General features: G+C 41.5%; 1 protein-coding gene across 1 annotated transcript; it reads right to left on the reverse strand.

Moving 5' to 3' along the window:
• Positions 1-66,451: 66,451 nt before the first annotated feature.
• On the reverse strand, positions 66,452-120,885 carry STK33 (serine/threonine kinase 33). The gene is made up of 13 exons (XM_077820079.1): positions 120,676-120,885; positions 115,748-115,864; positions 112,057-112,170; positions 110,277-110,381; positions 104,262-104,400; positions 103,084-103,172; positions 92,838-92,922; positions 86,211-86,286; positions 81,282-81,394; positions 80,923-81,008; positions 69,484-69,729; positions 67,862-67,945; positions 66,452-66,619 (listed from the first exon to the last, which is right to left on the reverse strand). Exons 1-13 carry the CDS (start codon positions 120,883-120,885, stop codon positions 66,452-66,454), a joined length of 1,632 nt encoding a protein of 543 aa, XP_077676205.1.
• Positions 120,886-129,566: the final 8,681 nt, after the last annotated feature.

Consider the following 129,566-nt stretch of genomic DNA (forward strand, 5'->3'; position numbering starts at 1 on the left):
GTATAGAATTAAAGTCTGAGCAACAATTCAGATTCCTCAGTTCAGTGGTGAGCTATGATGGAAATGGGAATGTAGATGTTAGGAGCCACATGAAAAGCACTTGGTGCAAATGGAGGGACTTGACAGGAATTCTCAAGAATATGCCAAGTATGCTAAAGAGCAAAGTGTACAAGACCAGGCTTAGGCCAGCTATAACATACAGGTTGGAATGCCGGTCAGTGAGAAAGAGAGAACAACAACTATTTCGCCCGGCCAAAATGAAAATGCTCAGGTGGGTGCTACCAAATTCATGGTCCATTTTGGTCAATTTCACAGCCAGCGGATTTTTAAAATAGCAAATTTTTCTGGTTTCAGCTATTTAAATCTGAAAAGGCTCATGGAAAAGCTCAGGTAGTATCATCTGAGATGGTCAGATCACATGAGATGAGAAGATTCAGTATACATGAGCCAGACAGTACAAGAGCTAGTAGTCAGAGGACAAAGACCTTGAGGAAGACCCCAAAAAAAGGTGGTTTGAGACTTCGAAAGAGGATATGTAATAGGCTTGTGTCAGCTTGGACACTGGGAGATAGAGAACTGAAAGATAAGAAAAACACTGGGAGATGAAGAACAAGAGCCACCAGTCCTGATTTATGGACTAAAGCAAAGACAACAAAGAAGATTTAAGGCCTTCACACCCCACACCCAAATTCCCTCCCAGAGCCAACCCCTCACCCCTCCTGGACCCAAACTCCCTCCCAGAGCCTGCAGCCAAACTCCCTCCCAGAGCCTTAAGGAAACGGGGGAGAGTCAGGACTCGGACCCATTCTGAGCACCACCAAAAATTATCCAAACCTGCCACCTGTGTTAAAGTTAGGCATATGCATAAGTACCTTATTGAATCAGGCCATAGTTGTCACAACCCTATCTCCATCACCTATTGATGCAAAAATTAGCTGCAAAATTCTCTTTGTAATATCATTAACTTCCATGCTGTGGCCACAAGCAATTCTTCTTCCAGTGTTGTCTGTCTGTGTACCTCCAAGAAAGGGTATTCAGGGCCAGTAAATTCAGTGCTGCTGACCACTTTCCCCATCTCCTCTCCTTCCTTTGTTCCATGTTCAGGCTGAACACACTTCAGGAAAAGGAGAAGTTGGGTAATACTCAAAAAAAATATTTCAAAAAGGGATTGAGAAAACAGGAGCAGCTGCCATTTCCACCACAGAATGTGTTAATGATCTATTTATGGGAGCAACTGAACCTATGGAAACAATAAGGCTTTTGTCTATATCCATGAGGGAGGGCACTACTATTAAGATTAATTCAATCTGTGCAATTAATGGTGGGAGACTTCTGGGGCTTATGCAGTGACAAACCCTTACCAGAGGAGAATTCAGCAACTGAGACCACCTGTGGCCAGCTTAAGCGCTTGAGTTATCCACTACCCCATGCTGACTCAGAATGCAGGTTTAGTGTTGTTGGCAGGCTTCCAACATACCAAGGAATTTTACTTATGCAGGAAATCTTTGGCTCTCCATTTCCTTCATCTAAGTGATATAAATAGGAACGGGAAATACCCCAGTATTCAGATATTTAGATTCAGGGACTCATTATTGGGCTATTATTTCAATAATATGGGGGGATATTTACGTTCTGAGGAAAAAATTGAAAAAGTAAATAAGTGTCAAGGGAAGCAGCAGCAACATCACAACGGAAAGCAGAAGGAAGAACAGAGTTGTAATTTTTTTTTTTTAAATTACAGGTAACATCCCTTTTTATCATACAGCCATGAAAGAAGTGTTTAGGAGGCTACCATGGCATCTTTACTCAAGGGAATTTCTCATGGAGTCTCAACCTGACTAAGGATGGCCCAGTTTTTGAAGTTAAACCAAACGTTTCTGAAAAGTAGACAAGATCTGTTCCGTCCCTCAAAAACATGTGTCTTACAAAAAGTTCACAACATTAGGGGTGACCTCCTCCAAAATACCTCCCTAAGCCTTATATCACAGGCAACTCCTACTTATGGCACCATATCTAGACCAGCACTTACTGCCACCACCGTTGTGGAGCGAAAAAAAAAATGGTGATGTTTAAAAATCACAGCAGGGGGAATTTGAAAATGTGGTTTCCACCATTTCACCCAAACAGCAAAATATTGCCATTTTAATTCTGGAATGCAAAACTTTTCACATAGCCCTAATTAGAAAACAAAGTTTCAGTGGAGAGCACAGAGCCCTGAGCCAAGTAAAGAACATAATACTTTGGGGGTGGGGGGAAGGGGCGATTTAAGTAGCCTAAATTTAAAACCATAATTCTTTAAAATGTGACATCTCCTAATTAGGCAAATTGAGTGCTCTCACTTTGAAATTGTCCACAAGGCCAGCTTGTAGATAGTTAACCCCAATCTTGTTTGCTTTCATTTAGTTTCTTTTATCCGTATCTTTGCTTCGGCTAGTAGAAACCCAAAGGTTTTTCATTGTAATTTTTTTTGGTCCAACCAAAGTAAAAGATGACAGGTAATAATATAACGTGTGGTAGCAGGAGAAATGCTGACAGACATTGTGTTACTTTGCTTCAATTAGGCTCTAATTACTTCTTCTCTTCAATTAGAAAAATCACATGAACCAATTATGCCAGATAATGCGTGCTTATCCTATTCAAACTGCACAATGGGTAAGGTCTATTCACACTGATTATCTTCAATTTATGCTTTTAGCATTTTTTTCCCTTCTGTCTGCACGGCCCATTACAGTTTTAAAGTGGAAGCTCTTAAGCAGTTCACAGTATTATGATATCATTCATAACAATTGTTATGTTTTGATGAAAGTATAATTTTGATGTCTTGAATGCAGAGACAAAAATTCTCTTTGGACTGAATGTATTCCAATTCTGGTATTTTGGTTAACAATATTCCCATGGTTTTTAAATAAATATAATGGACACAGCTGATTCAGGCAGTTGATGGAACAAAGAATTCAAAAGCATACACACAGTATTGAACCCAAAGAATTTTTCAATGGCCCTCAGGCTCAGACACAGAAGTGTAAGTTCCACAAGCTCTTTTGGGCCTCACTTATGGTCTGAAGCGCGAAAGGTGATCAGGGAGGGAAGAAAAGTGACAAGTCTAAAAATAAAAAGGGAGAAGCCACCAGAATATATTTTCCTCCAAAATAAATGTGAGAACATTTAGCAGCATTAATCCTCACCACTCATAGAGCCATTCACAGGAATCTGATGCCCAATTCCCATTAGAAAAGAATGAGAAACGAGAGCCTTAATCCCCAAGGCAGCTTTGAAAATCCCACCCTATAGGTATACAGAATACTCACAAATCAAAGTAGTATATGTTCTTATAGAGGTTTTATTCTCCTGTTGATGAGGGCAATTTACTCCTGTTAGTACTCATGGGAATAAAATGTAGAGAAGACCCTTTACTGCCCAGCGCAATGGGCAGTTTCAAAATTTGGCCATCCTTTTAAGTTTAGGTCTTATCTTCAACTATATATTCCTTTTAGAGCCAAGAACTGTGATCCTGGATAGTTAGCAATCTGAGTGTCACTCACGCTCAGTCAGTTTGAAACATGCAGTGCTCTTACGCACCAGGTGCCCAGACAGAATACACACACACAGACACACACACACACACAGAGCAGGACTGCACTTTTACTAATTGATTTCTAGAGTACACATCACCAATAGTTGTGAGAATCCACCAGGGTTCTAACAAAACTGGGCAAAAATATCAGAATCTACGAGAAAAAAAAAATCCAGTGGTTCAAGTTTAAGACTAATACACATTCCCCATTTACCAACCAAAGATGACCCCCTGAAAACGGTCATAAATCTTTTCCCAATAGACTCCAAGAAAGGGGTTCTGATGACCTTACAACTGCCATAAGATCCCAACACGGCCTCAGCACAGCAGGATCCTTCTAACAACCCTCACAACAACTTCTGTGGGCAGTTTGCAGGCATAGGTGCAACCCTAACCTTGTCACATTGGGCTATGGCACCAGATACCAAAAGCAAAACTGACTAGAAACAGAAGGGAAATGTACTACAATGTCGTCCCTCTCCAAACTGAGATAAATGAAAAATTTAAACAAAAATCACACAAATGATGAATGTTGATATTTGTTTTAATATTGTTTCCGTTGCCAAAATCACAGGTGGTGTTTGTGTAGTAGGTACAGCAGTCTCAATTTTTAAAATACTTACTTTAACCTGATAGTTTTCAGTTTAAAAAAAAATAAACTGGGAGTCAAAACAAAGATATTGTTATATAAAATTACTGGTGAGTGTACATCTAGCAAGACATTAGGACTAACTTTCAGCAATGTACATGTAGTTACTCAGTTTCCACCTGCAATTATGGTAACTGTGCACACAAATTAAGTACAAAATTGTGCTTGCTTTTTTGTACATGCAATTGCACGTGTACATTTCCTAAAAATCACGCTTATAAAGTATAAGGAGTGCACACAAAACTATAATATAATAGCAGCAATCAAGAAACTAGGATTTAAAGGTGGGCAGGTTATTGGATATAAAATGAAGGAAGGATTATTTGTCCAAAATAATGTCCGAGAACTCAATATATTACACAAAATAATGAATATCATATTGGGAGTTCAAATAGGACAGGGAGAATGGATAGCTGTTATGAAATACCATGAAGTCATTTTTCATGAAAATTTTACTGAGAAATGTAAACAAATGTAGTGTGTTTGAGGTGTCGCTATTCTGAGTTACTGTAAAATCATACACCAATTTAGATATAATTACCCAAAGTTCAAACTTCACCAGACAGGAACTTTTTCAGATTGAAAGCATTTTCGGTTAATTTGGGGTTAAGGTCCCCTCTGCCATCTGTTGTAGGGCCTGATCCAGTTCCTGTTGAGGTCAGTGGTCCTTAATGACCACTCACTGGCACTTACTGGTGTCAGATGGGAAAAGATGTTGCATAAGAAATTATATTCTCAGTGGTTCCGAAGTAGATGAAATCAGAAAGATAGCCAGACCTCAAGAGATTTCCAGACCAACTGCCAGATCAAAGACGTTGGAATAAGTTTAGACAAGCACCCAAATTTCTGGATGCTAATCTGAGCAGAAGTTTTTTCTCTGAGCCTTCAGATTTTTGCCCATCAAAAGTCAAAATTTAGCATAAAAGCACAACGTCTCAGCCACAGGGGATAGTGTCTGAAAATTCAAGCATACCTGGTTTGGCATTTTTGAGTTACAAAAGTGAGAAAGATATAAAAGTTTAAATTTTTAAGATTCCTTTTGCACTCATACAAATCAAACAGATTGATTTTTAAAGACTGTAGACTTCCATTTCTCAATGGCTCACGCCTCTTTTTCATTTGAAGGACATTAAGATTGCGTCTCTAACATACTTCATTTGACTAATAAAACAATGGTCACAGAACTCTGATCTGGTATGAGTCCTGGCAGAACTAGTTTAGATCAGTCTGGTAGCCTCAGTTCATTTCAGTGGGCAGAACCAGTTACTGTCAATCGTCTAAAGAACGAAAGAATAGACAAGCTTTTTATATTTTTCCCATGTAGAATTCTGGAATACACGTGTCTATTGTTAGGTTTTCCCCTCTATTGTATCCCACAGAGCTAGCTTAGCCTTTTATTTTACTCAGCCATAATGCAAGGAACTTACAGGTCTGTATCCTGTAAGACATTGGCTTAAGCAAGTTAGCATGAGTATAGTTAGGTATAGTAGGCCTGTGACCCTGAGCGTAGATAAAATGGCCGGACAGTTGCCCTAGATTTTGGGGAACTGGGAATAGCTCGCTCAATAGAGGGAGTTGATTCATAACGGTACTGCAGGAACACTGAACCAATACTGGACTTGGATATTTTAGGATAGAATTGTTGGCAGGTGTCTAACCATAAGTTTGCTTGAGCAGTAGGTGATTTATGAGAGAATGAGTTAAATGGCATTAATATGTTAACCTATAGGAAAGTGCACCCCAATATTAGGAGGGCAAGGAAGTTAGATTTGGACACGGAAGGCTGGGCATCAAAATGAATATTCACTATAGTGCTCAGGCCCTATAATAGGCCAAGCCGCCATGTAAAGGGCGTTAGCTTTCCACCATTGACCCTTCAGCTCTTCATTGTTATCTTCCACCAAGCTTTGGGCATTGGGGAATCTGCACCGTCAGACTCATCTGGCACGAAAGAGGCAGGGCTGGTCCTTTGTCTCTCACTATCAGGTCCTGAAGGAAGGGTGTGAGTATATAAGTATATGAGCATATGCAGGGAATACTACCAAATATATCCTTACTCCTATCTATCTGTTTAGTGGTTTGGAGCTTTTCTGTCTTTACTAATTGTTCTAATAAAAAATTGCCAAGGCTTTGCTTTGCCTTCAGTGTGATTGTCTTTGCCACACACCCTGAGGTTCCCTACAAGATATTAAACTTGTTAGTTTTAATTCTGTGGAGCCTGATTCTGGGACAAGAACCCTGTTACCTCCAGCTCATTAATTAGTATCAACTAGCAATGTTTATTAACCATTAAGCAGGATCAAGTGACTGTCTAATGAGAGGTTGCCGAGTAGCAGCCGTGTTAGTCTGTATCCATAAAAAGAAAAGGAGGACTTGTGGCACCTTAGAGACTAACAAATTTATTAGAGCATAAGCTTTCGTGAGCTACAGCTCACTTCATCTGATGAAGTGAGCTGTAGCTCACGAAAGCTTATGCTCTAATAAATTTGTTAGTCTCTTTTGTCCGATGAGAGAGTCCAATAATAATAATATTCATAATTTATAATCTCTCTAATAGAAAGGTTTTCACCCCAGAAGAATCCCAAATAACTTTGCAAACTATATTCAGATCACTTCAGTTCAGCCACTGAATTGTAGCCACTTCTGCAGTGAAGTCAGCAGCTGTTGATCGGCCAACAGTAACACAACAACACAACACCAAATCCCACTGAAACTCTTGCAAAGAAACATCATGGAATGTTTGAGGACCTGAAGTTCTCAGAACCTTGCATCTCATCCAGAAGTGCCTCTAACAGTAAAATATGCCCCAATACAATAACAGGGCATTGGCTGAGTAATGATTCAGAAGGAAAAGTGTTGTCTACTGAAGTACCAGAACTACTTATCAAGACATCCCATTTTTCTCTTTTTATTCTCCCCATCCAACATCTAAAGTACTATTCCATCTATGGAGAACAAGACAGCTGTCAAGATCAGCGTTAAAGATATTGGTGTGGCAGCAACATTAAACTCTCATGTGATCATAGCTGGCATATAGAGAATAAAAAGCATATTCCTAATGATATGGAGAAATACTTAGAAATTACAAAGACAGACTGACTCAACCTGTCTAGTGTTTTTGTCTTGGTGTGTTGGGGTTCAATAGAGGTCCACAGTCTTACACTCCCGGCCCTGTGGAAGACCGGGTGCTTTACAGAGATAACAATTGCCCCATGAGCGGGAGGCTTTACTGTAAAAGTACCTTCTGCCATCTGATCTACAGAGATGCATTCATGTCACCCTCAGCAGGGGACAGACAGCTGGGGCCTGATCCAAAGTCAGTGGAGGCTTTCCACTGATTTCAATTAGGCTCTTCTGTCAGCTGGAAGAGGAGCCTTCCTTTGTACCTGTTTAACAGGGATAACAGTGCTATTAGGGTGTGAAGTTGGGCAACCACCTGATGAGAATAAGAGGGAAAAAACAGTGTAACCTTGCCTAGTGTAACCATTCAGGGAGTGGAGGGGAGAAGCAGGAATGGTGAGGTGGCAGAGAGCAAGCCCCAGACACATTGGATTACAAATACAAAAAGGGAAGAAAAATAGGTTTTGAAACGAATGTGTGCAAAGCCATTGTCTCTTGGGTATTTATAACACTTTAGCACAAAAAATGTTCTCATGGCTAGTTGAAACTATTGTGAATTGCATTGCTTTTACCCCCTTTATATAGAGTACTTTAAAACAATTATGACCTACCAGTAAATGCTTTTACTTGAAATGTTACATTCTTATGGCAAGCTCTGTACCTTCATCATTTGCCTGAAAGTTTCAGAAATACTTGAAAAGAAAGGCAGAACTGAAATATATTTGCCCATGAAAAGAATTCAGATATTACTTGTTCTTGATAATGATACAGGGAGAACTTCCCATGCTAATGCAAACAAACATTCACACAGGCGTCAACAGGGATCAAACAGCACAGCAGGGAAGCAGACACCCTGAGGAAGCACAAGAAGAGATCTGAAAGTTTTACAGCATACAGTTTTCTAGCTTTAAATATGAAAAGTAATTCAGGAGATTCAGGGTTTATACATGCAAGTTTTTAAACTGAAAACAAAGTTATGCTCAAAAATATAAGCTTTGAAATGGATTACTTCAAATTAATTTTAGCACTAAAAGGAAAACAGATCGGGGCAACTCAGTGGGAGAAGAAAAGGATTTTTCTGTGTAGAGATAGACTCTTTAGTGATGATCATTCAGTCTAATAAAGTAGGAGATTTGGTTTGGGGGAATTATGCTTAACAATTGTAATTATAGAACTGTATCTGTGATGAATACTCTGTTGTGGCTACAATAGCATTGCATTTTTAAACTACTGTATAATTTCTGGGCATACTTTGATGATTTTTCTGGCAACTGGTCTGTCTATTTTATAAATCAGCAGGGGATTTGACAAGATGAGAAAAAAGGTTCCCTCCTTCTTCAATTTATACATGTTCAGTTATATTCATTGTTAGTGCTATTCTGAACAATTTACTCATTGATTTGTGGCATGTGCTCCTTAGATCGCTTTTAATGTTTTTATGTGCCCTGCATGTACCTTTTACTTTAAAAATATTGAAGAATTGTAGCTTCAGACATGACTTACAGTTTAAAAAAAAAAAAATTCAGTCCCTCTTTTTTCATATCATCATGCATTTAAAGTGACTTCATGTCCTTTATTTCTCACCTTAGGCAAGTAAAGAAAATGCCAAAGACTTACATCATGGATTAACAAAAGACCTCACACCTCCAAAATGCAGATGAACAAAAACGTTCAGTTTCTCATAACTCTGTTTTTCACATTAATCTCCATCAGCTAAGATACCTCATTCTTACTATTAGATCAACTCCCTGCTCGCAAGAAGGGTAGATGCTGAAACACGACACCACCACTTGAACGAACAGGCTTGGGTTACTTGAATTAAATGCAACTTCATTGACCTTGAGACCATGATTTAGGCCAGGGGTGGCCAACCAGAGCCTGAAAAGGAGCCAGAGTTTACAAATGTACATTGCCAAAGAGCCACAGTAATATGTCAGCAGCCCTCCATCAGCTCCACCCCTGCTCCCAGCACCTCCCACCCACCAGCAGCCCCGCCAATCAGTGCCTCCCCTTCCCTCCCCATCACCAGTTTCCTGGCGAGCAGGAGGCTCGGGTGGGGGGCGGGAGCGAGGGTACGGGGCTGGAAGAGGTGGAGTGGGGACAGGGCCTGTGGCAGAGTCAGGGGTTGAGCAGTGAGCACCCCCCGGCATATTGGAAAGTTGGCACCTGAAGCTCCAGCCCCAGAATTCGCAAAAAGAAAAGGAGTACTTGTGGCACCTTAGAGACTAACCAATTTATTTGAGCATGAGCTTTCGTGAGCTACAGCTCACTTCATCAGATGCATACCGTGGAAACTGCAGCAGACTTTATATATACACAGAGAATATGAAACAATACCTCCTCCCACCCCACTGTCCTGCTGGTAATAGCTTATCTAAAGTAATCTTCAGGTTAGGCCATTTCCAGCACAAATCCAGGTTTTCTCACCCTCCACCCCCCCACACAAATTCACTCTCCTGCTGGTGATAGCCCATCCAAAGTGACAATTCTTTACACAATGTGCATGATAATGAAGTTAGGCCATTTCCTGCACAAATCCAGGTTCTCTCACTCCCTCACCCCCCTCCAAAAACCCACCCCCATACACACACAAACTCACTCTCCTGCTGGTAATAGCTCATCCAAACTGACCATTCTCCAAGTTTAAATCCAAGTTAAACCAGAACATCTGGGGGGGGGGGGGTAGGAAAAAACAAGAGGAAATAGGCTACCTTGCATAATGACTTAGCCACTCCCAGTCTCTATTTAAGCCTAAATTAATAGTATCCAATTTGCAAATGAATTCCAATTCAGCAGTTTCTCGCTGGAGTCTGGATTTGAAGTTTTTTTGTTTTAAGATAGCGACCTTCATGTCTGTGATTGCGTGACCAGAGAGATTGAAGTGTTCTCCGACTGGTTTATGAATGTTATAATTCTTGACATCTGATTTGTGTCCATTTATTCTTTTACGTAGAGACTGTCCAGTTTGACCAATGTACATGGCAGAGGGGCATTGCTGGCACATGATGGTATAAATCACATTGGTGGATGTGCAGGTGAACGAGCCTCTGATAGTGTGGCTGATGTTATTAGGCCCTGTGATGGTGTCCCCTGAATAGATATGTGGGCACAATTGGCAACGGGCTTTGTTGCAAGGATAAGTTCCTGGGTTAGTGGTTCTGTTGTGTGGTATGTGGTTGTTGGTGAGTATTTGCTTCAGGTTGCGGGGCTGTCTGTAGGCAAGGACTGGCCTGTCTCCCAAGATTTGTGAGAGTGTTGGGTCATCCTTTAGGATAGGTTGTAGATCCTTAATAATGCGTTGGAGGGGTTTTAGTTGGGGGCTGAAGGTGACGGCTAGTGGCGTTCTGTTATTTTCTTTGTTAGGCCTGTCCTGTAGTAGGTAACTTCTGGGAACTCTTCTGGCTCTATCAATCTGTTTCTTTACTTCCGCAGGTGGGTATTGTAGTTGTAAGAAAGCTTGACAGAGATCTTGTAGGTGTTTGTCTCTGTCTGAGGGGTTGGAGCAAATGCGGTTGTATCGCAGAGCTTGGCTGTAGACGATGGATCGTGTGGTGTGGTCAGGGTGAAAGCTGGAGGCATGCAGGTAGGAACAGCAGGATTGTCTGGCTATGTAGACTCCCTCCTCAGGCCCTACGCTACCAGCACTCCCAGCTACCTTCGAGACACCACTGACTTCCTGAGGAAACTTCAATCCATCGGTGATCTTCCTGATAACACCATCCTGGCCACTATGGATGTAGAAGCCCTCTACACCAACATTCCACACAAAGATGGACTACAAGCCGTCAGGAACACTATCCCCGATAATGTCACGGCTAACCTGGTGGCTGAACTTTGTGACTTTGTCCTTACCCATAACTATTTCACATTTGGGGACAAAGTATACCTTCAGATCAGCGGCACTGCTATGGGTACCCGCATGGCCCCACAGTATGCCAACATTTTTATGGCTGATTTAGAACAACGCTTCCTCAGCTCTCGTCCCCTAAAGCCCCTACTCTACTTGCGCTATATTGATGACATCTTCATCATCTGGACCCATGGAAAAGAATCCCTTGAGGAATTCCACCATGATTTCAACAATTTCCATCCCACCACCAACCTCAGCCTGGTCCAGTCCACACAAGAGATCCACTTCCTGGACACTACAGTGCTAATAAACAATGGTCACATAAACACCACCCTATACCGGAAACCTACTGACCGCTATTCCTACCTGCATGCCTCCAGCTTTCACCCTGACCACACCACACGATCCATCGTCTACAGCCAAGCTCTGCGATACAACCGCATTTGCTCCAACCCCTCAGACAGAGACAAACACCTACAAGATCTCTGTCAAGCTTTCTTACAACTACAATACCCACCTGCGGAAGTAAAGAAACAGATTGATAGAGCCAGAAGAGTTCCCAGAAGTTACCTACTACAGGACAGGCCTAACAAAGAAAATAACAGAACGCCACTAGCCGTCACCTTCAGCCCCCAACTAAAACCCCTCCAACGCATTATTAAGGATCTACAACCTATCCTAAAGGATGACCCAACACTCTCACAAATCTTGGGAGACAGGCCAGTCCTTGCCTACAGACAGCCCCGCAACCTGAAGCAAATACTCACCAACAACCACATACCACACAACAGAACCACTAACCCAGGAACTTATCCTTGCAACAAAGCCCGTTGCCAATTGTGCCCACATATCTATTCAGGGGACACCATCACAGGGCCTAATAACATCAGCCACACTATCAGAGGCTCGTTCACCTGCACATCCACCAATGTGATTTATGCCATCATGTGCCAGCAATGCCCCTCTGCCATGTACATTGGTCAAACTGGACAGTCTCTACGTAAAAGAATAAATGGACACAAATCAGATGTCAAGAATTATAACATTCATAAACCAGTCGGAGAACACTTCAATCTCTCTGGTCACGCAATCACAGACATGAAGGTCGCTATCTTAAAACAAAAAAACTTCAAATCCAGACTCCAGCGAGAAACTGCTGAATTGGAATTCATTTGCAAATTGGATACTATTAATTTAGGCTTAAATAGAGACTGGGAGTGGCTAAGTCATTATGCAAGGTAGCCTATTTCCTCTTGTTTTTTCCTACCCCCCCCCCCCAGATGTTCTGGTTTAACTTGGATTTAAACTTGGAGAATGGTCAGTTTGGATGAGCTATTACCAGCAGGAGAGTGAGTTTGTGTGTGTATGGGGGTGGGTTTTTGGAGGGGGGTGAGGGAGTGAGAGAACCTGGATTTGTGCAGGAAATGGCCTAACTTCATTATCTTGCACATTGTGTAAAGAATTGTCACTTTGGATGGGCTATCACCAGCAGGAGAGTGAATTTGTGTGGGGGGGTGGAGGGTGAGAAAACCTGGATTTGTGCTGGAAATGGCCTAACCTGAAGATTACTTTAGATAAGCTATTACCAGCAGGACAGTGGGGTGGGAGGAGGTATTGTTTCATATTCTCTGTGTATATATAAAGTCTGCTGCAGTTTCCACGGTATGCATCTGATGAAGTGAGCTGTAGCTCACGAAAGCTCATGCTCAAATAAATTGGTTAGTCTCTAAGGTGCCACAAGTACTCCTTTTCTTTTTGCGAATACAGACTAACACGGCTGTTACTCTGAAGCCCCAGAATTGGTGCCTATACAAGGAGCCGCATGTTAACCTCTGAAGAGTCGCATGTGGCTCCAGAGCCACAAGTTGGCCACACCTGATTTAGGCTGTTCCCCCTGTAAATAAGATCCTATCCCAACTCCAAAGCATCCAGCTCCCCCCCCACACTTCTCTCTGTCCTGCACGCTCTCAGATTCTCTCCCCCTGCCATCCCTGTTTCTCTCCCCTCAGAATCTGTCCCCCTCTCCATCCTCCATGCCTCCCCTCTGGTTCTCCTCAGCTCCCTTCGCTCTGTGCCTGATTTCTTCATTTACCTCCCTCTGGTTGCTCTCCCCCACTTGCCATCTCTAGCTCTCCACTATCCCATCCCATGACCTTTCCTTCCTGACTTTGGAGGGTCTAAGGCCTTCCTTTCCTGTCTTCCTTCTCTTAGTGCTAGAGGAGATGGGGGAGACAAACCAGAATAGACCTCCTTTTCCCAGGATGGTGCTTAAGCTAAGGTCTGTGATGCCTCCTGTCACAGTTCAGGGCAACTGCACTTATATTCCCCCTCTGTGGTCCCTCCAGGGCAACCACTCTAAGATCCTGGCTCATCAGACATCACCTCTCTTGCATAGAGGTTTGCATCTCTCCGCTTCCTGACCCTGGGTTTTTCCAGGCTGCACAGTTACCTGCCTATTCTGGGATGTCCCCAGTAAGTCAGGCTGCCTAAACAGGCCAGCATCTGTGCTTGGCTTTCTTTCTGAAGATTATATACAGTGTAATTGCTCACAGCTAAAATTACATCATTTCTAAAAAAAAATTTAAAACAATAAGAGAACCTACATGCATGCTAATAAGCTTACCAGAGATTATCCCACACTCCAACAGGGGCTCTGGAAAGAGTCAGTCCTTCAGACCGCACAAAAGAGTTTTTCTGTGATCACAAGTTATAACAGCCTTAGCTCAGAACCAGAACCACCACCAGTTAGTCTTTCCTTCATACAGCTTTGGCCTTTGATCTTCAGATTCCAGTAACAGATAATCATCAGATAATGGTCCTCTCCTCAGGGCGTAGCTTCAAATGCTGGGTTTTTGCATAGCTCGAGGTGGGGAATTTGCATTACACCTCCCCCTACAGATTCTCCAGGCAAACCACTTGACAATGTTTGTCCCAAAAGTCTATTCTTGTCTGACATTGTTCAGCACAGTCCATTGTAGTTCATAACACTTCCCAGAAAGATTACATACAATCCTGATCCACGATAATACACAGTTGTCAGGGTTACCTCCCCACTCTGAGGTACAGATGTGGGGACCCACATGAAAGACCCGCTAAGCTTATTTCTACCAGCTTAGGTTAAAAACTTCCCCAAGGCACAAATCCTTCCTTGTCCTTGGATGGTGCTGCCACCACCAAGTGAGTTAGACAAAGATTCAGGAAAAGGACCACTTGGAGTTCCTGTTTCTCTAAAATATCCCCCCAAGCCTCTTCACCCCCTTTTCTGGGGAGGCCTGAGAATAATGATCAACCAAATAGATAAACAAGGAGAGCACAGACCAGACCCTGGGGTTTTAGGACACTAAAAAACAAATCAGGTTCTTAAAAGCAGAACTTTATTATAAAGAAAAAAGTAAAAGCAGCACCTCTGTAAAATCAGGATGGAAGGTAATTTTACAGGGTAATAAGATTTAAAACACAGAGGATTCCCCTCTAAGCAAAACTTCAAAGTTAAAAAAACAGGAATAACCTCCCTCTTAGCATAGGGAGAATTCACAAGCTAAAACAAAAGATAATCTGACGCATTTACTTACTATTACTTACCATTTGTAATCTTAGATGCTTATTTCAGGGTTCTAGGAGATGTGTTTTTCCTGCCCTGGTCTCTCTCTCTGTCCCGGACAGAGCACAAAACAAAACCTCCTCCACAGTTTTGAAAGGATCTTCTTCCCTTATTGGTCCTTTTGGTCAGGTGCCAACCAGGTTATTTGAGCTTCTTAACCCCTTACAGGTAAAGGAGGGATTTTATGCTACCCTTAGCTGTATGCTTATGACAGCAGTCTTTTGCATTTAATACAGTGGATTCCAAAGATACTGAAGAAGGTTTTTCATAGATATTCCAGGAAATTGCCATATCTGCCAGATCTCCTCTCTCCACCTCTCTGCAGCACAGTGAGCAAGAAGAAACAGCACCTAGCACTCCTGCTTGGGATGGCATCCTCCTCTCTGCATGCTGCTGAGTGGGAGCAACTCTGCTCCTCTGAGCAAATGATGGACAGCTCAGCTGCGCTCTCCTCTCTTGCCCCTGCAAAGGGGCTGAAAGGGGTGGGGGGGAGAGAAAGAGAGGGAGGATGAAATCCATCTTTGTTCCCATCTTACAGAAAGTTGTTACTGTGGTTTGTTGAGAATTGGTCCAAGCTGTTTCCATTAGAATCTGGCTTATAACTACTCTTCTTCCTCAAGCTGGAAAAAACAAATCAAAATAAAGGGGTGGCTTACAGTCAAAAGCAGTTCAGATTCCCCAGACTACATCACGTGTCGTGGCAGAGGTAGAATCCTGTAGCCAAGAATTTAGGGAGTCAGTCAAGGGTAAATCATTGTAATCATAGGATGGCTCTGATGAGAGCCCAATGCATCTGCAAGGGTCACCTCTACTGGATGGTATCAGCTGTTGCTCTTCTGAATTATACTCAATATCTAAGCAAAGTTAAAGGAGCTTTAAATATATATTAAAGCAAGTTTTCAGGGACATGTTATTATTGGGTGTAGGACAAATGAAAGTTGAATATATATGGATACACACACATTTAGCACATAATGGCCGAAACTTGTGATCGTGGTGGTTTTGGGGGTTTTTTTTTTTGAGAGAGAGAGAGGTAAATATTGTGTAACTATACATCCCACAGAGATGCACAAGGATGTGGTGGGAATAGCCTCTCTCAGCACATCATGTACAGCACATGAGGTCTATGGTTTTAGCAGGTTCCCCCAGAATCGAAGTATTCCACAGGCACTATACTTCTCGTCTTCATTTGCCATTCTAAATCCCCTACATATTTTATTCCTTCACACAAGCTACCCGCCTGAAGCACCACCTTTAAAGTCAGCCAGAAGATCATTCAGACATGTATCCAACCTCCCCCTCCCACCTCACCTATTTTTATTATTATTATTATTATTATTATTATTTTCACAGTGTTAACATCCTTCAGCCTAGAACCTCAGTTCCCCAAGACCATTGCTGAACTTGGGCTCAGCTATGAGCAGCAAAGCATTCTACAGCAACACAGCACCCTCCACCCCCAATTTGCTACGCTCCCCTCCTCTTTTACCTTCTTTGCAATCCAAATCTGATGAATACAAAATCGTAGACGCAAAGTATTTTGAGAAACAGCTTAATGGAGGGTACCAAGGGATGTGAATCAGACTTCATAACAAAAAGACAAGTACTAATTTAAGGTAGAGTCCAATTCCCAGAATGACATTATCCGTGTAGTGTTAATTCTTTATTATTCAAAAGATTGCTAATGATTCATATCTGCACAAATGTGTTCATGCTTCATTCATTCCAAGTCAATAATAATGGATTCTTACTATTGATTATACATGAGCCTTTTTGTCCCATCATAATGAAATTTTAATGTTGATGGTCCCCAAACTATTATTTCAACCTAATAACAGTGAGACTTGACAATTACCTTGCTCTGTGAATTGCAGATAGAACTAATAAGGTCATCCTTAATAACTCTGTTTACCTGACATTTGGTAATTTTATAGTTATGTATTATTTTAAAGTTAGAAGAGTCTTTTGCAAAGAAATGTTGTCTCCCTGTGGAGTAAAATACACTTCTGCCAAAAGGAAGCCTTTCTTCTTGTCTGCTCTCTCTGACCCTCAGTGCGGTGCTTGTTTCTAATAAGGGACCCCCTCAGCCTACTGAGGAGAGGAATAAGCCTCTGTAATTACAGCTCAAAACAATCTCACACACACACACAGGGGGGAGAGAACTTTAAATCTTCAAAAACAATTTAGAAAGAGAAACTTAATTTAAGACTCAATAAGGGTAGAGAAGTGATATGAACTTTGTTCAATGAGCTAAACAAGTATTTTGTATTCCCACTATAAATTTAGAACCATTGCGGGGCTGTTGTATAAAGTTTTATTTCTTTATAGCGGTCATTGGCAAGGTGCCATCACAGCTCCCTTGTCTGTCCCAGGATAGCACCACTGTGGCACTCGCAACTCCTGCTGCCTGTAAATGAACATGCTGCAAGTCGATATTAAAGATTCTAAACAAAGAGCAAAGGAGTACTAGTGGCACCTTAGACTGCATCCGATGAAGTGAGCTGTAGCTCACGAAAGCTCATGCTCAAATAAATTGGTTAGTCTCTAAGGTGCCACAAGTCCTCCTTTTCTTTTTGCGAATACAGACTAACACGGCTGCTACTCTGAAACCTAAACAAAGAGAAGCAGCATTTGAGATTCTAAGAGCACCTGACACCTCTCTTTAGGCTGTTAGCAGGTACTCCTCTTCTCCCAAATGTTCCAGATGCATTGGTTCAGGTATATTAACACACTGCCACCAGGCTTTTATTCCATTGTCTGAGAAACTCCCAGGAGTCAATAAGAGTTTTCCCCCAATCAGGACTGCAGGATTGGGCCCTGTATTTTTAACCCTTTAATGAAGAACTTCAGAACATTCTTAGTTATAAATCATAAAAAACAGCCTGTCAACTCATAACTGCTGGCTACATCAAAATAAAATACAAGCTTTAAAATCTCTTCTGTATACTTTTACCACCAGCTCCAGTTGTTTTTTTAACACAGTCATGCCTCCAGCAAACACTGCAGGGTTAGCATAGCCTGGATCTGAAAGGACAGTTCCTAAAGTCAGTCGAGGAAGAGAACTGTTTGGCTCAGAAATCTAGATTTCCTCACTCAGAAGGTCAGTGAACATAATATGAGGTCTTGAGGATGTATGCGGTGAGGGAAGGGGACAGTTAAAGTGAGATGACCAGAGGACTGGAGGGCAAGATTCCTCAGGCCTTCACCATTGACTCCTAAGGGGCCAAATGTTTTCTATGGAAAAAGCAGCAGGATTTAAAGAAATAGCCACTGCATCCAGCAGTGGGGCCCCAGCTCAGCAAAGTATAAACCTATCTTTAAGTAGTTAAACCAACGCGACCACTCATGTGCTTTAACTCGTGCCCAGCTAGAAGTACCATGCTGAGCTGAGGCCTTAAAACCTTCCCAAAACTGGCGTTACAGTCCCCAGGCTCTGTCAGTCTGAGTGAATTTTTACTAACAACAACAACATTGGCATGCAGGGGCCTGTACAGACAAATAAGAGAAGGACTCTCCTTACATAGCTTTCAATCTGACCCACAGAGCTTATTCAGTAAAAGATGACCATCATCTTTGGTTAGGAGATGAAGGAGTAGAAAAACGTCATTCTGCAAGGACTCTGGGTGCTAGAAGTTATGTCCTGCAAGGATTTCTTTCTTGTTTCAATGGGAGTCAAGTGGAAATTGCTTCACAGACAAGGTGAGGGTGCTTGACAGACAAGGTGAGGGAGACGGCTCCAATTGGACAGGATGGCATGAGTCAAGAGGGGAGAGTCCAAGGGAGCATCAAGAACAGAAGAGCAAGCACAGAATAGAACCTGAGAAGGGAGTAGGAGGAGACGAGGGCAGAGCCTTGAAGATGAGGACAACTTGCTTCTGGACACTGACACACACTCTCATTCCAAAACACGGAACTTTCAAAATGTAATACGAGGTGAGCAGCAGTCTCCGTGCTTGGGGCCCAGCTGGGAGGTTCATCAATAAGGTAGGGAGGGATTATGTTGCTACCAAAAATGCCCTCAGAGAGCCTTTAATCTACACCTTCTCTAACTCAGAGAATCTCGGACACATTGAGAGAATCCACAGATTCACTTGCAGAACTGGATCCTTGAAAAAGTATTCCAGGAACAACTTCCAGGTTAGGGATGGAAAGAAAAGCACAAATAGACAAGACAGAGCTTGGGTCCAGTCAGCTGGAGAACAAGACAGACTGCAAATCTGAATTGTTTTTGTTCGCTCTACCTCAGAGAAAACAGCATAAAGCTATTTCACTTTAAGGCTTGCTAGAGCTAATATTTTTTGTTTATGGGGTTGCTCATAACTCCAGCATTCCCAGGACTGCCAACAAGAATTTAAAAGTGTTGTCATAGGACACCCCACTGCTCATAGCCTCCTAGACTTGTCTTAACAGAGAAAGAGTACAGGGAGAGGGGACGAGAATGAGGTTAATAGCCAAAAAATGCTATTAGGTGATGCATTTTTAACTGGCAATAGCACCCTGCAGGAGCTAGCAGCTGCGTGAGTTTAAGCACTGGAGAAGTGCAATAACTGTCCTGAACTGCCAGCCTAGAGTGTCTTCCTGCTATCTATGAAACTAAGCTTCTCTAGCTATTTGTTTCTAAACAGAATACTTATGTAAGTTATGGTTACGGTTGCTAAGTGCCATTCAAGAGACAGCATAACATGGAACACATCCCTTAAAAAAGCCCAAATCACTAAACACTAAGGAAATCACAAGTTGAGGTTATACAAGTAATTCAGACAACCACCTTAAACACCCACTTCATGAACACCTCTAACAGACCTGAGCAGATCCAAAGGCTTCTTTGTCTTCCAGTCTGATTTCTTATCCCCCACTGGGTTCAATATCCTCCCACAGAGAACCCACCCAGCTCTGTCTCACAGCTCTCGGTAGGTTTGGAACACAGTTAAGTGCTTAGCACTTCAGCCCAATTTTTCAAAAGTGATGGGAGATTTGAGACACCTTAAAGGAAATTGAGCTCCCCTCCTCCTCTGAAAATCAGGTCCCTTTGCAGTATCTCAAGCTGGATATCCAAAAAAATCAAGCCTAAATTTCCAAAAAGTGTCTAAAACTTCAGGTGCTGTTTGAGTGGTATTGAAAAAGGCGGTCATCTGGCAATTAAATCTTAAATGCACTCGTTTAGTCTAAAGAATATTTTAAAAATAACTTTTGTTTCAAAACTAACAGTCTAATAAGATATTCTGTGCATCAGGGTGTGCCAAAATCTCAAACATTCAGGTTTAGTTTACACTGTGTTAATTTTGAATGCTAGAAGTGACCCAAAAACGAAAAAAAAAAAAAAAAAAAGAGAAGAATTTTTTACCATCTTTACCTAACTCACCTGTATACTTTTAAATGCCACATATTCCACATGCATACTCTTAAATATTGATTCCCATGACAGGGATCCATGTAACAACAATGATCAGTTTGTTTTTAAAAACGCAATAGCTTTCCAAAACATCCTTTGCTCAAGTGCATGCACCAAATTATACATGTATCAATCCAGGAGCTTGAGAACCAAACAACAACACTCCCTCCCTCAGATTTACATAAACATTTCCCCACTATGACAGTAAGAGGGGTGCCAGCCCAGAGCCTGTCCCTGGTCCGGGTGTGCAGGAGCCTCAGGGGGCTGACTGAAAAGAGGTAAGCTGGCAACATGTAATCAAATAAAGGTTGCAGGCCTGACTGTTACAGCCCCTTGCGAGCCTTCACACATCTGTGCACTCACAGTCCATATCTTTACTCAGCACAGAGCCCTTGCATAGCTACATAGGTGACATGGGGGTGGGCATGTGGGGTCAAGTGCCCTCAGATTACTGCTTGGCCTGCCGGGAGGGAGAGGGGCTCTGTCCTTCTCCCACTGCACCTGCCCCACAGCATTCTTGGCCCCTGTCCCCGGCAGCCAGGCCCAGACAGGGGGCAGCCTGCTGCCACCTCCCCAGGTAGGCTCTCTCTCAGGCAGAGAGCTCGGCAGCCCTGGGCTGGGTGCAGCGTTGGGGGGTCACTGGGCATAGGAGACACATGGGGCAGTCATGTGTCCTCCCCTTTTGATTGTGGCCCCCCATTATGGGGAGACATGAGTCGCCCATGCCTAGCTATTAAGTGTAGCGCACACGGTACTCACTGTTGAGTTGTCCTCTCAGGGTGGGGAGATAGAAAGGTCACCCCTTGGAATGGAGAAGGGTTGCTCAAATCCTGGCTTTCCCTTGGCTTCCAGGGCAAGGAAGGCCTAACAGGTGAGGTTGGCAGCTGGTCCAACAGTTGAGTCGGAGGGCTCCTTCTCTCCTCTCCCCTTTGTCTACTCCTAAGCCGGCTGCCTATCATCGCTCCCTGTTGGCTCTGGCTAGATGCTAAGGGAGAGAGTAAGAAGCTGAATCCTTTTTACCCACAATGCCTTCTCCAACACTGCGGTTGTGAGGCCAGCATCTGAGAGGGGAACCCTCTGCACAGCTGTGTGCTTTTAGTTGGCCAGGCTTAGAATCATAGAATCATAGAATATCAGGGTTGGAAGGGACCCCTGAAGGTCATCTAGTCCAACCCCCTGCTCGAAGCAGGACCAATTCCCAGTTAAATCATCCCAGCCAGGGCTTTGTCAAGCCTGACCTTAAAAACTTCCAAGGAAGGAGATTCCACCACCTCCCTAGGCAACGCATTCCAGTGTTTCACCACCCTCTTAGTGAAAAAGTTTTTCCTAATATCCAATCTAAACCTCCCCCACTGCAACTTGAGGCCATTACTCCTCGTTCTGTCATCTGCTACCATTGAGAACAGTCTAGAGCCATCCTCTTTGGAACCCCCTTTCAGGTAGTTGAAAGCAGCTATCAAATCCCCCCTCATTCTTCTCTTCTGCAGGCTAAACAATCCCAGCTCCCTCAGCCTCTCCTCATAAGTCATGTGTTCTAGACCCCGAATCATTTTTGTTGCCCTTCGCTGGACTCTATCCAATTTATCCACATCCTTCTTGTAGTGTGGGGCCCAAAACTGGACACAGTACTCCAGATGAGGCCTCACCAATGTCGAATAGAGGGGGACGATCACGTCCCTCGATCTGCTCGCTATGCCCCTACTTATACATCCCAAAATGCCATTGGCCTTCTTGGCAACAAGGGCACACTGCTGACTCATATCCAGCTTCTCGTCCACTGTCACCCCTAGGTCCTTTTCCGCAGAACTGCTGCCTAGCCATTCGGTCCCTAGTCTGTAGCGGTGCATTGGATTCTTCCGTCCTAAGTGCAGGACCCTGCACTTACCCTTATTGAACCTCATCAGATTTCTTTTGGCCCAATCCTCCAATTTGTCTAGGTCCTTCTGTATCCTATCCCTCCCCTCCAGCGTATCTACCACTCCTCCCAGTTTAGTATCGTCCGCAAATTTGCTGAGAGTGCAATCCACACCATCCTCCAGATCATTTATGAAGATATTGAACAAAACCGCCCCCAGGACCGACCCCTTTTCTCTTGCTGAAAAGCAAAATAGAGCTTTCTTCCCTTTGCTGTAGAGAACAACGGAAGGGCTGCATGCCTACATCTGCTTCTACTGCTGGGAGACAATTCCCTTACTTCCCTCCCAACAATGTCATTGTTTGGACAATGTCAGCCAGGGGTGAGGCATTCTGGGTATGGGGTTGGTTATCTTGGCAGGTCAATCAAGCTTCTGGCCCAATAACTCCTCCTCCCCTGTGGCTGCCTGGATCTCAGGTACAGGCCGGACAAGCAATTACAGTTCAAACAGTGAGCAATACCAGCTGGAGGAAACACACACACACACACACACACCTAGTACACTGTTAATAAAACCACTGTACACCACACCAAATCTACTCCACCTCTAATGAAAACTAAGTGTCTTAGAAACACTTCTGATCAACAGTTCTGCTCTAATGAAGTACATGCTTATAAAAAAGCAGACTCCTTTGCAATGAACACATGCTTAATGTGGTGCATTAAGGGTAAATACAACCATGTCAACAAAAACACTCATTCCCTCTTTTAAAAAGATGAAATGAAACAATGGAAATATGCATACCTAAAACTCAGAAGGACAAGTTTCCCCCGCAGTAAATACACTACTGCTGCCCTTAATAGAGCCCCTCTAATTACAGATCTCCACACACCCCACCAAGCTAATGAGGAATATTTTGCTTCTCCTACAGTCTGCCTAAACTTTCTGCAACTTAAAGTAATACTAATCTTTATTCTGCTAAGTTCATAGAGTTTGCTAAAATATAAAGGTATCTTCAAACCGGAACTCAGATCTAACCCTTCTGCCCCTCAGTTGTGGGCAAGTTTGGTGCTTAGCTTACTAAGCGGCATTATGGAGTCATCCTCACTCTTTCTCTAACCCAGTTAATATTTAATACAGAGTGGAATGGCTTCAATAAGAGAGACTGAGAAAGGCCCACATCAGAATATCCCATAGTTTGGTGGTTAGGAAACTCTCCTAAGCAGTGGAAACCCACTTCCTTCTCCTCAGTAGGCAGAGTGGGAAATTGAACCAGGGTCTCTCACAGCCTGGCTCAGTACCCAAATCACTGGGCTAACAGTTATAAGGCAGTTAGTTTAGTGAGATAGGTGTTCCCCTAGTTTGAGGACCCAGTGGAATATAGATGGGAGACAGACACCTGCATGAGGCAGCGGTGTGTAGGGCCAGAAGCAGAAAGTTAGCTTCTATGGGATCTTTTATAATAAAAATTGAGGTATTGAGTGAGGTTAGGCACTTCCAGAGTCAGGCAGCAACTGAGTGGGAGTTTTGTGGATTGCAGTAGCACCTAAATCTGAGATTTAGACACTTAAGTCCCTTTATTTACACTCTGTACCAGCTACAATGCCTAGAACCCCTGTTTCTGATGTTTGTCTAGTTCTCTGTATTTTCAAGTTTGGGGGCAGATTAAACCAGGTATGTACTTTAGTGCAACAGTGAAGTCAAGATATTAAATATATTATATATAAACTACTGTGGACAGAGATTCATTTTAAAAGCTGCCATTGACTTCCAGGTGCTAAATGAATTCTTCATTTTTCAGTTCCTGCCAATTTAAGAGCCAGTATTTTTGAACTCAGTCTGCAATTACATGTCATTCTTTTTAGCAAACAAACTCTTTTTAACCCATGATAGGTGTAGATAGTTACCCAGTTACACTCTTCCACGCACTTTGCTCCTAAGGAAGTATAACCCCAACCACGGAACTGTAGCATTTATTTCTAACACAAAGTGGAAGCTGAATCTGGATGACTCAAACTCTCAATGTTGATTTATTGGAGTACAGACTCTCCACAGCTTCCTGACATGCTAAACTTCATTCATATTGTGAGCGGGGACCATACTATTTTTCTTCTGGGCTATACTTACCAATGCCTGAAGGAGAGCTGCTCCATTTTCAAAGGCAAGAATGAAAAACATGTAATATTTACTTACAAAAAGCTCACACAAGGCCTTGGCTTTCCCACAGACTCCAAAGGTTTCCATTTTATATCTAGAGATTATTCCCTTTATCTGAAGCCAGGTGGCTTGAAAATTAACAATGCTGCCTTGCACTAGGTGATCTTGTAGGTCTTTTCTATCTCTGTGATTCTGCAAAGTGCAACTTGCTTGGGGTTTTTTTTGTTTGTTTGTTTTTTAATAGCATTTGTTGTTCTCCTACAACTAAGCCACAGCTGCTTTCAGATGCAGAATGTGTTCTTCCCCAGTTGCTGAATAAATCACGAGATCATCCAGTTATGCTAACAAATTGGTGAAACCAGTCTCTGAAATAGAACAGGGATGTTAAAAACCTCTTACTAATTATTGAAATGCTTACTACACCTCCTAGACCAAAAGGAATGCACAAGTCAGCTGTGGCCCTCCCAACCAGAACTGTCTGACTGCAACCACTTATCATACCTAATGTAGTAAATTACTTTGCCCTTTCTAGAACACAGAGGCTCGGGCCTCAGCAAGAGTAAGGTATCTTTTCACACTATAGCATTTGGTGTTCCAGAGACAAGTCCTAAAATCCCCATATTTCCTGTGCATCAAGATTTGGGCACAAAACTGTAGCAGAAACCTGAGAGATCTAATGTGCTAGATTTAGGTTTATAAAGGCATTCCTACTGTACTAGCCTGCAGGTGCATTTACTGCAGTTAAAAGGAAAATGTAATCATAATTTTACCAGAGTTGTTTTTCAGATCTATCTTTCCAAAACTAAGGGATCAGATCAGCAGCATGTTGGTTCCTGAGGCCAGAGGTGTTTTGTTTTCTTCCACATTCTCCTTTCAGTGGCAGTGAACATGGGACAGATGACCTGGCAGTACTGGTCAGAATGGCTTGTGGCCCCTGGCAGAAAATTCTTGGGAAAGATTCTCTTGGGAGGAGCAGCACAGAAGGTACACTTCTCCTCTTGAGAGAGGAAGAGCAAAGAGGGCTTTATGTCACCTTTGTGCTGTCTCAATTCTGGGCTGCTCTGGGAATCAGAATGGCCCACGACAAAACTAGAGCAGGAATCTCCTCAGGGCTCCCTGTGAACTGTGTAGCAGTCCAGAATCCACCACAGAGCTCAGTATTGTGCTTACTCTCCCTACCACCACCACCACCGCTCCTGTTGTGGGGATGGAAGGAGTGGACTATATTACCCTACACAGCAGCTACCCTGAAGGAATTCTCCTCCAGCCAATTGCAGCTGTTTCACAGCCCCTACAGACGGCCATTATGTATTTCTCGGGAGTTGTCTACCACATTAAGATTGGCTAGGCAGAGAACAAAATGTATTCAATCCTCTCAGAACCGGGCAGGATATGCTCTAATATAGTACAGAGTATCTTGGAAATGCTTCACGCCTACACGGCACTGTTTCTCTTTTAACAATGTGACAGGAAAGCATTTTGTGTTGCAACTTAAATAGATTTGTGCCTCATTTCTCCAGATTCTGTAATTCTCCTCTGCATCCAGTTTACAGAATGAATGTAGAAAACTAAATATTTAGGAGAAATTAAAACAATATTCAGGGATTCTGGCACATAGACTGTTATGAAACAGAGAGGAGAGCTCCATTTCCTATCAATGTCCTCAAGCATGGTAAAAGAGGGACATTTGTTTTAGTCCTCCCAGCAAAATTCTACATTGATTTACTTTCCAACTGGCCCTTTATATTATGTTTGAGTTATTTATATAGAGCTTTTGATCAAAGCTCTGTGAAAGGATAACAGAAGGACACAGCAATAAAAGAAAATACAACAAATAGCAACACAAAAAAACAAAAGTCAACAGTTGGTGTTCTCACTGACAGCCAAAATATTAGGCTAATAAGAGGAGACATCAAATCACTGGACGAAATATCATTAAAAAAGAAGGACGGGGGATGTTTTGAAATAGGATTTTAAGTGGCAAAGAGAATCAGACAAATGAGGGAGGAAGAGAGTTCCAAAGAGCCAGGCCCAGAAGAGAAAAACATACGATATTCAGATTAGAAATGGCATTTAGAAAAATGAAAAATGATGGGAAGATAAATGAAGGGAGCAGACAGGAAAGAATCCAAAAAGAAGAAAAAGCGGATGGAGCGGGCGGGGAAGACTCAGGCCGAGGCCCAGTTCAGACAACAGCATTAAACATGGGTCAGAATTGTAAAGTGACAGTGCAGCAGCTACAGAGCTAGAAAGGTAGGGTGGTTTTGTGGGTAGGGCACTGGACTGGAACTCAGGAGAGCCGGAATCAGTTCCTGGCTCTGCCACAGACTTCTTATATGATCCTGGGCAAATCACACAATCCCTCTGTGCCTCAGTTCTCCATCTGTATGATGGAGATACCAATACTTCTTTTCTTCCACCCATTGTCTGTCTAGTCTATTCAGATTTGAAGCACTTTGGGGTGGAGCCCCGTCTTACGTGTGTTTGTACAGCAACTAACACAACGTGGCCCTGATTTCAGTTGGGACCTGTAGGCACTAGTGTACTACAAATTAACAATAATGATGATAAATGGATGGGCAGAAAATGAAGTTAAGAAAAGAGAAGAGAAACATAGTGAGGCAAAGCAAAAGTCAGGCATGCTGTCTGGTTTTAGACTGACTGAAGTGGCTGAAGAGAGGATTTTGGAAGGTCAGCATAGGTGGGACTGCAGGAATGAAGGCATGCAATCACAAGGACATGGGCCTCATTATATTTCCCTTCTCTGTTCTTCTTCTCATTTTCTACCTATCCATTTATCATTATTATTAATAATTTCGTGTTACAGAAATATTACCAATTTAACCTGAGAAAGATGCATTGCTAAATGCAAGCAACAAACCCATGTCTCATCCAACAGAAAACAGTTGTATTTGATGATCCCTTTCAGTGAACTTCTTCTAACTAGACTTTTGTTTCACTGTAACCTGCATAGGTGAAGGAAGGGATGCAGTTGACAGAGATGTATTTTATTTATATCTAGACCTATCCTTAACAAGGCCTGATAGCACCTCATTCATCCATTCCCTCCTCGATCTTGCATTCTCTCTCTAGGACTTTGCTTCCTCTCACAGGTATATCACCAATCCAGGAGGAGGGGTATGATGTCTCCTTGGTGTTATCTGACCGGTGATCTGCTAGGTCACTCCAGTCCTTGACTCTGGGAGCCAGCCTTACCCTGCTCTGTTGTGAGAACCCCCACTCCTGGGCTGTTCACGCACAGTCTCTGGCATGTAAGCTGCTCCTTAGATTGTGCAACCGAATGACCCTAGCCAATATCACCTGTCCCAGACACAACCCTAGGAACCTCTGTCTTGCAGTGTCCAGTTATGCCCACAGGACGCTGTAAGTTTATATGAGTTTGTCAATTTAACAAAGATATTGATATGTACCAGGCTTGTTATCCCAACGGGAGTCTCTGACACACTTCAAACCAAATGCACTGCTTCAGGTAAAATAAACAAACAAATTGTTTAATTACAAAGATAGATTTTAAGTGATTATAAGTCAAAGCACAACGAGTCAGATTTGGTCAAATAAAATAAATGCATTCTAGGCTGATCTTAACACTTTCAGTGCCTTTACAAACTTAGATGCTTGTCACCACAGGCTGGCTGGTTGCCCTTCAGTCAGGCTTTCTCCTTCAATCAGTGCTTCAGTCGCTTGGTGGTGATGTCTGTAAATGGAGGTGGAACAGAGAGGAAGAGCATGGCAAATGTCTCTCCCTTTTGTCATGTTCTTTCTTCCCTCTTGGCTTTATGCCCCTCCCCCCCGGAGTCAGGTAAGCATTACCTCATCATAGTCCCAAACTGACTGAAGGAAGGGGGGTGACTCACTTGAGAGTCCAACAGATCCTTTGTTGCTGCCTAGGCCAGTGTCCTTTGTTCCTGTGAGGCTGGGCTGGGTTTGTCCCATACACGCCCTGATGAGGCGTAAACTGCCCCTCTGCTCTTGGAGAGTTTTGCCTGGGCCTGTTTTAAGCCATGAGGACACATTTTCAGCCTCATGACTATATACATGAAATTACAACCTATAACATTACTGTAAGAACAATTACTATAACATCACTGTAACAACCATGCTCAGCGCATCATGACCCTTCCACAGACACCCGACATGACAAACTTTCCATTGGATCCACACAATCATTTTATAAGGATGAACATGAGGATGTAGGGTGTTCCCCCGAGGTACAGAGCATGGCAAGGGGTTCTTCTATTTTAATGTATTTGAGCTTGCAAAAGTATTTTCTTTAAACCTGCCTCCACTCAGCACAACTTTAATGCAGCCCTGCTTGCCACAAAGCCTTGCAAGCTGTTAAGGAGCTCTGTTGCTGCTTCTTCCTCCTCCTCCTCCACTAAGGGTGGTTCAAGGCAGTACAGGTGTCAGGCTTCTTGTATTACCCCCAAACTGGCTGGCAGTGTTATTTGCCAGCACAAATTATCTCTGAGTAGTTCTGCACATCTACAATTTTTAGTACCCACATTTTTCTCCCATCAGCCTTATTCCCATTAGGAATAGCCCAGATTCTTTAATTGACAAGAGACTGCCCACAGTTTGACATTTTCATGTTAAACTAACAGTCACATTACTTTTTCATTTGTAAAAGGTACTATTCTCGATCAGCGCCAACACGCATACTATTGAGTGCCTTTCAAAGCTGGCATTTAAATATTGCTAATGGAATTTCTTTGTAATCATTCCCACTGAGTTTAACTCTGTACCACACAGCATAGCCATCCTAGCATCTGCCATCGACTCAAATAATAACAGAAGATTCATAACTGGCTCTCACTTTCAGTTTTTGTAAACATGATGAAACAAGAAAGTGACTTTAAGAAAGAGGCTCAACAGTAGTACAGTGGAAAGTCTTACCTGGAGGGTAGTGGTGCTTTGGGGAACCTCAGAAGAATTTTCTGAACATGGCAATTAAAATAACAATTATGCAAGGAATTCAAACCCATTTGGATTTCTCTTCTGTTGTTAGACTCTTTCCTTTGTCGACACAGATAACTCTATTACTAACCCTGCTGCAATGCACATGTTGCACTAACAAAAGTGGTTCTTTCAGGCTCAGAATTTTTTTTCCTTTTCCTTTTTAAAAATAATCTTCTTATTACTCACTCTTGAAGTGAACATGTTATTGAAATAAAATCTGGACAAGGACAGGTTGGTGGTTTTTGTTGTAGCTGAACAGCCAACTGCCCTATTTTAATCTGCTATTATTCTGGAAATGAGGAAATATTTTTAACACTCTCAAAATGTGTTGGCCTGGTTTGGACAAAATCAGAAGCATTTGTCTGCAGCTGGGCCAAGATCACTCAGGTAGCAGAGCAATACAGCAAACTGGATAGTAGGCTATTTCAGGCAGGGACTATCCCTTTGCTAGGTTTGTATTCACTGGCTAGCAGACCGGAGTCATGCTCCGTGACAGAGGCTTCCAGGTGCTACTGCAGTGTAAATAATAAACACTAATGAGTTGCACTCTTCCCCTCTAACATAATAAACTCAAATGGCTGAGATTGTTAGAACCTTCCGGCTAAAGGAAGGGCAGGCTGCTATTTTTTAAATCTAGTGCCAACTTGTATTTGTATACAAATTATTTAAAATAGAAGTCAAACTCTGCTTTACGTGGAAGTCACTTCTGATGAAGTAAATAGCATTGCACTCATGTAACTGAGAGCTGAATCTTGCCATATTAATTTAAATTGGAATTCTTATAATGGGTAAGACCGATGGTCCATCTAGTCCAGTATCCTGTCTCTGCCAGCAGCCAGCACCACTCGCTTCATGGAAAGGTGCAAGAAACTCCTAAGTGGACAGTTATGGAGTAACTTGCTCATTGGGAATGGTTTTCAATCCCTGTGAGCCGGTGGTTGGTTTATACCCTGAAGCATGAGAATTTATATCCTTATAAAAATTATCCTATTTAATGTAACTGTGGATCTTCTCTTTCTCCTATAAATGTCTGATCCTTTTTTGAGTCCTACTAAGCTCTTAGCTTCAAAATATACTGTGGCAATGAGGTCTATGGCTCAAAAATGCACTTTTAAATATCTCTTCGTTTCATTGGGTTCTGCTATATTATGAAAAAGGTAAATGGGAGTACACAATTTTGTACTCTTGTACCCAATGCTTCTATCATGTCCCCTCTTAAACTAATCAATCAAAATCTTTTCAATCTCACTTCATATGGAAATTTCTCCAGGCAGTACATTATTGTGTCTTTGCAAACCTTCCACTTGTATTATATCTTTACTCAATACCTACAGTAAATACAGATAATTAAGCATAATCCCTTCCTAAATACATATATACAGTAATATCTTGTATCCAATCAACCAGAATGTCTGTGTAATACTGTCACAGTTATCACCCTTTCCTCACTGCAGCTGCTACATCTCACTGGTTTCAATATTGTCCCCAATCTATTCTATGGGATTCTGCACGTATGCTTTTCAAAGATAACATGGGCTAATGAAAATACTGACTATAATCCTCCAGTACATAAAAGAAGCTCTTTATCAACTCACAGTCCTGGATAGCCAAACAGGTCAGCCTCCACAGTAGCCCAGGGCAGGGTAATCCATGCGGCCGGCAGACACACATCACTTGATTTCACAAAGGCCATTTTACCTCTGTATCATGCAAACTATTTGAATTCACTGAGATCCTGTTCTCTTGTACCAATGACACTCTACTTTTGGATTTAATCCACTGACCATGGCTCCTACAGATTTCACAGGCATCTCCTCAAGTCACCCCTTTTCTTCAGCCTATCTTTCGGTACAGTGCTCTGCCTGCCCTCTCTGGGCCTGGGGAGATGTGCACGAGCAACTACACACTATTGGTGACCAGGAGCCCCTTCTGCAGCCATTCATGATTCTGTAGGGGATCTTCTTTCAACTTCTTGGCTTAGGTACGTCCTTCCCCAAAACTGGGGATCTCTTTCAGACCTAACTAGATTTGTCTGTCCCAACACTAAATATTTTCCAGTAGTCGCAATACAGAAGAACAGGGGGGTTTTAAAGGAAATTACAGTAATATGCACAAAGGTACAGTCGTGGCAGAAGTGAAAGAACACAGGAGTCATGTTCTGTGTCATTGTCAGTAGAACTTGGATGTGTGGCAAAGTAGCTTGCCATACAAATTCAATAACAACAATAGCAGAAATTACAGCAGACCCCGCAGGAAGAGAAGTCTCTGCATCCATTCAAGTCAGGTCTCTAAAGACACAGAAGAGGGAGTAAGGAAAATTAGTTAACAGGTGCATGGTGATGTGGGTCCCAGGTATAGCTTTGGCTGGTTGAAAAATGGATGTGTATGCCTTTTTTCAAAATAAATGAATAAACAAATAAGTAAACAAACAGAAATGGTTCATTTTTCATCCAAATTTTGAAACTTTTTGAAGTTTTCCTACCAGCACTAGCTATAAAAGACTCCTGAATAATCAGAAACTCCCTGGTTTTAACAGTATTTCTACTCAGCTAGAGTGTTCTGTCAATTTGCTCCTTAGACATGAGTAAACTTGTTATGTGTAATTTAAAACACACACGAACACTATGGGTCACCTGAAACTCAAACATTACTGGCTCTCCATTGCAGATGGGAGAGAATATGGAAAAAAGGAGGAGAGAAATAACAGTTGGTATAGTAATACTATTTACCTGTACCTTTACCTAAACATGCCTATGACAAAATATTTCTGGCCACACAGTAATTTCTAGAATTTAATATTTAATAGCCAAAAGATGACAATTTCAGGAATGATACTAAAGGCCTGATCCAAAGCCCACTGAACTCAATAAAAAGATATCCATTGGTTCAATGGGCTTTGGATCAGGCCCTATATCAGAGCTGTTGGCTGGCTAATACCATTGTATCAATTCCAGAACTATCACCAATATTTTGTTATACCCCAGAAAGGTAAATGGGAAGCTATTCAAAAGGACAATGGATGGGAAAGTATTTCTCCATGTTTGGAGTTAACTGCTCCTCAGTGTTGATCTGAAGCACCCTCTTTACTCAAATCTTGAGCCTCTGAAGACAGAATGACAGGTTTCAGAGTAACAGCCGTGTTAGTCTGTATTCGCAAAAAGAAAAGGAGGACTTGTGGCACCTTAGAGACTAACCAATTTATTTGAGCTTATGCTCAAACAAATTGGTTAGTCTCTAAGGTGCCACAAGTCCTCCTTTTCTTTTTGAGGGCAAAATAGAAATCATGCTAAATTATGGTACATTTATACTGTGGGAAATTACTGTTAGGTGCTAGCACTGAAACTATTGATGTATTTTTATTTGTGACCTTAATAGTACTTGAAGACTGGTCTCTCTTTTTCTAGACATGAAACACTAGTACACTGACTTCCTGCACCCTCTTCTTCTCACCATTTTTCTGTGTTACGTGGTACTTCAACCATGTAGCACCAGGAGTCACGATTTTCTGCTTCTAATAGTAAGTTAAAAGAGTAGTGCCAAGCCAGCACCAGAGTGCAACGCATTGTAGAGTAATAGTGGCCACATTGTGCTCTCAGCAACACCCGAATAGATCAGGAGTCACTCCAGTGAAGACAGTCTACCTAGTATCATGGAGTGTGGAATTTGGCCTATGTTTGGCGGGAACAATTCTTCTCACTATAATGGATCGTCCATGGCTTAATTATTATTAATAATTCTTTATTGATTCTTTTACTGAGATTATCCATCAGCAGGGACATCCCTACATGAATGAAGAAAGAAAAGTAATGGGACTTAAAAGATAAATCACAACCAGGCAAAAGAGACTAGTGGTGATGTCATATTTTCATTAGAGTCCGTGAAGGTTTATGGCCAAAGATATGGAAATGTAACTTAATGGAACTGTTATGATGTTTTTACTTTCTACATCGCTACAGTGATAACAGACTGTTAGAGGGCTTTCTCTTCACCCTTTCCCCTGGTTCTTGTCACACAGACAGAAAGCAAAAGACCAGAATTCCGAGGTGCAGGCAATTGAATGTTTATTGGGGTTAGTTTCAAGCAAGCGTATCCAGAGCTCTGATGCTGCAGAGCCTTGTTTCTCAGCGTCCCATTCTCCCCCGTCATTAGCAGGCATAATTATACCTGAAATGCACATCCTCGTCCCATCCCTTATAATTTATGATCATATTCTGTTTTGGGGCGTCTTGAATCTCGGGTCTTCATCCCACCTCTTTTGTACCCCATGGGAGGGATAAGGAGTGAGGTTGTGTACTGGCCAAGGCCAGGCTTTTCTTTGGCCTTTTAGTGTTTTATACCTTTCCTCCATCCCCCTTTGCCCCTCCCGACTGGTTGTTTGACCTGGCCTTGAAATAAGAGTTGAGGCAGTCTTCAAGTGTGCACTCATATATTATACTCCGACCAGGCCCAGTAACAATTTAATTGTTCTTATCTGTTTCCATTAAACTAACAAACCCATCTGGCTTGTCAGAAGCAACATACCCACTGTCTTTGTCCTTTGTTTATACATATTAGTAAGGATCCTTTTGTTCACACATACTAGTCAGAATATAAGTATATCAAGAATCATATGGGCAAACAAGACCCAAAATTCTCTCTCAGGTGAAAATACAGGCCTGAATCCTTCATTGTCACTAGCACTCCTAACACAGACCTCCAGGCGGAATAAATTTTCATACAGTTTGTGGGGTTTAATGAACTATAGGGACAACTTACATATCTGTATCCTTGGTTTATTTCCACAGTTTGCTGCATTCTTCAGGATTTTACTGTTTAGTTTTAAAATGACTCTAGCTTATCTGGCTGCAAAGGTTGCCTTGAGTCTGTAAATCCATATGCTGCTGTCTCACCGAGTCTGCACAGAGAGCAGGAGAAAACACTCATCTATACCAAGGTGCTGTGTTCCCCCAGTCGGCCTAACGCAGGGTACGATATTAATGTCAAAACCTAACTGTAGCCAATTACAGCAGCCATTGCTGAAAAGTCAGGAGCACTGCTGCTGCAGAGCCTGCAGGGTCCAGCTGTGCCGCCAAGCAGACTGGAATGGGCATTCCCTGCTGTGAATGCAGTACACTGGGCCTGTGGTAATAACCCTGCACTGTCCAGTGATGTTGACTTAATATGCTAATGCTATTAAACCAGTGGTTTTCAAACTTTTTTTCTGGGGACTCAGTTGAAGAAAATTGTTGATGCCGGCAACCCAACGGAGCTGGGGATGAGGGGTTTGGGGTGTGGGGCAGAGGGTTGGGGTGCAGGCTCTGGGGTAGGGCTGGTGATGAGGGATTTGGGGTGCAGGGGGGGCTCCAGGTTTGGGGGGGTGCTAGGGCAGGGCTAGGGCAGGGGGTTGGGATGTGGGAGGGGGTCAGGGCTGTGGGCTGGGGCCAGGGATGAGGGGGTTTGGGGTGCAGGAGGGGGTTCTGAGTTTGGGGAGGGCTCAGGGCTGGGGCAAGGGTGTGGGAAGGGGGCAGGGCTCTGGGCTGGGGGTGCAGGCTCTGGGATGGGACCGTATTCTTGTCAGCAAGTTAAGGAAGTATGGGCTGGATGAATGCACTATAAGGTGGGTAGAAAGCTGGCTAGATTGTAGGGCTCAACGGGTAGTGATCAATGGCTCCATGCCTAGTTGGCAGCCGGTGTCAAGTGGAGTGCCCCAGGGGTCGGTCCTGGGGCCGGTTTTGTTCAATATCTTCATAAATGATCTGGAGGATGGTGTGGATTGCACTCTCAGCAAATTTGCGGATGATACTAAACTGGGAGGAGTGGTAGATACGCTGGAGGGGAGGGATAGGATACAGAAGGACCTAGACAAATTGGAGGATTGGGCCAAAAGAAATCTGATGAGGTTCAATAAGGATAAGTGCAGGGTCCTGCACTTAGGACGGAAGAATCCAATGCACCGCTACAGACTAAGGGCCGAATGGCTAGGCAGCAGTTCTGCGGAAAAGGACCTAGGGGTGACAGTGGATGAGAAGCTGGATATGAGTCAGCAGTGTGCCCTTGTTGCCAAGAAGGCCAATGGCATTTTGGGATATATAAGTAGGGGCATAGCGAGCAGATCGAGGGACGTGATCGTTCCCCTCTATTCGACATTGGTGAGGCCTCATCTGGAGTACTGTGTCCAGTTTTGGGCCCCACACTACAAGAAGGATGTGGATAAATTGGAGAGAGTCCAGCGAAGGGCAACAAAAATGATTAGGGGTCTAGAACACATGACTTATGAAGAGAGGCTGAGGGAGCTGGGATTGTTTAGTCTGCAGAAGAGAAGAATGAGGGGGGATTTGATAGCTGCTTTCAACTACCTGAAAGGGGGTTCCAGAGAGGATGGCTCTAGACTGTTCTCAATGGTAGCAGATGACAGAACGAGGAGTAATGGTCTCAAGTTGCAGTGGGGGAGGTTTAGATTGGATATTAGGAAAAACTTTTTCACTATGAGGGTGGTGAAACACTGGAATGCGTTACCTAGGGAGGTGGTAGAATCTCCTTCCTTAGAGGTTTTTAAGGTCAGGCTTGACAAAGCCCTGGCTGGGATGATTTAACTGGGAATTGGTCCTGCTTCGAGCAGGGGGTTGGACTAGATGACCTTCTGGGGTCCCTTCCAACCCTGATATTCTATGATTCTATGATTCTATGAGGGGCTGGGTGTGCAGTCTCTGGGGTGGGGCCAGGGATGAGGGGTTTGGGGCGCAGAAAGGAGCTCCAGGTTTGGGGGGCTCAGGGCTGGGGCAGGGGATTGGGGCGCGGCGTTGGGGCGTGGACTTACCTCTGGCGGCTCCCGCTCAGTGGTGCAACTGGGGTGCTAAGGCAGGCTTCCTGCCTGTCCCGGCACCGCAGACAGCGCAGCGCCCCAGAAGCGGCCAGCAGCAGGTCCAGCTCCTAGGCGGAGTCGCGGGACTCTTGCGCGGAGGCACCCACCCCTCCTGTTCCTTGTGGCCCCCCTGCCCAGAAGCCAGACCAGCTGCTGGCCGCTTCTGTGGCACAGTGCAGTGTCGGAACAGGTAGGCACTAGGCTGCCTTAACTGGGCAACACAGCCAACAGGACTTTTAACATCCTGGCCGGCAGTGCTGACCAGAGCAACCCAGTGCCTTACTTTCCATGACCCAGTACTGGGTCACAACCCGAAGTTTGGAAAATGCTGTATTAAACAACCTATTAGGACAGAGCAGTCTAGAGTCTGGGTTCTAACTCCAACCAGCCAGTAAAAAGACAAACAAAACAAAAACACCACTGCCAAAAATGTTCATTGCCAGATCAGTGAACTGAAGCAAAAGAATATAACAGTAATTGTGTTATTTACACTATAGGTATAGATAATTGCTCCTAGACCAGTGTCAAATGGCACATCTCCATTGAAGTCAATGGAGCTTCACTGATTTACACTAGCAAAGGCTCTGGCCCAATATTTTTAAACTAGTTTCTAATCTTTAATCCAGGATTTTACAATGGTCATTAAAGCAGAACTCTTCCCTGTTTCCTCCAGATCTGAATGGGCTTATGAACAAGAAACTTTCAGAATAAGTGAACTAAAATCTCATTCATTTTTTACAGGCTGAGTATTTTGACAATGGAATTCCATTTCCAGTGAATCTAAAGATCACTTTAGCTACAGGTGGCCATAATTTAAATTCTCTTCGCGCTGCCATCAATCTTAATTATAGCAGCACTTCACATTTCCTCCGGTAAGGGTATTTTAGTACTCCGCTTGGAAACCGTATATTTTCAGGGATTGAAAACACAACCATAAACATAGCTCCAGAATGGACATCTAAGGCTGAAAGCAAATATTGTCTTCGTATTTTTGAAAAGAAAATCATTTCAGCAATTTTTTTTATCTTCTAACTGAACTGGACATTCACCTGTTTCAGAGACATTTTTGCTCTTGTATAGCTGAGCTTTTTTAAAATGACATTTGGTCACTAGGTAGTCTACAGCACAGTTAAAGTTTTCACATTTAAAACTTGAGATATTGAGATTGAAAAGTTGGCTAATGCCCATGCACAGTAAATCTGTTCAACCCAAACTTCATCAAGATTTAGCTCATGAACCCAGAGGCAGATTTCCAACACTACATGTAGCAGATTAGATGTGAAACTTTCCTTTTGTATCTAATATGTAATCTTGGCCATGTTTCAACTGGATATGTATCAATGGTTCCAAAAAAGCAATACCCATCGTATGATTAATTTTAAAATGAGTAAACACACCAATGTACATATTTAACTGATGCAGGAGAAATCTTTCTACTTTACTGTCACCATTATATAGTTGTCTTCTGGGAAATTAATATGTATCTGTAAATACACATAATATACCAAAATACATGCTGTATGCATAGTATGGAAAGCACAAATACATCATTATTGTATTTACATAAGCCAAAGTAACTACTCATCCAAGAGACCAGAGCAACTGTGAAGTACTCAGATACGTCAATTGATCTACATTATACCTAATATACAGGTTTTTTTAAATGCTTTTGATGCATGAATTAAGGTCCTGATCCAAAGCCCATAAAAGTCATTGGAAAGACTTATTTACTTCACCAGCCTTTAGATCAGGCCCTATTGGCGCAATTATTGAGAGACTGACATCACTAGCACACCTAAACCTGAGTCCATGGGACTGCAAGTCATTGTTTCGTGTGTTGTATATTGGCTTGTGGTTAGTGCTTCATGGTAGATGATCTCTGCCAAAAGTCCCGTATCATATCAGAATCCACAAAGCTGCCTAACATTTAGGCTAACGGTAGATAGAAAGGGAAAATTCTATATTATATTGTTGGATCAAACCCAAATGCACACGGAGGCATAGTCCCTGGACAGAAGACACCAGATATTATATAGTTCTTGACTTTAGCCAAAAGATGAAGAAGTGATTTCAGTTGCTCTATTTTTCTGTAAATCCTGCAATGATTTTTAAATCTGCTGTATTTAAATTCTTCTCTGCAGTTAAACATGTTTTAGTTCTGCTTTCTGAAATCCCCAAAATGGGATTGGACATATGCATTTGAACCCTTTTATGCCCCCCAACCAGCTTCTGCTGAGCCTATCAGGTTCCTATTGACAATGACCAAAGGCCAATATTAATTCAGATATGTGGGATTTTTTATTCCAAATTTCTTTTCATTAACATTTGTTTAATCTTTGTTTTGAAATCAGAGAACTGTTTACTTGTATACACATTTACATACAATGCTATAAGTTACAAATCAAATCAAACTGCCCCAATGTATTGTAAGGTATAATGAAATATTTGAATCTACAGCTCAGAATCATCTTCTGAAAACCGAAGGGAGAGACGCATCTCACCTTCTCTTCATGCTAATACTGTCCTCTCAATTTCCTAAATATTCGGTGTTCCTATTATCCTAACTTGAGTAACTGAGGACTGCAGACAGCTGTGTACAAGTTCAGGGTTATGTGTCAGGTCACACTTACTGGGACTCTAGCAATTCTAAAGAGATAGCTGCTGGACAAGTGGCAAACTGACAGTTTTCCACTGACCTCTAATGAACTGCAAGTTCCTGAAGAATGAGAGAAATAAACTGCTCAAAAACCAAAGAAATAACAATATGGAATTTAGTTCTTGAAAAAAAATAAAAAGAGAAACTCTGGGTAGTGAAGGAGACACTGGCAAGAAATTCCATATGCCAACATCAGTATAAAATAAAGTGCTTCCTATACATTACAGAAGTTTCATTTCCTAGCCACTCACCGTTGAGCTGTCGTGTCGAGACTTTCTGTTAAAATATAAAACCCTGCATTTTCAAAAGTGACTAGGGATTCTGAATGCCTCCATTTTTTGGTGCCTAACGTGAGACACCATAAAGGGACCTGATTTTCGGTAACTGCTGAGCACTCACCCTTTGAATAGCAGGCTCCTTTAATGTCTCGCAAGGTTGCATGCTCAAACACCAAAGCACCCAAAATCACTAGTCACTTTAGAAAATTTAGGCCAATACCTTTTTCTTTTAATACATGGCTTAAAGTACAGTTAAAGTATCTTATCTTCATACACAATCCTAATAATCCATCACCAGCCCCAGTACTGTCCAGTACATCACATCAGTTATTCAGGCTACAGGCTTGGTATATCAGACAAACTTTAAGTCAGGCACCAGCAAGGGTTAAAGTTTCCATGTGAACCACTACAAGGTACTTACCAAGCAATTCTCGTAGGGAGGTGCCTGAGGGTGAATGGATGTATGACAAGGAGTAATGCATGATCAGGAAGACACTTTGGACCAAACTGTGTGTCCATTTACACCAATGCTATCCATTTTCATGGATGTGATTTAAAACATAATTTGGCCTAGGAAGGTGCAATTTCACTAGCAAATTTATCTTTATAGGACACATGTATTCTGTTAAGTATTCAAGCAAGACGTTTTGAAGTGTTCGTCTCCTCCTTGTTTCCCTTCCGTACCCCGCCTTTGTTCTTACCTGCATGCCACCGGTTGTTCAGATCATATCCCAAACCCTACACATGCCATAGTTCAGCATATCTGGAACTGCAAGCAAAACACTCCTACACTCTGCAGATTGCTGGCCTTCTCAGTAATGACTGTTCCATCACTGTCCCTAAGGGGGAAAAATCTGCTCTTGCCCCATTACCAGCTGTCTTCAGATCTCACCGTAGCTGCTCTCTCCCTCAAGATATTCCTGCTAATGTTCACTTTGTGTTTTCAGATGAAATTTGTGATCTTTGTCATATCAGAAAGATTATACACGTCTGTTTGTAAATATAGCTTTCTCGCATCTCTCTTAGGTCTCTATCGTGTGTTCATGCTGCCAAATGTAAGGGGACTGTTGCCCCCTTACTAACATTCAGTGGGGGTGTTTTAGTTGCTAGCTCCCAGTACTAAAAAGGGGGAAGGGTCGATGGGGAATCAGGACCCTGAGACTGACAGCCCCCAGGAACAATGGGGAGAGGCCAATGCTCCAGGTCAGCCTGAATGACGGGGCGGGCAGGCTAATCAGGGAGTCAGGAGGTCAGGGAGGTCCCGTCCTCTGTGTGAGCTGGATTTGCCTGGGTCAGACAGCATGGGGCCAAGCTAAGGAGAAAGCAGGGGCCTGAGCTGAGCTGGGGAGCAGAGCTGTGCCAGATCCAGAGAGAGCAGACTCTGTCCTGGGAGCAGAGCTGCAGCCCCAAAGCCAGAGGCACAGCCCAGAGAGAGCAGACCTGTCCTGGGAGCAGAGCTGCAGCAACCAGAGCCAGAGGGGCCAGAAAAGCAGCCCAGCAAGCATGTCAGTGCTGGGAGCAGAGTGACAGAAGCAGCCTGCAGAGCAGACCTGTCCTGGGAGCAGAGCTGTAGCAACCAGAGCCAGAGGGGCCAAAGAAGCAGCCCAGGGAGCTGGAGGCAGAGCAGCAGCAGCTGCAGAGACCGAGTGGTGCAGCTGGGGCTGGAGCAGTCTGGAGCTGGGTGCGGTGAGCAGCTGGGGAGAGCGAGGGGGACCCTGGGCAGCGGGCCCACCACAGGGAGATGCCTCAGCCAAGGGGCTCTGCAGGCCAGGCTTGGATCGTAACCCTGACAGGGTGGGAGCGACACTGGGAAGAAGGGTCCTACCACTTAGAGCCTGAGAGCGTGTGGCCACCACCAGAGCAAGTATCCAACCCACAGCATCCCTGCAGCACAGCCAGGGCCTGAGAAGGCGGCCTGGAACTTACAAGGAACAGACTGTGAACTGCCCTGATTCCAGAGTCACTGTTTGTGAAGTTCCCTGCCATGGAGTGGGGTGATGGGTTCCCTTTAACCTTTCCCATTTTTCCTTATTCTTTTTAAAATTAATTGTTGATTAAATAACTTGCATTTGCTTTAACTTGTATATAATGGTCAGTGGGTCAGAGAAGTGCCCAGTGCAGAGAGAGTACCCCGGAGTGGGGACACCCTAGCCCCTGTCCTAGGTGACCACAGCAGGGTTGGGGGTCGAGCCCCCCAGGAATCCTGGGCCCAGCCTTGTTGGGGTTACGAGGACTCTGCCAGACAGGAGAGTGGAAGGGGAGTCCTCAAGGGCAGGGAGACCACTGGGAAAAGGAAGTGGGAGCGAGGACTTAGATCCTTTCGCTAGCCCGCTTCACCGGGGTAGTGCAGAAGCCAGGAAAGTTCCCCACAATAGCGGGACTATTCCCCCGCTTACACAAAGATTGAAGTTTGCTCCTAATCTCCAGGCTACTGTATGTTCTGCACTGGTACCATAAAGCTTTGCTGGGATAATTTTTACTGTAACTTTAACCTGATCCAGCAATTACTTGCAACCTTGAATATGATGAGCCTTTTGAGGTTCAGATTATTTAAACCTTCTCATTTGGAATGCAAGGAGACTCGGATTCTCTTTCCCCTACTGGGCTTTTCCTGCCTCCTTCACGGATTCTATACCCTCCCAGAAAATTGTTTGTCATCTTTGATCTGCAGTAGAAAGCATATTCTTCCATCCTGTTTCTCATTCATTCAAAACTGACTGTTTCCTTGGTTTTCAGCCTTCAAACAATTTACCATTAAGGTTTCTTGAGATTATGGCGTTGAGGAGGAGATTTTTTTTAAAAGGGTTAGCAGGGAAATATCAATTTTTTAGCCCTGAAAATGGGTCTCTCCTAATAGTAGCCCCATTTGGAAAAATCTCTCCTTCAGATTGCAAACAAGAGTGGGTCCATGTGCATTATGATCAGAGATACCCTACATGGACTGTTTTGTTACAGAGAGTCACATAGAAAGCTGGTTGTTTGTCCTTTTTTCTGTTCACAGAAAAAATTAGACACACGGGGGAAATTGTGTTTTGAATCTTGAAAGTAACACCTTCTGAATGGGATCACTGACAAGGAAGGTGAATGTTTAGGCCTAATAGCCTTGAGTGAAATTGACCACTAACTTAACCCTTTGAGCTTGGGTGGGAATTCAGTGGTGCACCGCCCCTTAAGAAAGCCAGATTTCACCCACCGACAAAATGTCATATGAAGCATCTGATTAGGCCTCCATACAACTCTACCATTGGACTACACTTGTTGATGAGGAAACCTGAACTATCCTGGCTTGTACCCATTAGCTGATTTCTGTAATACTGTAGCTTCATTTTCCTTTCATACTCAATGCCTGTGTACCAGTTTTCTTCGACAATGGTGAACAATCCAAATCTTTTAAAACCATGTTCTCTTCTTTGGTAGTATGTATAGATAGGTCCATTTCCTGGTCCTACTGAGGTCAATGGGCATTTTTCCTCTGACTCCAGTTTTTGTAGAATTGAGTCCTTCTTTCCATCTCCATCTCTTCGTTGCAAGTCTTCATGCTATGAGTATAAAAAATGCTGGTTTCAAAATACGATGGAATGGGTAACTGGTTGATCAGGGGGTTGATGATAGAATACACAGAGCTTTTCACCTCTACCAGTTTGTCCCCAATTCGCATCTAGTTGCTAGAGCTGGCTGAAATATTTGTTATTAAAGATGACAATTTTAGTCCTCAATTGTGGAGAGCACAATTTTCACAAACTAAGCCTAATTTTCTTTGAAGATACTCATTTTTGGAAGTACTCATTGAATAGCTCAGATTCTTGGTTGTTCCTGAACTGTTTCCATCAATCATAGGTATTCATATTTGTGTTTTGTGGTTGACCACCTACGGGCTTGTCCACACAAACACTGAGTTCGTGACAAGCTGTTATGTAAATCTACCCCTCTCTAGCCTGTCCATGTGGACCCAGCTGCCGTGCACTTACAGTTCTTCTCTAGTCCACTTTGATCTATTCCCATCTCAAAGAGGAGTAGATCAAAGTACGCTAAGGAACTGTTGGTGTGCTGCAGCAGCAGGTGGAGTGCAGGGGAGATTTACATCTTGGAGTGCTTGTGTAGACAAACCGTAAGTGGCACAGAACTGTTTCTACACCTCATTTGGATTAATTAAACTTTTAAAGCAAGTGAATTGCAAATAACTGATTATTTTAGATTGGGATTTTCAAAGGGTTTTAAAGTGAATTATGCATCCACTATCCATTGACTTTTAATAGGAGTTAAGTGTCTAACAGTCTGAGTCCCCTTTGAAAATCGCAGCTTGGATGAATCAACGTTTGTGCTAAGATTCATGAAACTTTCAGGATTTCAAACATGTTCACAAATACCCAGCAGTTGCCCACATACCCAGGAATAACACAAGCCCAGGAATCACAGCAGAAAAAACAGTGCTTTTATTCATGAACATATTCACAAATTAATTATTTACTGTTTAGCCAGTTCTAGTTGTGATGACAGTAGGGTGACCAGATGTCCCATTTTTAAAGGGACAGTCCCGTTTTTTGAGACTTTGTCTTATATGGGTGCCTATTACTCCCCACCCCCGTCCCGTTTTTTCACAGTTGCTATCTGGTCACCCTAGATGACAAGTCATGAGCATACAATAGTTTGTTTGCCCTGTGTGAAATTAATTGGATATATCAGACCAGTTCATATTAGACTGGTATTCAAAGCAATACACATTTAATGAATTTATACTACAGGATATGTTTAACACAGTGGGCCAATTCATTTACTTTAGTGGGACTTCACTAGTGTTACTGAGAGCAGAAGAGAGGAACAGAGGTTCTGTAGATTAAAGCACTGGATTGGGACTCAAAAATTCTGGGTTCAATTCCTGGCTCTGCCACTGGTTCCCTGTACGACATGGGGCAAACCACAATCACTCTGTGATTTGGTTTCTCATCTGTAAAATGCGGATAATAAATGCTTTGTCTGTCTTGTCTATTTAGGTTTAAAACCCTTCTGTCTTTTAATATGTTTTAATATGGCACGTTGCACAATGGAGTCCCGATCTTGATTGGGGCCTCTAGGTACTACAATAATACAAATAATGATTTAGTTAATATTGCTGAAAAAACTATGGTAAAATATCAGATTAGTCCTGGGTCACGATTTCTGCAGTATAAAAATGTATAAAATCCTATTCTTATCTGTTAAGGCTTGTTTTTAAAACTCCTGCCATTTGAAGAAGCCCTCAACACCCCCCAGTAAAAAATCTAATTCAAAAGCCACATAGTTGCAGGAAATACAATGCTAGAAAACAGAGTTATGGCAAAACTAGTGATAAAATTATCAAGCAAAAAAGTGCTATCGTCAAATTCAGACATACATCTAGCCAGCTTTGCAGCTACAATATACATTTGCTGCATATAAAAATTCTGCACTCAATTCTGGCCGTATGCATTTGTTCATTTCTTTGAGAACCAAACCCCTTATCTGTATGCAGACTGCTTTTGTTCAGAGCCTTTCTTCATGTTCTCCCTCTCTTCTTAATTAACAGAAAACAGTTATGAATATTAAAGAACAAATTAACAACAGTGTAAATAATTTCTGGGTGTTTGTAGATTCCATATTTAGTTTTTAATTAACCCCCACTGGTTTCAAAAGGCTGTTTAGGAGATAGATATCCTTTTTAAATTCTCATGGGTTTTTTTTAAAGGTAACAATGAAAACGGCAAGTTGGTATTGCACACACCAGCATCATATTTAGGGCACCGTTTGGGCTTTGCTTCTTAGCTCCACTTGTAATGCAGTTTCAACAAAGGAAGTCATGTAATGCCACCATCAGCTAAATAACGTGGTGCTAGGATTCTGTGTTCTAAAATATACAGTATAGTTATGGCAACGTTACAGGCCATTTTCTATCTTCAGTTGCATACATGCAGCCATTTTGATATCAGTGGGGTTAAATAGGAACATAGCGGTTGCCAGACTGGATCAGGCAAGAGGTCCGTCTGGTCCAGTATCCTGTCTCTGACATTGACCACTGTCAGAGGAAGGTACTAGAAATCTTGCAGTAGGTTATTCTATGACTGCCTATCACCTGGTAAGTTCCCTCATAACCCCCAAATAGCCCTAAAGCATGAGGTTTTATTTACCTTCCAGAGCTCTTGGGTTTTTGTTTTGATCACCACAGCAACTTTAGATTTCCTGGTTAACCATATAAACATCCAATTCCTTTTCTGAATCTTGATAATCTTTCAACTTCGGTGATACCTTGTGGCAATGAGTTCTACAGGCTAATTGCCCTTAGCAGAAAAAAGTATTTCCTTTATCAGTTTTTAAATGTCAGGTTTCAGAGTAACAGCCGTGTTAGTCTGTATTCACAAAAAGAAAAGGAGTACTTGTGGCACCTTAGAGACTAACTAATTTATTTGAGCATGAGCTTTCGTGAGCTACAGCTCACTTCATCGGATGTGAGCTGTAGCTCACGAAAGCTTATGCTCAAATAAATTGGTTAGTCTCTGAGGTGCCACAAGTACTCCTTTTCTTTTTAGTTTCAAATGTGTTGCTTTTCAGTCTCATGGCATTCATTACGGGTGAAATTGAGGTAAGAGTTTGTGCTCCAAAGCAAATCAGTACTAACAAATGGTATATGTGTGTGTACCATAAGAAAGAGCAATTTATGGCTCTTCTATACCTTTTAAAAATAAAGAAAAACAATTTGGACATCTCTTGCCATCGATCTGTGCAAATGTCCTGCTGAGTTCAACAGGAGTTGTGCATGTGGAACAATGACAGGATAAACGCTCTTAGGAATCTAATTTAAAGATGCCTCAGGAAAGCTTTAAATTGCATTTCCCAGTGAGCAGAATGGGACATATCATCCTCTCCTCTGTGCATAACACCCATTAGCGTTAATTTGAATTATCCATGTTCACTGAAAGGAGAACGTGACCTGGTGCAAGATAGAGGAATTTCTTGGATTCTCACTAATGCCACATATTCCCTCTGCTTTTCCACACAACCGTCATGGTGACATGTTCTTGAGAGACACAGCGAGAACTGCAGCAATACTCATCCTGACTACAACACACAAAAAGGCCACTTCTCCTCTGTATGTCAAAAGCAATTCTAACTTGGATTGGGATCAGAAACAGATACTCTGGATATTCTACAGTCCTTAATCTGAAAAGGTCAGTTTTCTGCCTCTTTGCTGTAACTAAAAAAGCAACAGTGCCATCCCATGAACTGACTGACTTAGATCACATGGAGGAAAATACGTTTCTTTAAAACATAATTTTATAACTGCACATCTTGAGCCCCTACTTAGACAAAACTCACTTTACAATATGCACTCTTAAGTCAGTGGCAGCTCTGCCTGAGTAAGGATCGCAGGGCTCGACCCACCATTAGCATTTGTCTTTGGGGAGCCATTTCTAACCCCCTCCCTTGCTTTACTCTAGTTCTTGATTCCCCAGAAGACAACCCTAGTGGAGCTTCATTTTATTTTATCCTAAGAATATATTAATGTGACAATGAAAATGGAAAGGCAGTTGTACAGTTAATTTACCAATAGTGATACAAACCAACTGAAATAGCTGCTAAACAGACTAACAAAAGCTGCCACCCGTATCCCAACTGCATGGGTTCCCAAGGCCTAATGTCAGTAGAACCACAATGGTTTCGCTGTGGGGGTGGAATAGTGGAAGGGAATATCCTGCACACTGCAGAGTGTCACTTCAGTGTGGCTTTCTCCCTAGATCCATGGAGGGGAGCTGGGAGCAGAGCAGGAGCATGACACAGTGAGTTCATGAGCTATGCACATCCACCAAACTAATGCCCGCAGAGAGAGGCTGAGGCATTACTGTAGCTCATGGACAACAATAAGTGGCTACGCGGCAGAGGCAAAGCTGTCCTCAGACCTGCCACTGGGTGGGCAAAAAGGAGTCCATTCCCATCAGGGCTTACATAGGTCTCCCATATAAGGCTCATTTACTCATGTTTGAGGGGTTGGAGGAAGGGGTGTGGCCAGTATACGGTCCACTGTGTGGGGAAAGTACCATAATTGAGCAGTCGGTGCTGCTGGTGCCTCTTTGCACTAGAGCGCCCCAGTGCAGGAAAGAGATACCAGTTTAGAACACTCCCGGAAAGAAAAGGACTGTGATCCCCAGCAGAATGTTATCTCAGTCTCCACCCCCCTCAGGATCTCCTGCACAAGACTGCCAGAGCCTGCAAGCGTTTTGTTATGTGGGTACACGCCCACTAGTGACAGGGGCAGGTATGTTTCACTTGTGCAAAAAAAGAGCACAAGGGGTTTATTAATGTAGAAATACTTTGAGGCCATTGAAGTCGTTAGAGTAACACCAATTTACGTCAGCTGGGGATCTGGCCTCAGGAGTGCAGATTATGATATTGCATAGCAGCATCAGCATGTCAGAAGGAGAAAGGAACGGGGCCAGAAACATGGCAGCAAAACATCTAGGTATGGCCTCTGATGTCATAAAACCAGCAATGTGATCTGAACTAGCGGGGCCGTTGTCATGGCCAGTCCCACAACCCACCTTACTGCTGCTTATGTGGGTTGAGAGAATTCCTGGACTGGTGCTCCTAATAGCATGTCTGGCAAGGGACAGGTAGCAAATGTTCTCTACTCACATCTGTTAAGTTACCTTTCTACACAAGCTGGTTTTCATGTTAACTAGACCATTAGCAAACTGCAGTTCCTACATATTACAAGTGAATCCTGCCTCAGGAAGCATTAACTTACACTGAGTTTTTAATGTAATATCAACAGGGTTGGAGAAGGATTATATGGCATGAATATTTCCTCACACGATTCCACCTACTTCCCCACTAACCACACACCCCAAATCTCTCTTCCGCAGAAATCTGGGAGAACAGACATGCTTCTGCCTTCATGGGGCAGCCTCCTCTATGTGGTTTTTTGAGCCTGTTTTTGTGGTATCTTGAACAACACTCCCTCGCTGCACAGTGTATGAGACAGAAGATTACATGGGGTACAGCTAAGAATAACACTGATCAACTAGTGAAAGTGATTTTCATGACTAAAAGCACTAAATTCAATTTGCTATTCATTACAGAGTCATTTTGGGTACATCTATATGGGGATAAAAGCCTCGCAGCACGGCTGCGGCTGGCCTGGTCAGCTGACTCGGGCTCACAGGGCCCGGGCTGTGGGGCTAAAAATCTCTGTGTAGACATTCAGGCTCAGGCCGGAGCTCAAGTTGTGTTCAGCCCTGGAGCCCCAGCCCTGCAAGCCTGAGTCACCGCAGATGTTTTATCTCTGTGTAGCCATACCTATTGTTCCATACTCATGAACACTTTGCACAGGTGCTAAGTATTTATGAAGATATTCACAAATCCTGAAAGCTTTCTGAATTTTAGCACAAATGATAAGTTAAAAATGGATATCAGATGCTTATTATTTAAACTATTTCAGTCATCCAATCAGGTAGCATAAACAATACCTTGTGTCTTAGGGACCATCCAATCAACATGAATTATACATAGCAAATAGCTATAAGTGAACATTTCACAAATAACCGCACTGTTGACCTGATTCTCAGCTGGTGTAAATCAGCATGGCTCCATTGGATCTGGCCTTACGTGTCCAAACTATTTTGCAAATGCTACCAATAATGGCTATATTTGAGGAGAATCAGGATCAGCTCACATTTGACCAGCGAGCTCCAAAAATGGGCTAAATTCTCAAAGAATATAATTGTAAACCATTAGTTCAGCCCAGCACGAGCTTAGAGCAACAATCTTTTCATCTGTTCACTTGTTCATTGTTGAGAACACTTATAAAAGAGGCATTTATAGGAATTAATGTGAGATAGGCACTAAGAACAAAAAAACCCCAAATTTGATGTAAATAGGCATCTGGAAACATTTCACAAAACAGTCTCTAATGAAATCCTTGGAGAGCCTGGGTAATCTTTAGTTCAACAATTCAACTTTAGGTTCTTCCCCCAACCCCGGTTTTTTTCTCCCTTCCCCCTTTTTCAGATGTTCTCCAAGGTGTGTGTGCTAGGAAATATCTTTATGGCTAGACAAGTTCAAACATAACTTAAAGAAAAAGTGTTTTTTATGTCAGTTTTACAAACTGAGGTCAGTACCTTACTGTTCAGTGAAGTCCCCAGCAGATAAAGCGGAGGAGAAAGTCAGGGACAAGGCAGAACAAAGGAAGAGAGTTAAGTTAAATTGTTAGCAGACCCCAGGGCCGGCTCTAGGCTTCAGCAAAACAAGCAGGTGCTTGGGGCGGCACATGCCTGGGGGCGGCATTCCAGCGCTGGCCAGGCCGCCCCTAGACACGTGCCCCAGCTCACCTCCGCCTGCTCCCCTGAGCGCGCCGCCGCCGCTCCACTTCTCCTCCTTCCCTCCCACCCACCCAGGCTTGCTGGGCGCCAAACAGCTGTTTGGCACGGCAAGCCGGGAGGGAGGGTGGAGAAGCTGAGCGGTGGCACGGTCGGGGGAGGCGGCGGTGGTGGTGGAGCGGAGACGAGCTGGAGCGGGGAGCGGTTCCTCTACCCCCGCTCCCCTGTTACTTCCTGTGCTTCCCCCCCACACCCTCGCTTACCTCCGCTCCGCTAGGAGCTAGGGTGGGGTGTGGGGAGCCGCAGGAAGCAATGGGGGGGAAATGTGGCACCCCCGGGGGAGGAGGCAGGGCCGGGGATTTGGGGAAGGGGTGGGGGGCACGAAAAAAAAGTGGGGGCGGCCAAAAAATTTTCTGCTTGGGGCGGCAAAAATCCTAGAGCCGGCCCTGAGACCCCAATCTAGTTTAAATTGTGTTTTGTTATTTGAAAATAAATGTTTCCTGACACCCTCCTCCACGCCTCGTCAGCTTCTCACACAATCGCCTCTGCCACACGTCCTCACCATGTGTGGTACAACCTTCCTGAACTCATCTCAATAGTCATATTTCCCTAAAGATTTGCTTCTTCTGCCTTTGGATTTTGTCCACTGATCACTTCTTGGGCTTCTGCTCCTTTTATTTCTAAGCAAGAAAGCAAGTACAAAATAGAAATGTAGCTACTAGACGTGGCTATGACCTATTAGATCATCTAATCCAGCTCCAAGCAGGATTGTTCCCTACATTATGTTTTCCGTTGCTATGGCCAGTCTAATTTTAAATGACCATCCTCATGGAGCTCCCATTGCTTCCTTTGGGAGACCATTTCACACTCTGATAGAACGAAGTATACAATTTTCTCCCAAATAAGTACAGTATTTTCCCACGCTCCTGTAATTTTCAGATCTATCTCATCGTAAACAGGCTGGCATTTTCAAAGACGCAGAAGGGAGTTAGGCACCCAAAGCCCAAACTCCTTTGAAAACCCTATCCATGATTCACAGCTGTGGTCCAGGCACTGTTGAAAGGTTGCCTTAAACTGTAGCACTGCAGGTACAGTCCATCCATTGTACTGAGTACTCATCTCCTCCATTATTGCTCCTAAACTCTCCTATCCTTTTAATTAAACAGTAATGCCCTGTGTGTTTGGTGCCTTTGAATTTGATGGGGTTTCCATTCATTAAGAGCAATAAAAGAACCACTTCTAATTCATAAAATTATAGTAAGTGACAGAAATACCCACTTTTTCTAATGTAAGCATCTGCACAGCTGAATGTTTTCACTATGCAGTTGGGAATCACCCATCACAGTACATTAATATTGTATTAGAGGATGTAGATCACTTTTTCGTTCTTAATTGGTACTTAAAAATTTTCCTCTAGTGAAAATACTGATTGATTTTATGTTTAAATGAACTTGTTCACTGCAACTGCAAATATCCTGCACGCAAAGTATTTTAAACTAACAAATGTCATGATAAAAAATTGATAGACCGTACCTGGGGAAAAAATGCTATTAAAATTAGCTTTATGCCGATTTCACATCTGTATTCAGAGATACTACAAATAATTGAAGGATATATATATGGAACTTTGAAATAAGTCTGCACAACTGTGCTGCATTTTTCAGTGTTCAACCCTGAAAGTTTGAAAGTCATGACTCAGAACCCAAAAAAATCACGAGATTATTAAGAATAATAAATGCTGTGTTCTTAGAATCATACAACTGGAGGGCTGGAAAGGATGTTGAGAAGTCATCTAGTCCAGCCTCTTGTGCTGAGGCAGAACCAAGTGTATGTAGACCATCCCTGACAGGTCTTTGTATAACCTACTTTTAATAACCCCCAATAATGGGGATTTCACAACCTCCAGTGGAAACCTATTTCAGAATTTAACTACCCTTTTAGTTAGAAAGCTTTTCCTAATATCTAACCTAAATCTCTCTTCCCACTGATTGAGGCCATTACTTCTTGTCCTATCTTCAGTGGACATGGAGAACAACTGCTCACCACCCTCTTTGTAACAACCCTTAAGACATTTGTAGTCTGTTATCAAGTCCCCCCTTAGTCTTCTTTTCTCGAGATTAAACATGCCCAGTTTTTTTAATCTTTTCTCACAGGTCAAGTTTTCTAAACCTTTTATCATTTTTTTCTGCTCTCCTCTGGACTATCTCCAATTTGTATTCTTTTTATTTGCCTTGTGGATTCTGAACCTTTTTGGTTTTTATGTTTTCAGACTTTTCTCTGCAACCATGATAGCTAAAAACTATTTCTTTTTTAAAACGAGATTCTCAAATAATCACACAACTCCAGGAGCTGGAGCTTTAAGAAAAACAACAAAAATCCCAAGGTTTGTGATAAAATCACAAGAGTTTTCTAAGCTATGCATGTTGACTCACTGATGTGTGTTCACCACTTTTAGAAAAAATACCCCAACATGTGACATTGGAGTATTATTTTCCCCAGTAATCTTTTTCACCGTTTAGGCTTCCTTGCACTCTCTTACCCCTCAGTGTAGTACAATGTGTGCACCTGTAGAAAGCAGATGAGGTTTCAGGTGGAACATATGTTGGGACTAGAGGCTCAGAAATTCAAAGCTGGGGTTTGCTCCAGAGAGCAGGTTGGAGACAAATAGAATCTCAACATATAACTCTGGTTTCTCACTACTTTCATAGATTTATAGAGATGAAGGTCACAAGAGACATTATGATCATATAGTCTAACCTCTTGCAAAACCCAGGCCATAGAACAGCACCCAGGAATGTTTGCATCAAGCCCATAGCTTAATGTTACTATGACTTAAGCTTAATAAAGCCCTGTTTCTCACAAATTTGCCTGCTTGCTGAATCACTTATTGCTAATGAAACACTAAGTCCATGGACTCACTGGAGTCTGTACTGGTGAAGGAATTAATGCTTAAGTTTTGGTCTTTGGGTCTTTTCTTTTCCTTAGATACACTTCCCAGTTTGTCTGTGACCCATTGCAAGATGCGTCCTTATCACTGACCAAGACAGTGTGTTCCCAGCCCTAGAAGGCAATCAAGTATTGGACACCTTTGCTTCCCATTTTACAAAGAAGTTAACAAAGAAGTTGCATGAGATCACTGAAATCAAAATAGGGAATGGAACTAGGGTCTCCAACATGGAAAGCCCAGGGCTTAGCTATTCAGCTCCACTGCCTGAAAGCATCAAATATGTGTTTTGGTTCTTGGATTGCTAACCACTACATGACACCCGAGCCAGCAATGGGAGCCCAGAGTCCTGATCACAAATGTTCTATCAAATACTTTTGTAACCTCCCCCGGCAAAGCATGTGTCACATCCCTTCTGGCAGATGGTCCACACACAGCACAGCAGCTATTCCCATCTCTGAAGTGGTGGGGTGTGAAGTGGGGAAAGACCTGATTCAAATCTTGCAGCAGAACCTTGGAGGGGAATTTTGTCATCCAATGTGGTTTGCATTTGTTTTGGTTTTATTTGTTGTTTTTTGGGTTCTTTAAAAATCTGTGTCTGTGGGGACCAGGACACTTTGGGTTGCCAGAGGCTGTGGATTTTGGGAAGCTGAGTTGCAGCAGGCACAGACAAGCCTAGTTCATGCTAGAAGCAGGTTGTGGGGAGGTGCATCATAAACCTGGGAGCGTCGTACTGTTCACCTCTCATGTTTTAAGAGCATTACGCTGGGCAATGGGAAACAGAGATGTGCCCACTGCTGGGGCTGCAACTGAGTCCCTGAGATACTTATAGGTCATTGGAAGGGAGGCAGTGATGGGGGGGGGCGTGTCTCTGGGGATTTAATAAATAAATAAAGGTCATAGGTCTTAATGAACTCATCTCATTACCCTTTGAAATCAGAGGAAAGATTCCCAATCACTTCAAAGGGCTTTGGATCAATCCCTAAGTGACTGTCTAGGAAGGAGTACTGCGGAAAGGGATCTGGGGGTCATAGTGGATCACAAGCTAAATATGAGTCAACAGTGTAACGCTGTTACAAGAAAAGCAAACATCCTTCTGGGATGTATTAGCAGGAGTATTGTAAGCAAGACACAAGAAGTAATTTTTCCGCTCTACTTCACACTGATTAGGCCTCAACTGGAGCATTGTGTCCAGTTCTAGGTGCCACATTTCAGGAAACATGAGGACAAATTGGAGAAAGTCCAGAGAAGAGCAACAAAAACGATTAAAGGTCTAGAAAAATGACGTATGAGGGAAGATTGAAAAAACTGGGTTTGTTTAGTCTGGAGAAGAGAAGACTGAGAGGGGACACGATAACAGTTTTCAAGTACATGAAAGGTTGTTACAAGGAGGAGGGAGAAAAATTGTTCTTCTTAATCTCTGAGGATAGGACAAGAAGCAATGGGCTTAAATTGCAGCGAGGGCGGTTTAGGTTGGACATTAGGAAAAACTTCCTAACTGTCAGAGTGGTTAAGCACTGGAATAAATTGCCTAGGGAGGTTTTGGAATCTCCATCACTGGGGATTTTTAAGAGCAGGTTAGACAAACACTGGTCAGGGATGATCTAATAGTTAGTCCTGCCACAAGTGCAGAGGACTGGACTAGATGACCTCTCAAGGTCCCTTCCAGTTCTATGATTCTATGCAACCAAGTGAGTGGTAAGTACCCACCAAAAGCATGAGTAGCAGAAAAAAAATTGAAATTAGTTTTGCCTTATAAACAAAGCTATGAAAACCTCAAACATGTGAAGAAAGCAAAATTGTTAGGTTTTCAGGATTAGAAAACAAGGGACCTGTAAGGAGGTAGTGAGAAAACTGGACGTGACTTACATATCAAGAGAAAGTTAATAGGCTGCTTGTGTCCTGCACCCAGGTAGCCTCTGTCTCGGGGTTACCATTTCATACCTGCCAGGCTCTTGTGCCAAAACAACAGCAGAACGTCCATTTACCTGAATGTACATAACATGACATGAATTTATACACATTTACATCCATTGCTGGCTGCTGGAGCCTTGGGATGGGGTAGAGAGCCAAAACCACAAACACCAGTTCATGCCAATACTTCCCACCCCTCCCCACAGCACAGACATAAGTAAGTCCTATCCCACCAGATACATAACTATAGCCCCACCTCTTCACCAAATCAGAATGTAAGGAAATAATGTCCTGCCCTGTCAACAGACACGTGAAGAATGTGTTTCATGTGGACAGATGGACATTCCCAACAGACCTGTAGCAGGAGCTGAAAACACTCTTCAGAAACCCTTAGAACTGGCAGGTCTGCCATAACAAAGCACTAGGAGGCTTTGCTGTGGGCGCTCACAGGAGAACCTTTTTTCTAAGAACTACTACTAACAAGGGGCACGTCACGAGCACATGTCCACACCAGGACCACACAATGGAAACGCTATGTTTCTATTTCAATAGGGGGAGGAACTGAGTGTGTTTGGGGGCATTTACAGTGGGTCAACCCAGGACAAATTCCACACTGGACAGGAGCAGAGCGGTGCACCTGTCCATACACTGTGTGGCATAGAAGGCCGTGAAGCCTGCGTTGGCTAAGGCAAGGAATTCTCAGCTCTCTGTTGTGCTTCAGTGCTGTTTCCCCCAGGCAAAGCTGTTGTACCTTTTGTCTTTGCTCTAGTTTTCAGGACTTGGCCTCAGGAATTTATTTGCTGATATTTGAAATCCATATTAGCGGAAGCAGGTATCCAAACCCTGGCCGATGCCAATGTGGGGGCTGTGTTTTAGGTGTCGTTGCTGAATACCACGAAGTCAGCGCACCTCTAGTGTTCTGTTCTCTAAAGAAGGCAGGAACAGAAGGGGAGAGGAAGAGGCTGGAAAAGACAAGGGCTGAAGAGTCTAAATAACATTAGAGAACACCCCCCTACTGAATTTGGAACTGAACCTATTATTCCTGGGGCAGGGAACGTCAGGAAGGGCAAGGATGGTCTCATAGGTAAAGCAGTTAGAATGTTGCCCTGGAGAACTGGATTCTATCCCTCTCTCTGCCTGGGTTCCTATGTGATGCTAGTCAAGTCACTTACACTATACTTTCTACAGGTGGCCAGTCTGTGTCTCTTAGTTTCTGAGTACTCAATTTGAGACTCCTGGGGTCTGATCTGCAGAAGTGCTGAGCACTCACAGCGGCAATTGAGGTCAATGGGAGCTTTGCGCTGAACATATGAAATGCTATAAAATGCAAAATATTCTGAAAAAACTGACCCCTAACCTGCTCAAATTGGGCACGTAAAATTAGTGGACACATTTGAAAATTTTTGACTTTAATCTCTGTGCATCAGTTCCTCATGTGTAAAAAAGGAATAATAATACCACTTCACCTCACTGGTAAGTTGTGAAGATAATTTCTTTAATGTATGCAAAACACTAAGAGTCAAGAGCATCATAGAAAAGCGGGTGAGGAAATTAATATTAATACTCAGTGCAGGGTTGGGATGATGTGCTGCAAAAATGGCATGGGACCCACACATTAGATGATCAAAAAATATATGCTGACGAGCAACCCAGTTAGCACCATCCATTCTGTGCACCAAATGAGGCAGGAGTCCTGTGGAAAAAATAGTACATGATTGTGTAATTAAAGTCTGTATGCTAATACATATGCACAAAAGGGGGCAAATTAAGATCGCACAGGCAACCTTAATTCAGGCATTTCCTACCTTTTGAGTGCTTGTCTCAAATATTATTTTAGTGTCATTTCTTTGGATGTAACATTAGTAGGGCCCTACCCAAATTCATGGCCATGAAAAATGGGTCACAGGCCATGAAATCTGGTCTTCTGTGTGCTTTACCCTGTACTATACAGATTTCATGGCGGAGACCAGGTTTCTCAAATTGGGGGTCATGACCCAAAAGGCAGTTGCGGCGGGGGGGTCGCAAGGTTATTTTAGGGGGGTCGCGGTATTGCCACCCTTACTTCCATTCTGCCTTCAGAGCTGGGCACCCAGAGAGCAGCGGCTGTTGGCCGGGAGCACAGCTCTGAAGGCAGCGCTGACTACCGTGCTATGCCACCCATACGTCTGTGCTACTGCCTTGAGAGCTGGGCGGTTGGAAAATGGTGTCTGCGACTGAGGGTCCCGCAGTCTGAAGGGCCCAGCTCTGAAGGCAATGCTGCTACCAGCAGCAATGCAGAAGGGTAACAGTACCACCCCCCTGACAACCTCCCCTACACACAACTCCTTTGGGGTCAGGACCCCTAAAATTACAACACAATGAAATTTCAGATTTAAATAGCTGAAATCATGAAATTTACAATTTTTAAAATCTTATGACCGTGAAATTGACTAAAATAGACTGCGAATTTGGTAGAACCCTAAACATTAGAGAAGACAAAGTAATGTGTGTCTTGCACTTGGAATGGTGGGTTTGGAGGGGTGTGAAGATTTAATGTAATAGTTCTTTAAGGTCTACGGGACAGATAAGTACATAAGTGCAAGGGTCAAAAACTAGGATCGTTAACCTATTAACTTTGTTATATATTTACTATGAACTAAACCAGTATAATTATAACATGGAATTTTATTAAATGAATAACTTGCACAATAAAATTAATAAATGGTCTTTCTCCACAGCTTGCAGCTCTATTTCCCGACTTTGTGTATCCTATTCCATGTCTGGTTAAGGAGAGTCAAACATACATAAATACAATGGTCCACATTTTCTAAAGTGATGTGTGATTTTGGGTGCCCAGTTTGAGACACCTTAAAAGTCCCTGATTTTGAGAAAATTCTGAGCAGACACTCTTGGAAAAATCAGGCCTCCTTAATACATCTCAAGTTGGACACCGAAAAATTGAGAGAACCAAAATCACTAGTCACCTCTGAAAATTTAAGATGTTCCATTTATATATGTTTGACTTCTTAATTAAATTAAATGTCCTAACCTATTGCTTTTTTTTTTCCATTTTCCAAAACTTGATTTTGTTTTTAATGGAGCTGAAATTAACATGGCTCTTTGTTTTTTATACTTCTTTGTTCATCAGCATTGTTGATTATTTCACACGGCCACAACTCAGGGGAGGAGGTTTGCGTGAGTCAATTAACGCTGCTGTAGAGCAGAGCCCAGGGGAGAAGCTCACATATGGCAAGATATGATGTGCAATTTGCTATTTTTTAATTTCTCAGTCAGAGAATGCTGGCCTGTTTAATATTTAGAAGCCAGAAGACATTCCTGATCACATTAGGATGTTTTTAAGGTAGGTCAAATTTGGAATTTCAGTAATTTGATATTATTTTAAATTTATAGATGCCTTATGTGCTAAATATCTTAACTTCTTGAACATATACAACAGTGAGATTTAAAAATCAAGACCTTTTTGCTATGTAAAAATTTGCTTTCACTGTGCAATTCCTTAACCTGAATGTTACAGCAGAAAATCAGTAGATCTAAAAATAGTACAGTAAAGACTGCCAACATTAGGTCCAAATTTTGCCCCCAGTTACATCTGTGGAACCCATGTGGACCTGTGGGAGGGCAGAATTTGAGCCAAAGTGTTTAATGTTTCTTATAAGCATTTCATTATAACCTATGTTAGACATGAAAAAGTCATGTTAGGCCATTGTGTTCAGTTCTTTTCTTCTGTTCAACTATGGTCTGCCCCAGGCTGAATTTTAAATATGGAAAATACCATAATCATATATACACCAAATAATATATATCAGTCAATTAATAGCAGTGTGCCCTATCACCCCCTTCTCCAAGATACGGGAGAGGATACCTCAGTAATGTTTCCTTCCTGAGTTTTTTCACTGCAGTCATTTCAGGGGGCGGAGGAGGGACACACACAAGAACAGACCACAAGCCCAGCATGGATTCTAAGGGTTAGTTGGAGGCCCAGGCCATCTATGTGGAGGCCATGTGTCTCTACCCTTATTCTGTGTCCCTAGTGTCTTTCCCTCCCTGCCCCCACCAACACTCTGCCAACTCATCTTCAAACAGAACCTGTAAAAGGATTCTTCTGTTGACCCACCGCTACCGGGGTGGGAACCCTACAGGGAGATGCTGATGACTCATTCCGAGGAAAGTGAGAGTCTCTATGAGCAGAGGTCTCTGCAAGGAAACCCTCGGAATGATCAGCCGTAAGGAGGAAGAGTAGGCTGAAGCTGAAGTTTTGTTTTTCTTATTTGACCTACCGATTAACCCCAAGAAGGGGCCAAGTTTAGACTAAATACAGGATGTGAACCTTCTCTGAAGAGCAGAGGGAGTACTTCACCCTCCTCCTGTAACACACAGCTGTTGACAGTATGGAGTATTCTCTTTTCATTGTTCTGTGCCTGTCCATTAATGTGCATTCCTCTATAGCATTACCTTTCTATGCAGAAGCTTATTCAAGTCCTTCTAATTGCCACTGAACTTGTCCACACCAACAATCTTTCTAATAAATCAGCCATCTTCATCATCCTATTGTGCATGCTTTCTCCCAGACCACTAAGAAGAGAAGAATCCCAACCGTGGCCCTTTTGGCACCTGAATCTTCTTTCTTCTGATCAAATTTCTTCCAGTCACTGGTTGCCATAAGTCAGGGAAAACAATCCATTGATAAGTTAGGTCATTGTGACTCACTAGCAACTGACAGGATGGGGGAGCAATGGCCCCAGGAACCGGGAATACAAAATGGATCCACTCATCTTTACATAACAGATTCAAATCTAGATTGGTAGCAGCTGAAACTCATGACTATCTAATGACTTTGTGAAATGAGCCTGGTTTCTCAGTCTAACTCCGAAGTGTCCACATCACCACTGTTTGCTGGCAATCTCAGCAGAGGTGCCAACAACTGAATAGGACATGCAAACTGAAGTACCATTTTACTGCTAGAGGTGGTCCCTACAGGTTTGGTTAGGGGCATAAATAGCAGAACAGTCTAGGGAAGCTTGGACTGTAGTTGCCTGTGCTGTTTCCTATTGTAAATAAACCAAGGACATCAGGGTTCAGAGCCATCAATCAGGCACCTTTTTTGAGCACTAAAATTCACTAAAAGTAAACAGGCAAAGGGCAAATGACTGTTCTTTTTGTCTCTGACATAACTTCTCTTTATTATAAATTATGTGGAGACTTTTTTCCTCAGAAGTCATTTGCAATAGCTGGAACCGTTGTGTTGCTGAGTTTTTCCCGCCTTCTCTGACTCACACCACCTCTCCTTTTCTTTGATCGTACACAGCAATGCACAATCTTTTTCAAAAAAATTCTTAGTTTTAATGCTGAGAATGCTGCAATAACTCCCTAGTGCATTCTCTGGCAGACAGGGTTCTAATTTAGACTACTCTAGTACTATGGACTACCCTGTCCATATATCTTTTTGGATAATTAGCAAACCAGATACTTAAGAAAAATGAGTCACTTTTATTGCAATCTTTTATTGTATTAACAGACTCCAAAAATGGATACAGTGATGCTTACAGTGCTTTTCTGCTTTCTGGGCAGATTATAAACAAATGCATGATAAGCTATGCTATACTGTTATATTACATAGCATTAACATGAACTATAAATTCACTTCTAGCATACTTTTTAATTAAACTTCACTCCTATTATTAAATTCAAATTATACCAGCCAAGAATATTGGTTCAAAGTAATTTTACATCATACATCGGGCTTCCTAATAGACATTTGTTTTGATTGTGGTAGAAAGGTAAATTAATTCATTGTTCTGGTTCAGAAATCAGATAAGTGTAGATAAGTGAACAATGGTGAGAGATGTGAGGTAGCCAGATCTTAGCATTCAAGCCGTTATGAAAACTGGAATTTTCCAGCTCCCTCCTACATATGTGGAGGGGGAAACAGGCTAGACACTTAAGGTACGTCTCCAATGCACACTCTTTTCAGCAATGTGTAGAGTACATAGACGACATGCCCCCGCCCAGCACAGGTATAAATAGCAGTGTCGATGTGCTTAGGTGAGTAAAGACACACCTGAACTTGCTGGGTATGTACTCTACATGTACTCTACTCACCCATGCAGTGCATCCCCCATCTACACTATTTTTAAGTGTAACTAAAAGTGTAACTCCCATCCTGTTCCTTAATATGGATAAGAATGTTCCTAAGGTCAGATCATCCCAGAAGATGTGCATGTGCAAATCCTAGCCAAATCAATAGGAGTTGTGTGTTACTCTCCTGGGATGATCAGATTTCTGGCATCTAGATTACAGAATCATCCTGCCTGGGCTCTTTTGGTCAATTAATAGCATACTGCTGCACAAGGGTGGAATAAGGCTAACCAGTGCCTGTATTCATCAACATTTTAGGCTCACCAGCAGTGTCTTCCTTCTAGTTCCCACCCTCCTCCTTCCTCTACCGGTCATTCAGATTTACACCCCAGTCCTACTTCCTAGACAGACAGACTTCCTTCCAGCCACCCCTTACTACCTGAGCTTCCTCTTAAGCAAGGCAGGTCAGATCCCCCTAGCAAGCAGCTGACCAGCAGCATTCAGATTCCTATTAAATCTCAACCTACAGCTTGGCCCTAGACTTATTGCTTTGTCCACAGCATCTCTGACCATGGTGTTCAGAATCCAAGGATCCCACTGTAATCTACCGCTGGTACTCCATCAAACTGGCGGAAACTGATCATTTTTCGCATTTAACCGTCAGAGAGAGACAGAGAGAGAGAGAGAGATGGTAGGCCATTTTATAGTCTAAAAACTGTTTAATGCAGATAGATGAGAAAGACAGGAAATAGATGGATCCTTGAACCTGTTGTAACTGACATTTTTTATCCAATGGACATGAAGCAGGTAGGCAAAAATAATCAGACACTCATATAATATATAATGCCAGCATGTAGGTACAAATGATGCCTAACACCTGTACTCTTTTTAAATAAGCCTGAGCATTACCTCAGGTAACGTGTTCCTAGAATCAGAGTTAGGGTTATGCTTAAGTATGGACCAAATTTAAAATCCAGATATGTGGAGAGTAGTTAACTGATCCTTTGTTAAACCATCTGAATGTGATGAGTTAGAGTAACCCATTGCAAGGGGTTACCAAACAGCAAATTTTAAATGCATGCGCACACACACACAAAAACACACACACTCGCATACAAACTCTGAGGCAGAAAGTAACATAGGGAAAGAGTACAAAGAAGTTCCACAACAGGTGTCACTGGAGAAATGGGATTGGTTGTTTCAAAAAGGAGAGGAAACAAACCATCTTGTACTTTTAATCTCCTTCAAGACCAGTTAGGAAATGCTTCTCATTCCCTTAAATACTTACATACAAGATACTGTCCATACAATCAGGAAAAAAAGCTATGTAACTGTTCTTGGTCTGTTTAAAAGGATATTCAGTGTAAAGGGCTACTGTTAGAAAGTGAATACTAAGGGATTGTAGTAGAAAAGGAAAAGGATTCCTACATACCATCCTCTGGATACATATTCACCAACACACAGCAAGAGCTAACACTCTGATGGAAATGAAGGAAAATAAAACATTACAGTGATTCTTAAATCTTGTCTGACCCGAAATTGAAATTATGACACTTTTCTTATAAAACATCACTCTACCAGTGCATGCTGCCATGTCAACAGTATATGCACCCACTGGCTTTACAGTTCAAATCTGAAAAGGAAGATACTTTTTGTCTTTTTATTCATGGGCTGTGAAATCCATTTACTGTATGAGACTTCTAATGTCACTTCCTCTCTCTCAGGTGAACCTTGTGGGGTAAAGAACAATGTTAAATGTTTTCAAATATATTTTGTGGCTGCTCACAAAAAGTGTAATATTCCTGAAAACAAGTATAGAATTTCACAACACAGTTTTTCAGAGGGGCAGATTTACCAAGCACTCAAGTGTTACAACATAAAAAAACCCAGTGAACTCTTGCTAGTAAGACAATGGGGAAAAATATGACAAGTGCAATAATGCAACCATTCTGTAAGGAAAATTCTTCTCTTTGGGTGTCCTGAAATCAACAGGTCATCTGTTTTGACTCCCTCATGTGCCTCACCTATTTTTAAACATTTTGCTTGCAAACTTTATACACCTGAAGGGGTGGCAAAAATACACCAGTCAGCCTCTTCTGAGAAAAATAAAACAAAAAAGCCTGACATTGCTCTGCACTTAATTCGGTCTAACACGGCAACGAGTAAGTTTCTGATTTATAGTAAACCTGATGTTCACAGAGCAAACTACGTGCTCAGTTCAAAGACGCTGATCATTTCATACAGAAAAAGGGTTCTGCTTTGTAATTGTACATAATATTAATATTTGAAACATTCTTAAGGGTGATTGTACCTATTAAAATTGTATGTGTGGAATGAGAAATAAATGAAGTGGTGTTGCATTTTTAAAGGATCAGGTTACTGTTGATTAAAGCCTTATCTACATTAGTATTTCAGATTTCCCGCTGGTGCAGTTCCACTGGTGGTAGAAACAGTGGGAGCACTAGTGTAGACAGGCTGCCACCAGCCACCAACATTTAAACTACTATGTCATTTAGCCCTGCTCTGCATTGGGTTAGACGAGAGTCGTGGTTAAAATGCTGATAGACAGCTTGCATCAACTCCCCCAGCCTTGCTATCACTTGCAGCAAATTGGAAGGAAAATGTCAACTGAGATGCAGCGCGAAAGTTAGGAGCAGCAGGAAAGGCTGAGGTGTAAGTCTGAGAAAGACACATAATATGTTGATCTGAATGTTACCATTGACTCATCTTTCATCTTGATGACACAGTGACAGGCAAGTGGTAAGGGGAAAGAATAAAAAGCACTAGGAAAAGGGGTGTAAGGAAGAGAGACACATACCAGGATGGGGGAGCAGAGGAAGAGAGCACAGTACTGGAGGCTGCTTAAGTGGATATAAGTAGGATGGAATGGGAAGCAACAGAGAGTAGGAGCAGAGGGGAGAAACAGGCACAGTGGGAAAAGGGGGAAACAAAAGGGAAATGGGCAAAGTCCCTTGCAAGCTATTGAGCTCAGTGGAGTGGGTAAGCAGTGATGCAGAAAGAGCTGGGGAGAGGAAGACAACAAGCACTCAAGATACAAAGCAGGAAAAGGAGGAAAGACCACATCAAAGAAGGAATGAAAGGGAGGCTTGATAAAAAAAAAAACTTTAAAGAAGGAAGAATTCAACTGAGGGAAAATGTGGACACTGAAAAGGAATGAAGAAAAGACAGAAGCAAGAAACAAGGTAAAAGAATGCATGGAGCTACAGTAAGGGGTATTTTTAGTTTAAGAATAGGTTTATCTGATCAAACCCCAGCAATTACTGATTTAATGGAGGCTTCTCCAGCCTTTGGGATCCTAACAAGGGTAGAGTCATAAGCCCTTTCCAATCCCTGCACACCAAATTGGATGCTATATTTCACCCAGAATATCTGACAGGTAAACTTAGAAATTTTATCAAGTATGTCAAGGAGGCAGGGGCTATCACTTCTCAGTGATGAACAAGTAAGCCTGCCAGGGAGAAAGGGGAGGCCAAAACTCACAACAGTCTTTCCAAGGCCTGTGGGATGAACCCTCCCCAAAGTCATACCGCAAACCTGATCATTTGTTAGCACGCACGTGAGAAGTGCTGCTCAGGGAGCTGCACCAGCATTCCCCAGCCTGTCGGGTGGTGGGGTGGGGAACAGGTGCATCCCTGCAGCAAGTGCCGCTTGCTATGTGCATGGAGGTACCAGTGATCTCCATTAGGGTGACCAGATGTCCCGATTTTATAGGGACAGTCCCAATTTTTGGGTCTTTTTCTTATATAGGCTCCTATTACCCCGCAACCCCTGTCCCAATTTTTCACACTTGCTGTCTAGTCACCCTACCTCCACTAGCACTACTGTACATGTGCCAGCTTCCTCTCTACGGGATTCGAAGGGGTGCCGAGACAGCAGCAGCAGTAATGCAGCTTTTAAGCCGGCCCCGACCTGCTCTGCAACCAGGGGGACAATACCATTCTGTCTCCACTACCGCCAAGAAAGGCAAATACTACCTCCCACCGAAGGAAGGACAAGAAGAAGGGAAAGAACACTGGAGGACAGAGGAAGCAATAACAATTTAAAAGAAAACCAGAACTATACATACAGGCTGGAAAAAGATCGAGACACCACTAGGAAAAAGACAGAGAATGGACTACAAACAGATGAGATATGGCAACTGCAACAAAGCACAGCATGCCAGGACAAGGCAGCTCCTGTGTAGAGGGGGCCCCACGCTGATCCGCCAAACAGGCATGTTCAAATCAAAAAGGCTAGGAATCACTAAGCTCCACAGAATTGGGTACCTATGTAATTCGTCAGGAGAGTGGGAAATAAATAATTCTCCTGACTTTAAAGGTAAATGTTACTTATTGTACAGTACCAGCACTATAAAAATGGTATACTCCTTTGATGTGGGGCAGTAAATTTTCAGGTTCCCATGGTTCAAAAGAGCAGCAGTGGCAGATTGTCAGCATGTCTGCTGGGCTTCTAAAAATTCCATATATGTTATAAAAGAGCTTATTTGAACACAGAACGCAGGCACCCTAGACACTGTATCAAGTCAGTGAAAGAACTTCATTTTGCAGCTATGCAACTACTGTGACCAGGTAGGACTGACCTGAAGTTGGCTAATGATGCAGCCACAGCTCTAACAGAGTGAGTTCCGACATGTCCTTAAAGTGACTGTCTCACTAAAGGAAAAGAATGAGCAATGCAAGTTAATAGCCACAAGAGATAGGTCAGACTGTGGCCTAAAGAACTAACATGTTGGTGTCATGAGACTCAGAAATCCGGATGGACTTTGTAAGAGGCTTTGTCCGCTTCAAATAAAAACAGAGAGACTGTTAGATCCAGTATGTGGAACAGGACTTTGCTGAGACAACCAAGACTGCATAGGAAAAATACTGGAAGGACTGCCTGGTTAAAGTGATATTCTGATAGAATTAAAATCAGATGAATATAGAAATTTATACTCTTATCAAATTTAGTATAGTGTGGAGAATTTACATCCTTGAACTCACTGTATGTTGTAAGATAAAAACACCAACTAGAAGATTAACAATCCATATAAAGGTACTTAAACATGCAGGATCTATCTATAGGCTTCAGAGAGAATTTGAGTGGTTTTTCATTGTGTTGATATTGAATGATTCAACAGAGATTTTAACGGATTTATCATAAATGTTTTTTTAAATGTCCAGATTCCTGCACAATTTGTTTGAATTTAATAGGATTATTTATGACCCAATAGAAACAGGTCAAAATGTGTGATACCTAGGTTCTGACAAGAACAAAATAAACTCAAGTATTTTTGTGGGGAACAAGAGAAAAATCTATTTGGTCCCCAATACACAGTGAATGTCCTGAGCATAAGTGATTGAATAATTTGTAATATAAAGTTTTAACTAACCAAGAATTTGCTCCCCCAGTGGAACAATGTGAAGGTTTACAGGTAAGACTTACCTTCAGAGAGAGGCCCTGAGTTTTGAACAATAGAATACATTCTCATTTTACACAAATGCACAACAAGTAGCTTAACAGCACACTTCACTGTCCTTTTGAACAGGAAGATAAATTACCATGTAAAGGCCATTATTCTAACATCTGCTTTTATTTAAGTATTTCATCAACACATCAGAAGTTTATCAGCAAGAACCACAACAATTTGATCATGCTTCAAAAATACATCTCCCATTTATCAAGTTTAAAATAAGTTTTGTAAGCAATCTACAGTGACCTAAAATAGCAGTAACAAATTTCATTGACCCAACTATTTGTGCTATAATGCCTAGAGCAACTTTATAAGCAATTTCCTAGAAAATTCTTACAGTGCAAAGGGCATGCTGTTATTAGGAACCCCACCATTACAGATTCTGGCCTCTCATTTTTTCCCCCATAAATGTTTGTGACAAAACTAATGAATCTAAGTAAAACATAGCAAGTGGATTCATAGTAGTGAGCTACTCACATGCACAGCGCCTGCTAGCGTAGAACAAATAAGTTACATACATATTTAGACAATTTGATAATCTTCTGTGTGACAACAATACTATCAGTGGATGTCCTCTTACAGGTTAGGAGTTCACACTGCTTTGGAATCTTCTTCAGTGTTAGAGGAAAGCCAGAGCTTTCTGCCTATTACAGGGCTCAGGAAAGCAAAAAGGTTAACAGTTCAGGATGTACTTGTCCGTTTTTATGGAGTGTTCTCATTTTGGCACAAGTAAGTTGCCCCATTTCTATGTTGTTCAAAGTTGATGGAACCCCTATGATTTCTTTTTGGTTTTAAGTGTGGTAGTGGGTTTTTGTACGTTTTTATTTCCCGATCCCTGGCTTGAAGACACAGAGGACTTTTCTGTTTCCCCTTTCCTCTCTTGACTCTCCTGATTTCGCCTTGAATTTGACACTGGAGATACTGACCTACCTGCTGGGAACTATAATTAAAAAAGAAGTTTAATATATGTGTGTTTTTAAATATGAGGGACCAAAATAATGTTAGACATCACAGTACAAAAAGCAGATGAGTTATGTAGTGGTACCATGCCAGTATTATCCTACAGCAATGTAAAATAAAAAAGTATTTAAAGACAGTAAAGGACATTATAAAGTGCAAGAGAAGCTGATTTATGAAAAATGCAACTCTTTATCTTCTTCTGCGGTATACTTACACAGCTTACATTCCACTAATCTAAAATCCCATGCTTTGGGGACAAGACTACATTCTTAATACCTGTTTAGGACTACTTACATCCAACTATAATTATCTGATATTAGTCTTCACTAGCCAGACTTCTGTACCAAGATTTATGATTTTAAGGAATATAATAATCACTATTATTGTTATTCAATTATCATAACAATCCAAATACATTTTCAAGCTCTTATCTTTATTCTTTATAAATGTGTAATTAGGACTATTTTTTCTGTTCTGCATCTTGATTAACACTTGGCCAATGCAGGAGCGTACCAATATTCTTTAGTTCACCAAGTCTTATTCTCTAATTTCCAGGTTTCTCATCTTGCTAGGACTGATTTTTAAAAAAAAACTGCTAAACTGATAAAGCAGTTAACAGCCATCCCATAAATGTCAATCATTTCATTTTTTTACTTCCTGACAAAGTGCAGTTAGCTATTGTAAGAGTACTCCTTGGGCCAGAGTCTCAGCTAGTATGAATCAGCTGATGACTTAAATGGAATGATGTCAATTTACACCAGCTGAGGAACTAGCCCTTAATGTTTATCTTTATAAATTCTATTTTTTTCTTCTGCACAAATCTCATCCTTCACTCACTTGCGCTGTATCCTTTTAAGTCAAAGAAATTTTAACATAGATAACATAGGATTTACCACAAAAATTTTAAAAATTGCGTGCTTCTTTAGCAATCCATACCTAGGAACCTACAACAAGTGGCCTGATTTTCCAAGATGCGAGGCATCTACCACTTTCCATGGGAGATGCTACATCTTCAAGCACTTTTGTTTCATAACAGAAATCAATTGTAAATCTTATTGCAAAACAATATTTTAAAGAGTGAATAAGAACTCGCCTGTCTCTAGTTAAACACTATTTTTTCTCTTATTCTAAAAGTGTCTTAAAATAAAATGTCAGCAAAGAAAACATAAAACTAAGTAAAACTGAAGATAATTGGAAAAAGTGTTTCTGAGAGAACACTTACAGCCATGGATGGCTTGGAGGTTACACTCTTCTTTTTAAGTGTCCCATTTGGTAAAGCACTTGTGTTATTTTTTTTCTTGTTGACCTGTGAAAGAAGAATCAAGTGGTTGGAGTAATAAACCAAATATACTTAGGCGGCTAGAAAAGGGCCTACAATATGTCTACACTGTGATAAAAGACCTGGGCTGGAGCCTGGGCTCTGAGACTGGTGCCACACAGTGCTTAATCGTAGTGTAGACATACTGGATAGCCTCAAACACAGCTCTTGAGAGGCAGATGGATCGATTAAATATTTAACTGACAAAAGTTAGACCCATTTATGAGGCTCTTTATATATATTTTTTTTACTTGCAAGTCTACCATCAGTGAACTTCGTACACAGCTCAGTTCTTCCATGTGTGTTAAGCACACCTTTCCCTAATGGCAAAATCCAGCTCCTTCCTCCAATGGAGACCCCAGATCAAATGGTCTTGGGAATAGTTCCACTGTATGGACAAGAGGGGGTTAGCATTTGGGGAGCCCAGCTCTGCATAGCTTGTGTATGTGTCTCTCGGCAGTTGGTGTGCAGGAACATGGTGACTTTGAGGAGCGTATACTTCTCAAATCCACAAGGCATTGCCACCACCCCTCTTCCCCCACTGCAGCAGGGGCTACCACAGCATCAAGGCTACAGTTGCAGCTGAGGAGCAGCTCTGCAGTTTGAGTGAGGAGAGAATTTCTTCCCCATATCCCTATGGAACTACCTATGCAAAGTCCAGTTATATAGGGGGGTGGAGGAGCTTCTAATTCAAACAAGAATATTCTGCTCTGATATAGTCACAGAATTGCAGCTCCATATCCAAGGCTGATTCTCTGCTAAGTGGAACCTTTTCCAGAGCAGGCACCATCCTGTATAACAGTGAAGACTTCAACGTGCTGCACAGGAACAGTCTGCATTTTGATCAATAAATCTAAGAGACAGAGAAGTCATAACTAGTGCAGAACCACCAGCATTTGCATTATGGCTTTTAGTCTCTTCAGGCCAGGGATTCAGCTGCTTGCTATGAAAATTCAATATTTTAAGCAACAAGTCATCTGAGAAATCATAGCAATGCTTATTATATGCATTATACCTTGGTATTCACTATGTCACTAGTGGCTTATACATGTGTTGCTTGTGAACTATTGTTTACCTTTTCCTTCACTTCCCCCAGGATGGTTTCTCATGACTCCTACTTACAGAATGCAGAAGGAATGTGGAAGGAAAGAATGGTGTATCCATCAGAGATTCTTCCTCATCTGCCCTAAATATCAGTTCCTTAATATCCTATTCCTTTTCTGTTAAGTTTCTGCACACACAGCAGCTTAAGGAGTAAACAGGAGCAATAGATTCTTAAAGAATTAGTACTCTGAGTCAGTCTGGTTTTGTTTCTCTTCACAGGGTAATTGTACAGTTGACAGCTCATCCTGTATCCTTGTATTTATTCAGAGTCTGTACCCTATGTATAAATCTTTCATTAGGTTCCAGCGATCCTCTATGGCACTAGGTCATGTTCACCATTCCTTACCTTACCAATTTATTGACCCCTAATAATATTTAGCACTTATATAGTGCTTTATTTGTTCAGAGTATTGCATACATACCTGTTTTGTGGGTGTCCAGGGTTTGCTATTCCCACTCTCAGTTTCAGTTTCTGCACCAACCTCTGAGTTGCCATTGCTGCTAACAGGATTTTCCTGCTCTTCAATCATGTTATCCTGACTCAATGCAGTAGATGGACTATTCAGTTCTTCTTCGACATTGCAAACTTCACCAATGTCCAGGTTGTTATTCCATTCCTTCATCAGTTCTAGGACATTAAATGGTCTCTGGACAATATGTGTTTCACCCTACATGGTAACAATTGAGGTTTTTTTTTCACTTATTGGATATTAGAATATTAGAAAATTTAACACCAAAGTAATTTGCCTATTTGCTGTAAGCTCCATATCTGAAAACACATGTGTTTTTGTATTGCTTTCTACCTGCGATCCCAAATACAGTAAATAAATGCCAGAACGTATCCTATTTAAAACTACTATGGCACTGATTTCTCAAGAGAGGGGCATGGTTTGAACTTCCCCCACCCCAATGCAAGCAAAATATTTGGACCAGAAACAAACAGTACAGTCTGAAATCCTATGGAACCTCCATAAAGAGTGGGAGAACTTCTAGGGGGTCAGAGGAAACAGTGCTGTGGAAGCAGTGCTGCCCTTTTTTAGATCCATCAGGCTCTTGTTCCCTCTGCTCAGGGAGGCAGAGGAGACTATAGGAACCTAAATAATTATTCTATTTACCGTCACTTCACCTTGCTTGTGCAATTTTGTAAAGCCTATACCATTCATTCATACATTCCCTCTCTCTGTGTTGTGATTCTGAAAGTTTGGAGAGAAGTTCAAATGTACGATGTGTGCAAGACAGGTTTGCTTTGAAGAGTAAAATTTGTTTTTCTGTTGAGTTTTTGAAAGGAGTTCTAATACTAAATAATACTCTGTTCATATACCATCTATCATCGAGAATCTCAGAGAGTTTTACTAGCATTAATTGGAAATACAGAGTTGTTGTGTAGTTTAATTATCTCCTCTGAAGAGATAGGTAAACTAAAACACAGAGCATGTGATTTGTCCAAAGTTATATAGTGAATCAACGGCAGAGTAAGAAGTAGAATACATGAATCCTTACTCTAAGTCCTCGATCTAATTGCTAGACACAATATGTCAATTAAGAGTTCTGACTCAGACTTTGTCTTTTTATACTTGAGTGTTAGTGCCTGGAATGAATTTCTTTTATGTGAAATAGGGCACTTGTGCCGAGTAAACTAGGAATGGATTCATTTACTTAAATCTGCAATTAAATGTGGGCAAAATGGATGGCACAGACACTAAACTAACTACCTCATTTGCAGGCACAATCAGGCAGTTAAATATATAAGTACATTGAATTGTACCCATAAAATCAGGCTGACTTTAGGCCTTTAAAAAAAAAATCTAGGCCTTAAAGAGCTCCACATAATTATTTAGCACATAAAGAGAAGTGGGAGTTTGTATTCTGACAATTTTTAAGAAAGTGGAATCATTTAAGTTAATTGTCTGCGTTGGCTCATTTGAACACCTGTTGAGTTTAATTGGCTAGCATCTGCTGCTAATTGTGGGTAGAGTGGTGGATTACTAATTGGCTGTCTTTACATTGTTTCATTTTCTTTTGTCTTCCTTTTTCAGCTTTTTCTGTTCGGGTTTTAAGAGTGTATGTTTCAGTAAGATTCAAGACACAAAATGAAGAGTTGTCCAGTTATTTGTGAATAATGTAAGATGCGGTATTTCCTCCATAAAGACACCCAGCACATATCTAGAAAGACACACAGTTTCAGCTTAGTGAGCACCAGTAGACTGCTGATCTTAAAAGCCAACTTGCCCCACTACAGAAAACTCAGGAAAATTAAAGGTTCATCAGTGAGAATTTTCAAGAGGAAGCAGAGAGGTCTGGGATATGTTGATCAGAAACCACAGTGGGAGATAAAATCTGGGTTACAGTAAAAAGAATGAGTCACGGATATAACCAGGACTAACAATTTCACTAAATGCTTTTCAGTTTTACTGGTAATTGATTCTGTGAATCTGAGATTTAAAAAGAATAAAAACTCCCCCAAAAAACAATTAAAACATTGAAAAATACACTTCTGCACACAATAAGGGCCAGAGAACTGGGCACAAGAAAAGGCAATGGCAGCAGGGAACTCAATAATTCAAAATGTAGGCTTTGACCCTCTGATGATAAAAAGTGCCACGTATCTGCTGCAAGTGCTGAGTTCCCTCCATTCCTATAAGACTTCAAGTCAATAGGAGTTAACACAGGGCAGCACTTCTTTGGATGAAAATATGGGGGAAGTCATGACTGAGTCTTTATAAGGAAACAAACTGTATATTGCCAGGGTAGCACTCAAGCACAGGCAAAATCCTGTCAGCCGTTGAGAAAGAGCCAGTCTTGAGTCACATTATAGAAATAACAGTGGAGTCTTCAAATCAGGGTGGAGATGTAGTAAGTTGAAGAAAAAGATGTCTAAACATGTCCAAATATGCTACTGACACCACGAGGAAAGTTGGCAGAGGCAGATAAAAACTTTAAATAGACTGATAAATGTGGTGCACCCGGAGGAATTTTAGGGTTAAGAAGCTTTGGAACATTTTTTTTGTAAAAATAAAGAACAGAATAACTATATAACTAGGCATGGGGGAGCAAGCGTGTTGCCTCGCACATACTTAATGTGACAAAAACACTCATTTTTATGATTTTCCATTCAGAGTGAAGTGAGAGACAATGATTAGCTAAGAGAACTCTGACTACATCTGTCAATATATAATAGATATGTTAATATAAAGAGACAGGAGCTTCTCACCCACAGCAAATGCAATATACACATAAAATAAATAACATGGGATAAACTTGCAAGGACAGCAATAAAATCAACTAGCAAACGTAGTTCATAAAAGCAGAAGCGAAAGTAACTGGAAAAATTATTGTACAACTGCTTCTCTTCTTGAAACGTGTTATTAATAAAATATACGATTTTGCGTCTAGTGGAAAAATGTGGAAACCAAGTTCTGAACTCAGTTGTAGCATAAAAGATGTCTGTGAGAGACCAACTCCCATCTCTGTTTTAAATGCTTTGACCCTCATCATTATTTTCAAATACATGCTCTACAGAATCACAGAAGTCACAGGGTTAAAATGATTGTCAGATGGGTCATTTAGTCTCTGTGTAAGCTGATGAGCTATCTCACCATCCCAGGAAAGAACTAGTGCCATGCCTGAGTCTATTGCAGGTGTCTGCCTCTGGGCACAATTTATTGTTCAAACACAAAACTCGTAACGCTAAAACAAAGCAATTTCCCTGACCAACAAAGGATGTAGTCTCCAGAGACTTTCCCCTTGTGTCTCTCAGGCCCCAGAAAAAGGACATATCTTTTCCTTAAATACCTGGTTGGGCTATGTGATGAACAGGTAGTCCTTATCCCTTTCCTGGATGTTTTACCCTGTCACATCACTCCTTTGCATTCTTCCAGAACTGAAAATGTCATTATCATTATCCCTGATAGAGACGGATCAAGTGTAGTAGTATCAGTAATAATGGCAATTCCACCAACTCCTTTGGTAATCTGTCCCATTAGCTAAGCTGTTTTTATAGTTAAGTTTTCCCACATTCACTTTTTGTCGTGTTCTCTTTAAGTTCTCTTTAATTATGAATTCGTTATTGTCTCTGTCCCTCTGTCTAGCATCCATTTGATATATAGGGAGAGGGTTTTTTTTAAAACTCAGCATTTTGTCACCTCCTTCTGAACTGCTGTTAATTTGATATGGTTGTCTGTTTTCATCATCTTAAACTCTGTTAGGACTTTAATATCTGCTCTAATTGCAGACATTGTTCTTTCCTTCTTGGCTATGGAAGCTTTTTTGTCTGTGTCTTCAGAGGTGGCCTTTCCACTTGGGTTATACATTTTACATCTTTCCAACCTCAGCTATTTACCATCCCCATCCCACTGGGGATTTTTCCAGTGGCTCTAGGTCATCTCTCTGCCATGTCCACGTTTCATCAGAACAGAGTCCACGGAGAGTTGTGCTTTGCCTCCTGTGGTGCCTCCACATCCTGTTTCCTGTGCAGAAGCACACAGGTTCCGAATGTGTTCAGGGTGGTTTGCAGCTGTGACATGTGTGGAGGAAGACAGGATTAAGGACAATAAAACACTAATGTTTTTCCTGTTGGTTATTTAATGAAGGGAGTGACTTCTCTGTAAGGCTCTGATTCAACAGTCCTTCCCTATTTAGCTAAGCACTTAGCCTGGAATTTTAAAGGTATATATTCATGCATTCCAAGGCCAGAAGGGACCACTGTGAGCCTCCAGTCTGATCTCCTATATAATACAGGCCATAAAATAGCCTCAAAATAATTCCTTGGGAATAACATTCCATCTTGATTTAAAAATTGCCAGTGATGGACCCTTGGTAAACTGTCCCATTGGTTAATTACTCTCACTGTTAAGTCTGAATTTGTTCAGCTTCAACTACCAGCCATTGGTTCATGTTATATCTTTCTCTGCTAGACTGAATGTGATATATGCCATCATGTGCCAGCAATGCCCCTCTGCCATGTACATTGGTCAAACTGAACAGTCTCTACGTAAAAGAATAAATGGACACAAATCAGATATCAAGAATTATAACATTCATAAACCAGTTGGAGAACACTTCAATCTCTCTGGTCACGTGATTTAAAGACATGAAAGTTGCAATATTACAACAAAAAAACTTCAAATCCAGACTCCAGCGAGAAACTGTTGAATTGGAATTCATTTGCAAATTGGATACAATTAACTTAGGCTTGAATAGAGACTGGGAATGGCTAAGTCATTATGCAAGGTAACCTATTTCCCCTTTTTTTTCCTATCCCCCCCCCCAAAATTCTTGTTAAACCCTGGATTTGTGCTGGAAATGGCCCACCTTGATTATCATGCACATTGTAAGGAGAGTGGTCACTTTAGATAAGCTATTACCAGCAGAAGAGTGGGTTTGTGGGGGGTGGGAAAACCTGGATTTGTGCTGGAAATGGCCCAACTTGATTATCATACACATTGTAAGGAGAGTGATCACTTTAGATAAGCTATTACCAGCAGGAGAGTGGGGGGGGGGGAGGTATTTTTCATGCTTTGTGTGTATGAAAAGATCTTCTACACTTTCCACAGTATGCATCCGATGAAGTGAGCTGTAGCTCACAAAAGCTTATGCTCAAATAAATTGGTTAGTCTCTAAGGTGCCACAAGTACTTCTTTTCTTTTTACATTAATTACATTACCTTTCTTTAATTCTTTAGTAATTGAGTCCCATATAAATCACTCCATTATTTTGCCTGGGATCAATGCCAGGCTGACAGGCCTATAATTACCCTGGTCATCCTATTTACCCTTTTTAAAAATTGGCACACCATTAGCTTTTTTACAGTCTTCTGGAACTTCTCCAGTACTCCAAGATTTATAGAAAATCAACATTAATGATCTTGTGAGCTCCTCAGCTAGCTCTTTTAAAACTCTTGAATGCAAGAGTCTGGACCTGCTGATTTAAAAAGATCTGGCTTTAGTAGCTTCTATTTAACATTCTCCAGAGATACCAGTGGATGCACAGACAATCCAGGATGTTTTTGGAAAGTGTAGGGGACAACTTCCTGGTGCAAGTGCTGGAGGAACCAACTAGGGGCAGAGCTCTTCTTGACCTGCTGCTCAGAAACTGGGAAGAATCAGTAGGGGAAGCAAAAGTGGATGAGAACCTGGGAGGCAGTGACCATAAGATGGTTGAGTTCAGGATCCTGACACAAGGAGGAAAGGAGAACAGCAGAATACGGACCCTGGACTTCAGAAAAGCAGACTTTGACTCCCTCAGGGAACTGATGGGCAGGATCCCCTGGGAGAATAACATGAAGGGGAAAGAAGTCCAGGAGATTTGGCTGTATTTTAAAGAATCCTTATTGAGGTTGCAGGAACAAACCATCCCAATGTGTAGAAAGAACAGTAAATATGGCAGGTGACCAGCTTGGCTTAACAGTGAAATCCTTGCCAATCTTAAACACAAAAAAGAAGCTTACAAGAAGTAGAAAATTGGACAAATGACCAGGGAGGAGTATAAAAATATTGCTCAGGCATGCAGGAGTGAAATCAGGAAGGCCAAATCACACTTGGAGTTGCAGCTAGCAAGGGATGTTAAGAGTAACAGGAAGGGTTTCTTCAGGTATGTTAGCAACAAGAAGAAAGTCAAGGAACGTGTGGGCCCCTTACTGAATGAGGGAGGCAATTTAGTGACAGAGGATGTGGAAAAAGCTAATGTACTCAATGCTTTTTTTGCCTCTGTCTTCACAAACAAGGTCAGCTCCCAGACTACTGCACTGGGCAGCACAGTATGGGGAGGAGGTGACCAGCCCTCTGTGGAGAAAGAAGTGGTTCAGGACTATTAAGAAAAGCTGGACAAGAACAAGTCCATGGGGCCGGATGTGCTGCATCCGAGGGTGCTAAAGGAGTTGGTTGATGTGATTGCAGAGCCATTGGCCATTATCTTTGAAAACTCATGGCGATCAGGGATGTGGATCGGGGATCCCGGATGACTGGAAAAAGGCCAATGTATTGCCCATCTTTAAAAAAGGAAAGGAGGAGGATCCGGGAAACTACAGCTCAGTCAGCCTCACCTCAGTCCCTGGAAAAATCATGGAGCAGGTGACACTAAACTGGGAGGAGTGGTAGATATGCTGAAAGGTTGGGATAAGATACAGAGGGACCAAGACAAATTAGAGGATTGGGCCAAAAGAAATCTGATGAGGTTCAACAAGGACAAGTGCAGAGTCCTGCACTTAGGACGGAAGAATCCCATGCACTGCTACAGACTAGGGACTAAGCAGCTAGGCAGCAGTTCTGCAGGGGTTACAATGGACGAGAAGCTGTATATGAGTCAACAGCATGCCCTTTTGCCAAGAAGGCGAACGGCATTTTAGGCTGTATAAATAGGGGCCTTGCCAGCAGATCGAGAGACGTGATCATTCCCCTCTATTCGGCATTGGTGAGGCCTCATCTGGAGTACTGTGTCCAGTTTTGGGCCCCAAACTACAAGGATGTGGAAAAATTGGAAAGAGTCCAGCGAAGGGCAACAAAAATTATTAGGGGGCTGGAGCACGTGATTTATGAGGAGAAGCTGAGGGAACTGGGATTATTTAGTCTGCAGAAGAGAAGAATGAGGGGAGGATTTGATAGCTGCTTTCAACTACCTGAAAGGGAGTTCCAAAGAGGATAGATCTAGACTGTTCTCAGTGGTGGCAGATGACAGAACAAGGAGTAATGGTCTCAAATTGCAGTGGGGGAGGTTTAGGTTGGATATTAGGAAAAACTTTTTCACTAGGAGGGTGGTGAAGCACGGGAATGGATTACCTAGGGAGGTGGTGGAATCTCCTTCCTTAGAGGTTTTTAAGGTCAGGCTTGACAAAGCCCTGGCTGGGATGATTTAGTTGGGGATTGGTCCTGCTTTGAGCAGGGGGTTGGACTAGATGACCTGTTAAGGTCCCTTCCAACCCTGATATTCTATGATTCTATGAATGGAAAAAGTGTTATCACCATATGATGAGACTATATCATCTGTTTTTCCCAAAATAAAGAACAGGAATATTTACTGAACAACTCTGCATTTTCTGTATTATTATTTATAAATCTACCATTTCCATGGACCAATACCATTGCCAGGATTATTTTTGTACCTAAACTATTTAAAAAACTCTTTTAGTATTGTTCTGCTCAGTGTTCCAAAAACTAGCTGATTTTGGAGACTAAGTCTTGTTGAATGTCAATATGATTTAGGCTCCTAAATCACTTTTGAAGCTCAGAGTTAGGCTCCTAAGGCAGTTAAATGCATTAATTGCCTTGGGAAAGCCACAATTTCTCTGTGGCTCAATTTGCCCATCTATATAATAGATATAAATAATACCGATCTACTTTACAGGAATGTTGTATGAGTGAATCAGTTACGACCTTTCTGAGGCAATGCCTAAATACATTAAAAAATCTGGGCTTTAAGGCATTGTATACCTTTAGGAACATTTTTAAATGCCCTGGACTTAAATGGGAGTGAAGCACACCTTTATGTAATCTGCAGAATAGGAATGGGTTTAAGCATGTGCTTAAATGTTCTGCTGAATTGGGGCCATAAATTAAATAGTAGAGGTTTGTTTTACTGAATGTTGATTTTGAGAAGTTTGTAGCCAAAAGAAATGAAAAATCTCATTCTGCGTGTGGAAGTTTATACTCAGAAAGATGCTGTGCCTCCAGGTTCCACGTCAAGCAAGATCATGTACTGGTAACTTCACCAAAGAGAAATTGTATCACCGCACCAGAAAATGATAAAACATCTACCCTGTGGAAGAATTCACCTTCAACAGTGCTCACAGACTGAACCAAGAAAAAAAAAAACATTAATAGCAGGGGGAAATCCAAACCCCTTGTCTGAAAGGAAACAGCACCCTCTGCCAGTCTCAGTGCTGAGAAAACACCTCAGACATTCTCACAGTGGGCAGTGAAGCAAAAAAGAGATGTAGTACCTTCTAGCTTAAAATATACAGTGCTAGATAGAAAGGAAATGGAATATAGGTTGTGTGCAAATATCAAGGTTGAACAGTTGATAGGAAATTATAGGATTGCACTAAACTATGCACAAAATAATAAACTATATTGGTTCTAAAAATTCCTGAAGAGAATTATATCGATGATGTTCAAAATATAATGTACCAGCAGATCCTTTAAACACAAGCCGTACAATTATTCGCCTTCACATGACCTTAACAAGATTCCTCTTTTCTGGACTCTTTTTTGCCTATTTTTTCAGATGATGAAAGGGGAAAGTGAAAAGGGTTGGGAAAAGCAGCAAAATGGTGTATATCAAAAATAATCAAAACCAGAAATAAAATTGTATTAATAAGTATTTGTAAATAATTAATCAGCAATCCTTTGCACAGCCCACAGCCAAACTACATAGCGTCTGAAACAGACAACAGATAAACCTCTGTGGTAATTACTAACTAAAATTGGTCTTGAGGTTTGTTGATTTAACTGTATCTGCAATGTAATTCTACAATGAATTTTGTTTATTATTTTGCCACATTTATCTTTGACATGTCACTTTTTGTTATGCAGGATGACTTGTGACTGTATAACTTTTGGGTACAGGTGGTTGAGATTTCCTGGTGGGAAATTGTAATGCCAAATGCATTAACTCTTATGCAGGAACTCATGTGTCACTTGGCACCGAGGGGTTAATTTTTTATTTTTTTATGCACTACAAATGTCTACATGATATTGCACTTTCATGTTACCCATCTGGACACTTCAAAAATGCTATCAAAGCACAAGCATGAAGTAGAAACTAGTGGCCTGATTTTCAGTACTGGGCACCTACAACTCCCACTGAAGTTAAACAGGAGCTACAGATCCCTCAGATATCTTAAGGAACACTGAAGACAACACATAAGTAGTATCACTTATCACTGAAAGTCCTCACTTCCTCACTCTACACTCCTTAGCAAATCTAGCGAGTTTCTTATTGGAAACTGAAAAACATTTAACTACTCCTCTTCGAATGCCACAATATCAGTGCCTCGTATACAAGAAAACAAATGTTTGGGGGCAAATTAAATAAAACAGTTTACTAATAAAAAACAGTTGCAGGACTCAGGTCTGAACAGAGATATGCATATATTCAACAGAAGTCCCATCTACATTTAAGGAAACCGCCATGATAAGTGCACCCATTTTTTAAACAGAGTCAGTTAAAATGGGTATTTTCTTAGAGGTCAGTTATGCGTTCCCACACTTAATTTATAAGAGTGGTGGTAGGAGAGAGATTGCTGTCTCCAGTACTACTGGCTCCGGAGAGTTTTGTCATGAAGGAACAGCTTTACATTATGCTTGGAACCTTGTACCTGGGGTTCTGTTAAATCAGCACATCCCCTGGTTCCCACTTTTCAGTACACTCGTCCTTGACAGAGGAGTGGTTGTAGATGCCTTCTGTAACTACACTCCCCTCACCAATGGACTTCCTGAAGCTGGGGGGTTGCTCTCAGGGTCTGTGATAGCAGAAGCCAATATGATCTTGGGCTAAAAATCCATCCCATTATCTATAAAAATCCAAACTTGACAGAGAATCTGGGTTATTGTCCTGTGCTGAAACTAAAATTTGCAGGTGTTGGACACATAATTACTACCAGTAATTATAAAAATAATTTACATGGGGCTCAGTGAAAAATGCATAGCTAGATCTGAGAAAAACTATTCTCCTACTTACTTTTTAAATGAAGAATAACACAGTAAATTAAGTCTAGTGTTTGAGAAATGTATAGTATGAAAAGAAGGAAAGGTTTATTATGAATTAGGGGAATGTTCTGTTTAAATTTTGTAGCTCTTATACATGATTTACACTAGAACTCCACCAATGTACAGTTTGGTAAGCCACAAACCAAAAATTATAGCCGATTTCCAGGTCCACAGTTTACTGATGCACAGAACAGGGAGGTTCTCTTGGTACGTCAAGGCAGAATTAATATAGGTGTCATCACACTTCACAAGCCACTGAGAGAGTGCCAGGGTCAGCTGTGGCCCTGCCTCAAGAATTCACATGACAGTAGTTGATTGTCTCCTCTGAGATCTCCCTGCTCAGCTGGAGCAGGGCCATGTTATTGCTGCTGGAGTGGCTCTGTTGGGGCTGAAGGAGTGATGAGAAACTGGTAGCTCATTCTGAGTGACGTATAGAGGTGTTCTAGCTCCCCTACAGAGCCAATGATTCTTGATGAGCCTCAGGTGCCTCTGTGTCCTCTTAGCATTGAGCCCAGCTGCAAGAGCAATTAAGGATGGCTACCACTACTATTTTGTTGCTATCTCCCCATCTCCATCCCCTCTGCCTGACCTTCCAATTAGCTGCATAATGGGGTGCATGTGTTTTGATAACCATCTGAGTGTTTAATAGTCTCATCCTTTAGATGTTCTATACCATAGTGCAGTGATTATAGAACTTAGAGAATGGGTTTGGAACTCCTAGATTTTCTTCCTGGCTCTATAACTCACTTGTCTAGGAAAAGTCACTATTTCTCTGTGGCTCAATTTGCCCCTCTAAGAAAACAAGTATAATTATATTGACCAACTTTACAGGAATGTTGTGAGATTTAATCAGCTAGGACCCGATTCTGTACTTCCTTATGGAGATGAAACACCCTTTGAAGTCAACATAAATTTGCCTGGGCAAGAAACGCAGTCTCAGGCCCTGGTAAGAGATTAAGGGCCTTATCCAAAGCCCACTGGAGTCAGTGGATATACTCCTATTGACTTCAGTGGGAACTGGATGGGACCCAAATAGGAGGCTATGTCTGTTTATTTATTGGAAAGGACAGAGGTGATACAGCATCCATGGCTGGAAGGTCAAAATTCAGTTAGAAAACATAAGATGGGAAGAATTTTTTAAAGAAAAAACTCAAAACTTACTGTTATCCACAGGTTATCAAGCAATTCATTAGCTGTGATTCGGTGGGCAGGATCTACTCTCAGAAGTAGCTGCAGTACATGTTTAGCTATAAAAAGACACTTTGATAAATCTAATTTCTGTTAATTATAACAAACCCAACACATCTCCCAAATGTCTGTGAGTGCTTTAATTCAACAGAGAATATTTTACTTATAATGAGATGAAGTTAGTTCATGAAATCATTTAAGTGAATTTTTTTCTTAGACTCAATTTTACTTTTATGAGAAAATTACTTAAGGAGGTTCAAAATACTGTAATTGTTTGCTGAGTTCATTGTTGTATTCTTGGTGTTTGTTTTGTCAGATAGTTGAGTACTTACCAGCCTCACTAACTGTTTGCCAGATTGGATTATTAAAGTGCAGTTCTCCTTTCTTTATTAGTTCAAAAAGGTTTTCTTCTGAGCTTGCTATAAAGGGTGGGTCACCACATAATCTACAATAAAAGTAAGGTCAATTAATAGATTCTTACCATTTTCCACTCATGGAATAACAGGTACACAAAATAAAACAGACCAGTATGACTGGAGAAGGTTCAGAAGGGATCTGTAAGAATATTTCAGGATCTGAAAAATATACTTTACTAGGAGAAATTAAGGGGCTTATCAAAAAGCAGGTTAAGAGGTAACTTAATTACAGTCTCAGTCACAACCCACAAAGGGAGAAGATGACTAATATCTCACAGATTTTTAATCTGGCAGACAAAGGTGTAACAAAATCCAATGGCTGGAAGCTAAAGTTAGAAAAATTCAAACTGGAAATAAGGTGCAAATTTTTAACAATGATAATAAACTATTGAAATAATTGACCAAGACATGTGATTGGTTCTCTGTCAGTTGAAGTCTTTAAATCAGGACTGGATGTTTTTCTAAGAGATATGCTCTTGTTCAACCACAAGTCACTGGGCTCAATTTAGAAATTATTGTTCTGTGGTCTATGTTATGCAGGTGGTCGGACTAGATGATTATCATGGTGCCTTCAGATCTTTAAACCTAATAAATTATTTTGCATGGGGTTGTTCAAACAGAGGTAAACACAGTCTCAGCCCGCAAAATGCACGAGTCAGAAAGAGCCTAGTTCAGTTCTCAGAGCCCAGGTTGAGTTTGTGGCACTAGCAATTAGAACATTTTTTTAAATCTGTAAATTGAAAAAAAATTGACATAAGTCATTGAGAGAGAAAGATGGAAACTCATGATATCCTTTGACCAAAGTCAATTTTCAGGAAAGAACTGCACTATAGGAAATTAAGTAACTCTGATCTTTTTAAATTTGACATTTACTATATGTAGTCATATCTCGACACTTTATTGAGCTACATAATGTGGAAATTGCCTGATGTGGTATAATCTAAACTAATGTGTCAACAGAAAAGTGATTAAGAAAATAAATCTACAGAAGTGTCAGAAAAATATCTAGGAGATACATGTGTGTAAATTATTTGTGAACACAGACATCCCTGGTATTTCTTAGTATCAAATAAATTATATAACAAATTTCTTGATAGTAGAGTAAGTACAATATTAAAACAAATGACTGGACTACATGGTATTGGACTTCATGTCCGCCAATTCGGTTTACACTTAAAGGAAATAATACAATACAGCATTACTACATTTTTATCTTTTATATTAATTATATACTGACTAATGTGGAAAGAAACAAACAAATGAACACATTCAAAACAAAGCTGGGCAAATATTAAGAAAACATTTGTGCAAATATTAAATAAATGAACTTCCTTTGCATATGTTCTTGACCCTTTTGTGTTTGGTTTCTGTGAACATTCTAGTTTACCGAAAGGAATGTTCACAGAAACGCCAAATTCGAAGTGATCACAATATAATATTCATGGAAAGTAAATTTTGGACTTGTAAATGCAAAGTATTTACCATGGAAACTACAGTCTACTGAATGATGATCAAATCAGAGAGCAGAAATATACGACCTATGTTTTGAATAAAAACTAATCACCAGAAATTAAATTTCAAATATTCATAACAAGTTGCTTGTGAACAATATACAGACAAAGACTTACATGGCAAATAATTTCAAATAGTGAATAAATTCTGCTCGTGGACTGTTTGAAAACAGAAATAAAGCCTAAATTAATCAAATAAATTATTTGCCACAAATTAAGTTTTTAGCTCTACTCTCAAAACACAGAAATAGCTACTGAAAATGTAGTTGGCATCTCCTAGTGAAGGATGTCTGTCACTTTGTATCAAAGTATAAAATTTTTATCCTGGGATTTCTTTTACTTTGTTTTAATTTTTAATTTTGTTAAGGTAAACATAAAATTAATATTTTAGCATTTTTTCCTCCCGTAAAGCTTTAATCTCAAAATCACTTTTAACAAAAACTACTCTGTTCTCTTTTATCCTTCGTGGTTTTTTCCTCTCCCTTCCCCGGCACTTATCCACATGGAACTCAATTTCAAGAAAAGAAAGAATTTTAAGCGTGGCTTCATTTTAATCTATGATGCTGTAAATATTGGACAGTGACAGGATTTGTGTACCCCATATCTGCCGTTAGCTATTGGTTAGTGCTATAAGCAATGTATACACTAGCCACGGGGCATGGACGAGGGAGGGAGGGCTAGATTTGCCTCCTTAGGTAAAAGCCTTACCTATAGGGTAACATGTTAGCTAGCTGTCTATATTAGCACTCTCTGAACTGCTACAAAGCAGTGCTGATTGCACACAGGAAAGAAACTCTTTACCCCTACCCAGTACACAACAGAATTTAGGCATACACTTAGCATACTGAGCAACAAGATTCCTTTATTCATCAATAAACTAACATACTTCTACATGTTAATGGACTGTCTTCATTGATTACTATTGTTTATGATTCTATCACTTCACATTAAAATAGAAACAAAATGGAAAGTTTAAAGTACACCTCAGCTTAAATTATATATAAAAATGCATTATGCTGGCATTGTCCCATTATGCAGAGACAGTCTGAGTCACCTTATGCCCCCCAGATAAGTAGAGATCAAGCCTCTCGTGGCAATAATACACTGGGTGTCAGGATGGAGCATGTCAAAGGGAGGCATTAGTAGTAGCCTAGAAGGGTCAAAATCATGATAGTGGCAGTAATGGTTGTAATAGCTTCTTTAAACCCATTAAGGGAAGACCAGAAACTTATGCCATGATGCGGAGGGCGAGGGAGGCGCCACTTGCAAAAACAGAGTTAATAGAAGAATATCCTACCGCTTTCTCTAATACTATTTTCAAATTAAGCAATAAAAGAAGTGTGAAATGGATTCTATTAACTCACGTACAGTATGTTCAATCTTGTGCTATCAACACAACTAGGTGTGAATTAATGCTACATTGTTCTAGCATTGCTGTGATTATAAAATGCTAATTTAAAAATATTTATATTGCTAATTAAGGAATAAGGTCAGAAGTTCTGAGCTGTGACTGTTAGCAACACAATTCACTGTTCCGAGTTTTACAAGTTCTGAGCAGTGAATTGTGCTGATTGCAGACACAGCTCAGAATTCTTATTAGCCAATCAAATCACCCAATTTCTAATGCCCATTTTAAAATATATTCTATTGTACTGAGTTGTGCAACTATAACTACTGCCATACCAACATTAATACCATAAAACAGGACCATAAAACTGATGATGCATAAGCATAAAAAAGTTCACATAACACAATACACACTAGAAATAAAAATAAGAATACAGGTAATAAAACTACGATGAGGCCTTTGTTATGCTGAGAACAAAAACAAAGGTGGGTTAGTTGCAAAGCAAAAAAAACCAAAGACAGAGGAACCACTGCACGGAGAAAGAAAATAAAATCCCCAAAATGGGGAAGGTATGAGAATATGAATTGTGTGCGTGTGCACACGCGCACAAAGGCTAGAACATAAAAGAATCAGATTGCACGCAAGAGAAGTAGAAAAGTCTTGGCATAGAAAGCACACTAGTGGATCAAATAGAAGGAAGCAAGGCTCTAAACCATGAATACATTAAAACCATGAATTAGGGAGAAGGAAGCTAAGAAGAGAAAGAGACCAAGAGAAAAATTAAGAATATGCAAATACTAAATCAAAAAGAGCATCTGTAAGCAATGTCACCTTTAATTTATGTAAGTCTCACTTTTCATTCTTTATAGACTGTATTATGCAAGGCACTCCTGTAAGTATTTTTGCTGTATCTTGTTTTTAATAATTGGGATATGCTTGTATGATTTTTCAGCTAATAACTAATTTTGACACATTTCTCTCTCTGAGAAATAACATCTCATAATTTGGTAACAATGAATGTACTGCTGTCTAGGCATGGTACTGCTGCTACATTATGAGAAGCTTTATTAAAGACATGCATACAGTCCCTCCTACAACAGCATGCTTTGATAGCATCAAGGTAAATCACAAAGTCAAATCCAGCATCTTTTCAGACAGACATGTAAGGCCCAGAATGAAGTGGAATTTCTTCATTACTGCTACATGAGGACAGACAACCTGTGCAGAGAGACTCTGCAGCCGTTGCACACCATAACTGCCTGCTAGCTACTATAAACTGGAGAAAAGGTGCTGCAGTGCAAAACAGCAGGGTGTGAAATGTAGAACGCTCTAATGTGTCATGCTCTAACTATCCCATGCAGACTGTGCTGATGCCAACTAAAAGGTATCTAGTTCGCATTGATGTAGTCACATTTCAGACAGGATTACATTAACATGCATTAGGTATCTTTTAGCTCATGCCAGCAGGATCTACACAAGGCAGCTAGAGCATGACACATTCGAACATTCTACAATTCACACCCCTCTAGTCTGCACTGCAGCACCATTTAGACAAGCCCTGCACCTTTCCCTGCACATTTCCCTGGGTATGCAGCTTTTTTCCTTGGGTTGTGCATTCCATTTGAGGATTTACCCTATAATTTGCAAGTCAATAGCCAATTCCCTCAGGCCAGCATGTTAAAAAGACAACACCTAAATCCTTAGTTTAATTTTTTAGAATGACAATGCAATGTTCTGTAATCAGATGTTATTTCAGGACTATAAACTGGTTCATAAACTAAATATGTATTCTTCAAAATCTGAGCATACTTTTAGCTCTCTTTTTGGGACATTCATTTGTAATATATTTCATATAGGTTATTATCTCAAAGATCTCCAGTCTAAAACCTCTTTGCACACAAGTTTACTTTTTATTTTAATGAAAATTCATAAGCAGTTTTATTATAAAGGGACAGTACATTTATATTGATTTTACAAACTACTTACAGCATGTACATAATGACGCCTATGCTCCAAACGTCACACTGTTGGCTATAGTCATGGGCACTGATAACTTCTGGGGCTACCAACCAAGCAGAAAAAATAATATTAATAATAGAAAAAATTACTTTTCAATGCTTAAACACAAAGCATGAAGAATGTGCTGATGTGGTATAATTTATTCCCCCATGAAAAAAAGAACCAACAGCAGATGTTTAAATGAATAATGTACAGGCCTTAACAATTCATGTTGATGTGTCCTCACTTTTATCATTTAGCTTCTAACAGGATTGTGACATTGTGACATTAACTGTGTGACTAAATGTGGTATTGTTTTTCAAGTCGTAAATTGTTAAAACATTATTTATAAAACACTGATTTAAAGTACAGCATGATACCACATAAATATTTTTCCTTTCTGAAAAGTAAGTGTAATATGCAAGAATATGCACTTTTTCTTCATACAGCATAAGGGCTTTTGGTAACACCTATTGTCTAACATATACTCTGTACAGTGTACAGAATTTTTAAAAATTAACAATCCTGAAAATAAAAATGTTTTTGAACACTCAAATAGGTTTATATCTTTATTTCTATGTGTACTACATTACAAAATGCACACACTCATCTATTCACTAATCATTTTTATGTTGATACAGCCGTATGTTAAAAAAAAAATGCTGCTCTGAGGGGCCAAATTGGTGATGGTTTATCTACTACATTATGGGACTGAAGGTCATGAGCTCACTGCAAGACTTGAAGTCCTTGTTCCCAGAATCAATGAAAATGACATGTTTTGCCCCAGAGAGAAAGAGAAAGCTAAATGCTTCATGGATCACTACCCCAACATACGCAGCACTGGAGCAAATTGACAGTGGCTGTCTTAGTAGGTGTTCTCCCACCATCTCAACAAAGTCTGATTAACTATCTCAACCTCAATAACATTTTAACATACTATTTAACATTCTGTTGTCATTTAAAGTCTCCTTTTCAAAGCATTTGCCCCTTGCTTTGAAGATATCAAGCTACAGAATGGACTTTAAAATACTGTCATAATATCAAAACTGGTAGACAAAACGTTTAAAGAAGTAATCCCATTGTTGGTATTTGCCAAATTTATCAAAAGCTACAAATCAAACTATCATCTCATCCTTAAGATATTAGCTAATGTATTATATTTTAAGAATATTTTATACCAGCATTAATCTAATCTATTAAAAGAAGGGGAAAAGATGGTTCCATTGTGAAGTGCGAGAGCTGGAGAATTCATACAGTTTCATGTCTCCAAAAGAAGAAAATACAGAGGACCAGATTCTTCGCTGGTGTAACTCCAATAAAGGCAATGAAATGACATCACCAGAGGATGTGGCCCAAAGCATTTTTAAGTGCCTAGCTTGTACTTGTTACACACGCTGACTAGGAAGAACAGCTATTTCTAGATTAGCTATAAAGGTTAGCTACTGATCACAAAGTAATTTCATCCTACACAGAACCCTCCTTTTAAAAAATATTTCGAGATACAGTAGCATTTTTTTGGAGGCTGACATGCCTGAAGGGCTAAATTTTTTATTCTTCATTATCTTTCCCAGAAGGAGATCTGTTTTTACTTTGTTAAACAATCCACAGTCAGGTTTCAGAGTAACAGCAGTGTTAGTCTGTATTCGCAAAAACAAAAGGAGTACTTGTGGCACCTTAGAGACTAACCAATTTATTTGAGCATGAGCTTTCGTGAGCTACAGCTCACTTCGTCGGATGCATACCGTGGAAACTGCAGCAGACATTATATACACACAGAGATCATGAAACAATACCTCCTCCCACCCCACTGTCCTGCTGGTAATAGCTTATCTAAAGTGATCATCAAGTTGGGCCATTTCCAGCACAAATCCAGGTTTTCTCACCCTCCACCCCCCGACACACAAACTCACTCTCCTGCTGGTAATAGCCCATCCAAAGTGACAACTCTCTTCACAATGTGCATGATAATCAAGTTGGGCCATTTCCAGCACAAATCCAGGTTTTCTCACCCCCCCCCCACCCCCATACACACACAAACTCACTCTCCTGCTGGTAATAGCTCATCCAAAGTGACCACTCTACCTACAATGTGCATGATAATCAAGGTGGGCCATGTCCAGCACAAATCCAAGCTTTCTCACCCCCCCCCTTTTTTTTTTCCAGGACACACACACACACACACACAAACTCACTCTCCTGCTGGCAAAAGCTCATCCAAACTGACCACTCTCCAAGTTTAAATCGAAGTTTAACCAGAACGTCTGGGGGAGGGGGGGTAGGAAAAAACAAGGGGAAATAGGCTACCTTGCATAATGACTTAGCCACTCCCAGTCTCTATTTAAGCCTAAATTAATAGTATCCAATTTGCAAATGAATTCCAATTCAGCAGTTTCTCGCTGGAGTCTGGATTTGAAGTTTTTTTGTTTTAAGATAGCGACCTTCATGTCTGTGATTGCATGACCAGAGAGATTGAAGTGTTCTCCGACTGGTTTATGAATGTTATAATTCTTGACATCTGATTTGTGTCCATTTATTCTTTTACGTAGAGACTGTCCAGTTTGACCAATGTAAATGGCAGAGGGGCATTGCTGGCACATGATGGCATATATCACATTGGTGGATGTGCAGATGAATGAGCCTCTGATAGTGTGGCTGATGTTATTAGGCCCTGTGATGGTGTCCCCTGAATAGATATGTGGGCACAGTTGGCAACGGGCTTTGTTGCAAGGATAAGTTCCTGGGTTAGTGGTTCTGTTGTGTGGTATGTGGTTGTTGGTGAGTATTTGGTTCAGGTTGGGGGGCTGTCTGTAGCCAAGGACTGGCCTGTCTCCCAAGATTTGTGAGAGTGTTGGGTCATCCTTTAGGATAGGTTGTAGATCCTTAATAATGCGTTGGAGGGGTTTTAGTTGGGGGCTGAAGGTGATGGCTAGTGGCGTTCTGTTATTTTCTTTGTTAGGCCTGTCCTTTAGTAGGTGACTTCTGGGAACTCTTCTGGCTCTATCAATCTGTTTCTTCACTTCCGCAGGTGGGTATTGTAGTTGTAAGAAAGCTTGACAGAGATCTTGTAGGTGTTTGTCTCTGTCTGAGGGGTTGGAGCAAACGTGGTTGTATCGCAGAGCTTGGCTGTAGACGATGGATCGTGTGGTGTGGTCAGGGTGAAAGGTTTCCGGTATAGGGTGGTGTTTATGTGATCATCGTTTATTAGCACTGTAGTGTCCAGGAAGTGGATCTCTTGTGTGGACTGGACCAGGCTAAGGTTGATGGTGGGATGGAAGTTGTTGAAATCATGGTGGAATTCCTCAAGGGCTTCTTTTCCATGGGTCCAGATGATGAAGATGTCATCAATATAGCGCAAGTAGAGTAGGGGCTTTAGGGGACGAGAGCTGAGGAAGCGTTGTTCTAAATCAGCCATAAAAATGTTGGCATACTGTGGGGCCATGCAGGTACCCATAGCAGTGCTGCTGATCTGAAGGTATACATTGTCCCCAAATGTAAAATAGTTATGGGTAAGGACAAAGTCACAAAGTTCAGCCACCAGGTTAGCCGTGACATTATCGGGGATAGTGTTCTTGACGGCTTGTAGTCCATCTTTGTGTGGAACGTTGGTGTAGAGGGCTTCTACATCCATAGTGGCCAGGATGGTGTTATCAGGAAGATCACCGATGGATTGAAGTTTCCTCAGGAAGTCAGTGGTGTCTCGAAGGTAGCTGGGAGTGCTGGTAGCATAGGGCCTGAGGAGGGAGTCTACATAGCCAGACAATCCTGTTGTCAGGGTGCCAATGCCTGAGATGATGGGGCGCCCAGGATTTCCAGGTTTATGGATCTTGGGTAGTAGATAGAATATCCCAGGTCGAGGTTCCAGGGGTGTGTCTGTGCGGATTTGATCTTGTGCTTTTTCAGGAAGTTTCTTGAGCAAATGCTGTAGTACCTTTTGGTAACTCTCAGTGGGATCATAGGGTAATGGCTTGTAGAAAGTGGTGTTGGAGAGCTGCCGAGCAGCCTCTTGTTCATATTCCGACCTATTCATGATGACAGCAGCACCTCCTTTGTCAGCCTTTTTGATTATGATGTCAGAGTTGTTTCTGAGGCTGTGGATGGCATTGCGTTCCGCATGGCTGAGGTTATGGGGCAAGTGAAGCTGCTTTTCCACAATTTCAGCCCGTGCACGTCGGCGGAAGCACTCTATGTAGAAGTCCAGTCTGCTGTTTCGACCTTCAGGAGGAGTCCACCTAGAATCCTTCTTTTTATAGTGTTGGTAGAGAGGCCTCTGTGGATTAGTATGTTGTTCAGAGGTATTTTGGAAATATTCCTTGAGTCGGAGACGTCGAAAATAGGATTCTAGGTCACCACAGAACTGTATCATGTTCGTGGGGGTGGAGGGGCAGAAGGAGAGGCCCCGAGATAGGACAGCTGCTTCTGCTGGGCTGAGAGTATAGTTGGATAGGTTAACAATATTGCTAGGTAGGTTGAGGGAACCATTGCTGTGGCCCCTTGTAGCATGTAGTAGTTTAGAAAGTTTAGTGTCCTTTTTCTTTTGTAGAGAAGCAAAGTGTGCGTTGTAAATGGCTTGTCTAGTTTTAGTAAAATCCAGCCACGAGGAATTTTGTGTGGAAGGTTGGTTTTTTATGAGAGTATCCATTTTTGAGAGCTCATTCTTAATCTTTCCCTGTTTGCTGTAGAGGACCAGCAGGATAGTGAGTTTGTGTGTGTGGTTTTTGGAGGGGGATGAGGGGGTGAGAGAACCTGGATTTGTGCAGGAAATGGCCCACCTTGATTATCATGCACATTGTGAAGAGAGTTGTCACTTTGGATGGGCTATTACCAGCAGGAGAGTGAGTTTGTGTGTGGGGGGGTGGAGGGTGAGAAAACCTGGATTTGTGCTGGAAATGGCCCAACTTGATGATCACTTTAGATAAGCTATTACCAGCAGGACAGTGGGGTGGGAGGAGGTATTGTTTCATGATCTCTGTGTGTATATAATGTCTGCTGCAGTTCCACGGTATGCATCCGATGAAGTGAGCTGTAGCTCACGAAAGCTCATGCTCAAATAAATTGGTTAGTCTCTAAGGTGCCACAAGTACTCCTTTTCTTTTTGCGAATCCACAGTCAGCTAGTCAATCTGTGAAACTCATTGCCTAAATGTATCATTGAGGCAAAGAGCTCAGTAGGATTTGAAACACAATTAGATACTGGATGATGAGGACATCCATAATATACAAGATAAAAAAAAATGTTTAGAAGGTCATAAGACATCTACTAACTGATTTGGGAGGAGGAAGGGAGTTTTAACAAATTTGATCTATGGGCAGGTTACTCCATAATTACCAACTTCAATATTTGGTTCAACTTCTTCCGAAGCATCGGATACCAGTCACTGTCAGAGAAAGAACCACACATATGGCAGTTCCTATGTGAAGCAATATTATGCCACATCTACATTAAAAAGGTAAGTCAAACCAGTTATAACACTCAGGGGTGTGAGCAACGTACACATTGGTGAGCACAGTTATGTTGACCTAAGTCCCAGTGTAGACAGCGCTAAGTTGACAGAGAATTCTTCCGTTGACCTAGCTAGCGCCTCTTGGGGAGACAGATTAACTACAGCAACAGGAGAACCCTTCTCTACATTGTAGTGAGTGTCGACAGTCAAGCGCTACGGCGGTACAGCTTCAGTGCTGCAGCTGTGCTGCTGTAGCAGCTGAAGTGTAGACATAGCCTCAGTGTTTAATCCCTTTGTACCTCTTTTTCCCTTTGCAAAGTTTAGGAAGACTAGGGTCTCCATGTCCTCCCATTTTATCTGAGGGAGGTTTGGGGGCGGGCGAGATGGTGATGTATGTGAAATTTGAGAAGCCCAAGTTTCCTGTTTCTAGTTAGGACCTTTAATTCTGAGCATGCCGAAGGCCTGAGTAAGGGTTGGGATTCTGCTTTTTGGGAGGTGGGGAATGGGTCGATGCCTCTTTCCCTTAGATCCACAGTGTGAGCTCTCGCTGCAAGACCTCAGACCTTTCTAGCCTGCTCTCTGGCTGACTGGAGAGAGGAAGGACATCTGAACGAACAACAGTCATGTACTTTGTTAGTATTCGACAGCTGTGTTATCCTTGTTATACTGGGAGCAAAAATTCAACAAAATGCATTTCTAGTCTGTGGAATCCACTGCTACCGGAGAGGCCAAGAACTTAGTAGGATTAAAAAAAGTGAATTAAACAATATGGATACTGTGAACATCCACATTTACACAAGATAGGATACGAAGTTTATAAGGAATATAAAGCCTCATGCTTCAAGGACACAAAGTTGGTCACTATAACTGCAAGGGTTAGAAAGAAACTCCTCCACTATTATTATTATTATCCATTATAGTTACTGGCACCTCCCACTGAAGCATATGGTAAAGACTATTATCAGAGACAGGATATCAGACTAGACAGATCATTGGCCTGATCTGGTATGCCAATTCCTTTAAGGGAGGGGGAAGCTCCTGACAAAAGGAGCTAAGAAGTAGCACCTCTCCATGGCTATTTGTGAGCAAGAAAGAACACGAAGAGATATATTGCATTTCTTCATGTAATAAGAATAAAACAAACATTCATAAACTGTATGAAGTGCTGAACTTACCCATGTAGGTAGGAGTCCCACACGTAGACTGAAACATGCTTTCACTGCCACCTGCTTTCTGTACAGCTAAACCAAAATCAGTCACCTACAGGAAACAACACAGTAATGAAACTATCCATACTGACATGAAGCTGAAGTTCTTCTGTCCAGCTTAGAGTTTATTGTTTGTAGCAAAATGGCTGTAGTCAGAGAGAACGGAGTTTGACTGGACCTCTCTCAAATCATCCCACTCAATCTCCTACCTCAAGTAGGAAGGACTCTATCCAGGGATTTCCCTATACCTCCCCAATGGGGGTGCTTACCCCCCCTGAATTTCCCCAACACCTCCCTGCCACAGGTTTGTGAACTAGTTACATGCAGTTTTGCCAATTTAGCAATTGTTTGGAAATTTGAATTGAAATTGAAACATTAATACACACTTTAAAAGCATATAAAGTGTATCATAAAATATGTGTATCTGAAAAAAAGTATAATAGATTTGAAAAGTATGAACATAGACTAGCTTCCTTATACAGCTGTTGTTTTTTATAACAATGTCAGTGCATTCATTTCGGTGATTGTTGGCCAGCCTAATAATTTCAAATTATGATTTATAAGCAAAGTTTAAATGAGCTCTCCCTGACAGCTAGTGATGAGCTGGGTGCTGGGGGAAAAGGCTTCAGGACAAGAGTGTATTTACATTCACACCTAATCTACCTAGGTATCCAGCAAATAGAGCTGTGTTGCCCAAGTGATAGATTTTAGCTGGGGTTGGGTTACAAATCACTTGAATGCAGATGGTAAAGAAATGTTGTTATTCTTATTGTATGAGTAAAGGGCAGGAGAACTGTACTTACCCTGTGCTGATTGAGGGCATCAAGAAAGAGGGTGGGGGCAGGTGTTTTGCTTGATGGTCTGCCTGAGCCTCAAGTAGTATTTGACCTGCCCCTCTCCCCTGTTTAAAGACAAAGCTGATTAGGCTCCATAGACAGTCTTTTGTTCTGTTAAGTGACCACTACAGCTGAAATCACTGATAATCAGGTCTAAGTGCTTAGACCTGCTGTGGAACAGTGTTTCTATGGAAGAGAAGGCCCAGTCTGCACTAGCAGTGAGGTTCCCCCACTGAGAGCTCAGCTGAAATCCCTGAGAGCCAGGTGGAACCTCAAGAGACCAACTCGCAGAGGTCACAGTGGCAGGTGGCACCAGAAGGTGACGGTGCAGGGCCATTGGCAACAGAGAGATGGAGTGAACGGTGGCACAACGAATAACAGTGGCCAGAGCAAACAGTGAGCAGCTGGAGGAACGAGCAAGGTGCCTTCTTGCCCCCCATCTGGGATGTGAACTCATGTGAAAGCAGCGCTGAACTCTGAGTCTCCTCTGACCAAGGACAACACCGGTGAATGTTAATGAGGCTGTTAGAATGCTGGAGACACAACACAGTTCATGCGAACAAACATGGCTGTGGCATCATACTTTCTATTTAAGGAAGAGGTGACACGCACTACAAACTGGAGGCCAATGTTAAGTGCATTGTCACTTGTTCATCTTGAAGTTGAACACTGGTTCCGAACAAGACCAGCAAATGCTAACTATCTTTCTGCAAGAAACTCAACTGACTGGTTAGATGCATGTGGTGCAACAGTGAAAGATTCAACAGTTGAAAAAGTGACGAACTCTCTCTTCACATTCAAATAATTGCATATATGGCTGATGAATGCACCAATGCAAATGGTCATCAAGTATTAAGTAATTGTGTATGTTATCTTGATGTCAGTGGTAGGCCAGTAGATGCATTTCTAGATGTTAGAGTTATAGAAGACAGATTGACTGCATCTGTGACAACCCACATCTTAGAAGAGTTAAATGCTTGTCAATGGGACCCCAAAGAGATGGCTGCTTGTGCACTTGATGGAGCTGCAAACTTCTCTGGAAGACATGGTGGAGCACAAGCTTTGCTCAGAGAAAAGTGTAACCCTAATCTCTCCTATACACACTGCAGAGGCCATCTACTCCAACTGGCGCTAGTACGAGCTGTAGACTCTTCAAAAAACATTTAAAAAGCTATAAATTTAATGTCTTCATTATATTCTTTTTTCAGCAAGAGTCCAGAAAGACTGAATATCTTGGAAAATATAGAAGATACACTGAGACTGAAGTTCAAATTAGTCCAACCTGGGAAAACCCTCTAGCTTTCTCATGAGCGATCCTTGGCTGTTGTCTTAAAATTACTCCAGCCATTATTACTGGCTTTGGAAAGTATCTACCAAGATGGGATGGATCTAAGTAGTGAGGCTGGTGGATTACTTTTGCTACTACATACAGAGAAGACTATTGCCATTCTCTCTCTTGTAAGTCTACTGTTGAAACCACTTGGGTCATTAAACAATGCCATCCAGGCATCTGCTACAACAGTAGTAGATCTTTGTCCAGCAACAGAAGCTACATTTGGATCAGTCAGAGAGCTATCCATTGAAAAAGTACTGTAAGAAGCAAAGACTTCAGTCCAGAAGTTGACTAATGAAGGCATTTATATTGAATCCTTCAGTGAAGAGGACAAGAAGTGTTTGTTAAGACAACTGAAAAAGTACACAGACTTGATTCTTAAAAATCTACAACAGCGACTTCTACATTCTACTCAACCTCTACATAGCGATTACAGATCCCAGTCTTATAAAACACCAACAGTTGAGTGGAGTGAGGCACTACCAGCAATGGGGCTGCCACGTGCTCAGGACAGAATAGAGAGTTTGAACACAGAATAGAATATCATATGACGAATGAATGAAGATTTGACTTCAACTTCTTTTTTACCATCATTAGTGGCTCGACCTGATCTTTATGCTATGTTTCCTGGGCTGAAAGAAGTAGGAATTCATCTCTTGCTACTCCCAGTCACAACAGCTACAGTTGAACACTCTTTTTCATCATTGAATAGAATTTTGTGTTTTGAAAGAAGTCGCCTTCTGCCTGATCATGTGAATGAACTAATGAGCATATCAATTGAAGGAACAGAAATACTAGACACACAAGAAGCCACCAAAGATGAATGCATTGCATTCAAGAAGTTCATTAACAGAGTTGTGCAAAATTATAACAAGAAACCAAGAAGGATGTAGATGTAGTGCTTCACAGAAGGCTTGAGTAGCCAACTTTAATTTGTGTGATGATTTTAAAATCTAATAAAATGGTCATGAAACATTTTTCAGTTTTTATTATGGTGCCATACAGCCCACCTTCACCCTCATGGTCTCACCCCGCATCGACCCTGACCCCCGCCCCGCCCCGTAAATTTGAACACACCCCCTAATTTCAATTCTTGGGGAAAACACTGACTCTACCCCATTCCTTTCATACATGTCTGTTACTTTGTATCAAACACTGCTAATGTTTGTTCCATAACTACCTTCTAGGCAACCTGTTCCACTATCTAAGCATAAGATATTTAAAAGGTTTTTCCTGATATTCAAGATAACCTTAGACCCAGAGGTCATCAAAAAAGATAAGGACACCAAGGATAATGGGCAAATTCCTGTTAATCATTTTGCTTTCCATGTTGATACGGTAGGCTGGGAGGCTCACCTAAAATCTACTACAGATAGTAGAGGCAACAATAAGATACAGTCCATGGTGGGGGTAAGTAGGGAGAGGGCCAGAAGTCAGGAAGGAAAGTCAAGAGAAGCAAAACCAAAATATCTGGAAAATGAGAGAGCTGTTTATTAAGAATCACACAGAGTTTGGACTGCTGCAGAAAACAACTCCTTACTCTATCAGTGACTAGAGCATGCTCCCATGTGGGTCCACTTCTTGCAATGATTGCATGTTCCTTGCACAGCAGTAGGAAAGTTGAGAGGGAGCAAGCAGCAGCAGGGGAAAGGGGCTGTTGAAAGCATTATTCAGCTGCCTGAACCAGAGAAAAGAGGGTGAAGGCTCTTCGGCAGCTCTTCAGAAACAGTTGCTTGGCTGGTCAGCAGCTTGGGTCCACTGCACTCTGCTTTGCTTAACACATTCTGCACTGTACTCTATGTGTTTGTGCCTACCTATTAAATCACTGGTGGCTCCCTTAACCTTACAGGCTGGCTCTTTAACAAAAAAAACGGCAGGGGGTGGAAAAATAATTATTACAGGCAGTTCTGTGGGTAATGTTCTGCTGCTCTGATCCAGAGTGGGATCCCAGCACTTTCCTTGAACCAAGAAATGACAGACACTGGAAAAATTGGTCTGGAAAAACCCCAAACACCTTTTTCATTAGTTAGTTAGTGTGACGTTATTGACATGAGCTGGGACCGTATAGATCATTGTTGCAACCAAAATCCTGTAGTGGCACCAAAACTTGTATAAAGGGGGTCGAATGAGGTGTCTAAGACAAGGTTATGGTTTGCTGGTTATGATTAAGCTGTCTATATGTGTATCATTTTTATAGTTAAAGTTATGAATATTGGCTCTATACTGTCTGTATTTTAAACCTGTGCTATGCTTTTGGGGAACACTCCAGACAAGTTGATGTCAGCTCTGCCTAGCCTGCTTGATGGCCCATTAAGGACCATCAGCTATACAACTGATCCATTGCGAGAAGGCAGACTTGCCTTATGACTCAGCAAGGTGTGCAGGGATTTGCCTATGGACAGAACTCTGAGGTTTTTCAGTGCCATGTGATGGACAGCTTGTCTTTGAGACAAAGAAAGAAAGACCACATGGCAAGAGAATATAAAAAGCTGCTGCAGCTCCTCCATCTTGTCTTCAATCCTGCTTCTTACCTCTGGAGGAACTTTGCTACAAACTGAAGCTCTACACAAAGGACTGATGACCCATCCCAGCTGCGGATGTACTTCCAGAGACTTGATTTGAACCTGCAGTTTATTCTATCACTGCTGCAAGCCTGAACCAAGAACTTTGCCATTACTGTATGTAACTGATTCCATTTAACCAATTCTAGCTCTCATCTATATTTCTTTCCTTTTATGAATAAACCTTTAGATTTTAGATTCTAAAGGATTGGCAACAGCGTGATTTGTGGGTAAGATCTGATTTGTATATTGACCTGGGTCTGGGGCTTGATCCTTTGGGACCGAGAGAACTTTTTTGCTTTTACTGGGTATTGGTTTTCATAACCATTTGTCCCCATAACAAATGGCACTGGTGGAGATACTGGGAAACTGGAGTGTCTAAGGGAATTGCTTGTGTGACTTGTGGTTAGCCAGCGGGATGAGACCAAAGTCTGCTCTGTTTGGCTGGTTTGGTTTGCCTTAGAGGTGGGAAAAACCCCAGCCTTGGGCTGTAACTGCCCTGCTTTAAGCAATTTGTCCTGAATTGGCACTCTCAGTTGGGTCCCGCCAGAACCAGCATCATTACAGTTAGTTAGTTAGCTAGTGTTTAAAAACCAAATTAGAGGTTTATTCTATATGAAACTGATGAGTGTGAGTAGGTTTAAAAAAAAAAGAAGAAGAAGCTGTTACCCACACTTTTAAAGATGGGCACTACATTAGCCTTTTTCCAGTCGTCTGGGACTTCCCCGGATCGCCATGAGTTTTCAAAGATAATGACCAATGGCTCTGCAGTGCATAAGGACCCCTAGATTGGGGCAGTGGCTGAACTCTATTCAGGCTCAAAAATCGTAAAACACCCCTGGGAATCCAGAGCATACAGGCTTGGACTCCCCTCAGAGCAATGGGTGGCCAGGATGGGGCACTTGCTAGGATCCGTGAAAACAAGCACTTCCAAGGTGAACTAAAATGCTGAATTTCTACTAGTCGATAGATGTAAAATGCCTGACAGTAAGCCCCTATACAACTGTGATAGTTATACACAGGAACCCAAGGAGAGGCCATCACAAAAATAACCCAAGTGGGATAGTTGAGTATCAGAAAGGAAAACATCTGGTAACAAATTGTTTTCCATTCTGGATCCTGACCTCTCCCCTAATGGGAGACATTTGGGATATAGAGAAGAGTAGGGAAAATTACAGGGAGAAGGTATGTAGGACAGAAAGAAGGTTCTTTCTTCCCTAAAATTAGCAGTATTTATCTACTACAGGATCACCACCTGGAGCAACTGTCTGTCCAGGAATGAGACTGTGGAGAATTAAAGATAAAGCTCAAAGTGTTTTCTAAAGGATGAATGAACTAGTATCTGGATTGTGAAGGAAGAATCTTACATTATATGGGCTTCATGTGGAAAAGCCCATCAATTGGGGGACTGCATCACTCTGGTTGGTATCTTTACTTTCCTTTGCATCTCTTGTAGACAAAGATTCTAGACCTCTAAAATTAATCTCTGAAGCCCTCTCATGCATTCATATCCATATAGGAATCTCCATGCAAGACTTTAAAAGATGCATGTAAAGATGCCTTGATGACTCTTGGCTCTGAATCACCTTAAATATTAGTGCTTGAATGTTGCTGAATCGCATAGGGAAGACCGGCTCTCCTTGTGTTTCTCTCAACCCCCAGATTGACAATCTTCCAAGAGTGGATTAGAGAATTCTTCATATTACAAACTTGTTTATCCATAGCATGGAGAGACACTAAGTCTCTCGCAAGGTCCCTGGTGCTGACATTCGGTCAAGTATGCCACCAATGGATAAGTTTCTAGACTCCTCAGTGGATAATATCACTGCCAGTTCTTTCATAGACACTCTCAGGGATGCAGACAGAATGAAAGGTAATGTTTTGTATTGGTATTGGTGACTGCCAGTGAGAAGGCCTGAGGGTAATATGCAGACAAGTGCCTGCCAGTTCCACCAATATCAGTAGAATCCTTCAGGAGTCTGCTGCAATCCTGGAAGTTAAATTCTGAATTTCAACTTCTTCCATCAACTTGTTCAGCCTTTTGAGAACTCAGACAGACAAAACTCTTCCTGATCTTTTTCTTACTATCAGGTGTAGACTCCTGTGTACCTTGTGTCTTGAGGGACAGATTCATCTATCCCTAGTCCTAAAAGCTATTAAATACCTTCAGAATGATTTGATGTTTTCCCTTTTTCTCCAAGGTTGTGTAAGAGCCCATATCTTCACAGCATACTGCCCTATTCCCAGCATTCATATGTCTGAAGTTGCCAGGACCCATATGCTTGAGAAGGAATATCCTGCCCTCTAGTGCTATTTCTGGATGGACGCAAGTCCAGCTGCAGTTTGGAATGGAAGGAGGGATTGGTCCTGCTCCTGGGTCTGGCCTTTCTCCTGGTGTCCATGGCCCAAGTTTTACCCTGGGAAGTTTTACCCAGCAGAGTCCCTCCTTTCATACTTTGTGGTAGACAGGAATTGAAAGGAGTTTCTACCCTTATACTCAGGGCTCCCCATAAATCCAGGGGTGTATGGGGCTCTGCCTTGTGCTGGCATATGCCATACACGGAGCAGCACCTATTCCTTCACCAAGAAGCATCTGTCTCCTGGCTGCTCCTGTAGGCCAGTGGTCTCCAAACTTTTTGGCTTGCGCACCCCAGGGTGAAGACCAGAAGACCTGCTGGAGACGCGATGCCAAAGGAAGAAGAACGGAAGACTTACCGCAGGCGGGCCGCCGGAGGGGAACACCAGCCGTGGACGTGCAGAGCTGCTGCCGAAGAAAAAAAACCGGCGGAGTGCCATCGGTGGCACTCCTGCTGCAGTGCACCCCCTGGGATCATCTCGCACACCCCAGTTTGGAGACCACTGCTGTAGGCCTCCACATTCCTTCTGTAGCTGTTACTCCTCCGTCTAGTGCAGGGGTCTCAAAGTCCCAGTCCGTGGGCCATCTGCAGCCTGAGAACCTTCCCATTGCAGCCCGTGGAGGAGAGATGAAGGCAGACACACTGCCGGCAATGTCTGCTGCAGGTGCCGCTACCCTCCACCCCCTCACAGCTCCCATTGGCTGGGGGAGAGACAGAGATACCATCACTAGTCGCCAGGCAGAGTCAGCCATGGAGGCTGCATCAGTTTTCCCCCCACAATTAATATAAACAAATCAAAATACCGAACACAACTATCTGATGCACACCTCGCTGCAATCCTGAAGGTTTCAGCTACTCAGTCAGTGAGGCTGAACATCAACAAACTGACAGAACTGAAGCGTTGCCAGGTGTCTGGCAAACGCTAAAAACTCTCTGGCAGGTGAAGAGTTGTATACAGTTGTATGACAGTTTTATTATTTCTAAGAAATTCAAAATAAAAAATAGAGTATAAACATTTTCTTTTCTGAACACCATCTTCAGTGACATTATTGGGCCGCTGGGAGGATTTGACGACTGGCACTGGCCCTAAGGTAAATTGAGTTTGAGACCCCTGGTCTAGTGTCAAAGGAATAGTGAAGATTCAGGCAGACACCATTCCTCAAGGCTAGAGAGAGAGAAGTGAAGATCCCAGCATCCATACTCCCAAGTCTTGTAAGCTCCGGTGATGGATAGGGGCAGAGTACAGATCACAGCAATCCTCCCACTTCAGGCAGTGGGCTGAAGGAAGCATGTAAAAATCTCAGGAAAGCAGCAGAAACAGGTGCAACAGCATGAGGGTTCCACAAAAAGATGATGGGGCTGACAGCAGCTGTAACTGATTTTGTGGGGTGAGGGGCAATTCATTACTTTTGTGGGGGAAGAGGCAGCAATGGCAGTAATTGATTTTGAAGGGGATGAGAAAGAGAGAAGGAAAAGGGAGAGGAAGATTGCGATTGAGAGGACAAAGGGAAAATGAGGAGCAAGGTTTTCTATAAGCCATGTACTTGCATATACATAATGCCTGGAAAACAGGGGAGCTGTTCTCCCCTGGTCTCTGTGGCTCCCCTATCCTACAACCACTTCTATTGCCACTAACTATGAAAGGATCTCCACAGCTCAATCTCTCACTTTCTCCGTTGGTCTTCAGATTGTTCCATCAGACCTAGTCTACCATGAGGAGGACAAGGTAAACAGAGGGAAAGATCTCTGCAGATAGCCCCATTAAAAAATGGAGCCTAGCTAAACCTTAGTGCCCTGAGGGACAGAGGAGCGAGAGAGAAGGAGAAAGATAGATCTTGCTTGGTGCAATTCTAAACTGAGGTATAAAAGCAAGACTACCCTGGATAAGCCAGGAGGGCTGAATCACTGCTCTATTTGCACTGCTGGAGACAGAGAATTGGGCATAAGAACAGAATAGGTGTTCTGACTCATGACAAGTCTGAAGTGCCTCTGGTATTTGCAGGAAGAGAGGTGTAGCCCACATGTCCCACACTGGGGGAGAGATCAAGATCCAGAATTTTATGCTTCTCAGAATGAAAATAAGTTATGCAAAGTGGACTCCAAGGTACATGTTGGCTGGATTTTGCACCATGGAATTTTCCAAAGCATTTTATAAAAGCATCAGTATTACACAATGTATGAGATATAAGAACATAAGAACGGCCATACTGGGTCAGACCAAAGGTCCATCAAGCCCAGTATCCTGTCCTCTGACAGTGGCCAATGGCAGGTGCCCCAAAGGGAATGAACAGACAGGTTACCATCAAGTGATCCATGCCCTGTCACCCAATCACAGCTTCTAGCAAACAGAGGCTAGGGACACCATTCCTGCCCATCCTGGCTAATAGCCATTGATGATATAGATGATATAGATAAAGCAGTATGTTCTATATAGATATATATGTCACAACATAGAACATACAACTTTATCTTCTGGAGCAGATCAGCAATCCAACACTTCAATTCTACAAGGTTGTAATAACACACAGCAGCTGCTATTAAAATGGGGGAACAACTAGTATATCACATACGATTTATTAGCCTTCAAGGACCAATTATTACAATTAAAATCTATAGATAAAAGTACATGGTACATTAATTGTGTTTAGTTAGTATATATTTAGTAATATCCAACAAAGCCTAGAATGGTATATAATTTATATTTAAATCAAGGGCTTAGTCTAGATGTAATTTTTCTAAATTACTAACACATTTACATTAAATAGACAATACACAATTTAAAAATTATAGCTTAGAATTCCTGCTAACTTAGTGTTACTAAGAGTTTGGAACTATCCTAAGGTAGATCTAGATTAATAAGGTATGCTTTCTTTAAGGTTTGTTTCAAAGGTATACCACCGCTATCTGACCCTGCAAAAAAGTATCTTTCAGCAGTGGCACTTAGCTTCCAAAATGATTCATTTCAATATCTGAATTAAGCTGGGCAGGTTTCTTAGTGTTCTTAATAACACAATAGAGTGGCTCTATTCAAAAGCTACAAATAGGCATTACTAGGGGGCTGACTTTGATATTTGGGTATCTAAACCATTGCTCAAAGCAAACAGTTGCTACACTTTCTAGTCTTACCTTTATATTTAATTTCATTTCATTTTCTTCATCAGTTTCACTGCTTTTAACTAAAATGTTCTCCAGTTTTAGATCTCTGTGAACAATATCTGTCAAGGAAGAGAACAAAAACTAAAAATGTATTTATCACTTGTAGTCAAAATATTCTGACAAATGTTTTTATCTTGTGGAAATTACTCATTCAAATGAGTTTCAGTTTCAATGCATTTAGTTTTCCATTACTGAAAACTTAAAAGGAAGGAGTATTTGCCCTTTGATTCAAGGAGTCTTTATATGAAGATTCCAAATCTGGATCAAATTTGGATCCATCCCCCTGATGATCCGTAATAAGAAAAACAGTTTGCATTGCTCTGTGTTATACAATAGCAGACCTGTGAACATCTTATAGAAAAAACTAGTGGATTATAGATTTACAAAATGTGCATATATTTTCATAAGTCTAGTCTCGTCTCATATCCAACAGACCAAAGGGGATGGGATTGTAGATTTCTTTATTTCCCTTTCTCTGCCCACCAAAAATAGAGAGAAGACCAAAGCCATACTTGCTTTGAAGAAGGGGCCATTCCACAGAGAAGGAATCATATGTCTGGGTGGGAGAAAAAGAGGAGCTGCTAATTCCGCCAACTAATTCCAAAATATAGAGATGAATACAATTTTCTGTGTTATTCAAATACAAATCTTCATACTCCTACAATATAGGGAAAAATAACTGGATACACTGAACTCTAGTTTTCTGTCTGAATTGGTTAACTCTGTCATGGGCTGTGGAGGATTTTAATGCTTCCCTGGAGTGAATTAAAATGCTGATGTTGACTGCATCCCACCAAGTGGAGGACAGATAATTAAGGAATATCTAGAGCACTACACGTCTGCTTCTTTCTCTCTGCTGTAATAGACTATTTACTTAGCTGCTGAAATAAGTTAATGCTGTAACGCAAAGTGGTTGAGACTTAAGAAGAAGAAATTCATATTATTGTCAGATGGATGGTGCTGGAACAAATAAGTAAAAGGAAATGTTAACGGTTTAAATAGTGGGGGGAAAGCACTAATGTAGGATGCTTCACTTCTAGGCCACAGGGACACCAGTACTCTAGGAAATAAATAACATTTATAAACGGAGATCACTTAAAACTGACATTCAGAGCCAATGAATAAATGTATAAAATGAACATCCTTGCCTTTTTTGTGAAGATACACTATTGCTGATGCAAGGCTTTGAATTATGTGCCTTGTCTCATTCTCCGTAAATTGTCCTTTCCTGTGAAGAATTTCTTTAAGTTCTCCATCCTCGCACAGCTCCATTACAAGGAACATCCGCTAACATTAATAAAGAACCAAAATAGTGATTTTCTTGTATATATATATATATATATACACACACATATATATACACACACACAACACAAGAAATACTGAATATTTTGAGTACTAAAACTCTCAAATTTTCAAGAACCTGTACAACAAAAATAAAAAATATGGATTTTAATGATTGTTCTAAGAGTTTTTCATTCAGCATATTGTCAACTTCTTAAAAAAGAGAATCCTATAGAAGCATAGTTAAACCTAAAAAGACACAACAAGATATTCTTTAATGACTATGAATAAAGCTATAAATACATATTACATGAGCAACCTTTGACTAATTAAATAAAAGATAAAATATATACTTACAGCTCATCAAAAGTGATCTGTGCCATTGTAATGGACATCATACAGTGGCATCATTACAGTGTCCTTGAGCTTTGTGCTGTCCAAAGCAGCAACAACCAACCCCCTTTCACAAACTGTGAAGTAAGTGACTAAAAAAATGACACTAAGCCCTAGTCTAAACTAGGAGTTTAGGTAGAATTTAGCAGCGTTAAATCGATGTAAACCTGCACCCGTCCACACGATGAAGTCCTTTTTTTTTAATTTAAAAAGTCCTTTTTTAATTTAAAGGGCTCTTAAAATCGATTTCCTTAATCCACCTCTGACAAGTGGATTAGTGCTTAAATCGGCCTTGCTGGGTCGAATTTGGGGTACTGTGGACGCAATTAGACGGTATTGGCCTCCGGGAGCTATCCCAGAGTGCTCTATTGTGACCGCTCTGGACAGCACTCTCAACTTAGATGCACTGGCCAGGTAGACAGGAAAATGCCCGCGAACTTTTGAATTTCAATTTCCTGTTTGCATGGTCACCTGCAGCTTGCCACGCTGGCCAGAGCTCATCAGCAGAGGTGACCATGCAGAGCTCATCAGCAGAGGTGACCACGATGGAGTCCCAGAATCGCAAAAGAGCTCCAGCATGGACCAAACGGGAGGTACAGGATCTGATCGCTGTATGGGGAGAGGAATCCGTGCTATCAGAACTCCGTTCCAGTTTTCGAAATGCCAAAACATTTGTCAAAATCTCCCAGGGCATGAAGGACAGAGGCCATAACAGGGACCCGAAGCAATGCCGCGTGAAACTTAAGGAGCTGAGGCAAGCCTACCAGAAAACCAGAGAGGCAAACGGCTGCTCCGGGTCAGAGCCCCAAATATGCCGCTTTTATGATGAGCTGCATGCCATTTTAGGGATTCAGCCACCACTACCCCAGCCGTGTTGTTTGACTCTTTCAACGGAGAAGGCGGCAACACAGAAGCAGGTTTTGGGGACGAGGAAGATGATGATGATGAAGTTGTAGATAGCTCACAGCAAGCAAGCGGAGAAACCAGTTTTCCCGACAGCCAGGAACTGTTTCTCACCCTGAACCTGGAGGCAGTCCCCCCCGGACCCACCCAAGGCTGCCGCCTGGACCCACCAGGTGGAGAAGGGACCTCTGGTGAGTGTACCTTTTAAAACAGTATACATGGTTTAAAAGCAAGCATGTTTAATGATTAATTTGCCCTGGCATTTGCAGCTCTCCTGGATGTACTCCCAAAGCCTTTGCAAAAGGTTTCTGGGGAGGGCAGCCTTATTCCATCCACCATGGTAGGACACTTTACCACACCAGGTCAGTAGCACGTACTCGGGAATCATTGTAGAACAAAGCATTGCAGTGTATGTTTGCTGGCATTCAAACAACATCCATTCTTTACCTCTCTGTGTTATCCTCAGGAGAGTGATATCATTCATGGTCACCTGGTTGAAATAGGGTGCTTTTCTTAAGGGGACATACAGAGGTGCCCGTTCCTGCTGGGCTCTTTGCCTGTGGCTGAACAGAAATGTTCCCCGCTGTTAGCCGGGGGGGGTGAGGGGCTAGCCACGTGGTGGGGGGAGGCAAAATACGACCTTGGAACGAAAGCACATGTGCTGTGTATGTAATGTTAACAGCAAGGTTTACTGTGAAAGAGCGTAGCCATTGTTCTAGAAAATGTGTCTTTTTAAATACTACTGCCTCTTTTTTTTTCTCCACCAGCTGCATGTGTTTCAATGATCACAGGATCTTCTCCTTCTCAGAGGCTAGTGAAGATTAGAAGGCGAAAAAAACGCACTTGTGATTAAATGTTCTCTGAGCTCATGGTGTCCTCCCACAATGACATAGCACAGACGACTGCGTGGAGGCAGACAATGTCAGAGTGCAGGAAAGCATAGTATGACCGGGAGGAGAGGTGACGGGCTGAAGAGAGTAAGTGGCAGGCTGAAGAGAGGGCTGAAGCTCAAATGTGGCGGCAGTGTGATGAGAGGAGGCAGGATTCAATGCTGAGGCTGCTGGAGAATCAAACCAATATGCTCCAGCATATGGTTGAGCTGCAGGAAAGGCAGCAGGAGCACAGTCTGCTGCTACAGCCCCTGTGTAACCAACCGTCCTCCTCCCCAAGTTCCATAGCCTCCTCACCCAGACGCCCAAGAACGCGGTGTGGGGGCCTCCAGCCACCCGGCCACTCCACCCCAGAGGACTGCCCAAGCAACAGAAGGCTGGCATTCAATAAGTTTTAAACGTTTAAAGTGCTGTGTGGCCTTGTCCTTCCCCTTCCCTCCTCCACCACCCCTCCCCGTGCTTCTCTCCTCCACCACCCCTCCTGGGCTACCTTGGTAGTTATCCCTCTCTTTGTGTGATGAATAAATAAAGAATGCATGAATGTGAAGCAACAATGACTTTATTGCCTCTGCAAGCGGTGATTGAAGGGAGGAGGGGAGGGTGGTTAGCTTACAGGGAAGTAGAGTGAACCAAGGGGCGGTGGGTTTCATCATGGAGAAACAAACAGAACTTTCACACCGTAGCCTGGCCAGTCATGAAACTGGTTTTCAAAGCTTCTCTGATGCATACCGCGCCCTCCTGTGCTCTTCTAACCGCCCTGGTGTCTGGCTGTGCGAAACCAGCAGCCAGGCGATTTGCATCAACCTCCCACCCCGCCATAAACGTCTCCCCCTTACTCTCACAGATATTATGGAGCGCACAGCAAGCAGTAATAACAGTGGGAATATTGGTTTCGCTGAGGTCTAACGGAGTCAGTAAACTTCGCCAGCGCACTTTTAAACGTCCAAATGCACATTCTACCACCATTCTGCACTTGCTCAGCCTGTAAGTTGAACAGCTCCTACTACTGTCCAGGCTGCCTGTGTATGGCTTCATGAGCCATGGCATTAAGGTGTAGGCTGGGTCCCCAAGGATATATATAGGCATTTCAACGTCCCCAATGGTTATTTTCTGGTCTGGGAATAAAGTCCTTTCTTGCAGCTTTTGAAACAGACCAAAGTTCCTGAAGATGTGAGCGTCATGTACCTTTCCTGGCCATCCCACGTTGATGCTGGTGAAACGTCCCTTATGATCCACCAGTGCTTGCAGCACTATTGAAAAGTATCCCTTGTGGTTTATGTACTCACCGGCTTGGTGCTCCGGTGCCAAGATAGGGATCTAGGTTCCGTCTATGGCCCCACCACAGTTAGGGAATCCCATTGCAGCAAAGTCATCCACTATGACCTGCACATTTCCCAGGGTCACTACCCTTGATATCAGCAGATCTTTGATTGCGTTGGCTACTTGCATTACAGCAGCCCCCACAGTAGATTTGCCCACTCCAAATTGATTCCCGACTGACCGGTAGCTGTCTGGCGTTGCAAGCTTCCACAGGGCTATCGCCACTCGCTTCTCAACTGTGAGGGCTGCTCTCATCTTGGTATTTTTGCGCCTCAGGGCAGGGGAAAGCAAGTCACAAAGTTCCATAAAAGTGCCCTTACGCATGCGAAAGTTTCGCAACCACTGGGAATCGTCCCAGACCTGCAACACTGTGCAGTCCCACCAGTCTGTGCTTGTTTCCCAAGCCCAGAATCGGCGTTCCACCGCATGAACTTGGCCCATTAGCACCATGATGCCCACATTGCCAAGGCCCCTGCTTTCGAGAAGTCTGTGTCCATGTCCTCATCACTCACGTTACCGCGCTGACGTCGCCTACTTGCCCGGTATCGCTTTGCCAGGTTCCGGTGCTGCATATACTGCTGGATAATGCGCATGGTGTTTAATGTGCTCCTAATTGCCAAAGTGATCTGAGCGGGCTCCATGCTTGCTGTGGTATGGCGTCTGCACAGAAAAAAGGCGCGGAACGATTGTCTGCCATTGCCCTGACGGAGGGAGGGGCAACTGACGACATGGCTTACAGGGTTGGCTTACAGGGAATTAAAATCAACAAAGGGGGTGGCTTTGCAAGAAACTGAATGGCCCCCTCAAGGATAGAACTCAAAACCTCAAGGATAGAACTCAAAACTGGGTTTGGCAGGCCGTTGATTTCACAGAGGGAAGGAGGAGAAAATGAATACAAAACAAATCTGGTCTATTTCTTGTTTTGAGCCACTTCATCTATCTTTATACATCTTGCTGGCAGCAGACTGTGCAGTACGATTGCTAGCCATCATCATATCCTAGGTCCTCGGCAGAAGATGGTGCAGTATGACGACTAGCCATCATCTTCTGCTGGCTGGAGGTTAAAAGACAGTGCACTGCCGGTAGGACTGAATCGTCACGAGACGAAACTTAAAAGGGAAATGACCTGGCTGAGTCACTCCCATGTTTGCCCAGGCGCCCGATTAAAAGAGCACCCAGGACTACGTCGATGACGGCTACGAGTCATACTGCACTGTCCGCTGCCAAAAGGCAATTAACTGCTGCTGTGTAGCAATGCAGTACCACGTCTGCCAGCACCCAGGAGACATACGGTGACAATTTGCTGAGCGGGCTCCACGCTTGCCGTGGCACGGCGTCTGCACAGGTAACTCAAGAAAAAAGGCGTAAAACGATTGTCTGCCCCTGCTTTCACGGAGGGAGGGAGGGAACGGGGGCCTGATGATATGTACCCAGAACCACCCACGACAATGTTTTAGCCCCATCAGGTACTGGGATTTCTACCCAGAATTCAGATGGGCGGCAGAGACTGCGGGAACTGTGAGATAGCCACCCACAGTGCAATGCTCTGGAAGTCGACGGTTGCCTCGGTACTGTGGACACACTCCGCCAACTACATGCACTGAGAGCACTTGTGTGGGGATACACACAATCGACTGTATAAAAACGCTTTCTACAAAACCGACTTCTATAAATTTGACCTAATTTTGTAGTGTAGACATAAATTCACTCTCAAAAAAGCTTCCATCAAGCTCTGGTCTTCCAGCTATTTCTGAGAAAATGGGACAAATCAAAACTGAAAGCTAGCTTCCAGCTGGGTGTTTTCTGCCTGTAACAAGTGGCAGGGACACACTGCAACCAGTTGACTGCCCCCTCACACAGTGCTACAACAAACATGAGGAGACAAAAAAATAAATGTCACTATGACAGTACCAGATTATAAACTAGCTAATCCTGGAAGAAAAGAAAGAATTGGGTTGTGAATTTACAAAAGGAAAAATAATGTAAAACCCAAGGCCAAATCTATGCTAGCCAAACAGAAGAGCTGTCTGCTCCTATTAGAGACAGGCACATAAGTAAGTAAGGCCAGCAAGCTAATTCCTTTAAACAGGAAATGACAACACATGGACTTTGATTATCTTTTCAACTGCTGGCAGAAGGATTTATATTTACTGCCTAGAACAGCCTAGAAAAAACTTAGGAAAAATTAAAATGTAAATTTCTCCACAATTTTCTAGTCACCAGTGGTGAGGAGAAATGTCCCATAAGAAAGGGAAGTGTACAAGAAGGCAAGAGGAATTACCTCAGAATGAAGAAAAGAAAGCTTCTACTGATCTCTGCACCTTTCATTAAGTATTAATAGCATTCAGAGTATTGCAATTAATGAACCCTTACCTTAGGGGTCTCAAACACCTCTTCTAAATGTATTATATGCTCATGGTTCACTCTCTTTAAGATGCTCACCTCCCGTTCAAGTAGCTTCACAGCAGAGCTTCCAGCCTTAATTTTAGATGGAAAATGTATTTTACAGAACATGACAATATTCATGATATGACCATATATATGCCATAAGACAATTTCTGTTAAAGGAATCTACAGAATGTGTTAAACAAATGAACATGTCTTACATTTAGAAAAAGAGTTACACAATAAATCCTAGGTTTCAGAGTAACAGCCGTGTTAGTCTGTATTCGCAAAAAGAAAAGGAGTACTTGTGGCACCTTAGAGACTAACCAATTTATTTGAGCATATTGTACTTTGGGGTTGCTACCATTATAGTTTAGCTTTTTCAACTAATAATGTCTTACGTTTATATACAGTCTTTCCATCATAAACCTTTCTGAAGCACTTCATAAAATTGTGTGCATGTGTACACATGTGCATACATGTGAGAAGGAAAATAGTAATTACTTTCCCTAAGATGGAAAAAATGTGAAAACACACATATGTGTGAAAATAAAAGGAGTACTTGTGGCACCTTAGAGACTAACACAAGTACTCCTTTTCTTTTTGCGGATACAGACTAACGCAGCTGCTACTCTGAAACCTGTCACATATGTGTGAGAGACACGAAAAGGAATTACTTGACCTAACATGGAAAGAACATGACCACTGTTTAACACACACAGCAACGCTACACAAACATTCAAGACAGAAAATGAAGAAGACTATCAGGGGAATGCAGATAAACAAAACGTAATTACTCAAATTGGAAGCTGGCCAGCTTATTGGAGCTAACATCTCTAATCCCGTGAACATTTGCAAGGGGATCTCAAATGAACACAAATTATTTTTGTCTTGTTCATTATAAAGTAACAAACAGAACACCACCTCTTATTCCACACTGGGCTTTGGCTTAGTACCACCTTGGATGGAAGAATACAACCTACTCATCTTGGAGGTCTCCTATCCAAATATGATCAGACCCAAGCTTACTATTCTTGTCATATGATAAGACATGATTATAAGAACCGTATTTTCCTAACTTGTTTACAGTAACTTAATTAAGGAGAATTAATCATGGTCAGTTTAGCAATTTGATAATGGTAAAACTATGAGCAGTAATACAACAATAGCTCTAAATCTGGATCGGCTAGTAGCCTGTCACACCAAAATAACAGGGGCTACCAATATTAAAGTTTTAACAGTATTGCACCTTTTCCAGATCTGTCATTCAGCCATAAAAAAGTCTGTTACTGGCTGAAATTTGACATGCAAGCTCTCAGACTATGTTCATATAGTTTTTTGAATGTAAATCATCATTACAATCAGTTAAGCTAATATTTTGTTTTATTTAGGATTTTTAAAAATTCTCTAGCAAAAAAGAAATAAACTTTAAATGGTATTCACTTAACGCCCAATGTTCTCTAAATAGATTTGGATAATTAAGGGTCTGATCGGGCAACCTTTTTCTTCAGTTGTGACTTCATGTAGGAGTAAGAACCTCAAATTGCATTTTTATATTACATTTTTAATAGTTAAAACTTGATGTGACTCACTTTCAACTACAAGAAACAGATAGTGAGAATATCAACTAAACAGTGAGAGTAAATACATGCACTGATTGCAATGTGAGTTTTGGATACACGGAGATACTGCAGAAACAGATTGGACAGAAAATCAAAGGAAAAGTAAGACAGGTTTAAAATAAATCAGAGATCTACATAATATTTACCTTTTCCCTGTTCACTTTTTTGATTGCCCATTTTTTGCCAGTTTCCTTGTGTGTTACTTCAATTACCACCCCAAAACTGCCTTGTCCTAATTTTCTTCCAAAATAATAGATTTGCTAAGGAAACAGAAACAAGAAAAAGACATTTTGTCTTAAAAACTTTGGTGGCAAAATATAGTTGTCACTGTTAAAAGTATCTGAATTGGAATGTTTAAAAGATCTCTTTAACAGGAGATGATGAACCCTGCCCATGTACACCAACATTCATTTTTAAGAGAACACCTGTTCCAATTTTCAATGCCAGTTGATATGAGAGGCTAGACCTGTGATGAGTTATGTAAATCTCAGTATGAATTCTCCATCTGAAAATTTTGAGAATTTTGTTTTTTATCGTCTGACTATTTATTATTCCACAAATTAGAGTGTTGGCCACAGTTACAAAAGAATAATAGATAAGGTAAGTTAAAACAAACATTATGCAGACCTAACACAGGCAAGACTCCTAGCATGTTCAATGGTAGTTTAGCCTTAGAACAGCAGCATTCAAATATGCTACACACAGAAATCACAATTCCTCTATGCTTACAATACATAACAAGAGGAAAATTTAAGTTTCCTGTGTACCTGTGATTTGCAAATTTATATGTAAATAATACAACAGGCTCTGATTAAATGTCTATTGCAATTGCTGGCAGCCTTTCAACTAACTTCAATGCTGACTGGATCAAGTTCTTAATGATTTGAGATCTTAAACATTTTTTTCTTTTAAACAAAAGCTTAGTACTTTAAAGGTGACCAGCAAAGGAAAGTACTGGGTTTGTACTCCAGTTTGATTTCTATTCCAAAGATACAATTTCTAAGACAAGATATTTCTAATGTACTAAGGTCCTGTTATGTTAATCTCAACACATTTCCAAAAAGTAACAAAAACAAACACAAGAGAGAACAACAAATATCTGTTGTGAACCCTTTACAGACTTCTCAGCACACCGACAGATGGATCTTTTGGTTAACTTTTCTGCACTGGCATATAGCCCCAATCAATGAACTGTTTATTTTGGTCTGTTCCTTTTCATAGAGGGGTGGGGGCGCAAGGATGTTCTCTCAGTTAAGAGTAAATTCATTGCTCTAACAAATTAATATCCTGAGACACACGATGGACTGCAAATGAAGTGCTGCACTTCTGACCACACACAGCAGGTCATTTTAGAGCACTGGTTTCTGCACCTTTGAAGCAAAATTCATGGAGAAAACAAATGGGTGAAATTCTGTGGCCTGCGTTGTGCAGGGGGTCAGAGTAGATGATCACAGTGGTCCCTTCTGACCTAAATATCTATGAATCTATGAAATCGTAGAATCATAGAATATCAGGGTTGGAAGGGACCTCAGCAGGTCATCTAATCCAACCCCCTGCTCAAAGCAGGACCAATCCCCAACTAAATCATCCCAGTCAGGGCTTTGTCAAGCCTGACCTTAAAAATATCTAAGGAAGGAGATTCCACCACCTCCCTAGGAAACGCATTCCAGTGTTTCACCACCCTCCTAGTGAAAAAGTTTTTCCTAATATCCAACCCTAAACCTCCCCCACTGCAACTTGAGACCAATACTCCTTGTTCTGTCATCAGCTACCACTGAGAACAGTCTAGATCCATCCTCTTTGGAACCCCCTTTCAGGTAGTTGAAAGCAGCTATCAAATCCCCCCTCATTCTTCTCTTCCGCAGACTAAACAATCCCAGTTCCCTAAGCCTCTCCTCATAAGTCATTTGTTCCAGTCCCCTAATCATTTTTGTTGCCCTCCGCTGGACTCTTTCCAATTTTTCCACATCCTTCTTGTAGTGTGGGGCCCAAAACTGGACACAGTACTCCAGATGAGGCCTCACCAGTGTCGAATAGAGGGGAACGATCACGTCCCTCGATCTGCTGGCAATGCCCCTACATATACATCCCAAAATGCCATTGGCCTTCTTGGCAACAAGGGAACACTGTTGACTCATATCCAGTTTCTCATCCACTGTAACCCCAGGTCCTTTTCTGCCGAACTGCTGCAGAGCCATTCGGTCCCTAGTCTGTAGCGGTGCATGAGATTCTTCCGTCCTAAGTGCAGGATTCTGCACTTGTCCTTGTTGAATCTCATCAGATTTCTTTTGGCCCAATCCCCTAATTTGTCTAGGTCCCTCTGTATCCTATCCCTACCCTCCAGTGTATCTACCTCTCCTCCCAGTTTAGTGTCATCTGCAAACTTGCTGAGGGTGCAATCTACGCCATCCTCCAGATCATTAATGAAGATATTGAACAGAACCGGCCCCAGGACCGACCCTTGGGGCACTCCACTTGATACCGGCTGCCAACTAGACATGGAGCCATTGATCACTACCCGCTGAGCCCGACAATCTAGCCAACTTTCTATCCACCTTATAGTCTATTAATCCAGCCCATACTTCTTTGGCTGGCAAGAATACTGTGGGAGACTGTGTCAAAAGCTTTGCTAAAGTCAAGGAACAACATGTCCACCGCTTTCCCCTCACCCACAGAGCCAGTTATCTCATCATAGAAGGCAATTAGATTAGTCAGGCATGACTTGCCCTTGGTGAACCCATGCTGACTGTTCCTGATCACTTTCCTCTCCTCTAAGTGCTTCAGAATTGATTCCTTGAGGACCTGCTCCATGATTTTTCCAGGGACTGAGGTGAGGCTGACTGGGCTGTAGTTCCCAGGATACTCCTTCTTCCCTTTTTTAAAGATGGCACTACATTAGCCTTTTTCCAGTCGTCCGGGACCTCCCCCGATCACCATGAGTTTTCAAAGATAATGGCCAATGGCTCTGCAATCACATCTGCCAACTCCTTTAGCACTCTTGCATGCAGCGCATCCGGCCCCATGGACTTGTGCTCGTCCAGCTTTTCTAAATAGTCCCAAACCACTTCTTTCTCCACAGAGGACTGGTCACCTCCTCCCCATGCTGTGCTGCCCAGTGCAGTAGTCTGGGAGCTGACCTTGTTCGTGAAGACAGAGGCAAAAAAAGCATTGAGTACATTAGCTTTTTGAACATCCTCTGTCACTAGGTTGCCTTCCTCATTCAGTAAGGGGCCCACACTTCCCTTGACTTTCTTCTTGTTGCTAACATACCTGAAGAAACCCTTCTTCATTAACCTTCTTCATAAATCTTCATTAACCAAGCATTTTGAAGTTAGATGATATGAGATGTCTCACTATGTGTTTTCTTCTTTTAGGTTTGAGATAAATGAGCAAGAAGAATGGGATTCAAAAATATCAGGAATACCCCTTTTATTTTGGTACTTGTTAAAAAAAAGGTGTTAGCCTCTCACTTAAACAGGAGGAGAATGACTTTTTTGGTATTGGCTTTTTCAAAAGTAGCTGTACAGTGGTAACAGGGAAAGGATCTGGACTCCTCAATAGAGGGGTCTGGCTCCTTGTTAGCTAAATATAGTGAACAGGAGCCTTAAGACAGAAAATCATGACTCAGGTTCCTTTGGCTGAAAAACAGCTGCAATCCATTTTAGGAATAAGGTGCTAAAAGATCAAATTGTTCTTTTTGGGGAAAAAAGGGAAGCTCAAATTCCCAGAAATTATTAAATATTATACAAACAAAGCTAAATGTCTCTATCTGCTGATGCAGAACAGTTAAACCTAAGGTTCAGCAGGATATTATTAATGATAAAAGTGGCTACATACCTGAATAGCCGCTCCATCATCTATTCGTGTGTGAGGAACTTTGCTTTCTGCAGTATTGCTGCGAGTTGACTGGGTGAGCATTTTTCTATAAGGTTCTATTAGCTCTGATTCTGGCATCTTTATACAAAAATATGAAGCATGAAATTAAACTACAATTCATTATTTTAAAAATTCTTAGATTGTTTCAGATATTTCAGTACACCACCTGCTGCAAGATATGTAGTACACTAAATCACAGTATGTAACAGTTTAAAAGATGAACAAGATTTATAAAACAAGAATTTAAAACCAATTACAGGATTCCACATCACCTAAGATTAATAGTCAATAAACTGAAGTTGCAAAAGTTCAACTTATTGACTATTAATAAGTTGGCAAAATATCTATACAGAATTACGTAAAAACCAAGAATAAGTTTTGTCTTTTGCAGGTCTCTATTGCTTGTATTCAATGGGCTATATTCTGTTTTAGTGTAAATGGAACTATTCCATTAAAAGCAGCAGACTTGTATCTGCTTACAAAGGGACAGGAAGTGGCTCAAAAACTTGATCACAATAACCACATTTAATAACATGGCATCTTTATACACAATTTACTTTACTGGGCTGTTCAAAGTGGTGCCAAAATATTATGGAAATATCATATGGTCCTACTCTCCCAATTTTAATCTGTGTTTTTGAATTTCTCTCAAACAAAATGATCACACTAGAGTTCCTAGTGAAGCTGGTCAGAAAATTTTTGACTAACCAGGTTTTTGTCAGAAAATACAGATGTATCGAATCCAAAACTTTTTGTGGGAATGTACCAATTTTGACAAAATTTCATCAGGAAATGGTTTCGCCGGTCCAGGACGAACTTTGTAGTCAAAACTACAAGGAAGAGGGGGAGGGGTTTCAACCACTCACTTAAGATGTGGGAGACCCAGATTCAAGTCCCTAGTCTGAATCTATTGGCTATTCTGAGTGAGTCTCTCAGTCTCTCCTATTACAGCTATTCCACTTCGTATAAATAAATATTCATTGGGCCAGAGAGAGAGAAAGGGAGAGAGAGACGTACTACAGCCCAGTGGTTAGAGCACTCACCTGGGATGTAGTAAATTCGGATTGAAGTTCCTGTTCCAATAAATATTTAATTATTGATACAAAGTGGGACAGCTCCAACAGGAGAGATTGAGAAAGACCCACCTCAGAAAACCAAATAGTCTGGTGGGTAGGGCATACATCTGGGATATGGAAGATCCATGTTCAAGTCCCTGGTCTGAATCAGCATATTCCGGGATGGTGCACTCTCTCTTCTTTGAAAAACTTGAAAAGGTCTTGGTTTCCTCCCAGTACCGAACAGGAAAATTTCTGAAATCTCAAAAAAGTTAATGCAATGAGCAAACCATTTCCTGCCCAGTTCTAGATCCTAGCAATTTGATTCTCTACCACCCAAGAAATTAAATGATTGAGTACAGGAGTGCCACAGACACATTTAAATCTTTTGTGGAGGTAAACAATACAGCCATTCGCCAAAATTAATGACCAAGGCAAGCACTTAAGTAGTTAGCTGTAGACATGCATTGATGTCAGTCATACTAGTCACATACTTGAAGGCAAGTACTTACTCATGTGCCCAAAGTTAAACATGTGCCTGTGTGCTTTACTAAATTGAGACCTGAATGAAGAGGTCATAACACTCTTAAACAGAGGAAAAAGAAAAGGAGTACTTGTGGCACCTTAGAGACTAACACATTTATTAGAGCATAAGCTTTCGTGAGCTACAGCTCACTTCATCGGATGCATACAGTCAGAGGAGTTTAACTATGTTTAAAAATGATTGTGTGTTGGGGACAGAGCCGTCCTTAGGATTTATGGGCCCTATGCAGTATTATTGAACTGGTGCCCTTATGCCTGATGGCAACCTGGGCTCACATGTGTATTTTAGATAAAGGTGGTCTTTTGAAGGATTTATTTAAAAAAATAAATGTCTGAAGATCCAAGCATTTAAGGCTAAAGATGAATACTCAGATTGTGCATTTAAAAATCTATGGAACGATTTTTTAGAGATGTGATTTTATAATCTTCAGCAACACACTACCAAAATATTTTTAAAGCAAATTTTGAACTAAGGTCCTGTACACTAACATGTTCTGAGTAAATATTATAGTAATCCACAACTGTTTTTGTCACTAAATTCAGGCATTGACAGTATATACCTGGGGGTTGGCAAATGCCTGTTAAATGGCTTCATTACCACTTGAATGGCTCTTTAACGAAAAGAAAAGGAGGACTTGTGGCACCTTAGAGACTAACGAACTTATTTGAGCATAAGCTTTCGCGAAGGTGCCACAAGGTGCCACAAGTCCTCCTTTTCTTTTTGCGGATACAGACTAACACGGCTGCTACTCTGAAACCTGTCATTATGCAAGGCTCTTTAACAGTTTCTATGTTGTGCTAATAGGTCTGGCAGGCTGGAAGCCTTTTTCACTTTTAAGTACTAGATCCCCTCCGGAGAAAGACTCACCAGGCTGCAGCAACCAGCTGTGGTGGGAGCCTGCAGGAAGGGTCAGAACAGGGATAGGAAGAAGCGGGCGGGTGGACACTAAGACCCAGGGGTGCCCCAAATTTTCAGGTACCCTACTCAGCCGCGTATGCTGCATATGCCTAAGGACAGCCCTGGTTGGGGACACAAAAATTCTTCCCATATAGCTGGTGACTGAATAGGAGTGAAATAGCGATGAATGCAGGCCTTAGTATGAATGGTCCAACAAGTGCCCTTGACTTTCCTGGTCATAAACTGACCTACAGAAACAGCTTCAAGTGGTAACAACTCATTTTACTCATATACTAAAGTGATGGACACCATATAAATGCTTGTTATAAATAAAATAAATAATTATCTGCAATAATTATGCCTGAAAAGAAAAATATGCTTTCAATTGATGAGATATGTTACCAAATTGTTTGAAATAAAGTACTGTTATGTGAATCTGATACTGAATTAAAAAATAGAAAGGGTTTTTTATATTTTAAAAGATGATCGCCATTCTCATGCAATTTCCTCATTTATTTTCAAGCACCACATAACTCCTGGCAGGCCTAGCGTTGGATATTTCCTATATACCTGTGGCCAAATAGTCACTATAGGTTTACCATATATACAATAGCTATTTCTAACAGAGATTATTCTACAATATTATCAGATACTCTATACTATTTAAGTAGTGAGGGAATAACTGAGGCTGAATGTATTTTAGCTTTCTTTGCTAAACACATTTCCTGTTTTGTCCCCCCACTTACAGAAATGCTGGAAAAAAGTCACCGATGGTATCTTCAGATATGACTGATTTAAGAGGATACTGAGTTTGTGTCTATCAATTTAGACGTGTTTCTTTAAAGGGGACCCATTTATGTTAATATATCTCAAATGATGGATTTTCTTCTGGCATTCAGTTTTAAGTGCTTTTTCATTTTATTCTTTTCAGATCTATATTTAATACAAACTCCTCCAATAAAAGCTTTTAAAGCTTCCAGTTGTACAATTTTAGAACCTTCAGTATTAGAGAGATTATGTTCTGAGATAAATATGTCCCCAATAAATGCATTAACTACTGCAGGAACAATACTTAAAGAAAGAAATTCTGTACATCAATAAGAATGGCCTAAAGAGAAATTAAAGACAGACAGTCAAGTTAAAAACCATATTTTGTCTGAATTTTTTACCTACTATTATACAGCATATAATTATTATGTACTATTAAAACATTTAAGATTACTATAATTGAAAGAGATTAGAGGGGAAAATAAACTGACCAACATATTCAAACCTGGATGCCTAAAGGTTCCTACATCAAAAGCCTGATTTTCAAATGTGCACACAACAGTTCAATCGACTTCAAGGGAATTTGTGAGTACTCAGCTCTTCTGAAAATTAGACCACTTCTATTTAAAGCCTTGATTCAACAAAAGCTATTAAGCATGTGCCTTAGTCCGTCCTTGTTCAGGATGTGATTCAACAAACCATCCTTTAGCAAAGAACTTCAGCTTCTGCTTTACTGAATTGGGTCAAGGAGGCCTACATATGGAGTTTTCTAGATTGTTTACTACATGCATTACCAGCACCTCATTTACAGTTAATTTCACTGTATAATCTAACAGACACATTTCTTAGGGCTACAATGTAATTTGTCTCAGAGTACTACAACTCCTTGGCCTATCTCTTAGGGAGGTGGGGGAAAAAAAAAGTCCTCTAGAACAAGGGTTTACTCATCATTTGTTTACAACTTAGGTTAAAAATGATATAATTCTGTATTCATATGGTATAATCTTCAATCTGAGTTAAATGTACATCATAGTATATGAATAACTTAGCACTTATAAACCACTTTGCAGTTTCAAAGCATTAACTAATTAATCCCATTAAATCCATTTAATATGTAACCTTTTCATGTCTCTTGAGGTAAGATATTAACACTACATTTCCTTCAAAAGAAAAAAAATTAGGAATTTACATGTTTTAATATATTAGATTAATTTGTTCTGCAAATTTTCTACTAAAAGTATTAGATTTTTTTTAATAGTGAAACAGCTTCTTCCGTATAATTGGTCCTATATGGATATGGTCAAGCATAATGTGTTATATCATACTCTTCTCAAGCTATCCAAAATTTCTAGAGAACCAAGATTTTTTTAAAACCATTGCAGATTGTTACATGCAGTATATAAGAGCTAGGAATTATTATTATTATTAGGTACAAGGCTTCAAAAACATTGTGAACAGGGAAGATGTTTTAGAATGTAGTTAGAATCTGGGCCATTCTACTATACACGCTTATGAAGGCACACTGGGAAATACAGTCCTATTTGTTCAAGCAGAAATGAGCACTAATTATTATGAAATAAAACCTTGGTGGAAAGGAATGGTATCTCTAAACCCAAACTGCTCACCTCTGTTACAAGAGAGATTTGTTCCTCTGACTGGTGAGGCAAGGTGTCATCATGGGAACTTGAAAACTCAGATCTCTCTAGCAGAGCACCTCCGGAGCACACTGGACCCTTGTTGCAATTGGGGCAAAAAAATACAACACCACTTGGTTGAAATGAAGCGGAGCACTTGATGCATTTTATGGTCTTCTTGCCCTGGCTGAGATCAGTCATCTGTTCAGTGTTGTAGAACTTGTTGTGCAAATTAAATGGTAGCACAAAGACTGGCAGGAATGTGTCCACTGTTGAAGGAAGAACAAAAAGCTGAGGAGAAGAAGGGGAAGGTCACAATTAGTGAATTTGTGGCACAAACTTATGTTCTGATTATGAATGTCTGCCACACTGAGAAGGAACTAGACTGGTACAACACAATATACTGGTTTGTACAGCAGATCTGCAAAAACAGACGTTGTAGTTAAGAAAATTTTCCTTCAGCTTTTCTACTCACGCTTGGCACATTCAGGGAATCATAGAAATTGGAGATGGGAAAAATAAATTCCTGATTACCAATGCAAGATTGTTTTCCACATTTATTTTCTAGTTGTTTCTTTTTCATAAATGGGATATAACACATTTGTTAAAATACTTCAAAATACTTAATTAAACCTAACTAATTGTAATTGGCATATATATATTCTTATTTTGACAAATAAAATATGCAGAATTTTCAGATATTGTGTGCAGAATTTTTAATTTTTTGGCACAGAATTCCCCCAGGAGTAACTACTACCGGGGAAAGGGGCATGAAGGAGGGCTTTAATGGTGGTCATGAAATAGTTTTGCTCACTTAAAAGAGAAAGATTTTGCTCATTTTTTTAGAAAGGGCCAACATTAAATGTTATTCTACATTTCCTGCCTGGTTCGTGGTTTTTGCAAGCTGGCATACTGTGGAATGGTGCTTATCGGATTAGTCTCCTTTCTCGGCTGATCAGTGAACTGAAGGAGAAATTTCTGGTTAACATTATCAATTAAACTATGCAGAAAAGGAGGGATATGGTTTTACAAAACCTTCATGGATCTTTCTATCTGGCAAAAACAGACCAGAGGAAATAGTTTAAAAAGTGGAACAGAAAAAGAAAAAAGAAAAGGACCTGCTGCTACTGTAAATCAAAGTACTTCCAACAGTGGAAAACACTGATCCTACGATTGGCTTCTTGCCTGAGACTTCTTTTTCCATACACTTTAATCATGTTCAAAGAGTCATGTGACCTTCCATGCAGCCTTTAGTATATCAGTAGAACAGGCCAAGACAGGCCAGCCCTAAAAAGTTTCCGATGCTTTATTAGTCCCTTAAACTACAGGCTATTGCAGGGGATCTGATCAGTCAATTAGAGATGAACAATAAGTGACAGAGAGCTTTATTTATCACAAGTAGAAAAATGAGAAAGGCGAAAGGGGAATCCATGGGACAGCAATCCTAGTGCACACAGGGTGTGACATTACACTCCATATTCTTCATGGAAATATGCTTATGATATGATATGACATAACTGAGATGTACTTCATGCAAGCTGGCTCATGTAAGATATCACTGGAAAGGTTATGATTTACTGGATGCGATTATCCAATTTGCATGCCTGTATCATTTCTGCATCTGAAGTTAGGAATATTGACTATGTATCTCTATTTCAAATGGGCTACTTTGGGCATCATCCCCCAACTAGCCCTTCAGGTACAAAAATGAGAAAGCCAGACTGTGCTAATGGCCCATTGGCAGAAACAATGGACTGTAAAAGAGCTTAGTCTTCCTGTGGATGCTCCAGACAACCTAAGAGCAATGGTGGCCACAGCCCTGCAGAGAAATGGGTTCGAGTCACCTGGTACTGGATACCCCACCTCCCCTTTTGGAATGCAAGTAGGGTAACCAGACAGCAAGTGTGAAAAATCAGGACGGGGGTTGGGGGTAATAGGAGCCTATATAAGAAAAAGACCCAAAAATCGGGACTGTCCCTATAAAATCGGGACATCTGGGCACCCTAAATGCAAGTGGTTTTCCATTGGAAGACAAAGCGTTCCTGCCTTAGACAAGAGCTATGTAAGGCAGGGGAGTGACATCATCAGGGTTCTCCTCTGCTTCCCCACCCAAAGAGACACTGAAAAACACTGGAAGCAAGAACAGAACTGGGGGGAGAAGGGTTAAAACCAAGCTGGAAGGGCATCTAGCTTGTGAGTAATAATACCTGAGGTGAGACCAGTGCAGCTGCCTTTCAAGACTGTCTGTAATCTGACTGCAACAATATCTAGCATGAAAAATTACTATTTGTAACCAATTTCTTTAGCGAAACAAGCTTAGTTTGTGTGTTTTGTTTTATTTGCTTAGTAATCTGCTTTGTTCTGTTTGCTATCTTTTAACCACTTAAAATTCACTTTTTGTAGTTAATAAACGTATTTCTTGTTTATCATATAACCCTGTTTGTGCAATGCATATTTGGGGGAGGGGAGCGGGTAAGAGGCTGTTCATTACTTCCTCCACATTGAGGGAGGAGGCGGATTTCATAATATACCTTTGGGTCTACACTCCAAGAGAGGTAGACACCTGAGTGCTGGGGCAAGTCCCTTAAGTGGAGTCTTCCCAGAGCTGATCTCAGTATCTGTGTCGTTCTGCAGTTGGGTGTGGCCCTGCCTGTATGTGTGCTAGAGGAGGCTTAAAAGCCTAGCTCAGCAAGACAGGTAAAAAGGGAGCCCAGGCTGGCAAAACAGGCGGGCTCAGTGGTACCTCAGCACATCAGGTGGCATCTTGAAGGGGGGCAAGCTGTCACACAGGGTAGTTGTTAGATTTATCTAGTCTCTACTCTTACCAATAAAAACAAAACATAAGGATTTAAGATCCAAACTCCTAATTTAAAAATATAATGTATTCACATCCTCAAATACTCTAACACACAATTCCTGACATTAATATCAGCTCCTGTTTCTACCAAATTATGAAAAATGTAAGTTTTATATAACTGAAAAAGCTTTTGTGGAGAAAGGAGAGAAACTGTGTGGTTTTTTTTTTTAAATATAGCAGGGCAATAGGGTACATGTGGTGCAAACTGGGAAATAGCAGAGGGAGAAGAAAAAGTAAATAATTCACATGTGAGTATGCTAGCAACAGGCACCTAGAAGCATAAGGAACGTTTTTCTCATATTCTTGTAGCTGTCTATTTTTGCCACTGTGAATTAAAAGTGTGATCAAAGCACAATCTGAATGTACTTTTCCTTTACAACTCAAAAGTGTTTTTAAGTGCTTTTGATCAAAGTTAACAACTGTGAGGGATCCAGGAGAGACTGGAACTCAGGGATACATACAATTGCTATTTGGCAAGGCAGGTATATTAATAGCCACTTTTTCTATTTGTGAAAAGAGGAATGTTCACACACTTGAAATTTCAGCTTCCTAGTGGGTAAAAGTATTAACTTCTATTTCTCACAGGCCATGAAATATTGGACCTTAAATACGCATCTCATGAATATGTTGCATTTTCTTTTACTTCAATTTCAACATGATTTTAGCAGCTATGGTACTCAGATTTTCAATGTTATTTAAGCTGCTAAAATCATGTTGGAAATTTCAATGCTATTGCTTATTAATCTCCAATCTGAGCAGATCTGCTTCTAAACCTCACAACTGCAAACCCAACAATAACTGACTTCCTCTGTGGCCTCAAGAAAGTCATTTCATTTCTCTGCCTCATTTTCCTTATCTGTTAAATTAAGATGATTCTACTTCCCATACGACATTGTTGTCAGTGTTTGGTAAATGTTAATGTCTGCAAAATACTTTAAACAGAAAGTGCAATACAGGTGCTATATTATTATTTTGACATGCTATTGTTATTTTATCTGTAATATGACAGCACCTAGAAAACCCAAATTACTTACTAAGACTCATTCTAGTGAACCCGCAAATACTTTTAGGTTCAATATGTTTTTCTTATTTCTGGTACTGGGGCATTCATTAAAAAGAGAAGAACTAAATCCTTGCCCCTTGCTAATGAAAAACCTATCAGATGTTCAAAATAAAGCTAGCAATAATCATAGCTAGCATTCTCTCAGCAGGATGACCCAAGCCAACAGAGAAGTTGACAGAAATCTTGTTCTCTGAAGCACTGAACAGGAAAAAAAATAAAATGCATCTAGTAGCATTTGTTTACCAGTCTGTGATCATGCACTGCAAAGCTGATCCTGCCAATTAATCAAGTAATATATAAGCATGCATAGAAGAATATTTGCATTCATGAGTAGCTACGGGGGTACTTAGTAATACATACTGTATGTACGCCTACAGAAAAGACCGTCCAACTCTGTTTTAAAATTAATGTGAAAGTGGCATTTTTATAATAGACACCAACATAACTTCTCCCCTACTTACTAGCCATTTTTCTTAGAGGCTTGCAATTTTCTTCTTTCATCTTGGCTCCTTTGTAGGCAGCACAGGTAGAATGTTAGACCAAGAAGGTGAAGCACTTCTATACTACATTGTACCAAATCTTTAAACAGGTTCACTATTAGTAATTCACAGCCGTAAAAGTACAACGTGTAAAAAATACCATTAAAACTGGTGAAAGCAGGCCATCCAATATTTTTAATTGAGCAGGTTAAATTATCACACTTAAGAGATACGCCGAAGCACTTTTAGGTGCTATTACTACTCACAACCAATTTTTCTAGGACAACAAAAGCCAAATTAAAATAACCACAGACAAATCCTGTCATTGATTCCCCTGATCTATAACAGACAGTCAGGACATGACTCTTGAACTGGAAGATTGTCTATTTATAGCGCAATATACTTATTGTCTACTTACAGTGCAAGTGAAGATTGTCTATAGTGCAACCCTTTGTTGTTAATTTGACTATTTTGGTGTCATCATAATTTTGTTTAAAAAACTGTTAACTGAGCCAAACAAGTGGCTCAGATTGATGCATACACACATCTGTTTGCCTGGTTTTGAAATGAAGTGCACTGTAGTACCAAGTAAAAGGTTAGGTTTGGGAGCAACACTTTGGTTCCAAGTTTACAAAACCAGAGAGACCAGACAAATTGTTGATATCTCTGACAGGATGGCTTTGCTCTTTAACAGTCTGTCTTTTTTATGTTGTCCCACTGGAATTCTGTTCTTCCCTGTGTTTTTTGTTTTGTTTTGTGTGGTGTGAGTGTGATATGAAGTGTGCAGTGTAGACAGGTTTTTTTAATCCCATCAGTCACTGCAGTGTTCTTCTTATCCTTCCCAGAAAATAAGGAAAAATGGCAAATACATCCTCTTGTGTAAAAGCTAATGGCGGTGGTCAAGTTGCTAATGACTGGAACAGCCATGTCAGCCAAGCCCTGGGGTACAGGATCAGGAAAAAATGCAGAAATCTCAAGAGAAAGGAAACTACCCATAAAAGTTTTCGTTCAGAGCTGACTAGTGGCCATGAAATTATTCTGGGCTAAGATCCCATTTTCATTATTTAGGGTAACTTTGTTGTGTCTGGGTACATTTTGGTTTTGGTTCATTTCTCTATGGTGAGGTAGAGATAGATATAAAAATTCTATTTTATTTTCTGGAGCACCCATTTTCTTTATAAGCCACCACCACTTGGTCTCTGTGACCATGATATCTTTGGATTTCAAAAGACAAAAGACCATTGTCTAAGTGCTGCTTACAAAGTGATTGTTGAAGCAGTATTAACTGCAGCCCAAGATGACTGCTGAAGCAGCATTATCTGCAGCCTTAGCAGAGGCTATGTATTCCACCCACCTATAGTGAGTAACCCAACGATACAGGTGATAGTATTATGGCAGGGGACAGGATCGACACTTTGGGGAGAAGGAAATCATTGGCCTCAGCTCACCATCTACAGCTATAGAGAAAAACAAAGAAGAAAACTCAAAAAGAGGGGGAAATGATTAGCCATAGTAAACCAAAGCAACTACACCTACCAGAAACTAATTTTATCTTATTAGAGTACTGCTTTTCACATACATGCCAGATATGGAAATATTTCTCTTCAGCACCTACTTATTAACTATGCTTGCAAGTGGGCTTGTTACTGTCCAAAAATGACAATACTTTAACTCCAACTTAAATATAAAGAATGCAACATTCAGCCACACAAAGCAATGGAGTGGATCGACCACACAGGCACAAATGAATAATTAACTCGGAGATATCAACTAATAACTTTTCTCCTACAAAGTGTTACTGTCTGTTGTTTTATTTAAAGTACATAATCATGTCAATTTTTTGTCTGCAGAGATCAAACATTTTAGGGTGCAATGTTAAGCATTCCCCAAATATCCAGAGAAGAATAATCTGGAAGTCCAACCAAAAATGAAAGCCATCATCTAGACCAGGGGTGGGCAAACTTTTTGGCCCCAGGGCCACACTGGGGTGCAAAACTATATGAAGGGCCAGGTAGGGAAGGCTGTGCCTCCCCAAACAGCCTGGCCCCCACCCCCTATCCCGCCCCGACTGCCCCCCTCAGAATCCACCCCCCCCGCTCCTTGTCCCCTGATGGGACCCCCGCCCATAACCGCCCCCCAGGACCCTCCCATGTAACCCCCCTCCCCCCCCCAAGAACCTCTGTCCTATCCAACCGCTCCTGTTCCCCTTCCCAACTGCCACCCCCGAACCTCTGCCCCATCCAACTGCCCCCATCCTCTTACTGCCCCCTGGGATTCCCTGCCCCTTACCCAACCCCCTTACCATGCTGCTCAGAGCAGCATGTCTGGCAGCTGCACTGCCTGGCCAGAGCTAGACATGCTGCTGCTCTACGCTGGAGGAATGTGCAGACCGCCGCCCAGAGCGCTGCCCGTGTGGCGGCGTGCCTGCAGGGGAGGGGGAACAGCAGGGGAGAGGCCGGGGGCTAGACTCCCCAGCCTGGAGCTCAGGGGCCGGGCAGGACAGTCCTGCAGGCCGGATGTGGCCCGCAGGCCGTAGTTTGCCCACCTCTGATCTAGACAAAAGAGCAGCACAGAGAACTGACTGTCTCTTCTACTAATTATTTTTAGAGATATCAAGCAGATGAGCTACTAACTTCTCTTGGTGAGAGAGAGAAACTTTTGAGCTTACACAGAGCTTTTCTTCAGGTCTGGAAAACACACTCAGAGGGTATGTCTACTCTGCAATTAGACACCCACGGCTGGCCTGTGCCAGCCGACTTGGACTCATGAGGCTTGGGCTTAGGGGCTGTTTAACTGCAGTGTAGATTTTCGAGCTTGGGCTGCAGCCCGAGCTCTGGAACTCTTCCATTTCACAGGGTCCTAGAGCTCAGACTCCAGCCAAAGCCCGAATATCTACACTGCAATTAAACAGCTCTTTAGCCTGAGTCAGCTGGCACAGACCAGCAGCTGGTTTTTAACTGCAGTGCAGACATACCCAGAGCATCACAGCTAAATACAAGGTGGAACAGACATCTCTATATCTGACCTATTGGTTCTCATCCTCAAAGTAAACCTGCACAACACTTTCAAAAGACAAGCCTGGGATCTTAAATTCATAACTTTGCTAGACCCTAAAAATCAGGGACTGAATAGACACTGGATTTATGGCTTACTACAACAATCTGTAACCACTAACAACCCCCTACAGCTGACTTCCCTCCCTTTCTTTCCCCCCTGACTGGAAGAGTGTTAACGGGACACTTTGCCTTGAATGGTCCCTTGAAATATGTGTTAGCTGCTTATGCTAAACTATCTGTTCTACCTTGTATTTAGCTGTGACACTCTGAGTATGTTTCCCAGACCTGAAGAAGAGCTCTGTTTCAGTTCGAAAGCTTGTCGCTCACCAACAGAAGTTGGTCTAATAAAAGATATGACATCACTCACCTTGTCTCTCTAATATCTTGGGACCAACACAGCTACAACCACACTGCATACACTAATAGTTTTTATGTGGTCACTGTTAAGTGCCTAAAAATTAAGGAGATTAGATAGAACTGAAGGAAAAGTTTATAACAATGCAAATCTGGAATGGTTGTTCATTAAAAGCTTGCTACAGTGTTTTAGTAGAAGGTACTTTAAATATAAAAAAGCACCTAAAAGCAGTTATTCTTTATCCCTCTTTTGTTGTTGTTTTTGCTTTGTTTTACATCTCTGTTTTTCATACATACTCTAAAGATGGATTCAAAATTAACAAGATCAACTTTTTAACAAAACTATTAGAAAATACAACTACTTTATATTTTTGTACAGTAGTACCTTTTATTCAACAATCTCAAAAATGTGAAGGGGGAGATTTTCAAAGGCACAAATGTGAAATTGTTCCCAGTCACTGCTTATCAGTCAGTGAATAATCTTTTTTTTTCTGGCCATATTTTCACAAGTGATCTCTACATTTATCCCAGAAATTTCATCAATGCATTTTTTCAATCTGCAAAATTCCAACAATTCACTTACCATGTGCAAGTTTGAGTTTTGCATAGACAAATCATTGTGGGCAAAATACTAGAGCGACTTTCAAAAATGTCCCTTTGATCCCAATTCTGCCTTGTAATCCACACACAGACTGCTGAGCCTAAGTGGTTCAAAATGCAGAATGGAGGCTTAATATTAATCGCTGCAGACCTGATCTAAAGCCCACTGAAGTAAAGGGAAACACATTGATTTAAGGGGGCTTTGGATCCTGCCTTCAAGCTGTTCACATAATACTAAATTTACAGTTGCTTTGTCAGGAAAAACAAATAAGACTTATACCAGTCAATTTATAGCCTATGGATTTCTACATTGTTCTTGTAAAAAATAAAAATAGAGAGTTTATTTCCTCCTGTTATAAACAAGTAACATCAGAAAACATGCATAAGCAAATAACTCAGAAAAGTACATAATGAACTTTTATCAGATAATCTTAGGGATAGCTTTAAAAACCAAACTGTCGAACCTCACCAGG

Source organism: Eretmochelys imbricata, chromosome 6, assembly GCF_965152235.1.
Source record: "Eretmochelys imbricata isolate rEreImb1 chromosome 6, rEreImb1.hap1, whole genome shotgun sequence".
Taxonomy (NCBI): Eukaryota; Metazoa; Chordata; order Testudines; family Cheloniidae; genus Eretmochelys; species Eretmochelys imbricata.

Bases quoted from the DNA above. Each gene is read 5' to 3' on its own strand.
- STK33 (XM_077820079.1), bottom strand. From the start codon at position 120,885: ATGACTGATCTCAGCCAGGGCAAGAAGACCATAAAATGCATCAAGTGC. The intron at 103,173-104,261 runs GCAAGGATGTTC...CTTCCTTGACAG, and splicing joins AGTGTATCTTCACAAAAAAG to ATATTGTTCACAGAGATCTA. The intron at 86,287-92,837 runs GTAAGTTCAGCA...CTTGGTTGGTAG, and splicing joins TGGGACTCCTACCTACATGG to CCCCAGAAGTTATCAGTGCC.